General features: G+C 39.9%; 4 protein-coding genes across 6 annotated transcripts in view; 2 read left to right on the forward strand and 2 right to left on the reverse strand.

Moving 5' to 3' along the window:
* The first annotated feature begins 3874 nt into the window (after positions 1-3874).
* On the forward strand, positions 3875-7558 carry LOC108680295. The gene is made up of 3 exons (XM_018169094.2): positions 3875-3992; positions 4832-4919; positions 5089-7558. The coding sequence occupies exons 2-3, from the start codon at positions 4851-4853 to the stop codon at positions 6265-6267; spliced, it is 1248 nt and encodes a 415-aa protein (XP_018024583.1). The 5' UTR covers positions 3875-3992; positions 4832-4850; the 3' UTR covers positions 6268-7558.
* A 16071-nt stretch (positions 7559-23629) lies between these two features.
* LOC108680296 (transmembrane protein 47) lies at positions 23630-80913 on the forward strand. 3 transcript variants are annotated; one of them, XM_018169095.2, is made up of 6 exons: positions 23630-24091; positions 71714-71900; positions 72226-72375; positions 72974-73036; positions 74423-74579; positions 77491-80913. In XM_018169095.2, the coding sequence occupies exons 1-6, from the start codon at positions 24032-24034 to the stop codon at positions 77495-77497; spliced, it is 624 nt and encodes a 207-aa protein (XP_018024584.1). In that variant the 5' UTR covers positions 23630-24031; the 3' UTR covers positions 77498-80913. The 3 variants fall into 3 exon arrangements, with proteins under 3 accessions (XP_018024584.1, XP_018024586.1, XP_018024585.1); XM_018169097.2 differs by lacking the exon at positions 23630-24091 and adding an exon at positions 55218-56989; XM_018169096.2 differs by lacking the exon at positions 23630-24091 and adding an exon at positions 67511-67572.
* LOC108680292 (mitochondrial carrier homolog 2) lies at positions 80691-89794 on the reverse strand. The gene is made up of 7 exons (XM_047880655.1): positions 89620-89794; positions 89384-89468; positions 87834-87841; positions 85013-85236; positions 84032-84218; positions 83198-83265; positions 80691-82794 (listed from the first exon to the last, which is right to left on the reverse strand). The coding sequence occupies exons 1-7, from the start codon at positions 89722-89724 to the stop codon at positions 82593-82595; spliced, it is 879 nt and encodes a 292-aa protein (XP_047736611.1). The 5' UTR covers positions 89725-89794; the 3' UTR covers positions 80691-82592.
* Positions 89795-98536: 8742 nt separating this feature from the next.
* The window catches only part of LOC108680299 (ribonuclease kappa-B), a 5074-nt gene continuing 1400 nt past the window's right edge, over positions 98537-102210 (reverse strand). The window contains exon 3 of the mRNA XM_018169100.2: positions 98537-99551. Coding sequence (XP_018024589.1) covers positions 99462-99551 — 90 coding nt within the window. The 3' untranslated portion in view covers positions 98537-99461. The remainder of the gene's footprint in view (positions 99552-102210) is intronic.

Here is a 102210-nt window from a genome sequence, read left to right on the forward strand (position 1 = left end):
ATTTTCGACTTAAGACAATCTAAGAAGTTAAAATCAATCTAAGGTACTAGTTTATGCACGAAACAAAATTCACTGATGCTCATGCCAAGCGACGGTCCCGCTTATCGAACCTGACTGTGATAAGGCAATACATGAGACGGGACGGTTGTGTCGACCGTACTTGACAGCTTCAAGGCAATTCGAAGGACGGAACGGTTACGCTGATCTTGCCTGCAGAATGCGACAAGGCGATTCGAGAAACTGGAAAGTTTAATTGATTGCGCCTGACAGCGAAAAGACAATACGCGGGACGACAATCAGTCAGTTTGGCAAGAGGACGATGCGTAGCTCTCAGGAACCGTTTAGCGATATTTCTTTCTAATTCATTAGTCAGTTAAAACATTTCTAATCTTCCTGTCAGATGGCACTTCAAAAATCGAGACTGGATAAAATTCGCGATTAAACTAGGGAGAATGCAATAAAAATATGTATATATCAATAATCATCCATAACATATTATATCACTAAAATTGCACCTTAAATACTTAACAAATTAATAATTTATTACTATTAATTAATAATACCAATCGTAATTTATACAAAACATCTTCCGCGCAAAACTTTGGAGTGGCCCCCACCATATCACACCCTTCGCGCGTGCATAATTCGTGTAGAGTGCCTTACCTTGCGTGCACGTTGGTAGTATAGAAGTGAGCGTTCTAGTACGGTTTTGTTAAATGTGAAAATCACTCTCAGTTACACCAATCTTCCTGGTTAAGTGACTCTTATCCAATTGAAGCAAAGCCTGACATTTATCAAGTCGAAAGGTGAGTTTATACCCTTCTCAGTCCACTAACTACCCCACCTCATGTCAATGAGTGGGTTCATACCATACCTCATGTCAATGAGGTATACCATACCTCATGTCAATGAGTGGGTTCATACCCACTACCCCACCCTCGTATCCTACCGCAGGCCCAAGGGTGAGCTCGTACTCTCGTCAGCCCAATCACTACCTCACCCTCGTATCTTACTACCAGCTCCAATTCCTCCACTGAGAAGAGATTTTCCGATCCGTATTTGTTGCCTTGAGATATTTCTAGATATTGCTATGTTGACGTCTTGGTCCAGCGTTAATAGCGCGTCATACATATAAGGAATCGCGTCATACATACATTACATACCGCATAATACATAGCAGAGACGCTGCTATGATACGAAAGTTACAGGTATTTGATTAGGTAGTTAAAGTAGACTTGATTTTATTACAGATCAATCGGCAATGCCGTCCAATGCAATGCGAAACCAAATTTCTTACTATGTCCATCTCCTTTGCGTTTGCCCGATTATGATCATAAAATGGTCGTCATTCACGGCACCATAAGGATTGCGAAACCTTAAAATGCTCCTGATTTAAAACACCCATTGTTTCTCGAGTTAACACATCCGTTCCATTAGAAATGCCATTTCTATGACCTGCTAGATGTGAGTGTTATCCAACGTTTGAAATGGGTGGCTATTTACATGTTGATATCTTTTCTTTCAACTTGACATCTTTAGTTGATATAAATTCTGAGCTATCAGACATTCCACGAGCGCCTGTAGTTACGATATATAGAGAAGCTGTTTGTCTACTGAGAGTGTACGGTAGCATCATCGATTTCAACTGTTGTAGTGGCATCAACTCATCTCCTTACGTCAGGTGCGATAAAGATAAATTTGGGAGCTGTCATGCTGGGATGGAACAGCAGGTATTCAGGGTATAACGCAAGTAGTTGCTTGCCAGCCACGTCCGTGTGCAGTACATGAACTATTGATTCCTTTGAACAAATTCTCCAGCCTTTGCTGATCAGCTTGGCCTAATGTTTTGTCATGGCGAGTATTCAATCGTGATTTTTTGTGCTTCAGCAGAAACAATGTATTTGATGTGGTGTTAATCCTAATTTAAGGAAGCTTTTCACGACATATCCCGTTATGGTAGTATGATATTTAAAAATTGAGACGCGTGATCCTTCTTAGAAATTGAATGCCGTGCTCGAGGCAAAACTCGACATGTAATAATGTAGTACAGCAGTACAACGCAACTTGGTAACGACCGTGTGTGCTTGCGGCCTTGCTGTGAGGGAAGTGACCGATAAAGGACGTGATAAAAAATGACCTTGAGAGCTTCTTAAGTATGACGAACGACGACGTACTGCCCCACCTGCCCGTTGTTAAAGTTCGTCCTACTCGAGAACCTGGGATATGATTACGTAGATAATTATAGAATAGAATAGAAGTTTCGGCACTGAAGAAATAGGCCCATGGCCTGTTGCCGATTCTTGAATTTTTCGTGACTTGATTCACAAGGAATCCGGCCTTTGGAAGCCGATCTTTCCATAACTGAAGATTGATTGAGATAGCTGCTGGACTTATTGCCTGAACCGTAATTTGCTAGGCATTTAAAGACTGAACATATGCATCTGCATAGCTTCGTCTAGTCTGTTCTTGAAGGCGTTCATACTCGGAGCGTCAACGATGCTATCAGGGAGGCTGTTCCACATGTCGGTGACTCGAAACGAAAAGAAATGTTGTCGAATGAATGTGTTACAACGCAGTTTTTTTAGTTTATAGCCGTGGCCCCTGTTGCTGGTTCTTGTTTCAAATTCTAGTAATCCTTCTGGGACCTTGCATAAGCCATGGGTATACTTACATGCTTCAATGAGGTTCCCAATTATAAATCACGAACTCCTCTATTGTGCTCATGACGCAACAGATTGCATAAAAGACGGTCGCAGATAATCTGTCTTCAAAATATGTGACTGGAAGTACTTTACTTCAGTCATTCTGAATTTTATGGATATCTTGTTAATAATTTTTCTTCAAGCAGGTAGCTAAAATGTCTACTCATGAAGGATGGTTACGTCCGGCCGGATATCTAGAGCAGTCCCAGGCCAAGCTGTATGACGACCATAATGTTGTCATCAGCGGGATGCATGCCAGAGGCCAGCATTGCCCAAGACCAGCATATCTTTCATCCTCCTTTCCGTGCGTAAGCCTGCTAAAGGGCAGAGTAGACTAAGGGATTATATGTTAAAAGCCAATAGTACAAATCCCCTTCATGGAAATTAACCAGCGAGCTAATGAGAAGTAAGCCACCAATACAATCGCTCTACGCCGTATTGAAAACCGTCCAACAGCTTTATCCCATGCCGTCTAACCTAATCACGATTTTCGGTAAGCAACTCCCTACGCCATACCGCTGTTGATACACAGCCAGCACTCCAGCCCGTCCGTTCGTCGTAGCTGCTTTCCCCCGGCATAACTCTACCTCCACGCATACCCCGTCTCCCCGCCTTTTTTCACTGACTGCCGGACGGCTTTTCTTAGTTTCTGCTCACTTGACTGCATTACGCTATGAAAAGAGGATCTATAGGAGTTGTAAACTAACCTAACCTAACTTAACCTAACCTAATTCGGATAAGCATCAAAGGTCTGCGAGAAAAGCCTCCAGTTAGCAGTTAGTCATGCGATAATGGTGGAGAGTCGGGGTAAGTGTGAGGGGAAGAAGATGCTGGGGGATAGTAAGGCAGGGAAACAGTGACGCGGGGTTAACGTCTTGCGGAATAAGTAAGGTGATGACGCATTACCGTTTGGTACAGTTCACATTTGCAACAATGCAGTGTGGTCAGCGGACACTTAGGATAACAGCATGTGTAAGAAGTGATGGTATGGGTTATAAAGCATTGGAGAACAACGTATTGACCGTTAACTATGTGGAGTAGCAGCTTGTGTGCTGAAGCAGTGTTGGTTTAAAGTTCGTGTGGTGAGATAGGTCAATTGACTACGGCTGCTTAGGTGCCTGGATGACAATATCTATAGCATTTAGATGGTTGATGTTGGCTCCAGGGCTGATTTGAGCGTTAATTTGCTGGTCTACGGCTGCGCACCCTCATCAGCTACGTTCTTCGCCTAGCCACGTCTCGAGAGGTCCACGAATGCGATGTGAAGCAAGTCTTCACGCATCTGCTCAGGTGTGTGATGATAATGGAACAAGTGAGATGTCCATAAATTATCCCAATTTAATTTTATTTGTCAATTTAATGATAGATAAAGTCCTCATGATGATGTGAGAGATAAAGCTGTGGACTGAGGTATTTGATGCCTTCAACTGGGCACTGTCATCGAACGCTTGGTATCGCGTTCGCGGGTGGGTTAGATGTTAGTCCGATTTATCAATTTATTTTTTTTTTCAGTTTGCGCACATATATTGATTAATATAATTATAATACCCACGTTCATCACGGTTAATCAATTTATCAACAAGTTCACTTCTCTTCGTTGAAATGAAATATCAGACATACAGAGAAGGGTACTCTTTGAATAACTTTTTTATTTCATCCGGCGACTTTATACTGCACACACACGAATATAAATGTTCCTTTCATTCTTCTCTTTCTCCTAGCAAATCTGATTGTTCAGGCTGTGTGAACAAACTATATCCAAAAAGAATTATTTAGCTCACCTGATTTTTCTAAACTTGGAAGTTTTAAGTTCATTTTGAGAAGATTGTCCATGTGAAGAAGGCAGGTAAGAGTGAGCTTGCAGTCAAGAACTTGATATGCAAGCACGTTATGTCGGGTAAAAGATTCTATTAGATTTGAATCGCGCGATCGGATGTCAAAGGAAACAAGGTTAAACCGCATCCGGGCAGGAATACCATCCATATGTATGTAGAAGACCGCATCCATTTTTGAAATTATTCAGCGGAAAAACATGCAAGTTAATAATATTTCAGAAAAAAAGTTTAAATTTTCTGTCCTCTGGGAAAGAAAAAAAATTTATTCACCCTCATTCTTTTCCCTATGCGCAGGAAGACCATCAATTTAAGGATGTTGCCTGAAATGAGAGACGGCCAGCTCTGGATGCGAGAGTTGAAACATGAGGACCTCGATTTCCAGGTAGATACACTAGACCATAATTTATTCGAAATTTTTGAAATTTGAATTTTGAGAGAGTGCTATACTTTCTTCGAACGGAATGTAAGAATTAGGTTATTTTCACGGGGATTGGGCGTTGTAATCTACTCAGGTGTCATTGTATGATATTTGTTTGGACTCCATTTTCCAGACCCTCAACGATGCAGAAGTCAACGCTGTATACCACGACATGGCGAGCTACAGGTACAACATGAGCGTTGGGCCAGCGTGGGCCGTGCGTTTTCTTCCACTATCCCCAAAACACGATGAATATATCAAGCGGACGACCATGGAAAATACGGAGAAGAAACTCGAAAAACTGCCTCACGTTTGCCACATTGTAATTAGCTTCCATCACTGCATAACCGACGGCTTTACTTGCGTGCGCCTCATCCGACACATCTTGATGCTTTTGAATGATGTCATAGCAGGAAACCCCATAGATGATTCCGAGCAGTATGCTCGCATGATGGACATTAAGAAGCAACAATCGGTTTTAGAAGAATTTGAGCGCGCATTCGAGGCTGACCCAAAGCTATTGCAAGACCGAGCTGAGTCATTACTGCAGTCAACGCCTGATGCGCTGCTTAGAAAAGTGTATCCACACCCGTCTAAAAGACCGCCAAAAATGAAATGCATTCCCCGCATCCTTGACAGCAAAACTACGGCGGTTTTTGTCAGCCGTTGCAAGGAAGAAGGTATTACAGTTCACACTGGCTTCAGCTCAGTGATTGAAGCTAGCATCGTCAAAGTTTTACTGGACGCCAACTTTATCCAGGATACGTACACCATTGGAGGACTTCACTGTATCGACCAGCGATGCTACTTCAACGACGTTGACAATGCGTATGGTGATGGCCACGGTGTAATGGAAGTAGCCTCAGAAGTACCGAAGGATATTCTAGACAACTTTTGGAGCCACGCTAAGCAGTATCACGCCAAATTTAAGGACCTACAGGTCTGTAAAAACAGCATAGAAATTGAAGTGATTGAAAGAATGACGGGTCACGACCAGCTTATAGTCATTGATGCTCAGGGTATCGACTCCCTCCCAGAGAAGACTGCCCCATACCTAACCACGAACATGAGAGACGTCACCGAGACTTTGAGTAACTGTGGGGATAACGTCGATCTCCTTTACTACGACTGGATGTCGGCGACCCAGGAGTTGGGGATCGATTGGCTGAGCTCTATTCACACTTACAACGGACAACTCATGCACACCATGCAGTATAACACTCAACTCATGGACGAAGGACTTGCTGTAAGAGTTGTCGATTCAGTATTTGAAATATTGAGGAAGGTCGTTGAAGAGCCGAAACACAAATGAATATTGAAGCGTGCTAAGTTGGTGAATTTTTGAGAGATGCAAATTCATCTTATCTCTGATTTGACTAGCACTGACTATTTGAAAATTAATTAATTCGTTTTATTTAGTTTAGAATATCATCATCATCGAATTGGCTCGCAAACATCAATTTGTCGATGAACGAAATTTTTCTAATGTAATTGTTAATTTCTACTAATGGCGACCTAATTTCATATTAAAATTGAATAGAAGCGTAGTAGTTGGTTCATAGACTCACCTTTTCATTAGAGTATCCCTGAAAAATCGAACAATGAGTGATGGCGTTTTAAATTCCAACGACTCTTGCCATTTTAGTAGGGCCTTTAGTTACATGCCAGATCGAAGTCTTTACTTAGAATTTGTAATCTCTGAGGTTCCGAGGCTTATCACTAAGATGCTCTGTTATACTGGAGTTGGACAGAAACCGGGGGCTGTGATATTTTTGAAATGAAGTTTCTGACTCATTTTTGAATTTATATAAAAAACTAAAAGTCGTCATTATGTTTGTTTGTATTTATTTTAGTGCCTTGAATCTGATGAATTGAAATTCTTGATTGTCAGTCAAACAAACATTTTGGCATTTTATGGAATTGCGAAGCTCACTGTCCTCACGGTTGCTGTTGCCTATTCGAAAAATTAGAATCTAATTGTCGCTGAATAATTCAAGCTAGGAGGGAATTTATCTTCCGTCCTGCAATTCTATCCACCTAACGCCGACTTGACATAGATGAAGGGTCCAAAAAATAAGAATCCAAATTTACCATTTAATCTATCTTGCCAGCGTAAAAAACCTGCAAATATGGAATTGTATCACAACTATTGCATCAATTTTGTTGGTCTAAGAGCATTTAAATGGGCATGGTTAACAATTTATTGCTTTAAAAGTGATATTCGAAATATGTAAGAAATTTCCACATTCCTTTGGTTCTAAATTTATTTTTGTCCATACCTATTGTTGGATATGGATTTGTAAATAAGAAGAGTTGGCAGTAAGACTTAGAGGTGGGAACGTCTAATCAATGGTGCTCTGGAAGGAGAGTGCAAAGCCATCCTTTCCTAATTGCTATTTATTATTTTCGATGATCGCTCTTTGATTTTCGTTTTATTTATTTTCTTAAGTGCATGTTCACTATTCCTTAATTAGAAGAGGGCCGACTACAGATCAAATCTTGGGCATCGCCCTATGCACTATGCTGTGGCTAGGCCACTTTAACTTTGGAGCTTTGGCTCAGACAGTTTAGACTCCTGCGTCTCGAAATAATTTTCTCGAAATGAACCGGGACAGACGAAACGAGACGAGAAAATTCCGGGAAAAAAATAACGGGACAGGGGGTAAAATTTGTCCCGGAATAAACGTATGAACTGAGACAAGACTTCTGTCCCGGACTTTAAAACTTGTGTCCCGGTAAATTATGAACCGAGACGAGACCGACAGATTTGAAACGAGACAAGACGAAATTTGTCTTAATTATTTAAGACAAAACAAGTTTTTCGATTAAGATACGAATCATTTCGTAAATATGGGTCGAAGAATGACAAGTTAGCCCTTTATTGCAAATAGGGCCATAGACAGTTACCAGTTAAATTGAGTTAATTTCAGATTTAGCAAAATTTATCTGACTAACTGACATGACAGTTAATTAGTGGTCCGGCAAACACCGCAAACCTGTCGATGCATGCATGGCTGAGTATTGAGTCAAAAATGTTACTCTTAAGTCTTAACTAAGGCTTCGATGGCACTTATGGGGACCGTAAGAATATGAGTCGAGTTTATTACGCGTTCGGAACGAGTTCAGGCGCCGTGGAGCGCATAGGGAGTAGGGACGCAGGGTCTAGATTAGTCGGCCAATTAGTAGACAGTGGAGTGGAGTCCTGGTAAGATATTCCTAATAATACTAAAGCTAGTATTAGATTATCTTTGCCTTTAGTATAATTTTGTGGTACGCCTCCAGGAAATCTTCACAATTGCGCAGTTTCCTGAATTGTTATCAAACACTTGGGCTTGTTTAAAGTTATTTAGAAAGAATACACATGGATATTTCGAGCTCTTTTTTTGGAGATCAAACTATTATATTTTTTCCAACTTAAATTTTGTTGTATTTTAAAATGTTGTTGATATTTCTTTCCAAACTTTTTGTTGAAGGAGATTGCTCAAGTAGTAGTAGTATGATGGTTTACTAGCGCTTCAGCTATAGAGCTATTTCGGGCCGGAAGTCATAATATAACATCGCCAGCAAGGCAGAAGGCCTCAATTATTCAAAATCTCGAGTTAATCATCACCCACAAGCGGCGGAAGGTCTCAATTGTCCAGCCCGCTGAAGCTGGCTCGAAGGAAGCAGCGTTAGCATCTCAAAGAGACGAAGTAACAAGGAGGGACAGGTGAAAAGCAACAGAAACGAAGACACTCGAACAAGAGGTCGCTTACACGGGACGTCGGCCGCGCGCACGAGGGAGACAGAGAAGGGAGATGCAAGGAATCCTACCTACAAAATGGGGACCGGCTACCCTCCGGAAAAACTTCTAGTTATCACCCGATCATCATGAAACTTCACATACATATGTAAAATGTAAAAAATAACATTTTGCTCCTATGAATTTTTCGAAAAAATTGATAGAAAACGTGAAATTCATAGAAAACGGCTAAAAAGGGGGTACTTTAGAAAATCTATCTCCTCCTACAAATATCATCCTACAACATCGAGACACGTATCATTCAATTCATAAGGACCATGCCTATCGATTTGATGATCATTTTTCTCATTTTCTCCTTAATTTTTTTTATGCGCTTTTTATCCCATTTTTCTCATTTTTTTCTCATTTTCCCCCCATGGTCTTTACGAATCGAATGGTATATGTCTCATTGCTGTAGCATGAAAACTGTAGGAGGAGATAGGTTTGCCGTGAGAGCAGTAGGAGGTTTTCACCACGCCCAAAAAACTGGCGCGCGGCACGTAAAATGACGTAAAAGAGTCGTAACGTAGCCTAGATACCGTAACTAAGCCTCAAACCAAGTCAGGAAGGCATAGAGCAACTGGCTGCACACCTCTCACCTCGCTGTCATGATGGGCACTAATTGCTTTGGCGACAGCAGGCTGTATTTATAGTCCCGCCTTCGAATTACTCCCATAGGGATTACTGAAGGCCACCCAGTACCGCCCCCTGTTCCACGGTGCGTTGTGTATGTAAAAATGCACGTAGAAAAATGATTCTGGTACCGTTACACGCGTCAGAAAGTAAGCTTTAAGATGAGTATAAGCACCGGATAATGTCATAATTGGCCGCTTTACGTCAGACGTTTCTTTTTAGTGTGTCCAGCCTTCGAATTAATCTTATAGACTTAACTGAAGGGGCCTCAAAACCGCCCCCCTTTGGGGAGCTGTCACGAAATCATTTTTTGACGTAGAGAGATGATTCTGGTACCGTTCGATGCGTCAGAAAGTAAGCTTTAAGATGAGCACAAAAACCGGAAAACGCCAAAATTGAAAACTTTAGGGTAGCCGGTCCCCTTAACCCCACAACTGAGACCTGCAGTCAGACACCGCGAGCTCAGCGGTGGGGCGCTCAGGAACAATCCCTCTAGGAGCGCGAAATCCCATAGGACTTCTGACGAACACAGACACACGTTAGAAGTCCCCCCTGAGGGGGGGGGGATTGCTTAAGGCAAGATCGTTTAATCTGATTCTGTGATTGAGCTGGAGGCAAATCAAAGTCTGTCCAGTCAGCCGATGTCACCAGCTACAGCTAGTATGGCCTCCTCCAAACCATAATAAAACACAATTTTTGAAGAAAAAAAACGTGTTTTTCCATTTTTATTTGCCCGTCAAGATTAAGTACCATATTAAACCACAACATGTATTCGTAGCAAAAATTATTTCAATTGCCGAGCTCCAATCAGAATAGCAAAAGGATACGTCTCAAGTTATATAAATGCAGAGGTGGGCAGTAGCGCGCTACATGTAGCGGCCACTACATTTTCAGTTGCGGTAGCGGTAGCGGCGCTACATTTAAGCAATTGTAGCGGTGGCGGTAGCGTTAGCGCCCGCTACATATTTAAGTAGCGATACGAGGTTTTGCCGCTACAGCGCTACCGCTACATTTATAAATAAAGTCTTTAGATTTTACTTAATAGTATTAAATATTATTTAAAAAACCATCATGATACATACATAATATAAATTACAGAATAAATCTGTACGAAAGATTTCGGTTTAATGTTGTCAACCTCAGCCTGTTACTAATGTCAACATGTTAGTTGTTACTAGGGGTGGGCAGTATATAGCGCGCTACATGTAGCGGCCGCTACATTTTCGGTAGCGGTAGCGGCGCTACATTTAAGCAATTGTAGCGGTAGCGGTAGCGCCCGCTACATTTCAAAGTAGCGCTGCCCAGCTCTGTATAAATGTATGATGGTAAGGCAAAGTTTTCACCACATCAATAATTGATTCGTCTCATTATGTCTCGTTAAAATGGTTATAAATTCCGGGAAATTTTAGGGTACCTATTTTAACCGGGATGTCTCGTCTCGGTATCGTCCCGGAATTCCTACGGAGGGCTGAAAATTGTCCCGGTTTTTATTGCGAACCGGGACAGAGCCTGTTGTCTCGTCTCGTCTCGGATAAAAAAATTTACCAAACGCAGGAGTCTATATAAATTGCTCTTGTATGTTCCTAACCTTATTGTATGTTCCTAACCTTATGGAACATACAATTGTATGTTCCTAACCTTATGGAGAGGCTTAGTTCATTCCAGTAATTAACTAATTTATATTTGAGTCTACCCTTACTTCTACTTTCACGATTTCCCTTTATATGGCCTCTTTTATTTCCTCTTAAAATTGCTGTTTAACCGCTTGGTGGTACAAGATTTTCAGGTGAGTGCGAGACTGTTACATAACGGTTACAATACTGAAATAGTGAGACAAAACTTTAGGCACCTTCAGCTGTTACTTTTTTCCCATTATTCAACGGCTATTTCAATTTCATTTCCATAGAATTCCTGCATATCTGGAGCAACACTTCGTTCGATTTTTTGGGGCTTTCTGCGACTACAAATATGTAATTCTGAGATGCTCCTTATTGTAAAGGGTGTGTAAATTTGTTGTTTAATAAGATTAAATTCATTTTTAACAACCAAAAAGTTGAATATTTTTGTCATACCTTATTGTTCGTTTAAAACTTGTTTCTACCAATGTCTCTGTAATTTTTCGACAGTTATGTTGGACCGGGTTCCATCGTCCTTAAGGTCGGCAACCTCTATTATCACATCTACCAAGCTCTCATATCCTGAGCGCCCCACCGCTGAGCTCGCGGTGTCTGACTGCAGGTCTCAGTTGTAGGGTTAAGATATTATGTAGGCAGGATTACTTACATTTCCCTTCTCTGTCTCTCGTGCGGGCGGCCGACGTCCCGTGTAAGCGACCTCTTGTTCGAGTGTCTTCGTTTCTGTTACTTTTCACCTGTCCCTCCTTGTCACTTTGTCTCTTCGAGATGCTAACGCTGCTTCTTTCGAGCCAGCTTCAGCGGGCTGGACAATTAAGACCTTCCGCCCCTTGTGGGTGATGAATAATTGAGACCTTCCACCTCTATGGTGATGTTCATCTTGACTTTCGGTGCGAGATAGCTAAATAGCTGAAGCGCTAGTAAACATTTGGCCACCAATCTAAACTAACTAAACTCTTATTCTGGAACTTGGTCTCGTTCCTAATTTCTTTAGGCGCCGGCTTCCTCAAGCTTTGTACCGGTCGTGATTGCGATCGAGTCCAAACAAAAAGTTCAATTTGTTTCTTGTTTGTGCATCAAGTCTAACAAATGTAATACAGCATCAAATAAAGAGAAAATGAAAACTGTTTTTTCTCAATGCAAAATGAGCTTAAAAGATGAGCCATTCACAAACTAGTTTAATTCTAGCATTCACAAATTGTGCTTTGAATTAAATAATAAGAACGTTTGAATAAATTCCTGCACATTTGTTCCAAACATTAACCATAGCTTTCTCAAATGCAGGTATTAGCATATTACGAATAATGTCTAGTGTATGGAAAAGCAATTATATCGTAGACGTCGTCATTCATCGTCAAAATAAAGACGATGAATCAAGATTTAGGAAAGTTTAAATTTATATTTTATTTTTGCTAATGCTACGTGATCGTTGCTGCGTAGGCACATGAATAAATAGTTCAATCCTCCAAGGAAGAGAAGTGATGTTGCTGAAAACCTGGAGCGACATATAAACAGTCTAATTATTTTGAAGCGCAAATATTAATCAATTTATACCCCTAACTACTCAATATTGCATTGCCTATATTCTGTAATGAAGCAGACAATATAGTATATTCAGGGCTGACTTGTAGCAGACAATATTGTATATTCAGGCCTGACTAGTAAAATTACTAACGCGGAACTGTGTTAGAAAAATAAATTTCAAAATCCTTTTAGCTTTCTTGATAAATTTATAGCGAATTTTTATTTTCGTTCGGTGCGCTTTCGCCTGTAACAAATTTTTAATATTTCCTAAATGTTTTCACCATTATGAGCAGTTATTGATTTTGAAGCTATGTAAACGATGCTAAACGCAAATGCTCTGTAAATGTATAAGTAAACAAAAATGAACCCAGGAGGTGAACGCTTCATCCTCACATGGGCATCGAAATTGCACCATATCCAGTTACATTTTTTTTTACTTTTTCATAATATTTCACCATTAAATTGCGTGGCTGGCAGCGAAAACTTTTGAACTTAACAGGTTCGCTACCTCTTGAATGAACTTAAGAGGTTCATTTCAAAAGTAATCTTTTCCTCAAAGTGAGTTCTTTCTTAAGACAATGCACAGATAGAATAATTTATATTGGATATTCATTGCCTAATTATTGCTGATATCTCCATGCAACATCTGCTCTCACGCTGGCTCTCAGGGAACTTTCTGTCAATTTTCAGAGAACGCGCCGTCTAGCTTCATTGCTGTTTCTAAGCGTCATCTCTGATTTAGAAGCTTAAATTTCGATCTTAACGTTACACAAATGATTTATAAGCTTAGTTCTCCATCTACAAGCTACATATCTGATTTACAAGCTTTATTTTCTATTTACAGGCTTCATCTTTTATTTACAAACTTCATTTTCCATTTACAATCTTCATTTTCGATTTACGATTTACACGCTTAATTTTTAATTTACAACTATATTTCTGATTTACAAGCTTGATTTTTAATTTAAACGCTTCATTTTTGATTTACAAGCATCATATCTGATTTACAAGCATTATATATCTGATTTAAAAGCTTCCATGTTGATTTACAGGCGTCATCTTGGGTTTACAAGCATCATAATTGATTTCCAGTATTGATTTTATCGTTCATTTACTGACTTTAACGTTGATTTACAGGCTTTATTGTTCATGTACAGACTTCAATATTGATTTATAGGCTTCAGCGTTCCGCCCGTTTATATATTTTTCGAATTACTTCAATGTTTGAACGAGTTTTGCTCTAACCTGAAATTGCGAATTGAGTTTGCTCGTGTGGCGGTGAGTCGACCTTGAGGGAAATCGTGATTGCTGCAGCCAGACAGCATATCCCTGCCAGTTTCCGCAAGGATTTCTCCCCCTCGGTCTACCCTGGCACCCGGTTGCTCATTGAGCAACGGGATGACATCAGGGCACGTGATCCAACAGACCCCCGGTTCCCAGATCTTAACCTGGAAATTAGTATTTCTATTCAGGCCCACGCCAGAAACGCATGGCGAACACATCTTGCGTCGTGCTGCAGGCGCACGAACCAGTCCAAGCACTGGAATCTCCTACGCTCCCTAGCAGGAAAGCGTAACCGCCCTCCCCCCAATCAGCCAATCCAATTTGGTCTGAATACTCTCTCATATCAGCGCAAGATCTCCTCCGCCTTCTGCAAGTTATTTACTTCGATTGCCCCCCACTCCCAAATCCCCTCCACCCGCCGCCTCATACGTCGAATTCGGGCTGAACATCCCCTTGACAGGGACTTCTCCCCGTTCACACCCGACATGGTGAAGCTCGCTATCGCGGCTGCCAAGAACTCCTCCACTCGGGGCCCGGACGGGCTCACGGTCCTCCATTTTAAGCACCTCGGACCACGCGGTATTCAATTCCTTACCCGCATTTTTAATATCTCCGTCGCCACAGACTCTATTCCATCCATTTGGAAAAATTTAATAATTATTCCAATCCTCAAACCGGGCAAACCCGGTAACCAGGGCTCTTCATACCGCCCTATCTCCCTCCTCTGCTCTGCAGCCAAGATCCTAGAGCGACTTGTGCTCCCTTACATCTCGGGCTTTCTCACTACCGTCCCCTCGCAACATGGTTTCAAGCCGGGACACTCCACTGTCACCGCCCTCCTCCCGCTCGCGCACCAGATCACGACGGGCTTTAACTCGCGGCGCCCTCCAGCCAGCACAGTCGCCGCAGCGGTCGACCTCTCGAAGGCTTTCGCCAGTGTAGACCACCCCCTCCTCCTAAGCATGATAGCGGCCTCGGACCTACATCACAACCTGGTCCGCTGGCTGTGCTGCTACCTCCGAGGCAGGCAGGCATCTTGCCTCTATCTCAGGACCCAATCGCCTTTCAGAGCCATCCACTCAGGCGTTCCCCAGGGCTCGGTGATCTCGCCGGCCCTCTTTAACCACTTCACCTCCGACATCCCAGTGCCTACCCCCAATATTGCCTCATACGCGGACGACTTTACCATCTTCGTGTCGTCCCCGAGACTCGACGCTGCGGAGGCCGAGCTTGCCTCGCTCCTTCGTAACGTCTCAGACTGGTCGGCAGTCAAGAAACTGGCCGTGGCTCCTGGCAAGTCCTCGGTCACGCTCTTCACCCCAGATACGCACCATTCCCGATACCACCCATCTACCACATCTGCAACGGCATCATCCCACTGGACAAAACCCCCAAAATCCTAGCCTGGTATACACACTTCACCTTGTCCCCCCATGCAAGAGCCATAGCCACGAAAGCGACGGGTTCTCTCCGCATCTTAAAAGCCCTTGCTGGCAACAACTGGGGCTTCTCCAAGGAGGACATAGCTGCCGCCTATCGTACCATCACGCGCCCGATTCTCAACTACGCGGCCCCCATCTGGTACCCTGTTGCCTCACGTTCAGCAGTTGCCAGCTTGCAGACTATACAGAATACTGCATTGAGACTAGCCACCGGCTGCCTCAAAATAGCCCCGATCTCCCATCTGCACCAGGAGACCGGCGTCCTCCCTTTGCCCGCGCACCTGGACCTGGCCTGCGCCCAGTTCCTCGTCAGCGCCCTCCAGCCCTCACATGCTTCCTTTCGCATGGTTTCTGCCCCTCTGGGTGACCGCCCTATGAAAGCCTCGATACAGTCGAGGTTCGGCCATCTTGTCACACCACTCTTGACAAATGCTATCCTGCCTGCCGGGACATACGGAGAAGCCAAGCGGTCTCTCCGCAGGGAGATTACCTCCCGCGTGGCGGCAACTGCCGCCATAAACGCTGTCCTTGCTGCCCCGCCACCGCCGATTGCTTCAGTGGAGACCTCACTCCCTCGCCCCTACCGCTAAGCGTTATCCCAGCTCCGCTCGGGATACTGCAGCTCCCTGGCGTCCTATTCCGCCAGGATCGGACGCTCCCCTAGCTCCGCCTGCCCGGAGTGCGGGGATCCCCTCCAAACCGTTCAGCACCTCTTCGTCTGCCCCGCCTTCCCCACGTCTATGGTCGAAACTAACAACAACAATTGAGTTTACTCTCTAATGGGAAACCCCTATAATATTTGTGTGATAAACCCCTATAATATTACAATGTGCAGCATAATAAATAAATTAAATTCAGTAACAAAAATGTTAAAACTGTGGCCGTGTGTATAATGAGGACACCTAAAAAAGTTACTCATCAAATACAATTACTTATGTTGTTTCACCAACACGAATATTCTTTCGTTTCCGAGCATAGTAGTTTTGTATCCATCAATAAAAAACGTGATTGAATTCAAACCCTGGACGTTAACATATGAACGTATAGCTCGTCAGGTAGACCCATGTGGCTGTAACTCCAAAAGTTTACCTGATTTAGCAAATTCCATGTGATAGTCGGACTCAGATCACCAAAATTAGTCCATATCAGCTGAAAAACCTTTGCTCGACTCGAGCAAACCTGAAAATTAGAAATAACTTGGATGTGCCGCCCAGCAGCTGGCATTGTAGGGAACGAAACTCCGGTACGTGTATAACTTGAAGTTGGAAAGCAAAACCTGTCTGTAGAACCTAAAGCGGAGGTTGAGCGGCTGATTTAGGGGCTTCCCGTGTCCTAGGCGGAACCTGTTGCAGATTAGTCCCTCATCAAACTTAGGTTTAACAGGATAATACAAATACAACATAGAGGATAAAGGCGCTCTGGCAGCTCTGTGATGTATGCCCTTGTTGGGAAGACTACACTACGCATAGGATCTTAACGCTATGTGTACACAAAATGCATAAAATCCCTCAGAAACATTTATTTGCATAGATTCTCACAAATAATCTCATTCTTTCTTCTTGGACAATAGGATTTATGTAAAGATGTAATGCGAGGATAGCGACTCTCTGGACTAATAAGAGATTCTTCATATTTCTATAGCTGATTAAAAATATTTAGATCCGAGCAGCAAATTGAGGACGAAATATCATACCATTCAGAGAATTTTAATTAGGTAGATTAAAAATATGAAACAGTATATGTGATAGTTATGTAGTATATTTTATCTTCTGTTCATATAATTAAATCTAAAAAGTAGAATACATAATATATTAGATTCATATGTATTGTGTAAATGTGTATGTTTCATTACAGACATGCGAACCTAATTAAAGTATGCAAATGTGTACCGTCAGGGTTACCCTGCTACTCGGGTGTAGCTATACTACTCTACCTGCTACGATCGGGTGCTCAGTCGAGGCTGTGACGCAAATAATTAACAGATCATTCATAAAGACAGAAAAGTTCAATATTATTAACACGTCTCTGAGGCGGAGCATTTTGAAGAAGCCAGTCATTTTATGCACAGATTAGCCACATCAATTAATGAATAAAAATCAATAAAAATTATATGTTTACATCCCTTGAACAGCACTTATGACAGTTTTTGAACGTCGAGCAACAATATCAACATACCGAAATGAAAGTTTGGATGAAACAGACTGTAAGAGGACATCGTTCCTGGTGGTTGATAACAATATTCAGAGACACATATACTCGTCTAGATTTGAGTTTGCATCTGGCCGAAATTGTATTCACATAATCTAGTTTGATTTGTAATAATCTCTATAAGGAACATGTCAAAATCAATTTCATTACGAGAACTTTGCTGCCATAAAAACAATGCTGGGCCGAAAAATTCGAAATGCAAAAAAAAACGGAAATGTGAACAAAGAAGGTTATGTGTGGAGGTCATGAAATCGAACGCTCCTTAATGATCTTTGGTCATTAATAAAAAATCTGTGGTTAATTGAAATAATTTGGAGCAAAACGATTCAGAATAGATTCCTATCATCAGTATTTGAATTTTTCATATCATTTTGCCTTTGACCTTTAGTCGTCCTTTGCAGTTTAATTGTTCATAGCACTAGTAGTAATTATTCATCAAGTAAATTTAACGAGCATTCAATTTCAATTTAAATTAGGAGGCTTCAAATTTAAATTCAAATAATCTGAATTATCACCAAAACCACTTGTGATCGGCACGAAGAATTGGCCGGCATTGTTCACTTGTTCATTGTTCACGTTGTTCACGGCAAACACTCGTGATCGGCCGGCATTGTTCACTTGTTCATTGTTCACGTTGTTCACGGCAAACACTTGTGGTCGGCCGGCATTGTTCACGTGTTCATTGTTCACGTTGTTCACGGCAAACACTTGTGTTCGGCCGGCATTTTTCACGTGTTCATTGTTCACGTTGTTCACGGCAAACACTTGTGTTCGGCGGGCATTGTTCACTTGTTCATTGTTCACGTTGTTCACGGCAAACACTTGTGTTCGGCGGGCATTGTTCACTTGTTCAAAACTCATACAGTGAACTCATACAGTGAACTCATAGGGTGAACTCATACAGTGAACTCATACGGTGAACTTGGAATTCGTCGATTTTATTGCTGGTGCCTTAGTTACCGATAAAGGCGCAAAAATTTTCAATTGTTCGAAATATGGGATAGCCGAAAGGGACCGAGAACCACAGCAAAAGGCAAATTTATTCCATATATGATTGCTGACGATGATTGGCGATTACAGGCATTCTATTAAAGGCTAAAAATAATCGGTTTTCGCTTGTGGTCTTAAATATTCTGCGAGTCCGTTCATGATTCTTTTCAGTACTCGTTACAACATATAACCTAGCGTCATGAGTAAAAGACAACCCAGCTTGATAAGTTTTGCATACTGATTGAAAAGCATATCCTCTCGGCAGGGTGGCCGATTGGTGGCTATCAGACTCACCACAATTGAATCAGTAAGTTTATTATTATTAGGATACGCAGTAAGCTGTTGACTTCTGCTGTGTCCAACATTGGCAGCAGGTCCGTTGATCTCATAAACGCCGAAACTTTTATAGCAGTTTTAATTAATTATTGCCAAACAGCACAGCATTAAGAACTATAATTACTCCTGGGCAAGAACCATTGCAATGAACCTTTTTACTCACAAATGGTGGTAGAATTAACATAAATTGCTTGAGCTCAACATCCCCGTTACCGCGGGCGTTAGGTCCTAACGAATAAATGTAGGTACCAAATTTCATCGAGCTATGTAGCCTATGTTCATTACCTTGAGAGATATTCCTTGTTCACTGAATTTGTGGAGACCGGCCGCTAGTGTGGCCGTAAAATTGTCCGAGACGTTTGTTTTAACTATATTGTCCGAGAGGTTTCGTAACTGCTATTTTCTAGATCTTAGATGACAGAAAACGAAAATGTCCGACGGGTGAACTGAAACTGGCAAACTGCAGCAAGCGTGTCACGAAAAGACGGAACAGTGTCATGTTGGATGTGAAAGTGGAAGGTGCTAGGTGATCGTGTTGAAGCCAAATACTTGTAGAAGAATCTGTAGTGTATCATCACTCATGATCGCTGTATAATTGAAGAGCATACTTTGAATGGGATACTTTGTAAAAGTTTACAAAGTATGGAAATTCCAGCTCACCTAGCTATTGCCATTTTTTTCATATATGTTTACCTACTTCAAAAAATATTTACCAATCACCATTAATTTCATACCTATTTTATTTTGTTGCTCGCATGCCTATGAAATGGAACGAAATTTGTAAAAGTGCTACTGTGCTAGCCTACATTGAAATTTCCTCTCTTATCAATATCAAGGACAAGAGTTATTGTTTTGATATTCCCTACTTCACAGCATAACTTGCAAGCTGTACCTGTGTACCAACTTCAACTTGCAACATACAATAATATAGGCTTATAGCCTATAGCAGAGTATAGCTGACTATGACTATGAGGAGTGAGTTAATGTGCCAATTGAAACAATCATTCCTCATCCAATGGAAGGAAGTCAAGGAACACTGGACTGACTGGAGCAGACCTAGTATGGAATATATCTACTTGGCGAGCCGCGACTGAATTTTTATTGCAGAGACTGGCAGTGGCCATTTTCGACTAACTCTTGAAATCTGAAATCTCTATTGATCACATTGACTACAGCTGCCTCAGTCAGAGAATGCAGTGTGCAGTGACCCGTTTGCGCCTTGGCCATGCGGGCGTTTGTGCACACCAGGCGCACTTTGGGATGACACAGGACTCAAGTCCAAAGTCCTCCTCTTCCTTTGTAGATGTCTGATGTAAATCATGTAATGTAATGATGACTGACAAGGAGCTCAACACGCTTCTTTAACATGTTGACTCTGCTCATATGTAAAACTTCCCCAGCAGATGGTGACAGATTTCATTTCTCAAGTTAGTTTGACGCTTGCCATTGCTGTGAAAGGAGTTGTGTTGCTCTATATGCATTAGACAGGACATGTTGATGAGAGAAAACATGTGGGACATATGTGTACCACAACGCACTACAGCCAAAAAAAAACTGGCAGCAAACAAAGTGGGACACTATTGTACCACGGCTCTGTCCTCTGTGGTATAGTCATGACACAAAAAAAAGTGTGAAAAACATGAAAATGTCTAGAAATTTGTGCAAATCATCAAATAATAAAGTAAATATGACTGTTATTCCACATTTTTATTAATTTTAGTCATTTTTGCTCACTTGATGTGATAAACTGAAATTTGAAGCTGTGACAAAATGCCATATTTGTTTCACTTATGTGCTATTAAAAAATATGCGCATTTGAGATTTGTTATATTTTTTCATTGACCCTATCCTTTCTATTACCAGTTAAAAATATAATGTGTCTCTAACTTCCTAATTTTTATGTTAAAATCTATTTTGAAATAATGTGCTGAAATACCAAAAACTAAAAAACTTGAAACTAAAAAACTAAAAAGGTACCAGTAATTGAAATGGTAATTGGTACACATATGTACCACTCCGACTCCATACTGGAGCAATATACCTCGTGATACAGATATGTACCATTTCGGAGTCAATGTGTTACTGTTAGGGAGTGACAGTGACCATTGCATTGGCCATTGAGTGACCTGGATATTAGGAGTTCTGCCTAACAGCCAGGCTGTTCTGCTCCCCAAGAAGATTTTATTTAAATTTAAATTTTTGCTTAAATTTAAAATTTAAGCAAAAATCTTTGTGATTAACCCATATTTATCTTAACTGTGCCACCTGTGGCCTTTGCTAACAGAGGATCTGCTGTTAATGTGTTTTAGGAGTGTCCCTTATTAGGTACCTGGGGGGCTGTCTCTAATTACCCCGGGGGGGGGGGTGTCCCTTATTACCCCACTGCACGGAAATGGCTGCCATTTTTTTGGGGAATGAGAGAGGCAAATTCCGTCAATTGCATTTTCAAGTCCACACCTGTTTGCAACTTTTATGAAAGTAACATTTTTTAATATGGCAAAGATTTTTTTGCTCCAGACCTTAGTAGAAGTACTTTTCCAAAATTGCACTTTTCACATTTTTTTTATCAATTTTTTAGAGATAGTACCAAATGTTTGATTTCTTGACTAGCTTTATACATAGTAGATAGGTAGTAAAAATGTTGAAGTTTAGGCCACCATTTTCAATTTTGCAATATTTTGATAAGTTTAGCTGCTACAACATTTCTACGAAATGTGGGATGCGCATCCCGATTTACCCCCTCTGTCTCTTATTACCCCATTTGACGGTAGTAGTTTGAGAGAGTAAAAAGTATTATGCAAAATATTTATTTGTATGTATTTTAAAAAATTTGCATATTAGAGATTTGGATAGCACTAAAAGAATTTATTATATGCAGACTTGCAGTCACTACATAAAATATTTTTTATAATAAAAATTTAGTTATGCCAATGATATATTTAATAACATGATAATTTAATTTAGTTCATTTCAATCATGTTACTTTGAATATTTAAATATATATATTGATCATTATACCTTATGAAAAAATGCGGAAAGGGCATCAATTTTATCATCCGAGTCAAAACTTTCATTTAAATGCTTATATTTTAATGTTTGGGCATGTTGGGTGTTGAACTAGTGATGTTATCATGTTATTTTTGGAATTATGGTCAGACATTTGGTAATTGACTGAGCCATTATAAGTTTATAACTATTAGGATGCCTCATAAACAAACAGGAAGGCGGAAACTGTGGCTGTAGCATTTGGCTGTGCTAAATGCTCAATGGCTAAATGGTTAAAAGACCAAGATAGGTTTTCCGTTTTTGGGTCCCATACACTCATTTAAGTATGCAATCTTCACTCCTTTTACAATAATATCTCAATTCATCTTCTCCCCATGCAATTTACCAAATAATCCAGAGTCTTTTGAAGACTTTTTTTTTTGGCACTGGCCAAGTGGACAGGGTAATATTCTGCTTTTGGAACCTTTTGTTTGCTGACTTTGAAGTATGAATTGAAGAATTGTCTTGCTGGAAAACATATGATCCCTCATGTTTCTCATTGGCAAAAGGGAGAATGTGGTGAAATAGTGTGTGCTTGTATGCCTTGGAATCTTGTCTCACTTGTAAAATAGCTGGAGTTGATTATCCTTTTGGCTGAATGCCCCCAAACCGTGACCAAACTAGCACCAGATTGCTGCTTGGAAAAGAATTCAGGCTCACAGTCGAGGTGGTGTCAATAGCATTGCCATCCATCTGGATTCTGTGCCATCAAGATTGAACTCTTTCATCACTGAAGATAATCTTCTTCATTGTTTCTGCTTCAATTTGTTGCTGGTAAATTTAATATGTCTGTAAAAATTCATGTTAAAAAATTTTGCATTATATTGTCAGGTTTAAAGAACAGTAGTAACACTGGCTTTGTGGTCCAGGAAACATTGTGTAAACTTGTAAAATATTAATCTAATTTTTGGTTCCATGTCCATGTCTATAAAGAAACTAGAAATTGCTGATCAAAATTTTTCTTATGTGTAGATGTGTTGCATGCTTAATCTATGTACTACTTTTCACTTAATTACACAAAACTGTACAGCAATCCTTTATTCTAGTTAATTGTGTGTCTGTTGCCTTGTGACAAAATCTGTTCAGTTGGTCACAGCTGAGCTGAGTGAGCTCAGGTGATGAGTGTAGAAGCAATGATGTAAGTTCAAACATATGTTTATTGTTTAATGAAGAGTAGTATTTTGACTGCTATAATACAGTGTCTTTGTTGTAAGTTAGCAATGCAAGTGAGAATATTTTTCATTGAATTATTGTGTAATATGTTTGCCTCATCTTATTAGTAATGGCATTTGTGTTGACAGTTTGTGCTAGCAAGTTCAACAATTTATTTCCCCCCCTAGAAATTAGAACCCTGATAAGGCCCCCTTGTACTTGACTCTTCATCATCTTATAAAGTGGGCACAACTGAGCCTGGTTGCTGGTGCAAATGCTCATCTCAGAAAAGAGTAGAATTCTTATATTGGGCTGAACTGAAAATCTTGATACCCTTCTTCCTTATTGGGTTAAGCTTGGTGGTCGAAACTTGGATAATAATCCTTTTCAGACTGTATGTACCGTATTTGCTTATATATATATATTAGTCTGTGATTAACTATTTACTCTATAAGTAATCGTAGTCTGCATGTGTTTGAAGAAGAATGATGCAGACAGTGAGTCATAATTATTTAATCACTAGTGCTAATAATTTCATGCAAAATTTTAATTCTTGTGTATTGATGATGATAATTCTGTTATTGATGTGCTGAGACTGTGTTTTATTTTTAATTTTTCAAATCTTGTCTTTCATTTCTATTTCAGAAGTAGTTCATTACTATATTTAGTGTTGACATTGCCCACATAGCTCTGAGGCAGAATATATCCATATCAGTGCTCTAATACTAAGCTGTTGAAAGTTTTATTGATCTTGCAGAAACTATGCCCATTGTTAACACATCTTTTTTTGAACGTTGATATTCGGAGTTTTTACGGTGGATGTTATTAGGTTATTGAACACTTTGTTTATTATATAAAGTGTGGTGCGTGAGTGGCTTACTAGTTGACACAGTCGTGAACCCAGCAGTGATCTCAGTGCAGTGACGTATTAACACATCATCACAACATCACAACGACGCATTAACACATCATCACATCAACACAACAACACATCATCACATCAACACAGTGACGAGGGCTCGAGACCAGCGGCCGGCCACCTCCCACATGACTGTCATGGCGCCAGCAGCTACCATAGAGACCATCTCTATCGTCAGACCTCTCAAAGTGAGTATAGTGAGTAGTATGTAGACCATCTCTACCGTCAGTACTATGTAGACCATCTCTATCATCTTTGTAGTATTAGTAGACCATTCCTATCGTCAGACCTCTCAAACTGAGCAGTCTACCTTTTTAGCGCATTTTCTCATAGATGGAGCAAAGGCGCTATTGTGCTCGTCATGTCCGTCCGTGTCTTCACGTCACGGACGGACGAGAAAATGCGCTCTCTGTCACTCACTGCAGTGAGTTCTGAGTTACATTTTTCTTCTTTTGTGTATGTAGTGTATATATGTATTACTTGTATTATTTTTTCTGTGTCAGGTACTGCACATCAAAACGTAGGTAAGTGTTAAGTTATTACAGGCACAAAAAGGCGATGATATCCTCGACAAGAAACTTTAATAAATAGCGTTGTACAGTTTGATTCGTGCCTAGAGTATTCATCTTAATTCTATATCATTTATTTGAACAAGTTCATCATGCAAGTTCATTGGTGAACGATGTCAGATTTTTCGCGCCATTTATTTTTCCGCGTTGCGTCATAAAAAAGCTATAAGGCAGCGAGATGTTTGCACTGTTAGTGGCTGATGTCGGGTGGGTAGCTATGCGCATCTTCGCCTCACTCTCTTGAACTTTTGACACGCTCAAAACAATTATTTTTGCTTCATTCTCGATATTGGTTACGCTTCATGGATATTCGTTTTTGATAAGTGGCCAAACTTGATTTCTTACCGTGAGTTTATTTGAATTTTATATTCATTATTTATTGTATTCGTTGCTGCTGATAATTTTTTAAGTTAGAGACTGCAGTCGGCATTTGATCCTTATTGAGGTGGCATCCTTCCATCAAAAGAATTAAACTTGCAGTTCTACGTGTTCCTGTAGAATTTAATTTTTTACTTTCACGTGAACTACTTCACCATCGTATAACTTATTTGCACAATTTCGTGCTAATCAATGTTTGTTACTACGAAGTTATTTCTAAGCCTGATTAACAATTTGTTTGTCCTCTCCAGCCGAGACGATGACTAGTGTCGTGAACACGTGTACTATCTGACGTTTCCAATGGCGAATTATTGTAATATATTTTCGAATGTAATCGAAATTCCCTCACTCGAAATATTACGATATTCAATCATAATATATTTTCGAATGTAACCATATTCCCTCACTCAAAATGTCTTTGCCTACATCACCCAAATTTCCAGCACTTATATTTCCCGTATCGGATAAGTGAGCAATACGATGCCTGAGAGACATGATGGCAAGTCGCTCCCAGCACGTCATGCGAGCGCTACGCACGCGTGAGAGCCTCCCACGTCCTTGCGCACCGTAACCACCTACCCAATTTACCGCCATCCATAATTGTTCTTCATAACTCTTTGTTCTATTGTTTGATAGCAATGTGTCGTCGCCTTTACAGGGCGGTGCGAACTAAATTGCCGGGTGAAGTGTAAGAGTGGAATTTTCATTTGTCGAAGCAATTCATGATTGGATTAGGAAAAGCATTCGTTTACGCTAAACTTTATCATGCGGAATCTTATTCTTATCACTTGATTAACGTTTTGTAAGTTCATTGACGGTAATTCAATTTTATTTTAAATTGAAGCTTGGGGATTAAGGGTCATTCTATTTCATCCATATTTATTTGCTATATTTTACATTCTATTATCTATATTACCACTTGTTATATTTTACATTCTATTTACTTGCTGTTCATTCGGCAGACTTTACTTGCGTAAAATTGCGCTGAAATAAATTTTTTGGCATTCGAGCATTTAGACGCTGTTGCTTTATAGAAATCTATTTGCATTCCTGAATGAACATTGTTTTGCAATGAAATATTCCAATGAGAGAAGTAAGAAATGAAGCGACTGTTGAAAGTTTCAAACTGTATGTCACAGAGCACTTCCATTTATTTGTCTGGGCACCATCCATCCAGTAACTGTAGTCTGCATTAATCTCAGCTGCCCTGACTCTCCTGATGTAAAAATCTGCAGTGGCTTTTACGCTAGACTTTTTCCGTTGCGTTCTCGTGCCCAGTTTTAGTAAAGCTACAAATAATCACCTGTGTTTACTCGTCTGTATGTTTGCTTTCGAAATGCTAATAATTCGAGAGAAATACTGCATGCATTGTCGTGTTCACACAATCCTGGTAGTCTGGCGTGCTGCCAGCTGCACTGACTGCAATGCAGACAATGTGACAGATCTGTCAGCTCCCTGCATTCTAGGCAACGCCCTTTACTTCCTCAGAGAAAATTTTAGTTTATATGAGAAGCATTTAATTATACTCTAGTTATGTCGCTTAACTGGGAAAGAAATGTGTTCCGTGGTCTGAAATGATTTCACCGATAAGTCGGTATTCCACTCCTCATGAGTCGACAAAAATGTTTGTTGATCAAAACATTGGTTAACAGAGCACCGGTCCTCTTGGAAGTTGAAATTGTTGACGTTAACGGTCAATTAAAAGCAATCTGAGAAATTTCATAACAATGTTAAGTTAAAAAAATTTCACGCACTGGATAAAAGCAAAACGTGACTCGTGGTCTCCTCCAGGCGTGAACGCTCCTCATGATCGTCTTCATGTGTCGATTTGTTTTCATCTCTGCCTGTGCTGGCGCCTGAGTTCTAGACTCATCTCTGTGTCAACAAAACTACTCAAATGTCACATTTTGGTCCGTCTGCTCAAAGTAATTTGCTAAAGCCCTAATGAGATGATTAATTTTACTTTTATGATAAAAACGTTGAGCCCATATTTCCCATGCACGTATAAGAAATATCGCTGTTCGTTTGACGCACTGCGTGTTCGGTCTTCGTGAGTTTTATCACATATATGACCCACCTTTCATCGAGATTTTTACCAGCGAAAATCATGGATAAGGTGTTACACTTTTCATATTTCTAACTTCGGTAGCTTTTTTGAGATTTGCAGCCTGCATTCCTTCATCACTTACCTGCCCAGACTTGTAAGTTTAACTCCGTTGCTATAAATAACAGCATTGTGGACACTTTTCCTCAGCGATTCTTTTAGCCCTCTTTTGTTCGTTCGAAGTATGAATATTAATTTTCTTCCACTACGAGATTCTATATATCTAGTCCTCCTCACATTCCACTATTAAAGCCTATTGAGTAAGACAGGCTCCTTCATGGTTTATGTATGCCCGTCTGCAAACTAGCATTTTCTCTCAGTAAAGTTGTTCTTTAATCTAAACCGTTACTTATATGTATAATGAGTCACAGAATTGGAGGTCGACAGGAAGTGTCGTGATACCGACAATGAGACGTGAGTGTTGGGTGTCGCCGAGATAACATAGCAATATTCACGTGCCGCGGGGAAGTGAGTACTTGAGATGCAGACTCTAGAAACACTTGCTTGCGTCGCAAGAATCAACGCCCAACTTGCCTTGTTATGATTCATTCTCATATGTTATATGTTCGGCGCTGCGGATAGGGGCTGTGGATGCTTTAAATACTCGTGTTGCCGATGTTACTATGGTTGAGTGTAATATTGAAATAAGGTTTTAAGTTCGCCTGATTTATTAAATTTTTATGACGGTTTAGATTTCAATCTTGATGGTTTAGAGTGAGAAACTTGCCTTGTTTGCCGACGTGGCTTGCAGTTCACTGTAAGGATTTGCTAGACTTTGATCCCTCTCCTGAGAGGATATATTTGTTAAACGACTGCGCAATCTTTCTTTTTTTCTGCTGATTTTGGTAAAGACAAGCCTTAGTGCCTTGATCTTAGTTCTTGAGGTATGGAACGCATCCCGTAACTGCATCTTTGACTATAATGATAAGTTGCTCAACCATGAACCGATCGCTTGCTAACCAGTACCATTAATGGCAAGAATGCTATTTAATTAGAAGACGTAATGACAGGTGTACTGATTACTTATCTTGTAATATCAACTTGTATAATTGTTTCTGTTAATGATTGAAGTTAGAACTCGTAAATAATCAACCGAGGCCTTAAGTTCACGCTCTTAACTGAGGACATACACGATGAAAGTGGAGCACAGCTGGAGCGCGCTGACACAAAGACGATGAGTTGCCTGCTGCAGCTGCGGTGTCACCGAGCCTCGACATGCACCACATATTGCCCTTAACTGTAGTTTCTCCTGCAACCTTTATCTGATTCTCTATAATATTCTTGTTCATTCTTAAATTACCTCAAACATTATCATTGTTATCTATAATAAGTTATGAACTTGGTGTTTTTCAGATTCTTTTATTGATGTACTGGTATATAGAAATGTTGAAGAGAGCGAGATGACAAATGAAGTAGACGTGAGCTATCGCTCTAGAAATCTCGATATTTAACGCGTTGCATAAATTTCACCGCATCAACGATTCTGAGGCGCGTGTATTTCTTTGATGCGTTCGCTTTAGCTCATGCATGAGTACCTGGACTGACATGACAAAGAAATCCTTGAACTGAATGATCCTGGCGTCAGAGTATGAAAATAAGTGCGTGCTATAATTGCATCTATGGTGTCTCAACTAATATGAAAATCAGTTATGAGAGTCAAGTTAGAATCTCACGTCTATATTGTCTTTAGACGTGAGATTCTCAACAATAACAATATAATATTAATTGGTGAGATTATATTGTTTTTATATTTAAATGTATATGCGTATAATTTTCATGTGTATCTTATTGGTATATCACTAAGCTCTTATAGTTGCTGGGAGGTTCCTTACGTTAATATAATATCATTATTTAGATAGAATATCGTAATTTTTGATTAGTGAAGTTGGTCAAGGCGTTGTGCAATATTATGGCGCTCGCTAATGAAGTTCGCTCGTTTTGAAAGACAGTGCAGTTTAGGAGAGAGATAAAAGAACGTTTTAAAATTGTACAAATTACTTGATTGCTGAATTTAATTAGCGTGAAACATAACTACTAATTTGTATTTAGTATTAGTAGTTTCCGTGTACGCTGGATATATGACATAAAAGACCGGGTAGGAATTAATTGTCATTTGATTGAAATAAGTTTACATAAACGCAACATAAGCTTTTTGCGTTACGCATCGATGGACGTCAGCTTACTAAAGATGACAGTTTCTTACTCGTAGCTGCTGCACTTTTTAGGGGCTTGTACGAGAACGGCTGCACGACCCGGCCATTGCATGATGGTTGGCTTCTGTTATGTGTGTTTGGGAGCAACTCATATCTCACTGTTTATATATCTATCTCGCTGTTATAAGATTCAAATTAGAAACTCACGTCTAAATATATATCTGAAACAGTGAGATATATATCTCTATCTCACTGTTTCCTCGACATTTTCTCTTGTTGCTCACAACGCGCTGAATATTCTAACAAATAAAAACATGCTCATGCTTTCATTTGTTGGTGCGAACTAGCCCCCATGCTTCGTGAAAAGCTTTGCTGCCGGACTAAAATATACAGATGGGCTTTTCAGAATTTTTTACTTAGAAGTAAAGAGGAGAATTTTGCAGAAAGGAGAATATAAGATGAAGATAGAATTTTGTTCTCTGTCGTTTGTGGTTCATGTGAATTTATTAGTGACGTACAGATACCAAATCTTTTGTGAAAAACTTTAAAATGTTGAAAAAAATATGAAGCGAATGCGCTTCGATGTTGGACTGTTTCTCTCGTAATACATAAATTGTACTGCAGTGACGCTAAGAAGAGAATTGCCGAAAGTTACCTATAATGCGGCTAATTTGTGCTGTTGACATTTTTGAACAAATTCATTTGTTAAGTGCTTTTTATATCTTAGCAAAATGTACTAACTTGTTGGTATTCTGTTGCCCTAGTTAAAAAAAGAGCTTCTTCCAAAAACTATTTTACACTATATCAACGTTGCTCTACTGAAATTTACAATTTATTGCCGTTGAAAGTAAATCTGCGAAGATATTAAAAATTAAACCATGGCCTCTATACTTTCTAGTTTACAAAAATCTCTCAACGTATTCATGAAACAATAATTAGTTTAGTTAAGCAGAAGTTCTTCATTTACGCAGGTTTAATTGTATACCAGAGCTGGCTTTTTATTAACAATTTTCTATTTTTTTCAATGAGCCGAACAAAATGTCTTGCTGGTGTTGGGAGACCAAAGAACCATATGCGGGAGGCTCATAACGAAACCATCACCCGCGCGACATAGGAGACTTGCACCAGCATTATCATGCGGTGCCCCGATACTGTACAAGACTGGAGATAGCAGAGTCTCTAATCATCAAGGACGAGTCTCCAGCTATAAATTTGCAAACCACCGGATTTGTCTGGGCGTTGAAGTTGTTCTCGGAATAATTTCAAGCTTTGATATCGAATCGTATGTACGATACTTTTGAATGTACATTTATCATTCCAAAATTTCAAATTTCAAGTGTTGTAAAACTCTTCCCCTACTTGAGAATTAATACCTACCGAATATTCAAAACGTTTTATTCCAGTAAAATGTCGTTTGGTAATATGCTTTTCGATCTCCCAAAACGAGCATGAAATAATTTTGTTCGATTCGTTGAAAAAGCAATAAAAAATTGTTAATAAAATGCATGCTCTGGTCTTCAATCAAACCTGCATAAAAAAGAATAATTGTGAATGGATAGAATTGATCTAGCATTTGGATCTCGTCTCACCTTTGACGATCCTCACTCCAAACCGACTTCTATTTATGTGGCATTCATATTTTTTTGGCTTTGTTGCTGATTTTTTTTTTTTTGTTTGAAACAATTTGGTAACCCCCTCTCTCATCTCATCGGCACCTCCCGACGCTCAGCGTGCTGCTACTCTAGTCTCAGCGTTACGTGCTCTACACTATCGCTTGGCCGGTGACTCCTTCATGATCCCTCAACATAAGAGGGTTGAGGCAGAAATATCTTAAAAATCAAAGAGTTAGCTTTCAATGATGCTCTTTTTAAAAATCATGATTGTAACGCAATTATTGCTTTTTATTTGCTGGGAGGCACCATTGTGACACGTACTCGCTCTCATTTATTATTGGCAGTCGTATACTTTTGATCAAGCTGTATAGAAATAGCGACGCCTGTTTTCATCTCTAACACATTTTTGACTATGTGATCCAAAATGAGAAATGCCGAATAATGCATGGCACAGCCGCATGAAATTGTGAGACTCGATCTTGAATAATTGAAAGCGTTGAATATTTCTCACAACTCGGAGAACTGCAACTGCAGAGGTGTGCAGATGCAGTCGAGTCGCGAAGTGCAGTCAAGTTGTGCCATCTCTACACGACGCATGTAAGTCTAGTGCCTGGTTTTTTGCGGCTATTTACTCAGTATAGCGACTTTGGAGAATCATCTCGCGGGCTTCCATATTCTATCTGAAGTTTCGTTCCTTCTTTTTACCCGAAAAACTCTTACAACGTTCCGCTTTCATACCTTTGAGAAGCCTAAATTTATTTTAATTTACTGTTAGATTCAGTAATGAGCGATAACTCCCATATATATCAGATAAGAATGACACGTTAATTTTTGACTATTCAACCCTCCCATAGATGTCGTCGGTGCAGTGAATACGTGGATTAATTGGGAGACACGCCTGTTTTTCGATGCACGCCTGTTTTTCCGTGACCGACACTTATATTTTCATATGGCTGTTAACGAATACATAAGACTACAGTAACACTTTAATTTATGGACTATTTCATATTCCCATTCATGTCGTTGGTGAAGTAAAGCAGTGAATTGGCTAAGAGAACCGACTGTATTTCGAGGCCGGGCTAGCGGGGTTGGCAGTACACGTGACCTGGGACGCCACGGAGCCCACATTTAGCTCTGGTCGCGAGTGACAGCTGCCATTTGAGGCGAGGTCGCTCTTATTCACTCAGTTATACCACCAGTCAGTCATTTCAGCTGCATTCATACGGTAAAAAATGAGAAACATCAACTACCATCATTTATAAGGATTCATACAATGATCACAGTAACTTCATTTGATCTAGAGCATTCCAGTAACATGTAACACTGATGATGACGTAGAATGAAGGTTCGAGACGCGAAGCTATTTTAGATTCGACAAGTGCAGCTCGCCCCACTGTCGCGTTGCTCTCCTAGACAAACTGCAGGCGCTTACATGTCGGATGGTGTTGCGGGCACCGGCCCCGTAAACTGTTGCAAGCATGACTGGCATGTCGGATGGTATTGAGGGCACCGGCCCCGTAAACTGTTGCCAGCATGACGGGCATGTCGGATGGTATTGAGGGCACCGGCCCCGTAAACTGTTGCCAGCATGACGGGCATGTCGGATGGTGTTGCGGGCACCGGCCCCGTAAACTGTTGCCAGCATTACATGCACTTCGGCGCCTAAATAGTCATGAGACGCCAAATTTTGATCTCTCATCCATGGTTTTTGTGGCCTGAAAGCAGTTGACTAGCGGTTCTTTTCGCCATATTTATACATTCTTCCAAGTATTGCGAGGAACCAAGAAATATTTATGGAAAACTCTTTCATTCCTGTATTTCTGTCGCGCATTGTCTTATATTGACATTGAAGAGGATTGCGGGGAATATTTTTCGCTAGAGAACAAATGAAAATATAATATTCATAGAAAAGGACACAAGGGATGTAGAGTCATTACAGGTAATTAATATTTTCGTATGAACACGTAGAAGCATCTAGCTGGTTTGCGAGTAAATCAAAGTCCTATTATTGATTACACATGCATTTTGTGGTATTTGCACACAGGTGTAGATTATTTTTCAATTGTTTATTTGCAACCACTGGTATTCAACGAGTTATTATGTTCGGTCGTTTGTTATATCATGATGCTTATCGGTCGTGTCCGACATTTGACTTCATGTTAGCCAGTTTCTGGCTGTCCACCGCACGTCGTCATCCGGAATTTAAAAAAAAATAGCACAAGCATAATTGGCGTTTGCCTCTACAGGGTTCAGCTGCAAGAGCAAGCGAGCCATGGGTAAAATTGTTTCAGTTACCCCGAACTCGTGTTTTCTACGTGAGCCACGCTTTCGTTACGCTCCTCGTTGCTAGATGGCGCTTCCGTGCATTTTAAACTCAATTCGAATAATAAGCTACAGATAGATTTTTTGGTTGCTTTTAGTTATAATATTGTAAGTCTTACGGCTCTCAAATCCTTATTATTACGGTTCCAAAAATTGCTACGCTACTTTTTCATTGTCGGATTTAATTTCAACATATCCTTCTATCCATTACAAGTCTAGCATTAGCCATTACTCCTCGGGCACATGTTTTTTTACGTACTCGTGATGACATTGATGACTCGTGCTCACAGCAGCACGTGTGTTATGCTCCTCATAATGCTGCGTAATGTAATCGGCAAGCGGCCGATGCTGTAGACCGATTGCTGCTCCAGAGACACCAACATTTGTCGATGCCGTTGAACTATTATGTTGTGGACTCTGATTAAAATCTAAGAATAGGAAGATGGTAGAGAATTAATGTTGAATTGAATAATGGAAGATTAAAGATCGTCGCCACCACTGAATAATTGAGTCTTGTTTGCATTTTTTGTTGCGCCACGTAATACGTAGTGGCATGATTTCGATTCTTCTTAGCTAAGTACCACATGCTACTAGGGATGAAGAAATTTTATACCTAAGTAATGAATTTTATTGGGAAGGAAGATTTAGATTCGGTGATGTGGAGCGTTCGGTGCTGAGTGGATATTTATTTTTTTATATTGCATGATATGCTGCGTGTTCATCACACTACGCAAATCTGATAATGCTAGCACATTAAACATTTATCACTTTGTTTACTATTCACAAAAGTATGATGAAATTATGAATATCTATCAAGGTATTTAAAAGATCATCGTACCGAAATATCGACGAAAATTTAGACTTTAGACTATTCTGCTTCATAAACCTCATTTAAGGAACTGCCCAAAATTGCTTTTAGGACTCCGTTTCATTAGAATTTTTCTTACGATTCAGCTTCCTGAGGTCAATGAAACCGATCTTCATTCCCATTAATCTTGAAGTAAATGTCATTACAAGGACGAACTAATGATAATTTTTGGATCGTACTAAGTGACAGTCGCTTTCATTAATGAGCTTGCTAACCGTCAAGCCTCGTTGTTTAGTCTGGAGCAATCTCATTACTTGACATTGATTTCACTCTATTTTTTCAAGCTGAAGTAATTCTCTGCAGTTCGTATCTTGCACGCACGGCTGTTCTTGCAGCACTTCCGTGCGCCGTGCTCCCCAGTGAGTTCTAAACTCACGCACCGCGTCAAATTTTTGCGGCTTCTCTTTTAAAATATTTAAAGATTCGATTTTTTGTAAGCTACATTATCATTAAAAACTTTATAAAACAGTGCACTAACACAGAGCGATCTAGTTTATAATTAAACTTTCTGTATGCGACATGCAACGAAATTTGTTAGCAGAGCCTGAAGCAAGATTATTAGCGCATTTTCTCAATTATAGAAAAAAGGCACTATTGTGCTCGTCATGTCCGTCTGTCCGTCCGTGACTTCATGTTTTCGTCGACGAGAAAATGCGCTCTCTGTAACTCACTGCAGTGAGTACTGGGTTATATTTTCTTATGAGTTTCCTCACTACGGTATCTTCTTATTAATGCAAGAATTAAAATCTATCCCCACATATGCTACTCATGCATGTATTGTGCATGAACACAGTAGCTGAGACGGCCCGCTTTGAAGCCCATTGTTCTTCTCATGGCTGATGTTTAAATAATGTTCTGGAGCCTCAGTTAACATCTCTTTCATGTCCGGAAATTTCTTTCAAAACGTCGTCGGCACTAAAAGCCGAAAACTGCTTGTTTAAATTGCATTTACTTACGGAGAACAAAACCTCGAGGCTAATCTGCCTTGGTCGTGCACGATGTCTGCACCGCTGGTCTGCTCTTGAAACATATCAAGCACTGCCGTAAGAAGTTTATACCTATCGTTGAACCTCGTAATTATCATAAATATTTTTTGTTATTAAATTAGGATAATATTTCAGCCATCATTCTTTCCTGTTTCTCAAATTGTAACATTCAAGGTACGCGAATCTTACAGATGCAGCAGCTTTTAGAATCTTCTGATGCGTTGTCGCGGGATCATCTATTCTTTCCTGAACATCCTAACAAATCTATTCCTCCTCCCCTGCTGGGTTATTGAGATCTTCGTACTCATATTTCATCCAAAAATTTCTTCATCATGTTGCCACCCCTGGTTCATTTTGAATGTATATCATCCTCACATTTTACTGCTCTCGCATCACAACCCTTCTATTCTACGAGCATGCCTACTGCTCTCGCACCACAACCCTCCTATTCTACGAGCATGCCTCTACTGCTCTCGCACCACAACCCTCCTATTCTACGAGCATGCCTCTACCTGTCTCTTATACACATCTAGATGTGTATAAGAGACAGACCCTCCTATTCTACGAGCATGCCTCTACTGCTCTCGTACCACAACCCTCCTATTCTACGAGCATGCCTCTACTGCTCTCGTACCACAACCCTCCTATTCTACGAGCATGCCTCTACTGCTCTCGCACCACAACCCTCCTATTCTACGAGCATGCCTGACTGCGGTATACTTAATCAGACCGTAGCGGCAGTTTATCTGGTGCTGTCACTACCCTACAGCAAATTAACTCTACACAAGAACTTGTGCATCTCAGGTGATGCGTACTTCCGGATTGAGCGTGAGTTCGGCGAGTCGACAGCTGTAGGTGTCGGTTTCATCATAAGTTATTTGTATTTGCCTAAATTTTCCAGCAACTTTGAAATGCTCTGCATATATCTGATTATTAAGAGTCGATGATGATGTTGGTTTTTGCGCAAAATTATTCCGGCAATTTTTGATCTGAGGCTCGCAAGTGTTTGATCGCGACCCTCATTTTTGGGGTTCTCAATGATTCACAAAGTGCGGGAGGCTCACGTGGAGTGATTTTTGCATTCTTCTCGCTGCACTCTGCACTTTAGGAAAGTTGAAACTTGTTATTCAAAATACCATAGTTTTACCGTATAAGTTTTTCCTAAACCGAGAGTTTAAGGAATGAACACAGAACTTGCCGTAAATCGGAGTTTATTTTGTGTATTTGTCAGGCTGCGTAAAATAATTTTTTTACCTGATTGACTCAGAGAATTTCGCAAATATTCATTTGTAAAAATATTTGTACGTTTTTCGCATGAGATACTCAATCCATAACATTATTTTGCACCTTTCTCTGCATGGCTTTGCTCACGCAACTACGTTAGGATAAAGCTTAAGCTGCAGGAATAGCGGATGAAAATTAATGTTTTACATTCTCATTTAGATTATCTCATCTGAGTTTGAGTATCTTTATAACGATGAAACTTTCACAAGAACGAGACGCCCTGCAGCTATCACGAACATTTCTCAATCGTCTATTGGTCTGTTAGACTTTCGTACTCTGCGTATTTTTCCCCTAATTTATTATTTCTCGTACCTATGTACTCTCAGGATGGAAGTGAGGGGTGAAGACCTGCCGGTAGCACCTTTACCCTCAGTGTCGTTGTAGCTTTCGTGCGTGATGGTGCTCGTAGCACCGGCGAGTTCAGGTTTTGTTATGAAACCTGTGAAAGGTTGAACGAAAGTTCAATTTTTTACGTTTTGCGGATGTGTGTTCATTAGTTAGTGTTGAGTTATTTTAATATTCGGTTATTTGTCATCCATAGCATACGATTTGAAAATGAAGTTTAGTTAGCGTCCAGCGTAAGATTAGCTAACACATTTTCTGACAATGTTAGTAGTAAGTAAACAGAAGCTGGCTGGCCAAGAAAGGCTCCTGTTTCAGTATAGCTCCTGGAACGCATTGAACTTTTCAATTGATCAAGGAAGTCTCTGAGCAACTTAACAGCCTTGTAGTTGCACCGCGCAGCACACGTTATAGTTATTGCAAGTTAACGCTTTGATGACCCAGACAATTTCCTTAGGTTGTCTCGGGAGGAATACCGAGCATAGCGTCGCTGCAGGTTTCGAAAGCAACGCCTGCTAAGTGATCCAAGACAAAACAAGATTAAATGTAGAAAACTGGCTGAAATTCAAATGAAAATGCACGTGAGGAGTTTGTATATTTTTCCTAACAGCTTCACGACTTCATTCAGGTGCAGAACTTTTACGCTATTTCCAAAGACATCTGTTGAAATATTGCTTTTGTTCTGGCTTAGTATAGGTGAAAAGCGCTTTTTCTTGGCTCCATCACTCGAGTCTTAAATTACTGGTTCAAAAATTATTCAATCGGTGAACAATTAATTTAACGTCTCTGCCGGGCATTTTCCTTCATGTTACTTTATACATGGAAATCTTTTTGGTACTATAAAACGCGCTGTGGAATATTTTGCTTTAAACTTAGTAGTTTGGTTCCTTTGACCTTAATTTGGTCAACGATTTTACCTCACGAGAAATAAATAATTTCCCTGAAGAAGTCTTCACAGCTAATTTCCACAAACTGCGATCCTTCTCTTTGCGATCCCTGCCGAGTTTCTGAGTTGTCTGCGTGTAGTCTCGGGTACTGACCATTGTACAGTTGATAGTTCAATTGGCCGCAATTGATGCGTGGTGGCGAGCAGTGTACCTTAATTAACGAAAAATTTACTTAACTATGTTAAATTAGTTTTCAGCAGTTGTGGTTATCTACTGACTTTTGGTGAGTTGATAGTTCAATTGACCGCAATTGATCCGTGAGTGCGCTTGTAGCACGCGACGGTGCTATAAATTACATGTGCAGCTTGCGTTATACTTAAGGCATATGGTCACGGCGATTTGAATTGGCTTGCCATGGCAGTGATGAGCTTGACTTTCCCATCAACTTGATGTTCACATTAGAGCTTTTAACACAGATTTGTTGTTGCGCTCTGTTATAGTGACTTTATCTTGATTATAATTAAATGCTATGTTATGAGCTAATAATTTGCAACTATATTAACAATGTGTTGGTACGTCTGTCATGATTAATCAAGAGACAAGCACACGATTAGCTGACAATTTATGTCATTTCTAGAGATTTATGGAAGATTAGGGAATTATTTGTGGAAGAAGAGGGATGTTTACTCTGAATCGCTTGACTTGACTGACCGGATAGAGTCCATAATGTTCGTTCCTGCAATATCGCAGCCGCGACGTTGATCCGGCATCACTCGCCACGTCTGAGTCAAGAGCCTGAAAGCCATCAGATCAGTTGGCTGAAGATTTTACGGCAACTCTGATCGTCAAGTGACCAACCGTAATAATGACAAGCTTGAGATCATTCCAAAAATGTCATATTTGTTCGAATTCAATGGTCAAATCCCGAGTGTATAGTTTTATCTTGCTGCCACGACTGACTCGATAATTTAACGTTTTTTTTTCGCAGCGAATTCGTTCGATATGGCTAGCCCTGAGCGCTAGATTCTGGAAATCCGAAGCCTCGGATGCTGACCAAAAGGTCGGTAAACAAATGCACGAGAGACGTGATCGCAATGCATGGAACGCTCCTGCCAATTTCTTCGCTACCGTCTCCACGCCCAACGTCAACTTTTTTAAATTAACTCGAAAACGAAAGAAGAAAGCTAAAAAAGTCTACATTGCCTATTTGATTTTGATAGAAAAATTGCCAGTCTATAAAACAATCAATTTCTTGTCTTTCTTCTAGTTACTATAACTCGTACGGAAATCTACCACCAATTAAATCGCTTAGTTTTTTTCAGGTTCTCGATCCCCACCACGCACACTGTGTTGTGTCTAGTATGTAACACATTTCTATTTATATTATGTACTCTTGATGTGAGAATGTTACAGAGCCTACACTGTTGTAGTTTATTGAGTGTGTGGCCGAGCTGTAGCAGAACATCGCGTTATCGAGCAAGTGTCAATACATCGCTATATGTCCCTCACAGTAACGCCTCTCTATCCTCGCCAGCGCCTGCCCACGCAAGCTCAATACTCTCCCAATGTAATGTAAATCGGACCTGCTCTCTGATGCCGTGTCCGGAGATGGAGGAAGCTTAGTTTCGTATCTTCCACCAATGAATTGTAACTTATTTTTATTGTTTTTTGAGAGAACATACCATTTTTGGTTTGTATTATTATAGTAGATATTATATTGTTGAGAACATATTAATAATAGTTAATTTTTACTTATGTATTTCCCATTCTTTTAGCTGGGAGAGAAAAAAAAGGTGTGATGTATATTGACTGTATGTAGTAAAATTTCAAAATAACATGAAACTTTTCACAACTTGTAAAACTAGTTTTAAAGTTGCATTGCTAACTAACGTTCTGACCGAGATGATAACAACGATGTACTATTAATTAGAGGCTCGTTTAAATCATGAAAATTTTCACTGAAATTATTTATGTGTAATTATTTTTTAGTTCTCAATGCATAATCATTACAAAAAAGTCAGTGTGCGCTGAGTGAAAGAACATATTTGTTGCTATCGCATGATTTTGTGCGTCTTTTAATGATATATTTTTGCTTCATTTTTCTTTTTTGTTTGTTTCAGTTTCGTTTCACTAAGCGCCGTTGTTCCTCGCGTGTGCTCTGTATAAATGTATGCAGTTATGTCCATAATGACACTATGGATCTAAGCTATTTATTTTCACTCTCTCAGTTGATGACTTTTATCTGTATTTATTCCGAAAAATTGAACAACCTCTGAGAAACGTTTCACCGATGACGCGCGTCCGAGTAAATATCTCTTATCAGCGTCTTTATTGCGCTGGATGTGAATGAGCTTGATATCTGGCGGCGCGAAGACCTCAGTTCTGTAATTGGTTCTCTGCTGCCGCCGCTCTGCAACCGTAGCCACGTCAATGGCGGAGGTTTACTGGGCTAAAATCCGAGCCATTTCAAGGCGTCCGCAGCTAAATTACACTGCAGTCACACATGGAAAACTTCCTCTCTTGTTGCCCCGGCGTTGTTTGCTCGCAAGCTCGAGCTAATTAGAGCCTCTGGCATGCAGTGCTCCCTTGCCTGTCCAAGGATGCAAGCATTCGCTCTTAGGTGTTCCATGTATCCAATGAACGGGGCCCAAACGATACTAGTACTTCTTTAGTACGGATAATCGCAGATTTTTAAATAAGTATTCCTTCTGGAATATATTTTCGAAATTTCATAAAGAATCCATTCGTTTTTAACTTCTATAGAACCTATTTAGTTTAGAGGGGAAGAAAAAAGTTCAGTTTCTGAGGGACTGCAACGATTTGGTTGCGTTTCTGAAGAATATCGCTGAGAGCTCGAGGGCATTGCGCTCAGGATGGCGGCCTGTCAGAAGAAATTGTGAGCGAGCGGCCCTACTTTTGCGCTGTTTCCCGTCGCTTTATAACTTCACCTTGAATTTCAGAAGACTTATGGTCGACCGTCTAAAAGGACCGTGCAAAATAGCTGCCGTCGCTGTTATCTTTCTTATTTATGGAAACGACCGTGACATTGGTCTGTGTCATTTGATTTTTATTATATTGCCTTGGTTAAGCGATGATCTGGGTGGGCAAGCAATAAATAATTGGAATTTAAACTCGCGGAGAAACGTTGGGTTGACACTACCCCACTCCTAATATAGGAATCTAGCCGCCATTAAATAAAATTCACGGTGTTTCAAACTGAACAAGTCAAAAAATAATATATTGCTCTCAATTTCATGAAGATCGTTCATTTAGATGCTACCGCGAGTTCTGCTCGGCTATTAAATTTTTAAAAATATATTTCAACCTTTAACAAGCACACTAAATTTAAGACAAGAATACCACCGTAATGTAAGCAGCAATGTGGTCTTAAGTCTGGGGCCATACTTTAAAAAAAAGTTATAAGATCGTAGGTTCATCAGCCAATCATTGAGGGCCTTTCAAGCAAAATCCAACAATCATAGACAAGAAAATAGAGCGTAAGTCATTACGTACTTACAGCATAAGGCAGCCTATAGCGTGTCGTCACCTCGTACTCGTCTGAGCTGCTCAGGAGCCTCAGTGACTGCACAAAGCGAGCCTTCGATGAGCCCGGCTAGGCCTGTACATCACTTCCCTGCCTGCTGATGGCATCTAATGGCGGCTTGCATTCACTGTAGAGTCACGAAGATACTTTGCTCCTTATTTTACTTTGTTTTCAGATATTGTTTTCTTGCTTTCATCCATTTTTACAAACACATTCTATATGTCTACATTCTCCAATCTTATTATGTTTGCTTCGTTTATATTAAATTATATTTTTAGCCTAAGGTGATATCTCGTGCGATATTCTATAGTTTTCTCTTTCTCTTGTAATTTCTTGGTTTCGTGAAATTTTCTTGCCATTCATTGCTGTAATTTATTGCTGAAATCCGTTGTAGACGTCAAATGGATGGCAACCAAAAAAGTCAAATTATTGTCTAAGACTCAGCACTATGAAAACGGTTCATTTCGATGCTACCGCGAATTCTCCTCGGCTATTTAATGTTTAAATTATTTGTTGCTTAAACATTAATTTTCTCGTTTCGAACACTGCAGTCATGAACTGTCTGTCATCTCACCACTTCACTCACTCGTCGCCTAAACCAGCCGATGTTCTCGACTTGAGTCTCCTGATGCGGGACTTGCTCTCTTTCTCGTTTATCATGCAATGACACTTTACTCCGAATTCCAAAAACTCAAAAGTTTTTTCGAAATCATAGCTTAATTCTTCAAATCATCGTTCAAATAACATTCTCCAAAACTTGTTTCTAAATTCCAAACCTCGGTTTCTTAAAACACAGAAAGAAATTACTATAGCCTATTTGTTTCATGGAACGCTTTTCCCCTGCTATATTCTATCCATATTGTTGGTGGCTCCGTATTGTCGCTTGCTCGGTATTGTTGGTGTCGTTTGTTGCTACTACAATGAATTAATCCAGACGCAGGTCTCGTTCACTCTCTTGCGCCGTCGAGGTTAGTGGGTCCCAAGACAGGCAGAGGACGCGGTGGGCACTAGAGGGCGTGGTCGGTGCCGTGTGTTATGGACAGATGCCCTTTAAACTGCATCCCGCCGCTCTGCTCTGTCAGCGCTGCCCATATATACCGTGCTTACGCAGCATCACCGAGCATCTGTCCTGCTACTCACCGTTATTGTGATCAATGCCTTGCTACTGAACATTACTTTTATGATGCGCAAGAATGGGCTACGCTTCTTTTCTGACTGCGAGCGAGATTTCTTGCTCAGAATGACTGATCGAATGTCGTCTCTGAACAGATGATGTGACTATTGATGAACAGATGATGTGCAGCCGTTGGTAGTAGTAATGGTTATAGTTGTTGAGCTCGTGCGTGCTCAGTATTCACGTATCAGTCCAGGCAAAAATTAATGCACGTTGCTGACGACTCTGCTCGATCTCAGGAAAATGTGTTTGGTTTATTTGCTACGTGAAATACTGAATCGTTCACTGACAGGGCTGGTTCGTTGCATGCTTGTATTGTAATAGATACTGCGTTATTATTAATGAATTGTAAGAAGGTTTAGCCAATGTCACCGACTCTACTCATGTAGTTGACGTTCACTTTACTTGTTATGCAATCTAAGAATGAGCGTGTGTGTTGACCTCTTGCCCTTCTGGTATGAAAGCCATTCAATGGACAATTTAAAATGCCCCAGCGCCGCACCGTTGTAGTGCGTTCAGTATAACTAGCACGCACTGCTATACACATGTGATACACTACGCTTTCTTCATTTCTATGTAACGAAGTTGAGCTTTTAAGCGCAGCACTACAAAATCAACCCAGATGATTTATCATGTTAATTCAGAGTGCAAAATCTGGTCGGGAAAACAATTTATTCTATTCTTTTCTAGATAGTGATGATACTTTAAATGCGCATCCATCATATTTTTCTGTGCCGATGTAAATACTCTCCTCTTTCGGAAAATCAATCTAATTAATGTGATAAAAAAATGTTTTTGTATTTTTGTACATGTTGCCCGTAATGAAAGTAGATTATATATTTTTTTTAATTCGCTGTGTTTCCATGACAATTCAATGTACCAGTATTGAGCTTCCCTCATGACATGAGGTACGTTGACCAGCCGCCCCAACTGCACTCGCGTTTTTCACAAAGTCTCTTGCTAAGTCTTCTTATCTGAGCTCTTAAAGACCAAGCGTCGCACTCAGCAAACATTATTGACTTGAATACCAAACACAGGCTGCCACTTGCCTGCTTCAAAACTGGGCCTCACGAGAAAGATGTCATCTTTTTCTTTACGTAATAATACCATGTTGGTGTTTTTACTCCTCTGATGAGTTTCTACAAAGCTTAACCGTTACCCTCCGTGTAACCGTTAATTATATGGTGCTCTGTGACATCTCCTAGTGATGCAGCGTCTCTACAAACTGGTTGTGTCACCAATATTTTGTTTTCCTGTTCGGTAAAACATCATTACTTATACTTTCATCAGTTCTTCGAATCAGTTTGCAACTGATTCGATTTGACATGAGGCTGCGTTCGTCGTATACCTTCCACGATTTCCTGTGGTTTATGTCTATATTCTATCTCAACCTCAATGCATGGGCGCTATATGAGGACCCGATGACTCAATGAAGATGCTGTCTTGTCTCCTCGAGTTTGTTTTTACTATGACGGATAATTTTTCTGCCCTCTGTCAAAAAATATTCACTTGCTCTCTTCCACTCACGTGCGCCCGAAGAATAAAATACCTATAATTGACTCAAATGGAAATATGTCAATAAATATTGATGATTTCATTTATGGAAATGCATGAAAAAGCCTTGTAAGCCAATTTGCTTTGTTTGCCTGTGTTTGGTGCAAGAAATAAGGCTTTGAGTCGCATTCTTGCGTCTGCGCGGTGAGGGAAGCATGCTCGATAGTTCTGCGCGGTTGCGTATGGCTTCCTATTGTCTCTTATTAAATTTTATCGTGACAATTAAATATATTTTTTAAATTTTCTATGAATTTTTTAGACTTTTAGAAGGGTTTTATTCAGAATAGATCTTACTTCTTGTTATTTCTTAAGGATTGTTTCTTTTAACGTGTTCCTATACTGTTTATAGTAATGACGTGCATATATTAATTAACATATGGCGCGAGCGGTCCTTCAGTTTGCGCCAGGTTTCGTTGGCCTGAACACTAATGTAGGTAATCTATATCTGGCTGAGGCTTATGCTTCGCTCTTACACGAGTATTCGTTTGAAGACTACGTCTCTTCAGATAAATTATTACCAATTTTAAAAATGAAATATACTTCATAAATTTTGATGGACTTCATCCAATATCGAAAAGTTCACTTCAATGTTGATGAAAAAAATATGAATGTGTGTTTTCGAACGTTTTTCGCATGATAGATCTCATAATTTTTTACCTAAATTTGAAAGTTGTGCTTCATAAGAGACAAAAGCGGGACTTGTTACGCACTTTTCGTTGTGGTCTCGGCCGCGTGGTTGCAGTCAACGGCCGTGTAGGAAGCTGGTTCCTACAAGTCATACCGCACAGCTGGCTAGTACGCTGCCATTTGACGCAGCACGAGCTGCGATGCTTCACCGTGAACTGCCGCCTTCTCAAACACAAAAAGACGCGGTGTGCAGCACGAGTATCTTCGCTGTATTGTGAGTAGCATAGATAGGTAGCACGACACGAGAAGCAGTATTAGAGGCAGCACTAAGCCGCACGCGGAACAGTGCTGAGCAGCACGAATTGCTTCGCTGTATTGTGAGTAGCATAGATAGGCAGCACGACACTAGAAGCAGTGTGAGAGGCAGCACTAAACCGCACGCGGAACAGTGCTGAGCAGCACGAATTGCTTCGCTGTATTGTGAGTAGCATAGATAGGCAGCACGATACGTGAAGCAGCATTAGAGGCAGCACTAAACCGCACGCGGAACAGTGCTGAGCAGCACGAGCCGGTGCCTTGAGTAGGCCAAGCTGCGGCTGCTGCGGATCGATTATCGATGTTTGAGGTGCGGATGATACCCAGCCGTGAGCTATAGACTGAGGCTCTGCCCTCGCCGTTCCCCTCTGTCTGCCTCTCCCCTCTGGTCACTCTGCCCCTGCCCGCGGCTCGCGTGCGTAAATGACGAATCGTGCCGTCTGCGGGGGCGGTGAGCCATGCGGACTCAGTGCCACGTTCTGGCGAGCCAGTGAACTGCAGTCCTGACTTTATTGCAGCTGTAGCGTTGCAACATTTTGGCATTTGGGAGGTTCTGTAAAATTCTGTTTAGTGCTAATGTGTTCATAGTCGGATGAGCCTTGTACAGGTTTCATGCTGCATTGTCAGTTTCATCGTAATGCCCCCTCAGGAGGGACTTCTGACGCGTGTCTGTGCTCGTCAGAAGTCCTATGGGATTTCACGCACCTAGGGGGATTGTTACTGAGCGCCCCACCTGAACTCGCGGTGTCTGACTGCAGGTCTCAGTTGTGGGGTTAAGCTATTATGTAGATAGGATTCCTTACATTAAGTTTATGTAGGTAGGGTTCTTTACAAGTAATTATGTAGGTAGTTTCTTACAAGTTATTATGTAGGTAGGATTTCTTGCAGTTCCCTTCTCTGTCTCTCGTGCTGGCGGCCGACGTCCCGTGTAAGCGACCTCTTGTCTTAGTAGTTTCTGTTGCTTTCACCTGTCCTTCCTTGCCACCCACCCACTCGATCTTTGAGATGCTAACGCTGCTCCTTTCGAGCCAGCTTCAGCGGGCTGGACATCTGAGACCTCCCGCCTCTTGTGGGTGATGATTAATTTGAGACACTGAATAATTGAGGCCTTCCGCCTCGCTGGCGATGTTAACTTTTGACCTCCGGTGCGAAATAGCTTGATAGCTGAAGCGGTAGTAAACCATTCTACTACTAACTTACTCATCGTAATGCTCTATTGCGCTCTGCTTCCACTTCCTGAAACTTGTGAGCTCATTTATGTCTGTGCAACGATGACATATTGTCGTATGACGCATGCAGCAAATTTACGTTGACGTCTCTTATTCGTCAATAGCAGCATAGAGCGCTGGTTCAAAGTGGTCCATGACTTTAATGAATGTTGCGTCTCAGTTCTAGTCAACTGTTCGAATCATGAAGTATTCCAAGACACTCATGAATGTCGCTTCTCACTTTTATTCATCATTCGAATCGTGAAACAGTTACGAAGTAGCTGTATGCCAGCCTGCCTTCTTGATAAGTCACGCATTGTTTATGCACGAGTTTTGGTCCGCCAGTCATTTCATAACTACAGTTCAATCTATGACATCGCTGGCTGAATTGCGGTTATTTTTCTAGGTGCTTTTTGTAAGAGGGGACGCCGTTGCGAGGGCGGAACGCATCGTCAAAGCACGGCGCTTCTATTCTCCTGACAGGTCGCGATACCGCCGCTCAGCTCCTGCCCCGACTGCGCGATAAGCTCTGCTCGCCTCTCTTCCGCCGTCCATCTTCTTGCTTGGTTACTTCAGACGCGAGAATAAGTTGCCTGTATAACATTTGCGTGCCAGTACGATAGTCTTGAAGTTCTTGATTCAAATACTGCTGATAGATGCTGATGTTTTCTTCTTTAATTGGGATGTCTGGTACCCAGTGTAAAATAGGATACGATGATCTCGCACTACGCAGTAGCATATGGCTTAGCTGAACGTTTCGCACGAATTTCCTAAGTTGAATCAAATGCAATAATCGCTCGCTAAAACATGCATTGTTTCAATTTTTTCATATGACATTTCTGTCTTCAAATTAAACAAGTTTTGCTATCAGAAAAGTGTCAACGATGCTATGATAACAATTCGCATGTCTTTACACCCAGTCTTCATGATCGGCTGACGTATTGATCATTTGTGAAACAACTATAGTTATTATAAGTAGTTCTTAAAATGACCCACTTTTAAAATTACCGGAAAATCTCTGGAACTGTGCGGCCACAAGACAGTTGTGCGGATGCAATTAAGCGGGAGCGATAACAAAGTAATCGCTTCATAAACTGCTAAGTCTCAAAATGATCGCTCGGCTTTGCTGCGCGTTGTTGCGCCAGCCTGACGCGACACTTACATGTCTGCGCCCATACTTTCAAAAAAAGAGATCGTAAGTTCATCAGCCAATCATTGACGGCCTTTCAAGCAAAATCCACCAATCATAGACAAGAAAATAGTGCGTAAGTACTTACGTTCACTTAGCGAAATTTGAAAGTATGGCCCCTGGACACCGCACGCTAGGGGCTAGGCAAGTCACCGCCGCGCCGCTACCGTCTTCCTCTCAGTCGGCGTCGACCTCTGAAATCAATTCGTAATTTCCGCCCACGTTCGGCGTCCGGGAGATGTCCGGACCCGCGGTGCCGTATTTGCCCCCGAATTATTCTCAGTTGCGTTAGCGTTCTCTTCTTCCGCGTGTCTACCGGAAATTACGTTACTCGTATTGGCTTGTGCGTTGCCATTCCGTATCATATGGAATCTGTTTCATAACCATGAGACATTATTTTGGTTTGTATATCAGTGTTTGCATGCGTAACAAGATTTTTATTTTTGTAAGTACTAAGTATCACAAAACATAATATTCGTCTCACAGCAGTAATTATCTCCGTACTTTGAATGTGAAGTAATTTTCAAGTAATGTCAAGTAATTCATTTTCAAGTAATTCAAAGAGTGACATCGCCGTCAATGTTGAGTACATGCAGTCAACATCAATGCCCATACATTCATCTTGATATTTCCCCTGTCGAGTTATCCAAAATATTTACGGATGAATTTTGATTACATTGATATGCACTCGTTGTTTCAGAAGACATTTCTTTCAGAAAAATTATGGCACTGGGAAGCTAGGTACTTAAAAAGGCCCTACATTTTTTTTCAAAAAGCATAATAAAGTTAGGTATTCTCTTCGTATCTTCATATCTCGCAAATTTAAAAGAAAAGTTTAAGGTTTCGGATGGTAATAACATTTCTTCAACCTAGAACTTTAAATTCAATTTATCGCTTCCCCTGTCGAGAATGCATGGCAAGTCACTTGAATATGTTGGCTTTGACATGTTACTCATCCGTTCTGTATGGGATGTTTACTTACGCTGCAACAAGAATGTTACTTCAACGTTCTGTTACGTACGAACAACAATGATGATTATTACTTGGATGTTTTGTTATGTCGTATGAGGAATGACACGACATTTAACTTTAAATTTTGAGAGCCACTGACAGCTTTCTGTAAGACCCCCCTTCTCCTTTGGTCTTACGTGTCAGTTAGTCTGGACTTGAATCAAGACAATAGCCGAACTAGCTCTGGCCATTTGCAAGCAAGCCATTTATTGAAAACTTTTAGGAGGCGCGTGATGTTTTAAAGTCAACTCGATCAGCAGAAGCAGAGGTAGGGCAACGGACCATTTCTTTGACTTGCGCCGTCCTCCACCGATTTAAAGGCAGCGCATCAACCTCAGCACTTGCTCGAGATTATGTCTGGGAATTGTTATCTTTATGTTCCCACTTTGATTTACTTCATATATTATTTATATATATTTTAAAGTTACGCAATGTTTAAATTGTGACCTTGTCTTAATTATGCTCTCATGATTCACAATTATTGTGTTGTTTTTTCTCGTGTAGTTGATTGCCACTAATGCGACCAGTGTATTTAAGTATTTCCTTTCAAGACATATTGTTATATAACAAGTTATATTTCCTGGTTATAACTTGTTGTGTGGTTCATTTCATGTTTCTTCCAGCTCAGGAATCATTTAAATTATTCAATTATGTACAATAAACTTTTGCAATGTTAATAATATTTGTTCACTAATTTTCAAACAGGCGTGTCTTCTACTGGCGTGCATTGACTCCATGTCTATTCCGTTTATTATAGCGCACAATCTCATATGTGTTAATACAACTGATGCATTAATCTCGCATGTATTACCACTCGTCCCTTAGTTACAAAATCTTAAGGTTCTAACCCACTTGAAATCTTATTGAAGTTTTTCTGTTGGATTACTCTGCTCGTTATGAAATTGAGTGCGCGGCAAGCTCGATTTGTCTTGACTGTCATGGCTGCACCCACTCCGCTTGTAAACAAGCTCCTACAGGTTATTGAGTATGTGGAAGGGTTTTCGGGTGACCTCTACTGCATGTTGCTTCTAGCGCTTTACGTTTTACATTGTCTCTGTTTTATTCCGTTTCGTAGTGCCTTTGAAAGCGAATTGAGACGGTTAAGGCTTTTAAAACTAATCGTTCGTCGAAACATTGGATGCTATAAGACATTTTCACTTTCTAGGAAAGTCTCTTTCTCATGAAACCCTAATCTTTCTTCATACTAGTTTCTATTAATAAATTCTATGGATGATGAAATATGCGTGATTGAAATACTGAATATTTTATTTCGTTTTTATATATATCTATCAGTATCAGTCTCTCAATTTCATCTTTATAGGGACATTTTATGTGTAGAATTCTAAATTTTATCAGTATGCTTGAAAATTAGGCGCTGCTATTTAGGTCTTCCTTCAGCGTTCAGTCGAGTTATTCGAGGAGTAAAATTCTCCAGTCTTACACTGTACCTTAATTAACTCAGTAGACACGCGAAGCTTGAATACTTAAAATATCGATACTTGGTTAAAAAATATCGATAATAAATGTTTGGCTTCATCGGTTTTTCCTGTGAGACTTCTTCTGATGAAGTAATTAGTTATACAAGTTTTGTTTGAAAGTTTAAATAATTGTTATCTGTCTTCATAAAACATAAACATCTACATATGTTATAATATTTACCACGAGCTGAATCGTAGGAGTAGATTGAGACAACTCTGTACGACGGGTGCATCTGTAGCGCGTGTGCTTGCCTTCCATTGACTTGTCTTATCTTCTGAGCGCTCTCATTACCTTGAGATTTATAGAGATTTTGTCATGCCTCGTTTATAATTCTCTTAGTGGACCGCCTCTAATGCTCCTGCTCGCCGCATTATTGCCACCAATGAGGCCGCCATCTGCTGCCGCTGTTGTTGCTGTTGACCTGCTGTGATGGCGAGGCTCTGCAATCTTCAGCAGGCCACGCAATCAAAACATTAGTGACAGTAATAATTTCTGCAGCAAGGACTACAAACCTGTATTGGGTCGAGAAAAATCTGTAGGTTGGAGCGTATTGAGCCCCTCGATGTGTATGTGGACAAGATATCCTCGTAATGACTGCAGACTGGTCCTGGTGAATAAGATATTATGGTAAGAATATAAATCCTACAACAATACGCTGAAAATTTATATAATACGGTGTTTAAAATCTGGCCTCTACATAATCCCCCATTTAAGTTATTCATGTTCATGGTATGACTCTTTCTACATTTTTTAACTTCTCATTCTTTATCTCTTTGTGTTTGTTATGCTGCCAAGCGTTCGTTGTTCCATTGTGCCGTTTATGGACCTAAAAGCCTGAGACATTAGCTGCCATGTTCGTCATTACCTATTCTTCCTCCTCACGGAGTCTTCCCACTGTTGGTGTCACGGTGTCACGCCAGCATTGCTGCTGGCACAATGTTGCCGATCTCCTATAAACATTTTCTTTCGAGTGTTTGGTTTGGTATTCGCGTCTAGCGTTGTATGTGTAACCAATGCGTGACTCATGAATTTTGCATTTTGTTAGACACATGCTACGGATATGGATATTGAATAAACGATCTAATTTTTTAATTAAAATATCAGTTACCTCCGATTTTCAAACATGACGCAATCGAGCAGACCTTTCCTACACATGGAAAAATTTTCCGCTTCCGGAAAAAGCATTTGAAAGTTAAATCAGCTACAGGACTTGTCAGGTCGATAAAATTCATTATCTGATTTTAGCTATAAAATTGTAAAATAATCAGCAGCGTAATGCCATTAAGTGAGTACAGCGGCGAGATGTACAGGCTATCAACACGGAGGTTCGTAGTTGAGGTATCAGGCTGTGCAATTGCCGCAAGACGTCGAAATGTACTTGGATGATACAAGAGCCAATAACGTTGATTTAACTCGCTTCAGTTTGAAGTTATCCAGAAGTGCAGTTGAACTGCATTACTGCATAAGCTCGGTGTGCTTGAACGCCTGGTACGTGGGTTGGCTGATTTTGTGTAGCTTGCGAAGCGCTATTTAAACTTCGTTGCTGCTGTGGCAAGAGTGCTGGGAGATGGTGTGCAGCACACGTGTTTTCTGTGTCGTGCTGTGAGCCGCGGTGTGTTCCGTGTTGGGTGCCGTGCTCTGTGCCGTGCTTGACGTGTGCCGTGCTTAGGGCCGTGTAAGGTGCCGTGCTCTGGTCGTGCTTGACGTGTGCCGTGCTCAGGGCCGTGTAGGATGCCGTGCTTAGGGCCGTGCTCTGTGTCGTGCTCTGTGCCGTGCTTGACGTGTGCCGTGCTTAGGGCCGTGCTTGACGTGTGCCGTGCTTGACGTGTGCCGTGCTTGACGTGTGCCGTGCTTGACGTGTGCCGTGCTTGACGTGTGCCGTGCTTGACGTGTGCCGTGCTTGACGTGTGTCGTGCTTGACGTGTGCCGTGCTTAGGGCTGTGCTCTGTGCCGTGCTTGACGTGTGCCGTGCTTAGAGCCGTGCTTGACGTGTGCCGTGCTTGACGTGTGCCGTGCTTAGAGCCGTGCTTGACGTGTGCCGTGCTTAGGGCCGTGTTGGGTGCCGTGCTCTGTGCCGTGCATTACTTGCGTCGTGCTGTGCCTGAAGCAGCTGCCGAGGCGCCGCTCATGAATAGCAAATGAGGAGACGGCCTTCCGCCTCAGCATCCAACCTCCCGCCCTGCACTTCTTTTCCAACCTCGTTTTCCTCAATCCGCTTATCAAATTTATTCTTTTTATTGTTTATGTCTCGCGCAGTTTTTTTAAGTTTTTGTTGAGTCATTTTCCAATTATTGTTTTTTTTTTCAAAACACTTTACGTTGTTGTGCAATCAACGTTCATCTGAAGGCTGCCCTCGAGGTCAGGCCTTCATTGTTGATCTTAAAATAATTTACTGTAATTATTTCCCTTTCGTGCTTCATGGATTATTTCTTATTCAGGAACCTCTCGCTAGCTTCAAACTAGCGAAGTAGCTTTACACGAGACGCTTTTTTCAACCCCGCCTCATACGACCAGCTCATTTTCTCCTTACATAAACTATAATCATGTGCCGTGGTTCAATTAAGTTTGGAAGCACGGCCGGTGGATTTTAAATATTATCCGCCCGCGAAGCTGTGCATCGTGGCGAGTTTGCACCCCTAGCGTGCGACGTCGGGAGTCGCTGTTTTTCATTAAGTTCATGCGAAGAAGGTTTAAGACACTTGACTCAAATTGAAATTACACACGGGTTTGTAACGTAGTGTTTAGTTTCATTTGGAAATGTTGGCGCATTTTGAAATGTTTAGACAATTAGACGGTAAATTCATGAAAATTTCTGATTCAATCCATTCCGAACTGTGTGAATTATTTCAGTTCCAAAACTTTGAAGCGAATATAGTTAGGCAAATAACTATATCTAGGAAAATACTTCTTGTACGAGGTTTTGTTGAACAATACAATCGGTTGATTGCTGTAAGTAGTACTCACAGTATTTATATTCCGTATTTTCTAAGAATTATACAGGTTCTTTTACTTTCCCTCAGAGACTGGAGATGCCAGCAATTTACTGATATCAACAAGCGGAACGTTGTTGCCGAACTTGGCAGTTGCCTTTGCTTGAAGTCGACCGCTGCGTTGCCGTTTGTTTGCCAGGCCCTGGCAACTTTGTTTGCTCTCAGAATGAGTCGCCGATTTGCCGGCGCTCGTTACTTCTAAATGGTCTGCGCTCGAAACTGCCTTTCTTTGCCCGCGTTCTGCTACTCATCATGAAGGGCAACGCTTTTATAAACCTACCTTCACGAACCACCACGAGGAGCGTCCAATATGATTCGACATACTCTCATGAACTGTCAGTATGACCCAAATTGAACTCTCATCGCCATATGTTTTTTTAAATCGTTTATATTTTGATGTTTTTCAACTCAAAGCTTACTGGGAGTTGAGGCTTAGTGGATCCAACTGAACTCCATCAACCACTTTATCTACTGACAGTAACTTTCGTTACCAGGCCTCCAGGTACCAATACCATCGACGACTGTAAATTTTTCCGATGTCGCAGGGCTAGCTGCGTTAGATACAGAATTGTTCCTGTATATTTTCAACGCTGGAAACGTCAGCCGTTTAGTTACATCCTGAAACTTTTCACGTGAATGTCCTGTAACCCAATAACTATAGGTATTTATTTGTGAGAAATTCTATTATTATATAGTATTTCAAAATACAAGGTTTTGAAAAGCTCGATAACTTGAGTTATATTTCCTCAAATAAAGTGAATCGAAATAAAATCGTTTGCTTGGTCGTAATATTTTACGCATAGATGCATCCTGCTACTTTCTCCAGTAATTTTTTCCGAAATAAATTGAATAAATTAACTATTATTAACTTTCCTTTTATTCCCCATCAGCATGCGATGATTTTTCCAATCGTTACATTTATGATGCTTGTCCTAAACTGTCCGTGAACCCATCAAAAACACAATCAATATTTAATTTGTGTATATTGAAATTCAGAAAATTTGTCATGGTTACAATGCCCATTTGAGCTACATTGAATTTCTTATCGATAGCATGGAGAAATGCAGTTGAGACAATGGTAATTGTTACCGAATTTAGACCCAGATGATTATTAAAAATAAAATCAGTGGTATTTGCATTACAAATTGTTCTAATCGCAACTGAATACATGTTAATGATATTGAGACACAAAATCGTCTCACAATCTCAGGCTCGTTCGCTATTGCTTCGCACTGCATGACATCGTCCTATGAGCGTAAATTTCAATGACTTGAAGAAAATAACTAAGGAATTTATTTACATGATACCGAATAATTTTTGAAGCCGGAAATTACTATTTAATGAGCCATAATTTTCTACATCACTCTACTGTGGTACTTAAATCTTAGGTGTCATTTGCGTAGACTTTACGTAGCTTACGCTCATCTTTTACAGGGTGCGGCGCGGGAACTTACTTATTTGAATTGCGCGCCACGTGGCGGCCATTAGTCCTAGGAAGGTGGCGCCATGCGCAATATGGTGCGCGGGCTATGAAGTTTTTCGTCCACTCAGTTCAGTTGCGACCATGCAGTGGTCGAGAGAGGAGCGCGCGTTCGCAGTCTCTGTGTACTTTTCTAGTGGCCGATAAATGTAGCTCTTTGTAAAAAAGAAAGAATTAAAACGCTATCTTTAATACTTTTTACTTTGTGATTTTTTTAAAAGAGTAAGTTCCCACGCCGCACCCTGTATTTTCCCCGCTCTGAACACTCAATTGCTTTTTTATTACTTTTATTGACTTATCATCGTAACAATTCACCAGTATAAATATGGCGAATAATCTTTATGAAAAACCTTGAACCATATTTGCGAGCGTCGCTGACGAGGGCACATTCGCCCCCAGCGGTATAAATACCTCAGTTTACGCTGCAAGAAAACTTATAGCAGGGCGCTCGCTTTGGTTGGTATGTGGCTCAAAACGAGCCCTCTCGCCCTTCAATGAATCGTTATTGGAGCTTTTGAGAGCTGCGCCCGTCCTCTTATGGTGTATGGAAGCCATTGTGCTCTGACGCTGCCATCTGCTCTTGCCCTGCATCTCCCCCGCCCTTATATGCCAGCTTATTCAGTCCAGAGGTCGCCACTCGGATGTGTTTGCCTCCTGCATAACGTCTTATAAGTTAGCCTTATCGAACAGGTTACCTACGCAATGCTCGTTTGCCTGTTGAATTTTCTCATTATCATAACACGATTGCATGTAATATCTGAGCGGTTTATCTCGATATGTTACCATGTGTTTTTAGCGACAGAGCTCTCAGAATTTTACCGTGTTACGCGTCACAGTATGCGGTACTTTGCTTTGTATATATAGTGCCGCTTGCGATACTTTACAGTGTATTATGTTTGGTGCCATTTCACCCCTCATTGTACCGTGTATTCTTGATGACACCGCTCGCATGCTGTTAATGTCGAGAGAGCGGAAGCTGAAATGATCATTATAGTTGACCGCTCACCATCTGAGTCGCCAGTTTATACCGGTCAGGTTCGTAGGAACTTATTCCTACTAATTGTATCAGGCGTTCATCTTACAATATTATATAGATGTAAAGGATTTTTTTATTCTATTTACCTCTTAGTGCGCCCTTTGTTGGCTAAAATTTGAACAAGATGCTAGCGTTATATTGATGCAGATGTTCATGTTATTTCGTGTGCTAACTTGTGCAAATCTCTGTTTTGTGTTAACAGGCAATTTGTAGTGCGTGGTTTTTTTACTTTGTCGATACGCACGATTTTATTTGGCTAAAGTTAACTGCACTCTGTGGAAAAATCATTCTTCTTCCATAACAAAATGTGACTTTTTCCCGTGAGGAATTTCATGCAAGTTGGGAAAACATGTGTGCTGAAGTTGACGATTGTGTTCGTTAACCAGTGAAGTGAATTTCAATCTTATTTGTATATGCACCAACTTCTGATCTTGCGACTATAACACCTCTGGACGTCGCGTCATCATATTGTGAAGTGAAATATCTGGAAAAATGAAAGTGTTTCAGTGCCTATCAATTGCATTGTGAATTATGAGTAACTGTTATAATATTCGGACTGAACTCTTCACTCTATCGCAAAAATTCGATGAACTGCTATCCTAATTTGGAACAGATCTTGGATAAACCACATGTTGGAATTTACCCTGAATTTTTGTCGAGTTTCCTATGAAGAACCTAGTCCTCATAAACCATCATCTGGGAGGCTGCTATGTCAGCTTCAGTTACGCCAAGTGCTCAGCTTGAAAACTCTTTGTCACTCAGGAGCGCGCAGCTTGGATGCCGTGTATCTTGATCAGTCATGCCACGCACGCATTTTAGAGGAGCCATTGTGAGGAAAAAGAAAAAACCTTCGGACAACCTCGTGGTCACCCTGAAGCTGCCGATGTGATTCTGGAACCTACTGCGTCAATCTTCAAAGTCATTTTCAGTGCAAACAAACAATAATTCTTCCCTGTCGAGGAGCGGACAGAAAAGTTACCTCGAATGATTTAACACCATCAAGGCAGTCGTTTCTGTGACAAGCGAGTCCTGTCGATGGTAATTATAGAGGTCCATGACTAGCTGCCACACGCATCATTTTTCAAGAGGAAGAACGCGACTGCAGGATACCATGCACTGCTATGATCAAATATTGATATTTCCCATGGGGATTAATGGTTCTGTGCTTGTTCAGTAAACTGGTGATGGAATTGTGGCTGTCGATTCTTGTGTCTAAGATGATAAAGGAAACGGCTTGTAAGATTAAGTGAATCCATTTTGAAATAATGGTTTGGTATTGATAACACAAATTTGTGCTGCGTCTTTGAATGACTTCCTACTGTGTAAGCTTAAAATCTGGAAGTGAAGCATATTAAATAGCTTAAATATATATTTTTAACTACATACATATCACTTTTATGACTAATAACATATCTCTTTGGGTGATACTTTTCTTCGTTACTTTAGGGTAGTAAGTTAATATAAAACTTGCCATCCCTGCATATCCAAAGCTCCTGAACCCCATCTCTGGCTGCAACGCTGAGGACAGTCCATCCATTGAAGTTCTTTAACGAAACTCAATGAACAAACGTCGTGTAATTGGAAGATGCTGAAACCTCAGAAAGTTCGTCATGTACAAATAATCATGGTTGCATTGTGAGTGCAATACTGGGAGCATGAACTCGAGATGAGTCGTCGGAACAAAGCTTCATTGATGATGTTGAAGACTCGAAGATTACTTGCTCCAAGTTTGCGGACCGGAGGTTGCGTGGAACGTTTTACAGAAACATGAATGGATGAGTGAGCATACAATTAAAAAAACTGCGGATACCTGAACTACTTTCTTTGTGATAGTTGTTACTCATATTGAAGAGGTTATCACGTAATAATAATAATATTCGTCGCCAAGAAACTCGGTAGTGAAGTGTGATCGCAACACGAGGCGAACATAGTTCATCCCTGGGTCATCGTCAGTTGCCATGGCCGGATCACCGGTGAGTCTTTCCCTGCACTAAATTTATTATTTAATTGTTAAAATGTCATAGCCATGTGATCGCTCTGTTTAATCCAGAGAAATAATGTTGAAATAACGTTGATATCTATGAAACTACCTTTAATCAACATTCTTTCAACGTTAGTTGTCTGACTGTTTATGCTTTCCCATGTGTAAGGTGCCATGTTTCACACAAGCGCCGTCGGAACAATATTTCTTTTAGCGATTCTCTCCATTGCAAGAGGAAAGATAATTGCCTCTGTCCATGTTTCACTTGATGCGCTCGGATGATTGAGTGACTTGACTCAAGTGTTCATTTGCTAGTTTGAACTTCAGAATGACTGGATAATAACAGTATTTTAATGCTGCGTTTCCGTGAGATTTGTACCGTTAATGCCTTTCAGGATTAGCGCGATGCACCATGCCATTGGAATTCATAGCGACATTCGCGTAATTGGCAAAATATTTGTTCTCAATTTAAAGAACAAAATTTTTTTATTTCTGCGTTCGTCCCTTTGGTGTAAAAAGAAATCCCTGCTTGAACTCCCAGAGATCATTGCGAAATTGTTCACTCGATCGCTTCCGTGTTGTGCTCGAGCTTCTTTTTAAGGTATGGTATTGTGTTCGATATCTCTGGTTGTTGCTAACCAATTGAATACGATTTGGTAGTGTCGAACTTCACATAGAATGCCTGGTTGTAGAATATTTGCACGACGTTCGTTTGTTAGATGTTATTCGGAAATGGTTAATGAGTATTCGTGTATAACAGCAGACAATGATTAGGTGTACGTAGTTATGAGTTCTAATAATGTATTGTAATGAGGAAGTGTTAAGGTGGAGGTGTAATGCTCATATTCCTCTCCTGTTAGGAATTGTTTCTTCTTCTTTGTGTTCAGTTTCAGTGATCACGTTTGATTTTACGTCTTCTCGCCTATTTTTAAGATGCTACAGTGATCTCTATGCCATAAATTTCAAGTTCCAAATCTTGAACTTAATCCTAAAGCTCTAATCTAACTTCATTAGCCTTTTATTGGGCCATTTTTATCTCGCAAATTTTCTGTGTCATTTCCCCTTATCTACGAAGAAAGATCCAATGAAGACTCGCTCAGGAATCGTGCTGGAACTCTACGGATACTTCACAGTTCACATCGTGACGAGTTGCCTTAACATTTAACACTAATTTCTACTTATTCTTGTTCCCAGGAATGTGCCAAACACCCATCTGTGCAATAACGTCATTGTATATTACACAACTAAGTTACGACTATTGTATCCTATTAAGCGTTTAAACTAATTTCCATAAATACGGTATTCTTTTCTGTTTATCAAGAAAACTCGGAATTCTAACATTATTTGGATCTCAGTATTTCACAGATAGAAGTGGCGATTAACTTTACACGTTTCTAGCGTTCAAAACGACGATAATTTCATAACTGTCACTAAAAGTTTCTTCAGTCTTTTCCGGAACCGCGCTGAAACTGAGTTGCGGAACAGCTATTACCAAGACGCGTGAATATCCTCTCTCATTTCCAGTTCCTGTAACAAATTCTGGTGCTAAGGTCGGCTGAACTATTGAATATTCCGTTGTTTGTATTTTTTTTTAATCTGGAGCATACCTGAGAAGCCGTACTCGTACACTAAAGAATGGAAGTTGCCCTATTTAGTCCAGATAATCTAAAAGCTCGTTTATTGGATACCATAGCGACTTGTCTGCCATCTCGCACCGGACTTCTCGACATCATCCATGCAGCGTGATGCCGTGGTTGTTATGGCGCGTGTCTTGTGACGCGCTGCCTTCGTCTTACAAATAAGCCCTGCCGCCTCCTGCCAAGTTTAGTGCGCTAACAAAATCTCGTCCTGGTGATGTGTCATCTCAGCCTGCGTCTCTGACAAACGGATTGCGCTATACCGAGCCAACCGTCTGGATTTCGGCGCCTTAGGCCCTGCACCTTTACTTTACTGAGTGTTATTTATTGAAGATTTGATTATGACGAAAACATTATTATGAATGATAATCATCAATGCATCCTTTTTTCCATTACTTGACTTGAATTTACCGTTTTATAAGGACATGCTTCCTGCTCTATACCTCGTCTATTTTTAGCCAGCGAATTAGTCAGGGCCTAACTCGTGATTAGTGGTTGCCGTAGGAGAAAACAACTTTGATGTGGGAAAGTTTTGATTTTCATTTAAATTTTCTTATTTATGTCCCTAGGCATACATTATTTTAACACGTTGCTTCCCCAATCCTCTTAAGTTACTCGTAATCGGAAAAATTATTGCACTAATGAAGCCACTAAAGGCCAGTGATGCGGTGGCAGTCTGCTGCTAGCTAAGGTGGTCCTAAGGGACGCCGGACGCCGCTGGTGTTGAGTGCAGAACTAATTACTGCGCAGGGGCTTCTTTCTGTGCGCGCGCTCAACAAATAATTAAGCGTTGCGTCCAGGCTTGCGTGCTCTGGAAAACTCTCAGCCCCATCGGGGATTTCGCGGTCGTAAATTCCGTTTTGACGTTCGCGAGTGGCAAGTTCAGTTAGCAGCGCGAAACGTGAGCTTGGATTCAAGATGCTAACATCGTTGATCATTGGCCTGTCCCACAGAACACACGTGTTCGCCTCGAGGTTTTTGCTGAATGTTTTCTTTTGAATCCTTAACTCGTGCGTTGCGCTCTATGGCCGGCGCTCTATTTCATTACTTGCAGCAACTCATGAGGCTCATTTCTCCCGCAACCGCGCCACCGTTTGTGTTCCGAGCAAAAAACTTGCTGCAAATCTTGCCGGTCGGAGAACTGCCAAACTTTTGCTCGGTTCCTCCCAGCTATTGAGCCCCGGCATTCTATTATGCCGCCTAATACCGGGGCATTCTTGCCGAGGCAAAGTTATGTCGTGAGATGTATTTACGCTGCAACAAAATTCCCTTTTCTTTCCAGAGATACTTGGAACGGCTCAAGTTTTGCTGCCAGCAAGGAAGACGCGCTTCCATTTTTCCCTGTATAATTAAAGAAGTTCCAGGAAATGGAGTGGCTCTTGAAGAAGAAGTGGGAGGACAAGACTTGCTGGTGTCGTCATTTTTAATGCTCACTGCCCATCACAAATTTTTTTAACCTCACTCACTTGGAAACATAATTGCACGAACTTCAAGTTTTGTCGGAAATAAATTTTGAATGTCAAAAGGCTCCTGGTCTCGTTAATTAATTTCTCGCTCAAAAGAAATGAACCAACTTTCTTGATGAGGCGAAGGCGTTCGTGTAGAAATCAGAATCAAATTAAGTATACAGGCTTCCGGAGCGTCAAGACGAATACTCCTTGTTTGTATATTGTTTTTTAGATTCCCCTTGCCGTCTTTTTTTATATGAAAGTTGTCGTAAAATGCGTTTGTTGCACCGGTCGAATATGTCTTATACGAGATCGTTATGCATGACTTAAAATAACGGTTACGTTTGAGTAATGACTTAGAATTCAGGCATGACATACGACTCAGCAGTCATGCATAGCATTCCGCCGAAATCGCGGAATTGCCGATTCTATATGAAATCGGCAGCCAGTTGCCGAATCTGTAGAATTAGCATTTCTAAACTATAGGAATCTGGGGTCAGTTCAGTCAGCACAGTTCTTTTTTTTTACAATATTTAAATATAAAGGAACTTGACACCCAACTTGACCTAACCTTTTCTAACTCAGTCGTTTTATGTTCTAACTCTAACGTCCGATTTTCTGAATCAGCAACGATATGCTGATTCTACAGATTCGGCAAACTGTCTGCTGCCGATTCCATAGAATCGGCACTATTGCGATTTCAACACTACACATTTATGGCTCACGACGTAATAATTAGGCATGACGCAGCAGTTACGTGTGACGTACGACCGTAGGTCATGCATGTGTGCCGCATGACGCTGCAATTTGTGTGATGTGATAACCGTGGCTGCGCTGTGGCCGGGCGTAAGAATCACGTTGTTGGCTGTATAGCTCGTCTATAACCGCTGTATGGCCGTAACATAACCACGCAACCCCTGCCTTATCCGCGGCTATCATCACCAGCTCCTACACTGCCGCGCTGCACGCAACTTCGTTTGCTTCCAACTCCTGCACCTGTACGGGCCCATATGAGCTTCATGTCTTGGGGCTCATCGTATTATTTTGTTTGTCCACAACCATCTTTGTTGCTAGGTAATCCTTTTAGCTGCTGGCGGCTCTCTATGTGTAGACCTATGCTCTAATATGATCTCACCAGTTATGCTTTGGCATCTGACTGATTTATCACTTGAATTTAGATGTGTTTGCAATTATGTCATCATGTATCCTATCAAGTATTTAAAATAATTGCCCTAAATACACTATTCTGGTCAATACACTATTCTCGGAATTATAACCTCATTTGAATCTCAGTATTTCACTGATAGGAGTGACGAATAACTTTTCAACTGTCACATATATAATGAAAGTGTGATTATTTACATCATACTCTCGTTCAGAACGTGGTAATGGTCACAATTTAATCAGGTTTTGACCTCCGCTAACACGTCTCACTGCCGAGACTCGGCATCTGTTTTTGCAGCTAAGTGTCTCCTGTCTCTTCTTCTGTCGGGGCCTTGAAGCTCGCAGAGACGAGAAGAATAACTGACTTAAAATATGGCATTTATTTCGTCGCGGATCAATAATGTAAGCTTTCGTTGAGTTCTCGAATTCCGTTTAGGATCTCTCAATGGCTTTCTGCATTGACACTTTCAGCCATTAAAGACCTGTTTAGATAAAGATTATTCAATGAGAGCTCTCACCCTTTTGGGAGAAACCTTTTCCAAAACACATTCCTCTCAAGTGTTTTTTTCGGTTAGATGTGATACATTGCAAAAACACGCACACTGACTAAAAAAGTGCTTTCTGTGAATTTCGAACTTTCTGTTGGCGCAATGCCTTCAGTTTGGTTGAGTTTTGTTTTCCTGGCATCTGTTCGACACGTTTGACTGCTGTCACTGCATCCAACTTTTTATCGTGTGGATCTGAGACGTCTGTGAAATGTGCAATCTTTAATCAAATGTATGCTTATATACTACGACTGCTACCACTGCCGCTGCTCTCAATACCTTCACCGCTGCTGTCACTGTCACTACCGCTGCTGTAATTGCCGCTGCTGCCAATGTCACTACAGCTTGTCACTGTCACTACAGCTGCTGCCATTGTCACTACAGCTTATCACTGTCACTACAGCTGCTGCCATTGTCACTACCGTTGCTGCCAGTGTCACTGTTGCTACTAACCTTGCTGCCGCTGCCACTACCGGTCCTACAACTAACGCCGCTGCCACTACCGCTGCAGCCGCTGCCACTATTGCTGCTTCTGATGCTGAAGCGATCGATGCTGCCACGCCCTCTGGCAAAGTCTGACCTGCACCACGACCAGCACCATCATCACCTCATCACCTGCTCATTTAACAACCTATTCTCTTTGCGTCCGTCTACCGAAATATTCTAAACCTCGGACTTGGTATCATTCTTAGCACAGACACAGAAGTCACAGACGTTTCTGTTTCTGGCACCGGGTTTATTTTCAGACATTCTCATTGCTAAAAGTGAGTTTTTGTTTTCTGATGAGTGAGTTTTTAGATACAGCTCAGCACGATGACTGGCTGTTAGTCACATTCTTATTCATCGGGATTTTCATCTGTGTCAATATCATTAGCTGCGTCAATAGCATTAGCTGCGTCAGCGATTACGAAGCTCATCATCATGATTTTTAGAATAATCATCTATTATAATGTTTTGTCTATGAAAATGTCTTATCGTCGATACGTGTCATAGGATTTTTTTTAAATATGAAGGATCTTTTTTATCATAGGATACCAAAAAATTTTCGGTTGACGCGGCGGGGTGTAGCTATACTCTCTGCCATCCCCGCAGTAACCCGCCTCCCAACCCCATGTGCATGTAAACCTCTCTGCAGTTACTTGCCTTCCGTACACGCACATTAAAACGTCTCTACAGTGAGCTGCATCCCGTGCACGTGCATGTAAACGTCTCTGCGCGAAGCTGCCGCCGAGCTGGGGCACATCTTCAATGTGCGTTAAAAGCTGTTTTTAGATAACTACGCGTTATTGATTTAAATCATTAGATAGAATACAAACCTGCATAAAATAAAGTTAGTCTTACGATACTCAGATTTAAATTCAAATGCTGGCGTGAAAGTTTGTGTTGGATTAAGAATGCCTTCGATGTGATAATCTTGCTTGTGTGATAAAACAAGCTCACTTTGTCTTTCGATAAGCTCTTGCGACGATTGTCGGCCCTCCAGGTAAACAACGTTGATTACGAGTCGATTCAGTTGAAATAACGTTTAATAAACGTCATGTGCCAGTTGCAAGGGTGCGTTGTTCTACGTCAGAATTGTCCGCTGTTTTGCAAGCGGTTAGTCCTTCTATATCCGTATGAATTACTCTTATATTTTATAACTTTTATGACTGCACTCGACTAACATAATAAGATCGAAGAGTGAATGGACTGCAGTGCAAGGAAACGGGCGCGGTGCCCATGTTCGGGGGGTGAGACCGGCCCGTTCTGTGGACTTGCCGGTGCCTGTTGCCATGACTCCTTGGCCTCTGGGGATTTGTTTATATCCTTCATCCCACCCGCCCATCGAGGTTAACAAACACCCTGTCCTCCATCCCGCCCACCCATCGGGGCTCACCAACACCCTAGCCTCCATCCCGCCCACCCATCGGGGCTCACCAACACCCTGTCCTCCATCCCGCCCACCCATCGGGGCTCACCTCCCCAGGTCTGGATGGGCTTTTGTCTTGCATGTCAGTAGCAGGTGCAAGCCTCGATGCGGAAGAGAACTGTTGCAGGTTCATTGGCTTCTCAGTTTTCAATAAATTTAAACAGTTAAAATCATTAATAAGTACAACTTGCAACAGGAGCTTCGCTTTCCGCTATTAAGACGGCAAGTTTCAAATGATTGTAGTGTTTGCTCGCAAATGTTCCAGACCAGAAAAGGTGAATATTTTAGATAAGACATAAACCTAATTCTGCAATAGATATGGCTGGGTTACAAATTTTTATGCTCCATATTTTATGCAAGCAAATTGTCCGGCCGTTGCAAAAACATTAGATATGATTTTGTGCTTATGTCTTATCCGTCTTAAGCGTTTATACTCTAGGGGCCATACTTTCAAAACTCGCTAAGTGAACGTAAGTACTTACGTTCTATTTTCTTGTCTGTGATTGGTGGAATTTTCTCGATAGGCCGTCAGTGATTGGCTGATGAACTTACGATCTCTTAACTTTTTTTGAAAGTATAGGCCTAGGACAAGACTCTGTCCATGACCGGATTGCGATTACTTTATTTAATTCACGCGATTGGTTGTGACTGCTTACACGCCTGATCTTTTACATCCGAGGTTCGTACTGCAAATAATTGCTCGGGTGCTTGCAAATAAATCCTGCATACATTATCCTGGACATACTTAAGTAATGGGTGATAATTTACTTACGTTTCTGTGGTGAGGTTATGAAAAAATCTTCAGAAAATTCACTCACATTGTGAACCCGACCTATGTGACGAAGTGTAAAAATTCTAAATTATTAGTCGAGCTCAAGCATTGCTGCTTTCTTCAAACCAATAAGAAAATAAACGGCTTCAATACTTTCAACGGCTCCGAGAGACTTCATTACCGGATCGGTAGTAAGCGAAAAATTAATCAGCCTAATTTTCCATATCCTCTGTACCCTGTGGCATTTGAATTATTATTGTTGAAAATGGCTATTAACCGTCTACTGAGTATGTCAGCCCTCTTTAATCCTTGGCTGTGCAATCACGACAGTTCTGAATACCAACGTTCGTAAACAACTGACGGGCAACACATTAGTGTTCATGTGCGTGCACCTTGTTTGAATGTGTTCTCATGTTGTCCGTAGATTTATTCAGCTTTAACTCGCAATGAAAATATTTTGACATTCCTGCCTCAAAAAGTACTATTCGTTTCTGCTCGCTGGAGACGCTTGTTGTTCACGCACGTTACTTCTCGTATAATTTCTTATGTAAGCTGTGTGAAAATGAGCTGCGATGTCGCTTTACTTGATACTATGAGAGAAAAGCTAAGTTTAAGCTATTACTAAAAATTTTCGCCGATTGTGAGTAATGTTTTCCCGCTACGTTAGTCGGTACGGAAGCTATGTAATCTAGTTCTGATTTTATTTGTGTTTTCCTTATTATCTGTTCATCATGTTCCAGACTTATCAATTTCGGGTACATTCATATTCTGTACTTGATCAAAGGAAACACTTATTCTCATCACACGCCGTTCTATATTTTTTAACTGACCATAGGAAGCCTGTCTCTATTAAAACTGTAAAACGTTGCTCTTTAAATTCCTTGTCCTGACACCAACTATTCTCTATACGAGCACAACAGACCGCGAATGAAGAAACCGCACCCGCGTAGAGGGCGCTTGGATAAAATTTTCCTCCTTTTCACTTCTATTGCGTGAACCTTTTGCCGCAAATGAATAGTAAAAATTCCATAGTGAGAGAAAAACTTTATAAGGAAAGAAACTTTTTAATGAGATGATGACGAGTAGTGATTGAGGTGGCCGGCAGCAGCAGCAGCGTTGGTGATAAGAACCACGGCCTGATGAAGTCCTAATGAGCTAATTACTCGAGACGCGAGCGCGTGCCTCGCCGTAGAGTTCTTGCAGCGCCCGGCGTCCTTGGCCCCTTGCCCTGCGCGCTGGAATGTCGGTAATTTCTGCGTCTTTTGTACCTGAAATACTTCTGTTTCTTGTCTATGATTGGTGGATTTTGCTTGAAAGGCCGCCAATGATTGGCTAATGAACTTACGATCTCTTAACTTTTTTTGAAAGTATAGGCCCAGGGTTTTCTCCTCGATTACGTAAAATTTTTTTTATCTTTGGGCGATGTGTGCATGGTTATTATAATTCTGTAAGTAGATGTATGTCATGGGAGGTTAATGAAACTATTGTAGTTGTAAAAAGACAGCCTCCCGACTAAGTTTTTGAATAAAGCTTCTGAGGCTAATAGGAAAGTTTAGACGAAGTTCCTATACATTGTCGTATCATTGTTGAGTATGCGACCCGCACATTTTTCTTGCGTGAATTAGAACGTAATTCCGTGACTAATGGGAATACATTCCTATAAATGACGTTGATTATATTGTATATTAGAACAATGTACGCGTCAACACCCTCAATAACAAATCTTACTCTCTTACTCATACTCACTCTTACTCTCTTACTCATACTCACTCTTACTCTCTTAATCTTACTCACTCTTACCATCTTACTCTCACTCTATTACTCTTACTCTCTTACTCATATTCACTCTTACTCTTATTCACTCTTACTCTTACTCACTCTTATTCTCTTCCAACATTAGGCTCGTACACTTTTGAGGTCCCGATAAAACATATGCATCTTAGATGCTCCTCGCTCTGCATCACGGCTTCTCCACACAAATCTCTGCCTATATTTTTTGCTCAAAGCCCAGCAGCTGGCGCTTTTATTGGGATGATAAATGATGCTTCCAGAACGTGATGTTGCTGAAAGCGTTGCCGTTCTATTGCATGTTGCGTGTATCGTTCTAACATAATAACTTAGCTTATAGGTGTCTTAGGTAAGTCAGTTACGACTCGCCAAAAATAGGTAAATACGTTGTAGTGAATAATTCGAGTGATATAAGTTACATTGCATTAGATATATACTCGAATATGTCATACAAATGATTGAGTAAGATGATAGACTTTCACTGTATTACAGCAGAGAATTGTAAACAAAGCCCGCCGAAGTTTTTGTGCGTTTATAAGTATTATAATAATTTAGAAGCAATTATTTCACACTCATATGTACTGCTGATGTAATATGAACTAAAAATTTTCTGACGTGCATTGGAATCGGATGCAGCTCATTGCGCGTACGTATTTATTTCCAATCATGACAGTAAATACGTCCGGGTACAAAGAATTCTCGTCCAATCATATGCGATAAGATTGGCTGAGCTTCTGCGAACCTGAGTAAAACTTCCTGTAGTGTAAATGATTGCTCTGTACCTGTAGTGTACAGCTGAGTACAACTCCGTGTTACTCCCTCCCTGTAATGTACTTTACTTATGGTTGAACTATATAAGGTTGACCCACGAGGATTTCCGTCTTTCAGTTCAGCTTTCTTGAGACGTCACTGAGATCGAGAAACGTAAACAAACCCGTCATTCCCATGATGGATTGGTTGATTGGTTTGATGACTTTGATCGCATTTCGGTGATTGGTTAATGCCCGTGACGTCGCTGAGATCAGTGACGTCACTGGCGAACAGCAAACTACATCCGCAGTAATGAGCTTCTCATGGGTCAACCTTATACCTGTTCAACCATGTACTTTACGTGACTCGTCGCCTCTCACGCACGTGATGATCGCGTTGCGCGAGACGTGAACGGAAATGGACGGCCGCAATACAGAGTGCGTCAGTCCCACGCCGCAATCTCCTTGTAACCTACCGCCAGTTTGTCGTGAATTGCTCCCAAGTCAACATGTGTGGCCTTCGAGGGTGTCTACTTATCCTCATGTTTGGATCCGTCAACGGCGTTAGTAAAGATTTCGTCTTAGGTATTAGTCTGGATAGTCTATATTCACTAAAATGTTTTCTCTGTTTATAAAGAGTGTATTGTTATTTGTTTTGCCTGAGATTGATATATCTTGACCCTTTCCCGCGGCACGTGAGTTGTGGTTGAGCTTTTCGTTGAGTCTGTACATTTGTGAGATTCGCGAATTTTTGAGCTGCTTTTCCCCGCATGCCGCGTGTTTTCGTTAACCAAGTGTAAGAAAACAAATTATAATTATTGTATCCTTAAGGCTTAAGGTAAAAAGTTTATTTTAGATATCCAGAACTGAGCGTCAAAACTAAAGATGCATGCAAATTATTGTACCACTACATTTAATATGATGTTTTACGACCCTGATTCTCGTTGGTCCCTGCATCCATTCATTTATTCATAGTTTTGGGCTCATAACCACGATTGCTATAAGACTCGTCCACATGATCGATGATCGTGGTGTGCGTGCCGCTCACCTTCTCAATTAGAATCGAAATTGTATTCAAAATTAATACGAAGTTTGGTATATGCAGAAAATAGTTCATTATTTTTCGTGATTTGTTCGAGTACACATCTTGAAGTCTTCAATTTTAACACAAACTTAGCCCCGTTTTTATGAAAAATAATGTGTGTGTGGGTTAGTGGTATAAATAAGCTGGTATTGTTACTAGACCATCAGCTTTGCTGAATTGTGTTCCTTCAATATTTTTTGGACATGATACCGGAACTGTAGCCGGCTCCGCGCTTTTTTCGGAAATATTCATCTCATGTATTTTTGGCAGCGAATTTCTTCCGAGACCTTGAATGATTTATAAGCTTTAAAAATGTATGAATAATTTCCGTAAAAATAAATACGTGAAAAGTTAATGGTAAAAATCAGGGTCGCTAATTCGCAGTTTATAGAATATTCGGGCTGTGCAGGCGCTGGGCCGGCATGTGGGAGCTGCGGTCGTGACGCGTGAAGGTGATCGTGGCTACGGCGGATGTGGCGCGCTCTGAAGGAAGTCGGCGCGCCGGTTCCTTGCGTCCTTTAAGATTTTTAAATGTGCTAGCCGCGTATGCGGGTTGTGATCGACTATCTGATCTATCGAATGGTGCGCTCAATTGTCATGTACTTTTGTTGTGCCGGTGCAATTATTCTTTCCTTGCTAATTTTTGTTAGTCTTTACCTTTCGTAAACGTGTAAGATTATAATGAAGAAATTTATACTTTGCTATCTTATTCATTCAGAAATTTATCTACCAATCAACAAGTATATAATAATAAAACAAAAAATTTTTGAAGATCTTACTTATTCGTAACGGATTAATTATAATAACTTATTTTCTAGTTTTTACTTTTACATCATTTCATGCGTGGAGCAACATACCACATACAAGCAATGAATGAATGAATGGAATGCAGGCTTGAATGCTCCCAGGCTTTCTTATTCAAGCATCTACAGAAGAATTATTCTGAAGCATTCGATCACGTCTAAAAACGTAGGCGAACGCGGCTTTACTAAATCGATTAATTCTCTCAGGTAAATGAAAGAAGCTTTGTCCAAATAGCGACGCACTCTCTGCCCTTGTGCGGGTCATTTGTACCCTGTTTGGCAGGCAAAAAGCCGTATCAGTGCTCCGCCTGCTTTCTGCTGGTGTCTGGGTAAAAAAGTGTGTCAATATTTGGATAATGTATCCCTTCATTTTTCAATTTTTGGATAATGTTACCCCATTCATTTTTTAATTTTTGGATAATGTTACCCCATTCATTTTTTTAATTTTTGGATAATGTTATCCCTTCATTTTTCAATATTTGAATAATGTTACCACCTTCATTTTATAATGTTACCCCTTCAATCGCGTGAAATAATTTCTTTCCACGTTTCCATTGTTGCTCATATACTTGATGAGCTGTGGCTGCTGCGTCTCTTTGGTGGAAGTCATTTTCTCTCGTTGGTCATTGTATATAATCAGCATTTATATCATTTGCCTATAACGCTTTTAATCAACACTCATTTCATCTACATTTCCTCTTTAGTCTTTACAAAATATTGTAATTAGATTATGGCAGAGAGTTCGGTCATGAATCATTTCATGACCGAACGGTCATGAAAGGTATTAGTATACGGTCGACATATACGGTCGTCAGCAAATAAAAGTTTACGGTCATGAAATCATTTGGTGTTTTTAAAAGCAATTTGTATGAAATACTTGGTGCATGAGCATGAATATCGGAGTGAGAATACGCGATCCTCGTTCAAGAGTGAGTTCTGAACAATACGATCTAATTGACGAAATCTCGATGCTTTTGGTATTTTTAAGATTGAGTTTTCTCATCATTTTAATATTACTTTGCTGCGATAGATTGACAAAAAACTGGAAAATCGCCAATAATTCGTGATCAAAAGCTCCCATTATACCATTTATAGTTGCATCGTTACAGTGTTAATATCATCATGACTGCAGAGAATCGCTTGTGCTGCTGTGTTGGCTTGCTTTACTTGCACACTGAAATATAATCTGCAATAAGTGGCTCCGGATCGGTGCTAAAATAGTTGCAACATTCGCATGTATTTTTACTTTTATGTCTACGTCAGGCAAAGCCAGTTATTTTTGCTGATTAAGTATAATATATTTTTTTGTGGCATAACATTTCTGTAACAATGGCAACCTAAGCACAAATTTCATGGATTGAAAGTCTCAATTGTATAATCAGAGATTAGAGCTAAATTACTAATGCTCTCGAACCGTCCCCATGCAATACGCGTGAGCCCTATAGAATTCACTATTTTGTCAAAGATAACCACAAATTTGAACGCAGCATGTTTTTAATAATAGAAAAGTTTCGTATAGAATATTTTCGGGTATCTTTTTATCACCACTTGTCTTACTATGTGCATTCGTATTTCGTAGCATTATTATCTTCATTCCCTTATTTTTGTTAGCTTCGATATTGTAAATCTTGCGTCATGATCTATCTTGCCTTGTAACAAATCGCCTCGGTATCTTCATAACAATTAACGATGTGTAATTGTAAAATTGTCACGTAGAACAAAGGAATATAATTAGTTTGCTTGTGTTACTCCTGAATGAGACTGTGTACGTTCTGGACTTGCTGCAACAACTTCGTAAGTCTCCCTTGATGTCAACGTTTGCACTGTCGTTGTATATACCGATGTAGGCCTCGAAGTTTGATGAAGTTCACGAAGAGATGAAGGTTAGCGTTGCTGTACTTGCTGCTTTTCTATGATAACCGCTCGCCCGTTGTCATCTCAAATGCAGATGCATTCAGGACGATCGTCCGTGCAACAACGATGTAATTGCCACGCCGAGCTCAGCAAATTTAGCTTTTATGCTTATACATAAAATAATTCAATTTCTCGTGTGATAGAGAAATTTATTTCTTTTCTCTTTGCTTTAAGACGCGTCAAATGTTATGATTTTTCTGTCTCGTTTCCATCAAGTAATCTGCTATTAATCAATAAGTGTGATTGTAATTAGAATTGCAGGTCAACAATTGCGTTCCTTGCCGTTAAGAAAACTTTGTAGTGCGCCACGCGTTGCATTGCCTCCTACTCGTTTCGAGCGGTCAGCGATTTTAGTAAAACTGTATTCTAAATTTTCTTCTTGTGTAGCTTTGCCATCTCCCGATATATCTTCTCTTTATTACATCGCAAATTTTTTAAGGTTGGGTCATATTTTGTATTGAATTGATTTATGTTAACTAATTTACCTTGGATACGAGGTATATCGTATATAAGCGTTTCTTTGTCTCTCGAGACAAAACTCATACGCGGTATTGTCTCTGGAGATGCTGTGGTCTTGTGTATTACGCGTACAACTCGGTTCCGAAAACCTAATATAGTGACTTTCTGGTTTTATAATGTCATGAGATAAATCAGTTACTATTTTTTAAAATCTTGGAATGTTGCGACAAAATTTACGTTTTTAACATCTCACAACGAGGAATCTGCCCTACATGTTTCTTTTTTAAACGTCAAGTAGTCTCATGCGTTATGTTTATTTTGAATTTTACTGCGTAGCGATAACCGATGAATACGAAGTGATGCTGAAGTTTGATATAATAACCGCCTCATGTTATTATAGTAATAATAACATGAGATAGAGATGGTAATTAATTAATGTTGCAGGTGATCGCGCTGGTGTGCGGTGCCATCACCAGCTTCCTGATGATCCTGGCGCTGTCATCGAGCGACTGGTTGCTGGCGATGGGGTGGCGCCAGGGGCTGTTCGAGCACTGCATCGAGAAGGGGGCACCCACCCCCCTGCCTTTCAAGGTCGAGGCCGATTATGGCTGCTACCCTGCAAGAAATGAACGTGAGCATAAAAGTGTATTTCCATAGCTTTTCCAAACTAATGCTTACGTCAGTGTGTATGCTATCAGATATTACTATATACGTAGTGGGCGGTAGTGCTTCGTTACGTAACCGTTGCCTCTCACAAGTGCTTTAATTAGTTGTCTGATAATATAAAAGTTGAAATGATCTTTTGTATTCTCGGGTTGCAAAAATATTCCCTCTCTCAGATACTAAACGCTTCTCTGTGATCAGCATCATAATGATGGCCAACTTGGTTATGATGATGATCATTATGATCTTGGTGATGGTTAACGATGATGGCTAACTTGGTTGATTTATCCCAGCGTACATCATGGGGGCGGCGGGGCTGTGCGTGATCTGCCTGCTGCTGTCCTGCCTCGCGACGATCCTCACAGGTCTCGGCCTCCACGCCACCGACACCAGCGCCAAGACCCGCTACTACCGCGCCGCTGTCTGGGTCATGACCCTTGCCTGTGAGTGCTACAAACTCCGCGTCACCTAGCACATTACGTCGAAATAACTTTAATTCATTGCTGTCTAAACTTAATCTACTCGTAATCAACTCTGTTTCAACGTCATTTGCCTGAAGGGAGACTCCATGTATCTTTGTAGTCCCAATCATCGTGTCCATGTACGGGTAGCTTTAGATTGGAATTATGCGTTGGAATTAGTTCAATTAACTCGAAAAGTTGATATTTACTTGTCAAGTTGTCTTATTTTCCGAAATGAGTGTCCTCATAATATTGGTCTTGTTACATCGTATCGATATGTTATGTTCCATTTTATTGACTTTATTGGCTGTTATTTCTTGCAAGCCACACGATTGTTTAATCGTTCGTTACAGAACTACTATCTAACGGACAAATAGAGGGTCGCGAAGTAATACTTTTTACATCCTTGTGTATTTAAGCTTATAAGGAGTCCTATTAAATTTTACTTATCACTTTTCCATCTCTAAATCGTGTCGTAACGACCTTAATTGCGTTGCTCAAGTTAGGTTGAGGAGGCACAGTAGTTATAGGTCAGGCCGTATGTATCGTCGATGTTCTAACGCCGGTGCTGTGGTTGCAGTGGTTGCGGTGCTGGTGGCGCTCATCCTCTACCCCGTCTTCTTCGCTCAGGAACTCGAACTCGGTGAGTCCTCGGCAGACCTGGGATCTTACGATCATAACTCGCTTTAGTACACGTAGCGGCCTAAGAACATGTAGCGGCCTAAGTAAACGTAGCGGGCTAAGTACACGTAGCGACGTAAGTACACGTTGCGGCCTACGTACACGTAGCGGCCTAAGCACACGTAGCGACCTAAGTACACGTAGCGGCCTAAGTACACGTAGCGGCTTAAGTACACGTAGCGGCTTAAGTACACGTAGCGGCTTAAGTACACGTAGCGGCCTAAGTACACGTAGCGGCCTAAGTACACGTAGCGGCTTAAGTACACGTAGCGGCCTAAGTAAACGTAGCGGGCTAAGGACACGTAGCGGCCTAAGTAAACGTTGCGGGCTAAGTACACGTAGCGACCGATTCCTCGTATAAAACTGATAATATAAAACCTCGTATTTTCTTTAAAAGCCCTCAGTGATGTTTGAGAAGACGGCCCCTGCTCCGACATTCCCTGCCATTTGAACGCATTAGTATGTGTCTGTTCTCATAAATTTCATGCCTCGCTTAAATGGCTCAAGTTTGATTGAAAGAAGAAGAAAAGTACCTGGGCATTTATTTTTTGAAAGGAAATTTTAAATTTTATTACTCGCAGTGTAGGAGAGTGATAAATTCTATCTATTTGCAGAAGGTTAATTTTGCATTATTTTCTTCAGAAAAAAAAGACTCAGCCAGGTTCAGTTGGCGCAATAAAAGTTCATTTTATGTGTACAAGTTTAATCTCGCATTGCTCTGATAATCGGATTTACTGCTCATGAACTTCTCCTCTGTAGTCTGCATGTATTATTTCCAATATTAGTAATCAATATGAATCAAGTAGCTTCAATATCAATTTAAATTAGATTTCACTAAATTTTGATGTAAAATCTCGGAGAGGATATAATATTTGTTCGTGATTGAATATTTTCCTTAAATGTTTACCATGTTAGTTGAAATGGAATTTAGTGTTTTATAAACCCACCCATTTCTTCCCATTTACATTATATAATTTTTCGGAATTGAGTACCGAGTTATGCGTCCGTATAATTCATTCGATCATTTGTTCCTCAATGAAGTTTGTGGTCTCGTCGTGCATGCAAATGAGTATGTAACTCAAATGAGTGCTTATTTATAACAAGTATTTGTTTCATGTTGGTTCGTAAATGAGTATGAAGTATCTACCTATCTACCTTATAAATGAGTATCTACCTTGTATTGAATCAACGTGTACAAAGTTCCATCTTTTATGACCCTTTCACGCTTTTCCGTCGTTCGACGGGAAAGCGGTGTCGGTTTTTACCTCTATCCTAAATTGTTTATTTATTTTGATAATGAGTGGTTATTCATAATGAGTATTTGTTTAATGTTGGTTCGTTGGCGCAGGTAACCGCGAAGTGTGGGAGTTTGGCTGGGCGTACGGCGTAGGCTGGGGCGCTGCCATCTTCCTGTTCGGGGGCGTGGTGCTGCTGCTGTGCGACCAGGAGGAGGAGGAGATCTACTACAAGGAGAGGACCATCATACATGCCGAGAACGACTCCAGGTGCCTAGCGTCTGCTAGAACATGAATATCTAGAATAGTTAATCCTCTCGTCACTAATCAGGGTTGGCGATTTTTTTGATTTAAAAAAAAATCAAAAAAATAAAAAATCAATGATTTTTTTTATTTTTTCATGATTTTTTTGATTTATTTGATTTTTTTGATTTTTCAACTTTTTTGTCTTTTTGAAGTGTTTTTTTTTATGTTGCAATTAGCCTATTAACAATAACAGTATATGGATCATAATGGATGGCTAAAAAGGGCACTTATTGCCTTCAATAATGGCCAACAGGCCAAGGTGGTGTTTACCACTTAGGGATTTTTGGGTAAACAATTATTGGTACTATGTCTATTCATTAGCTTTGTAACCTGTAAGGAGCAAGGTAATAAGCTAAATATTGACCATTTAACTGGCTTCAATATACAAAAACACTTCAGGAATGCAGATCTTCTAAACATTGAAGAGTCACATAACAGATAGGTAGCTGATAGCACAGTGCACAACACTATCAATAGATCCACTAGTTTTATGTCCTAAAAATCTACCAGACTCTACCCTCTATACACACCGACTAGTAGTGACTGTAGCTGATAGCACAGTGCACAGCACTATCAATAGATCTACTAGTTTTATGTCCTATAAATCTACCAGACTCTACCCTCTATACACACCGACTAGTAGTGACTGAGTGACTGACTGCACTGTTCCCATTTAATTCAGACCAATAAACCAATACTAAACGTAAACTGAACGATAACCAAACAAACCTCATACGACTTGAAACGAGACTTAAGTTATGAGAAAATCTAATACTGTTTGAAATAAACATGTGCACAATTCAAATATTTTATATCCATTCACTGCATTTAATTATTTTATATATAGTCTTATAATTGTAATAGTTTTGTTTCTAGTTTTAAATTCACATATTTAAAGATTGAAATTAAATATTTTAATTAGAATACTCGTATTAGGGTGGAAAATCTTTCAAATTGCCTAAAAAATCAATACTACCTCTCAATATACAGGGTGGGGGAGAACCGATTGAGCAGTTTTGAGGTAAAATAAAAGAGTAATGGAGGTACATAAAGAAGAAAGTTTATATTCCTAGAAGTTAGCATAACATACCATTTAGAATACTTATGTTTTGAAAACAATATCTGGAAGATAGGGCCTTTAGCTGCAACACACTGTTGGAGTCCTTCTCAGAGGAGGGAATAACCGTAACAGTGAATTCCGATCCGATCGCTATGCTGCAATGTTGCAAAATTTCTTGCAGCCCATGATGGAAAACATTGTTGAAAGTGAAGCATAGCGTGACGTGTGGTTCCAGCAGGATGGGGCTACAGCTCACACAGCCCGAATGTCACCTAATGTTTTGAAACGCATGTTTCCCGGACGTCTGGTGTCTCTGAGGGGTGATTTACACTGGCCTGTGAGGTCACCTGATTTGAGCATTTGCAATTTCTTTCTTTGGGGACATATAAAAGAGAAGTTCAGAAGTTGCCCTCACACCCTACCACAGCTAAGGGATGGATTATTGCAGCAGAGGTTATGGCCATACCTTGCCATATGTGTGAACGTGCTGTAGAAAACTTCCGAGAACGACTCCAACAGTGTGATGCAGCTAACAAACCCCATTTTCCTGATATTGTTTGCAAAACATAAGTATTTTAAATGGGTATGTTATGCTAATCTTGAGGAAAATAAACTTTCTTCTTTATGTACCTCCATTACTCTTTTATTTCGCCCAAAACTGTTCAATCAGTTCTGCCCCACCCTGTATAAGCTAGCTAACACATTTAAATTGTATATTGTAATCAATATATAACAAATAGTCAAATAGTTGAAGACTACTTATAGCCTTATAAGAATTAGCTAAGCTGTTAGCTACGTACAATGTATTGCACACTTGATGCCTCTGTACCAAAAACATTCAATTTATTGGAACCTAATACACACTTAAGGCAACAAGTTTATGTACCAATTTGTCATTTATAGTACATTTATACTAAACCATGAATAACAATACCTCAATATAAATTAAAGACTGATACTCAATATATATAAATATATGAAAAAATCAAAAAAATAAAAAAAAAAATAAAAAAAATCATGATTTTTTTATAAAAAAATCAAGTGATTTAATCACATGATTTAATCATTTTGATTTAATCATTGCCAACCCTGTCACTAATGAAAGATGATCATATTTTTATGTAAGAAAACTTGTGACGATATATACGGCTGCTCGACATGTGCGCGACTTATTTGCCAGGGCCTATACTTTCAAAAAAAGTTAAGAGATCGTAAGTTCATCAGTCAATCATTGACGGCCTTTCAAGTAAAATCCACCAATCATAGACAAGAAAATAGAGCGTAAGTACTAACGTTCACTTAGCGAGCTTTGAAAGTATCCACCAATCATAGACAAGAAAATAGAGCGTAAGTACTTACGTTCACTTAGCGAATTTTGAAAGTATGGCCCCTGGAGATGTAGTCTATGTTGCTGGTGCTCCAAAACAGAAACAATTGACTTGCTTCTTATCTAATGAATTGAAATAAATTAGGTCAAACTATATTGAATTGTTGCAAATTGGGATATAACAATTCATTTTCTTCATTCTTATGGGCATAAGAATGAGTCATGAAGAATTTAGTTTTTGTAATTGTATCATCATGGGATTACTGTTGATAAGTTTCTTATTTTCCGTATTTCTGAACAAAAATCCAATCGCTTGACCAAGCTCATTATTTGTCATGATTCTGGGAAAAGATGTTCGATAATAATGGCCCGTGTTCCTCTCAGTTTCTGCTTGAACGTTTGTACTGTGAGCTCCTATTCACAATTCTGATTGTGAAAAGGAGATTCTTATTATTACTATTTCCCTTATTCTTTCTTTAACTGCTCAGGGCATAACTACGCCGTCTGCTACCTCCGGGACTTGCTGATACAGCAGCCCTGCACTACCGTCTCAGCGTCGTTGCGTGCTGCTGACTGATCTCTTGCCCACCATTCTAAACAGACGAGGAATAATCCACATCTACTTGAGCATTAGGTTCAACATAAAATGGTACAAGTTTGATTCTATCCTCGTTTGATTCGTAAGCATTTATCTCGTATACATCCCCTCTCTCTACCTTGTATTGAATCAACGTGTACAAAGTTCTATCTTTTATGACCCCTTCACGCTTTTCGGTCACTCGACGGGGAAGCGGTGTCGGTTTTACCGCTATCCTAAATTGTTTATTTATTTTGATAATTGACGTCAAGGAATTTTTTTAAGTTTTGCATACTGCAATGTCCTATTATTTTGTAAGATTACATCCAACGCTTGGCCGGCTTCAGTTTGAAAATGGACATCAGGACGAGTTTGGCTACAGTTCAAAAATTTTTCCTGACGACGAACTCGCTAGGAATGTGCCAAGCATTTTCTTGTTGCCACTCTATTGTCTGCAACCACATGAAGTTCGCAATGTAATTTCTGGTTACGTCTACACGTTAGAGAACTAATTATTATATTCGTTTGCTTACATCTACTCAAATGTAACACAGAATCTCCCCTACGACGATGAAATCAAAACTAACTACACTAGCTCTGAATTTACCGAAATCTGAAAGTCTTTCAGTGCTGATTTCTCGTCCAAGAATCTCGTAGTGTTTTAAATTTATGTTGCACGGCGATCGTGAGCTTCTTCGTTCTTTTTCGACGAACTTCATGCGTTTTTATCGCTGAAACATAGTTACTTGGTTTCAGCTCGAGGCTATTGTGTTATACAAGAAAGGAAACAAGTCTGGTATACGCTTGTGCCAGCTGTTGTGTGCTGTTCTGCTGGTGTTCTTGTGTTCTTTATGTCGAGACTATCAATTATGGTGCTATGCTTCACTTCAAATGGCCCTGAACAATCCTAACCTCACTGTTACCGTCATCACTTAAAAACTATTTATCGCTTCAGCTGATCCTTTTTACGTGTAAGCTTCGTATTTGTTTGTTAGTTGGCTGACTGGATTTCGTGATCGTATTCTTCGACTGCACAATCTATAGTGAAAGGTAGCAAGCTCTTTCAATTAATGGTAAACAATTTAATTCTTTCAATTAATCTGTACCTGTTATCCAACTGGATTTGATTTGTTCATAATAGTGACTAGGTTAGCTCAGTTGAAGTTCAATAGAACATAAAATTGTCATCAGTTTGTACAGTTTTGACATATCAAAGAGTTAGTACGCACGTTATCTGTTGATCACGCCACGCTCCTGAGGCTCGACTCTCTCGTCTGGAGAACTAACTGCTCCTGCGACGCTTCCTCATGAAACTCCACTGCTGCTGCTGCTATTATTATGTAAGAGAAGATATTATTAGATAATATTATCGTGCTTGTAAAGTTGATCTTTATTGTTACTTGACGATTGGTTGCATTATGTAAATATAGCTTATTAGGTAATGGGCCGAGCGATGGCCAGTGGACATGGTACAGCTATGCCTTCTTCAGGTCACCGTAGTGACTGTAAATATATTGTGTGTTGATGAGTTACTTCGAGCTGCTATGTGTGGTCCAGCCGATGGAGTGGAGGCGGTTAAGGCTCTGAAATTACAAGCCAACTCGACGCTCCGACTTGTTTTGAGGAGTTTAAATAGACGATTTGATGTTACCATAATATGAGGGTTTTGAACCTTCACATGTTTCCTGATCACAAGTTTCATTTCCATGCCAATTCATGTCCAGAGGTTGATTGCATACGGAATCGCGTGAAATAATGCAGTTAGCATTGCTTCCTAATCTTGTGTCATTAGTGAAAAAATTTCCCCAATGCTTTGTTTACAAGCCGCCTCATTTATTGGTTGTTGATTCGCTCTATTGAAAATTAGTGATGTTAATAACCCTCGTAGAAACATGTTTCATGTGCCGGAAAATTTATCTAGCCCGCGAATTTTTTAGTGAATTTTCTCTGATCTGTCGATGCTGGAAATTTGTTAATGACTTTAATTTAAGACGCAGCTACTTGAACGTCGGAACTCACTCTTTGAGCTTGATGAAGAATTATCTGCATGAGAAACTGTATAAATGTGTTTATCATGTAGCATCAATGGAGTGGCACGTATGGCTGTTGGTGATGTCGTGGCGTACTGATTTTATTGGCCCGCTTGCGGGGACCGGTGTGGCAGTGACTTCAATGACAATTATTCACGATAACTGGTCTAGCAATAGAGCCTCCTTATTGCATTGGGTCTGTTTGAAGAGCCACTCCTCTCGTTTTTTTCATGGATGGATATTGTCAATTGCAGGGACTTTCTTCTCTGAAAAGCGCATCTCTTGTCACATTCCGCCCTGTCCTCTACACATTAAGAATCTGACAACCCGACCTCAATATTACTTCCTGATATTTGAAGAATCTGTAATAGAATGGTGCGAGTTATCCCAGCCACGGTTATGATGGCACCCACCACTTATTCCATGAATTAATATGCATGCCTTTGTTGTATACTTTTTAAAGGTAATCATGTTTATGAATATAACGAAGTTTAACTGCTGACATATATCAACAATTTTACTTTTCATTGACGTTTCATTTTTATTGATGGCTTGTGCGTTTGAACAGAGTAAGGCGATCTTTATAATTGTGAACCATCTTCAATGATGAACCCAAGTACCGAGTCTGTGCTTCGCAAGTCGCCTTGTGGTTGTGAAATTCGCCGTAAGGCTTCGCGTGTCTGCTAGCAAGAATTATTCTCAGCTTCCACTTGCGCTCGTAGTTGTGGCTTGTAAATTTGAGTGTCGCGCTGGAGAGACTAAACTCGGTTATGTCGATGGTATTATGCAGCTGTACTAGTCACCATTTAGCGCAGGTATTTATTTACTATTAAGAGGCAATGCACGCCCAGCAGGAGTTACTTTTCATCCTTTCTAAACTAAGCATTCGATATTAATTTCCATGACGCAGGTAAGAGACTATTAAGAATTGTCCGTTATTAACGCATCACTTATGCTTCTAATACATATTGTTAATAATATTTCCTAAGTTTTTAACGACCCTGTGTCAAAATGTGGGTTCGACACTTTACTAGCAATTGAAGACTATGCTTTATCTGAACAGGTTGACAGGTTGAAATACTGAGAGTTTTCAGCTATATTTACAACGTTTCACTCGTGTGTATCTGCATGAAGATGCTAACCTAGTTTCACACATTTATTGTAGGAGTCGGGACTAGTAGCTACAGTAGAGAACTCAATGTTCATAATTCTACTGCCAGGAAAACAAATATACTTTCTTTCTTGAATGCCTCTAATTGCTATGAAATTTCGCCATTGATTTTTCATTACATTGAATACACTAATTACCTTTAATTCCTGCCTTATTTGTCTCTCTAAGCATAGTTTGTTGAAGCAAGTATCAGTATATTTGAAGTTGAAATAGCAGTTAACACACATGACCAGCAACATGATTACAAAACAATGATTTACTGATTAATAGCTCTCTGTTATGTTGCACAAGTCGCAACTTATATGCAATAATCACGTTTTCATTGGATAACGAAGCAAATGAATAATGAATATTAATGAAAAAAGACGTCCATCCCCTCAAAAAGCTACTCTACAACGGATTAGATCAAAACGTCTTCCACTGTAAATGCAGGGCAAAAAACTTGATTGTTGGCACAATATTCTTCTCCCTTGCAATCGAGATTTGATGTGAGACAACAAATAGCTATTTACAATGGGTACCTTCGTTCAAACACAATATTCCGAAATCATCTATCATGTGTGCACCCGGGCAATCAAAATAATCGTTAAATGAAGAATGAAAAATTACTTAAGAAAGTGCATGTGGAATAACCATAAGCAATAATCATAACAATTGTTATGCCCGAGCGGTAATTGACTAAATAATAGACTACCCCTTCATATAGGTAATACTTCTTCTCTTCGGTCCCAAAATAAAATAGCTTTTGAGAGAGAAAAAACTAGTCGAGTGTATTTGCGTGCGGCGAAGAACCAATCGAACTGAGCCAGCGGTCTTAATAGTATAATAATAATAATAATCTATCAAAAATACGTGTTAAAAAAATAACTGTACTGCTTAATCATTTTTATGTGTCTAATGCAGCATCAACTGTAGGCTGGTCGTAGCAAAAGTAACCAATTCATTCAATAAACAGCGGTTGACAAGCTCAGCCAGGGAGAACAACTCGCCAGAATGGCAGTCGTCGGAATATTCAATACCATGATCAACATTGATGTAAATACAGACATGCCTTTCACCAATAGTAATATTGGATGACATGAGTTTCATCAGCTGATAAAAATCCATTTTTCCAGGAAATTTGAATAATGAAATAATACATCTGCGGAGACTTCTCACTGCCAACACACTGCGCTCTCAGGGGGTGCTGGTGTGCTCGTGGTTCCTTACAATTCATTGCATGACAGCCGTTGGGATTTGAAACCAAGATTGAGACAAACACTCTCTTACAAATTGAGAAAAATTGATTTTAACAGAAGAGAAAGTAGTTAACATGAAAACAAATGGCTGAAGACGAGTTGAATAGCTGGCACTAACACCGGCAGTATAGATATCGAGTTCTCTTGTATTCTGCCGCAGGAAATATTCTAATTTCCCTGAGCGTTCGCAGAGCAGCTTTTTAGCTTTTAGCCTGTAGGAGACCGAAGCTCAAAACCCTAACAACAAAATAAGCCCAACATCATAGAATTATTGGCAACAATGACTGGTAAACTAAGCTAACAATCCCATAGAACACGTTCTAAGCTCAATGTTATAATCAGCTGCCTTTATTTACAATGTCTTAGTAGGTCAATATTGTTTTATTCAACGCATAATCACAACGCTTAGCATCTTTAGTTTTATCAGTGACAGATCGCAGAGCAATTTAACTACTTTGTAGTTTGCAAATCAAAAACGCAAAGAGGACTTTTAAAATCAGATTTCGTAACTTAAATCTTTGCTGTTGTCGCACCAAGCTTTCTCTAGGCACAAGTAGTCAAAAGATAACGTCGCTTAATGAAGCTTCGAGGGCACTGACAACATATCTACACGCGGCAGTAACGGCGCTCCTGACGCAGAGAAGAAAGTTGGTCCCGTGTACGCGCGCCACAGGAGGGTGCCGCCTCTCTTCAGCGCCTTCATCGACTTGAGGTGTCGGTAGCACTCCTGCCAGGACTTGTACTCGGGCATGCGAGGTGGCGATCCCGCGACGAGACTGCAATTCATGGTTAGTGTTAACAGGTACTTTACACGTACGTTCAATGGCTAAGAGAGCCATAAGCCCTAGTTTCGGTGTACGAGATGAAGGAATTAGTGTTTAATTCAGTCATCGCATTTTGACACCTAATTACTAGGAAATGCAGGCACACATGAGTGGTAACCACTCAGTCGAATGGCCATCAGTTTCTGTATAACTTTAACGAATAATAATCAGGAAAATTATGGTTTTACTAATTCATAGTTGTAGAAAGGAGGACGAATTTAAAAAATCGGCTGCTAATACATTAAGGTCGAAAATGTATAAAAAAATTACGTATACGCTACAAAAGTGGAATACTAACAAGACATGTCAAATGCATAGAAAATTCAAATTCAAAAAGCCAAACTCATTAGCTCACCCTGATCCAGAGACCGCCATGCAGCTCGACACAACTTGCAGGGGATACCACAAAGATCCGGCCAAGAACTGGAAACAAATGAGCATAATTTGAAGAGCAGCTGAGAGTGTAACCTACATTCACCAACATGGCATCTCGCTGGACCGCCACCGCTGCGAGCGCTGGCTAGCCTAAACAAGGCCATAAGTCACCTCGGGCTATCAACGAGCGAATGCTTCATACTACAATCTTCAAAACAAGGAAGCTAAATGTATTGCGATGAAAATAACCTATGTAATTAAATATACATCAGTATGAAGAGTATAAACGGCAGTGGTTTGAGGAGACGGCCGGTGGCATGTTCGATTTCGATGAATAATTTTATCGCAAGATGAAGTCTCAATATAACTAAATACGGCATGGAGTGTCCACAACAAATCACATAAAATTCGTAAGATGTGAGGTGTATACACCGGACATATTGGTTTCTCGATTTAATATATTGGTTTCAATATTAATATTGGTTTCTGGATTTAACATTACATGGTAGGTACTTGTGAACGAATGGCTTTTCATTGTGCCAAGGAAACTTTTTTCTTTTAATATGGATTAGGCATTTCTTTTGAGGCGCGCCACACACAAAATTTGCCATCTACTGGAAAGAACAAATACACTGAAGTCTTGCGTGGCAGGGGATAACATACTTCAACCCAACACTCAACAGGTAAGAACTTTAAAAACATTCGTATGAAGCTATAATCAATAGATAGCAAGATAGTACGAACCTGTTAGCACAAAAAGATCTCTTCGCATTTTCTCATCTCAATTTATTTCTTTCACATTGAATGGCGGTACCTTGATTGAGGCGCCAACGTAGCTCTGCAGGTCTTTGTCCTCGATGACGAAGTTGTTGACGATGTGTATGAGGGCGTTGGCCAGCCAGAGGCAGCCCACGTCACAGACGAGACGAGGCACCAGGCCAGCGAAGAAACCCGCCACGCCCTCCTCGCGGTAGATCACCACCACCGAACCCACGACGCTCCTGCACTCCAATACCAGCCAATCAATCAACAAAATAATAATAATGCAAGAACAATAAAAAAATGATGCGAGAAAACTAAAGTTAGAGTTTTCTACTAATTATTAAAAAGTGTAATATTTCATTGCTTGCTTGGTTCAGTATCAGAATAAGGAAGTCAGACATAATGGATTCAACCAATCTTCATGGAGAAACATTCAATAAAAAAAATTGCACTTGAATCCTAAATGATTTTTAGCTTCCCACACTACGATGAATAACAACAAGATTAAACGGGAGGACATCAGGCCTCCAACTCACGTATACTGGCCGTCGTGCCCTGCAACTCACGTATACTGGCCGTCCTGGCCCCCAACTCACGTATACTGGCCGTCGTGCCCCCCAACTCACGTATACTGGCCGTCCTGCCCCACAACTCACGTATACTGGCCGTCCTGCCCCACAACTCACGTATACTGGCCGTCCTGCCCCCCAACTCACGTATACTGGCCGTCGTGCCCCCCAACTCACGTATACCTGTCTCTTATACACATCTAGATGTGTATAAGAGACAGCACGTATACTGGCCGTCCTGCCCCCCAACTCACGTATACTGGCCGTCCTGCCCTCCAACTCACGTATACTGGCCGTCCTGCCCTCCAACTCACGTATACTGGCCGTCCTGCCCTGCAACTCACGTATACTGGCCGTCGTGCCCCCCAACTCACGTATACTGGCCGTCCTGCTCTCCAACTCACGTATACTGGCCGTCCTGCTCTCCAACTCACGTATACTGGCCGTCGTGCCCCCCAACTCACGTATACTGGCCGTCGTGCCCCACGAACTCCGCCATGGTGCGCACGGCGATCACGTGCAGCGGCTGTGACGCGATGATGGCGGCGCAGCGTCCCGCAGTCTCGCGCGCCGTGCGTCGCAGGCAGCGCTCAGTGCGCTCCTGTAGGTTCAGGTCATCGCTGCTCGCCTCGTCGTTCTGAAACATGGAGCGGTCTGGAGCATGGAGCGATCTGGAGCATGGAGCGATCTGTCATGGAGCGGTCTGAGACATGGAGCGGTCTGAGACATGGAGCGGTCTGAAACATGGAGCGGTCTGAGACATGGAGCGGTCTGAAACATTGAGCGGTCTGAAACATTGAGCGGTCTGAAACATGGAGCGGTCTGAAACATGGAGCAGTCTGGAGCATGGAGCGGTCTGAGACACGGAGCGGTCTGAAACATGGAGCGGTCTGAAACATGGAGCGGTCTGAGACATGGAGCGGTCTGANGCACTGCAATGATCGTTATATTACTGCACTGCAATGATCGTTATATTACTGCACTGCAATGATCGTTATATTACTGCACTGCAATGATCGTTATATTACTGCACTGCAATGATCGTTATATTACTGCACTGCAATGATCGTTATATTACTGCACTGCAATGATCGTTATATTACTGCACTGCAATGATCGTTATATTACTGCACTGCAATGATCGTTATATTACTGCACTGCAATGATCGTTATATTACTGCACTGCAATGATCGTTATATTACTGCACTGCAATGATCGTTATATTACTGCACTGCAATGATCGTTATATTACTGCACTGCAATGATCGTTATATTACTGCACTGCAATGATCGTTATATTACTGCACTGCAATGATCGTTATATTACTGCACTGCAATGATCGTGCAAGGACTTCACTGCATGTATTCAGTGTCAGTAAAACATGACAGCAAAGTTTTCAAACAACAAAGGCGTGCATTTTTTGTCCACAATAAGAAAAGACGGTTTGAACGGGAAAGACAATTCCTGTCATTCCTCGGTACTTCCAAACTTTCCAAAAAATGAAGGCTATACCATGTTTTTAAGCATTCAACTGTCAAACGGAGATGACGAATATAGTTAAATTCTTACTCTATTAAGAATTCAAATGAGCAAAAATGTAATACGCGTCCTGTGGAACTAAAATTAAGTCAATGAAAATAGAGATAAAAAGGTCAACTTTACTTAGCGCCACTCTTACCCTACAGGTGCACAATAGTTATATCACAAGCGGTTGTTTGAGTTTTAAAATTACATTACTAGTACGCAAAAAATTTAAAATGTAGAAAATGTTCGTAATTTTTCAGTCACACAAGAAACTGACAATAATCGCGATTATACACAGACACTGGATACGCGAGATTAAAAGCATGGTAGCAATGTTAAATAAATGTAAATCATAATTCCGAATCTCTTTGCGATTCGAATCTATTGGCAAAAAGACAAATAATTTCCGTCAAATATTCCATGGGTTCGAGTCGGGCAACACAATACATGGGGAGATCAGCATTGCATCTCGATCTTATCCTTGAGCTGATGCTCGTCCCAAGTATAGAGCTTATGGGCTTCTTGCAGCTCATTCTTAGCACAAATGATACGCTGCTTCTCTTGTTGGTTCTGAATCCTCAACTGTTCCACGTCAGCCTCAAGCTCCTACAGAAGAAACTTCTTCTCTGCAAGCTGCTGCTGCAGTTCAGGTTCCTCACAGTTGGCTTGCTTCAGGCTATGGCTCGCATCATCGATATGTTCGCGCAATTGTTCCATGCGCTGCATTTGCATGCAAACGTTCTCTTTCTGCTTGCTGATTTCTGCGTCTTCAGCTCTGATGCAGCGCATAATGCGGTTTTCCTGACATTCGTATACCGATTCACTTTCTTCTATTTGGCGCAGTTCGGTTTCCGTGAGAGCTTTCTGTTCTTGCAGTAATTCGATTGACAACGACTTCTGAAGATTGCCGAACTATAGTTCCAACATTTCCGCACTCATCTGCTTATTATCAGATTCCAAGAAAGATTCCATCGCCGACAGATCATGAGCTTTCAATTGGGCGGAGAATTCATCTTTCAGTGCCTGTTCTTCGGCAAGCATTACGTCGAGTTGCTGCCGCAATTCAGTTAATTCATTGTTCCTTTCACGTTTGTTGTTCTCAGCCTCATCCGACGCGCAGGCCAATTCTTTTTAGACCTCTTCCGACTGAGCTGTAAGTTCTTTGATTTTCTTCTTAAGCTCGTACATTTCTTGATCGTGGAACTGCAGTCTCTGTTAGATTTTCTGCGTCTCTAAAACTGTTCCAGCCGAAACGCTTTTCTGCAGCCGGATCTGATTCCTGATTTATTCATTACTTACGAGTTGGGCTTGGTATCTATCCTCAAACATTGATTGCTTGCCTCCACGATTTTGTCTCACCAGAGCCTCAATGTAATTCGTCTTGCGTCGGCATGAAGTAGAAGAAGAATCGTCTGAAGTATAGCCGCTCAAGCAACATGTGTCCAACTCTGGCAGGTCTTGGCTCCTAGTATCCGTAGTGCTCAATTCTTCATAGCACCAACGGGAGCTCGATGAAACCTTTTCTTACTTCATTTCTATAGACTAAATTCGGAGAAATTCACTATCCAGATTAACTTTGCTGAGACCGGGCAAACTTTAGTTTAAATCAGAAAGCCATGCCTTTCAAGCACATCGCGTATCTTGTTTACTTATCCGTCTCAAGCCTGAAATTCGGTGAACAGAATTTAACGAAAAAATTATTATTGTTTTAATTAAACAACTCTCGTGACATAGGTAGTTCTTCTAGCAGTGCACTGACTTGAAGATCTTGTATCGAAAACATAATGTGGAATACGGTAGGAAAACCCTGTAGGAATACCGAGCATATATAAGTGATAAGACATTGAATATTTACGACTAAAATTGAGAGAATAAATCAACTTTTCACTATATGAGCAATCCGCAACGATTCCACTGCCAAGTTTGCTTGGATAAAATTTGAATCACGCGACACCTTAACACTAAAATTTGAATCACAGACACCTCAACACTATTTTAGCAACTCCTGACGAGGTAAATATTTCTTTCGGTTTGTGACTATAAGTTGGCAAAAATCATAACCGTTCATTAATGCCTGTTAATTAAATTAAATCGGCGTACAATCAGAAAAAGAATCGATGTTGGAGAAATTGGACAAGATGTACAATTTGAAAAAAACGATTGATGACGTTAGCAAAGCTGGCAGCCTTTGAATTTGGTTCGGCAGCACATTTCAAAGCAGCGCTAAGACCAGGGATTATCCGTATGAGAGAAAGATGTACAGTAAGCTAGGTAACCATCTGAAGGGTTATCTCAGTAGTTAAGAAGCTAGGGACATATTAACCCCCTCGTGGACATTTTACAATTTACAATAATATAACACGATATTCAGAGGTAATGGTGGTAATGACATTAGACTAGTAGATAACGTGCTTCGTGTGGCATATTAAGTTGGGAAAGAAGATCGGAAATGAAGGGTGGCACCGGGTCAAAGAAGCTACGAAGGAACTGAATACATAGAAATTTAAGAATCAGCTGAAATAAATAAATATTATGAATAGATTTACAGTTCAATTTCGAGAATACTTTGTTATGGGACTAGAGAGTAGTACCGGCCTTCCATCGATGATAAAACACCCATGAGTATTGTGCGATCTGTGCTAGTCAAGCCATAAACGTGTTACTATCCTTCATTAAAATTCAACTGCTGAAAATGATAAATCTACAAGGCAGGATAGACAAAAGCTGCAATACACAATGCCGGTGGTACAGTGGCGACTGGCCACAAAGTTGTTACAAATGAGCGACACAAATATGTGTTGCCGCCCATATAATACATGGACATTTTCATCAATGGAAATTCGAAGTGCCAATATTATGACGCCAAACTTATCGCCTCTGACAGTATTAGATTGAAGCAGTAGGGAATATTCAAATTTTACAATTTAAATCTAAATCTTTGACAAAGAATTTTAATTTTATCAACATTGGGATAATCGTATGGAACGTCCATGAAAATTTCATTCGGCCATATATAATGTCGCTTATCAACACTACGTTCAATGATTTTTCTTCATTAGAAATGATGAAACTCTATCACACACATAGAAAATGAAAGTTTATCAGGAAGAGAGAGTAAAGTTTAGATGTTAAGCTACAACTCAACTTAATGATTAAAAAATCAATAAAAAATATTAAGAATTAATCATATCGTTTCACCAAGTGGATGTACCTAATGCAGCCTACCAAAAAAGAAATGTTAATTTTGTAGTAGCTTACACAAGCAATTTCAAACAGAACTGAACAAGTATAAGTATACAAAAAACTCACAGTATGAGAAGATGCTGGGATAGAATAACTTTTCCTTTCCAAGTATTGTCCGCGACTTGTAGGGAGGCAAAGGTTCATGGCCAATCTGAAAATTATTGTTTCATGAAATATCTCAATGTAGAAAGTAATCTACCCAACCTAAACTTCATTCAAGAAAATATATTCACAATGAAATGATATCAACAGCACCATCTAATAATTAAACATCAAAGAATCGATAATAAAGAAGCACATACCTGAATTAAAACTTTAGCATACTCAATTGGATGAGTACAGGCATTGAGACCAACACGCACAATGACGTGCATCCAATTGTGCTCCTCTGATGTTGGTGGAGGCATTACTAAAGATCCCTGAGCTAAAACTCTGGAATTATGCTAAAAATATTAAAACGTATACAAATACACTGATCATAGCAACAACAGCAATTCCAACTTCACTATTATAGGTAATAATAACTTGATTATATATTGACTTAGCATTGCAGTGACTCCCTTATTTCAGGGAATTAGTGACAGGGTCATCCCACATCAAGTGTACAATTTTAAAAATAGGTTCCATTTTAACATTGCCAATTTAGATGAATATCAAAACCTAATTCAATTTATGTTAAGGTATTTTGCCTTGGATAATGCAAAATTAGAAAGACTGAGAACCATCATGGGGAATAATGTTGTGGATTGATGGATGCAAAACAGTTAAATTTACAACACTGCTTTGGCACATCTACAAATTCACATTAGAAACATCATTTCAACCCAAAATTTGATAACAAGGAAACAAATTTCAACACTCAATTACTCATACTTTGCATGGGGGATGATGTCAAAGTTACAAATAATGCCATATCAAATCTGTTCATAAGATTGGTTGCCAGCATATCAAAAATAAATTTGTAATCCTTGATAGTAGAACAGACCAAATAGATAATAATATCAGTTAAACATAAATATTTAAATGTTAATTATCTTCTTTTCTTCAGTGCAACTGGTCCTATAGGTATATTACTTGTGCCAAAATTTCCAAGAGTCATTTACTGAGAATGGTACATTTGATGAAATAAAGTTACCAAAACAAAAACAATAAATTGGGGGAGAAAAATTTATTGGGAACAGAAAATGTCATCCTATAAGACATAAGGCTTACAAGTACTCATTACGGTACTCCTTTGAAAGGCTAAAATTGGCTTTAAAAAGGTAGGTAGTGCTATGCAAATTGCTGCACAATATGCATATATATACTTGGTATATATGTACAGGTTTGATTGAAGACCAGAGCGTACTTTTTATCAACAATTTTCTTATTGTTTTTTTCAATGAACCAAACAGAACTTCTTGCAGGTGCTTGGTGATCAAAAAGCAGATTACCAAATTCAATCAAACCTGTATAAATGAAGAAATTCTGCCTAACTACACTAATATATATTTATATATATTAGTACAAGTTAGCAGAAGAAGATTGTTTAATCATGGGTGGTTAATGACAATAGAATTCATTGATTTGAATTTTCAGGATTGAACAATACTGTCAAACAGGGTAATAAAGAATGATTTTGAGCGTTTTTACAACACTTCTCTTTAACTTCACTTCTTGTCTGTCTGTCTGTCTGTCTGTCTGCTACAAATCTTGTAATCGAAATTTAACAAACTTCTACTTATCCTATTGATCTGAAATTTTGCATACTTGTTTAAAGTTGGAGACAATGCATGAATCAAATGTCAAAATAAATGATTTTATAAATTAAAAAAAAAATTTTTTTTAGTATTAAAAAAATTGAAAAAATAATTTTCTCAGCTACAAATCTTATACCTGATATTTGACACACTTTTACCTCTCTAATTGATCTGAAATTTTGCACACTTGTTTGAAGTCATAGGCAATGCATGAATCAATTAATAGAATAAATAATTTTGAAAAAAAAAATTTATATATTAAAAAAAATTTATGTATTAAAAAAATTGAAAAATTAATTTTTTTAATATTCGAAAATTAAATGAGAAATTCATGGTAGATCTTTAAGATTGGAGACACTGGATTCTTTGGAAGTGTTGTCTTTAAAAAGTAATTTTTAAACGTATATTATTTGGTAATAACTTCTTACCATGAAACATTTCATAAATAAGTTTGGGCTCATTTTATAGCTCTTTGCGAGGGCTATCATATAGCATTTAAAAAAAATTCCATATGCTATTTGTAAGGTGCCATACACAAATAAAAGTGCCCCAAATTTCCCCTGGGAACGGGGTAATCCGGGACACTTGAAATAAAACCTAATTTTAAAACATTTGAAGCATGCAGAGTGTACCATCAACCAGGGCTACTCGGGACGGGCAGGGTAATTCGGGACAGTCCTCTGACACGGCGTAAAACTGTTTTAGTAGCAAAACTAATTGAATATTGCAAAACTAAATATAGTGGCGTAAACTTTAACATTTTTCCTATCTATGTAGTATATAGGAAGTTCAAAAATACTACCTACATATACTAGCTTTGAAAAATTCCTGAAAAAAATGGTGAAAAACAATATTTTGAAAAGTTACTTCTGCCAAGGTCTGTAGTAAAGAATATATTTGCCGTATTAAAAAATGTTGCTTAGAAAAGTGGCAGACAAGTGTCAGCATGAAAACTTTATTTGTGGAATTTACATACCTCAATCCAAAAAAAAAAAATGTGGCCATTTCTGCACGCCGGGGCTACCTGGGACAACCACAATCTTTCACAATCTTTTTTTTTATAGTAAATTCATTTAACCCAATTAAAATGGTGTGAAATTACAAGCCGTCTGGTAAGCTTACAGATACAGAAAAAATGCTATAAGGCTGCTGATATGAAGCTTGCAGTGGACAAGGTTGTTGTAAATGCTCAACAGCATGTTCATGGATACAGTAAATTGGTAATATTGCATCAATAATATGGTAATATCGCATCAATAATACGGTAATTATTGTATATGGTAATATCATATCAATAAAGGAAAAAAAAGTAAAAATCACAGAAAATGTCATTTATTCTACTTCTATCTCATCTACAATGAAAGAGGAGGACTTCAGAGTACTGTTAGTAATGGATGAGTACACTCTGCATGCTTCAAATGTTTTAAAATGAAGTTTTATTCCAAGTGTCCCAAGTAGCCCCATACAACAGGGCTACTCGGGACACTTTTTTTGCTTCTGGCACTTATTATGCTATTCTACGAATAGCATATGGAATTTTTTTTGGAAAAGCCATATGATAGCCCTTACAAAGAGCTTTGAAATGAGCCTAAACTTGTTTACGAAATTCAAATAAAGCCCGCCCATGGCCAGTGTAGCTATCAGCTCAGGTGCTCAGCTGACACAGCGAACCGCCCCTTTCTTCAGAAGTAAGAAAGCTTTTGCCGGGGAAGGTTGTGTTACCTGATCGGTCCGTAAAGAAGCGTTGATCAGTTCAAAATGACATAAGACCAGGTTGGTTCTTTTGAATAACCTATAGAATTGCACCATGAATTACTCATGGTTTGTACAAGGTCCCAGAAGGATTACTAGAATTTGAAACAAGAACCAACACCAGGGTCAAGATTAAGTAGGTACCATATTAAACCACAACATGCATTTGTAGTAAAAATCATTTCAATTACCAAGCTCCAATCACAATAGCAAAAGGATACGTCTCAAGTTATTATATAAATGCACGGGAGCAGCCGCTACATTTCAAAGTTGCGCTGCCCAGCTCTGTATAAATGTATGATGGTAAGCCAAAGTTTACACCACATCAATAATTGATTCGTCTCGTTAAGTCTCCTTAAAATGGCTATAAATTCTGGGAAATTTTAAGATACCAATTTTAACCGGGATGTCTCATCTCATCTCGGTATCATCCCGGAATTCCTACGGACAGCTGAAAATTGTCCCGGTTTTTATTGCGAACCGGGACAGAGTCTGTTGTCTCGTCTAGTCTTGGATAGAAAAAAAAATACCAAACGCAGCCCGCGCCCCGCAGGAGTCTAGTAGACAGAGAGAAACCGTTTCACGCAAGAGGAGGAAAATGTCAGTATTGAGAACATTGAAGTAGTAGTAGGCTAAAGCGCTAAACTAGTAATTTCAGACTCCAGCCACTGGGTGCTGGATCACTAGGACAAAGAAGGAGTAGGAAGCCTGACCTGGGTCCGGACCGAGCCAGGGGCAGGGCGAGCGGGCCAAGCCCCCATTGCCAAATTGCCAAAACCAATCGGACCTAAAGCTATGATCCCAGAATTCAACTAGCCTAGGCTATGTGACAGTACGTCAGTACCTAACCTAACCAATTAACCGAGCATAGTGACAAACCAGAGATTTTCTAGAATCAGTTCATTTTTATTTTCCTCATTTACCCAAGATTTAAACCAATTTCTTATGTATGATGATGCTGGTATCCAGGTTACTGGTATTATTGCAGATTAACTACATCCAAAAAATAGGGTGTTTTTTTTTTAATTATATGTTTTTTGGGGTGTAGATTACGAATCTGAAATCCATTTTTGGCGGTCAGCATCGGAAAACCGATTTTTTTCCGACCCAAAAATTGCGCTAAAAATGCCTAACCCGTTGCACTGCAACGGGTAAAGAAGACGAAAATGTTACCCGTTGCACTGCAACGGGTAACATTTTCGTCTTCTTTGTCCATAAATCTGGAGATACATTGCCACATCGAGAGATCACAAAGCCAAAAATGGATTTCAGATTCGTAATCTACACCCCAAAAAACATATAATTAAAAAAAAAACACCCTTTTTTTTGGATGTAGTTAATCTGCAATAATACCAGGTTACTTAATGGTCTACTTATAGGACTCAAAGATGAACTTGAGGGAGAGTCTAAAAAATTCTCTGCTTTGCCACTATGTAACCGAGTATCATCGATACCAGCAATTCCAGCTTCATTATCACACATAATAGCTATATTGATTGGAATTTCAAGTAGATACCTATGAAATTGTAAATGAACTGATTCTTAAAAATCTCTAGTTTGCACTATTCAATTGTTCCTTGATCTTGAAGAAGTTGAATTTGCCAGTACTTGAGAAATTAAGATTAAGAAGTTGGCCGTTGGTAACTTGGTACTGGCCCTACACCTAGCCGCCCTAGGGCCTCCTGGGAAGCAGCCTAGCCAACTTGTCTAAGGTCACATCACAATGATCACAACTGGAAGTTTTTTTTTTATTAATTTTAATTTAAGGCTCCTAGTATGTGGGTTGGATACTTATTCCAACTGATTATCACTAAATGACGAACGAAGCGTGTGCTAGTCGCTAGACAGCTAGAATAGAGAGAGAGCGTCGATAAAGTAGAAGGTAGGAGCTGTGCGCTAATTAGAGCTGTGCGCTAGCCACTATGAACTCACTACCGTACCCGACTACCCGTATGTCTACTCACTCTACTGCCTACCTACTCCATGCTACTTGGGCAACAAAAATGAAAAAAAAAATCATTTTCGAAAATGGTCAAAATGGATCAATCAACACTATTGAATAATTCGAAATTGAATGTAATTAGAATGATTTTTCGGTACATCGATACGATTTTTGGTATTATAGACACCTAAAACCACATATAATTAACTAATGTTTTGCTGGATTGAGTAACTAAATCATCCAGTCCAAGATCTCGCTACGCTTAAACCACGTATTTTTATTCATGGTTCAACCATGCTCATATTAATTAGAAAAGATTCCAGTTAATAGGGCAGGTTAACCAACAAATAAATACGTCAGAATTTGCCTTACAGTAGTTCGTGTTCGGCTAGAAAAGTCAACCTTGATTGCAGGCTACTAGAAATGACAAACGGCCCAAACCGGAAAATTGGCTGCAAAAATGCTCTTCTGGCATCACGATTTCTTATCAATGTCTTCCGCAGATATGACATCTGCAATAAGTAATTCGGCTTAATCTCGATGCAATACTTTAATCTGCGTTCTCCTGGTCACAGATACTTTAATGTATAGTTCAACCATGCTTTAATGTGTTAGTAGTTCGAAAATTCGTTTAGTACGACATTATAAATTTTCAGTATTAGTATCAACACAAATGAATTAGGGGCTGACTTTATATATTGAATAAATTTTTACTATGAACATGGCTAAATTTCAAACAAATCAGTAGGACTGCTGTCCAATTTTATTATGCGTGTCTGTAGAAGAACCGTTTCTGCATACTAGAAATGAAAAAAACTGGCTAAATTTATGTACAATACTTTAAAATTAATCTGTTATGCCCTGGGTAGGCCCATGTCTCGTGTAACACACACTTGCGTACTAATAACGACACTTACGTTCTCATTTGCTCTCTCAAGTTCCAAATGTACATCTTTCGCGCCTAACATTCATCCTCCATTATTTTCAGTCTTACTTTATATCTCAATGCTGCTTTCAAACGATAGATTTCCTCTGATGAGGGCAAAGTTAACGTTCTTTATCAGTTTTTCTAGCAATGTGTTCACAGATGAGGTCCAGTGTTTAAAGTTCAGAGTACCAAGATTGGAGCAGAGAAGCGCGGGTTCGATCCCAGCTCTGTGCGCCAGTTTATGGTCAGAATCGGTGAGGCGACCGGACGGTTAAGCAAAAGATAATGTGAAGTAGTGAGTTGCGAGTTCGAGCCTGCCACAAGCTGTGGATGTTCTGCGATGTTAAGAATCGGCGACAAGCCTACGGCCTAATGAACGCTGATACCGCTGTATATTAGTATATATTATATTATAAACAGCATTCCAGCCAGCGAGGAGCGCCTAGTATGCTCGAAGTTAATTATTCATAGCAGATTACCTTTATCTATTAATAAAAAATCTCCGTTAAATATTATTACCACGTCCTACGAGACTATATGAGTGATGTGTGTCAGTGAAGACGGATTAACAGGTTTTGAAGTACACGAGGAAGTAGTTCTCAAGCGTCTGGTCGCTCTAAATCCCAACAAGTCATGTTCACCAGACGGCTTCAACCCTAGATTGCTCAAAGAATTAGCAACCGTGCTGACCGGCCCTTTGACAGCGTTCTTTCAAAAAATCTTGAACGAAGGGACTTTGCCTACCGATTGGAAAGAAGCTCAAGTAACACATTGTTCAAAAAGGCGACAAGAGTAGCCCCAGTAACTCCCGCCCTGTCAGTCTGACAAGTGTTGTTTGGAAGGTAATGGAATCTGTTATGAGAGATAGGATTATCGATCACTCGACTGTTAACCATCTCCTACCAGACTGTCAACACGGCTTTATTGCCAGTAGATCCTGCACCACTAACCTCTTGTCAACGATTGGATTCGCCTGCTGGACGAAAGAGAGCCAGTGGATGCATTGTGCCTCGATTTTGCAAAGCATTTTTCCTTGTTTCGCATGAGCGGCTGTTGCGTAAAGTGAAGGCTTTGGGAATTGAGGGAAACGTACTCCAATGAATCAGAAATTTTCTAGTAGGTAGACGACAGCGTGTTATTATTAACTGAACGGTATCGGACTGGGCAACAGTGCGCAGTGACGTGCCGCAAGGAAGCGTTCTTGGGCATGTTTTGTTCGTTGTCTTTATAAAAGATCTGCCAGACGTAGTGTCAAGCGTGTGCTCCATGTATGCCGATGACACAAAAGTTTGTAGGACATTTAAGAATGCGGCAAATAAAGTGTGATAGCAGGATGATCTAGATCAGGGGTCACCAAACTACGGCCCGCGGGCCGAATCCGGCCCGCGACGTCAGTTCATCAGGCCCGTCGACGGTACTTTAATTTGCTTGATAAAACGGTTGGAACACGAGATGTGATACAATTTACATTTTATGCTTATAATACTAGGAATTCTTCACGCGTGCGGGGACCTCCTGATCGCTATGTGCCTTAAATTTACTAGTTTCAATTATTGTATCTAAGTATTCTTGTATTGTATTTCTTCTTGGAAGCAGAAAACTTCACTCATTTTCACTGTTTCGTAAAGTTTTGCGCTTCAATCGCTGAAGATGGCAACTTCAATTTTCCAAAAAAGATTATTTGTGACTTGAAGAAGCCTTTTTTGACAGATTTTCAGATCTCGACAGAACTGGGAGTGACATTCTTCTGTTCCAAAATCCGTTTGATGGTAACCTTGATGATTTACCAGTTGAATTACAGTTGGAGCTCATTGATTTGCAAGCAAATGACTTGTTGAAAGAGAAGCACAGAGAAGAAAAACTTGTCAAATTTTACTGCTGCTTTATACCTGATCATGAGTTTCCAAAATTGAAGAAATTTGCTGCTGTTATGGCATCAGTGTTTGGAACAACTTATGCCTGTGAGCAAATATTTTCAAAAATGAAGTATGTGAAGTCAACACGTCGAACAAGATTGACTGATGAACATTTGAAAGCAATTCTCTTGATTGGATGCAGCAATTACAAACCAAACATTGATGATATTAACGTCAGTTATGGAAAGATCGGGTTCCACAGGCCGGATCCCTTGTGAATCAAGTCACGAAAAATTCAAGAATCGGCAACAGGCCATAGGCCTATTTCTTCAGTGCCGACACTTCTATTCTATTCTATATCTTGAAAGCAAAACGTCAGTTTCGCAAAGCTCACTAACCTTTTTCGCTGTTTAGTTTGTAAGATTCGGATATGTGCACACTAGGCCTGATGTAACTATCTTTTTGCTTAAGTCGCTTTCTTTGAAAATTTTTTAGTAAATAAAATGTTGGTTGTTTTTGTTGTTTATTGATTAACATGGAATTCTAACTTAGTTTTTCGTTTTTTTTTTTTCAAAAACTTTCGTTCTGGCTTGCAAGTATTGAACAGAATGATTATGCGGCCCGCGCTCGTCATTCCTTCAGTTATCCGGCCCACTGTGAAAAAAGTTTGGTGACCCCTGATCTAGATAGTTTAGTTAACTGGGCTGATACGTAACAGCTGCGTTTTAATGCTAACAAGTATAAAGTGCTTCACCTCGGGAACAACAATTAACAGCAAGATTACAGTATGAGAAGACATGGTTGCAATAAGAGAGTAATGATTGAAAATTCTAGCTTGGAAAAATATTTGGTAGTTTATGATTATGTCGACAAGGAGCTGAAGGAGCCAACATCTCTATGATATGATATCACAAAGGTCAATCAAGAGCCATGATGCAAGCTTTCTTACCATAAAAATATCTCAACGTGATTTAGTGAAGGCAGTTGCAATGGAATCTCATAGCTATTTTCAAATATATACTCTGTAAAACAATACATACAGGATATCAATACACTTTACACATAAATAAAGAAGTCTTGTGATCCAGTTGCCCCATATACCTAACATAATATCTATTCACGTTTAGCATACAGAAGATTACATGCCAAATGAATTGTACGAGCGGAAGTGGCAATGTTTTTACAGGGGCTGTAACTTTCAAGAGGAGAATGTAAAGTGACAGTTTACTTTTTTACACTAATAGTGACTAGGATGGCAAAGATTTTCTTTGAGAAGATAGGGAATAAAATTTGGGCTGTAGCGATGCTACTCAATATTTCTACTGTTAAGTTAGACAATAATAATGTGAAGATGCGGACATTTCTGAGCAACTACTAAGTGGAGCAACATAGCATGATGATTCTCTTGCTCGCAAATCAGATCTCCTACATGCACCATGGGACCAAGCAAAGAAATTTGCTGGGCTGGGAGAGTTGCATTCAACTCCATAATGCTCAACTCTATGCAGAGTGAGTATGCATACGTCTATTTACTCCAACTGTCTTCCAAGTGGCACCAATAATAGTTGTAAATGCCTCAATTAAACGGAATAAGAACAATCAGCTTGAAGAATGATGGCATTACTCTTCTCTTTAGCGTCCATTATGTGATGCACAAATAGAAATTATGTTGCTATAATTTACATAAATAAATTGAGTGATATAAACTAGAACAGTGGAATGAAAACGTATAGGAATACACAATTATGCTAGCTGTATGCACAAGAAAATTTAGTCCAGAAAACATGGGAATGAGAGGCAAGATTCATTCCAGGCTTGCAATGACTTGTCTCCTAAGTATTGGTAAAGGACATCCTAAGAGCAGACCGAGGCAGGCAACTCTCAGCACCATTCTCTAGGACAATCATCGGCCGTGTACAAGTGGCATTTATTTCTTGAAGTTAAGCCACATCTGCCATCCGGAGAGCACAAACGTTCCTCCATACAGGGCCGTTGCGATCCAGCAGTTGAGGGCAATCTGGAAATCAAGAATTTCTAAATCAACATCACATCATACTAGACATCCAAGGCTTAGTAAGTCATTTGTGGACATTCAAAGAGTTACAAGTCTTTTATTAATACATCAATCAGGTCATATTCAGTTTCAGAAATGATTATGGTACCAAGATAACGACTGATATTGCACTATTTGATATGAAGCCATTAGTGGACATCTATTTTACTGCTTGTAGTTACTGAAGATGTCACCACTTTTATAATAAGACAACGTTTTATGTTAAAAATTATTATAATTAAAATGACTATTTTGATAATTATACATAATATTATTGTAATTAAGTTAATGAAGTTAATAGACATCACAGGAAATAGATTCTGTAAGGGATCATAGATTCTATTTTATCTCAATAAATATTAATGTGACCCATTATTGTAGTACCGTATCATTGTTCTTAATGCATGCATTTCATCAATACAATCTGTGTGTCAAAGTTCATGTGTAACTCAATAAGGTGAAAAATCTAGAAGAAGCAAGCAAGAGCTGAAGCAATTGATTCTGGATATAACAAGGTCAACAAAAAATAGTTGAGCAGGAAATTAGGAGATTTGTCTTGAATTGATTATTATTGATTTGTCTTGAAGACCTTTATTGTTAATCAGTAAAAGTAGGGATTAAATGATCTTAATAGTTTCATAGCTAACTATCTAACAGAAAATCCAAGTGGAAATGTTGGTTGAAATGTGGTGACCCACAACTTAACCCCTTCACCAGCAGATGGTGGTACATGTTTTTTACAAAATGTCTCTTTCTTTTCAATCACCCAAAAAGCAGACTTGTCTATAACTTCACCTTTACAACCAGCTACATATATACTTGCATATACTTGTTGATTTAACCTTTGTATTTGTAAGCCATTATCATCTTGTTCAGACTTTTTCTCATAACAACATTAAAAATACTAGAAAAAAAAATTTTGAAAAAGTCAGACTAATTGACATTTTTTAATTAATTTTAAGGCCAAAAAACCTACAAGGAACAAATTTGTCAACATATTATTTCACTCAGACTCATTAAAAAAGTCTTATCAATGTACAAGAGATGAATGCATAAAATATGCACAATAGTTCTTAATGCTGTATATACAGCTGAAGGACCGTCACACATTTAAAAAGTTATCAATTCAAAACTGAAAAAAAATTTCCAAATATTCAATCTGAATAGAAAAACCAAGTGGAGGAAAATAATTTCAATTTTAAGACTCACCTCAATCAACCTGAATCCATGGGGAGCTAGATAAACAATACAAGTGAACACAACAGTTTTGATGCCAATATTGTTTGCAATGACACCTCTTATTACATAAACAGCTTTATTGAGGCTACCTGTAAAAATACACACTCCAATGCCACCAACAGACTGTGTTCCAATTAATTGAAATTTATTTAATAATTTGTTCAAATTAATAGAACCATTACTTTTAATGAGCATCGGCAAGTATGCAGTCTTACAACTTGGAACATAGAACTCACTAGATATCAATGTTGTAGGTTGAATGAGGAAAGAAATGCTTGATGTCAATATTTACTTTGTACCATAAATTGGATTTGAGACAAGAATCAGAGACTGGAAATGTTCTTGTGAAAGTGCAAAGTATCTTAAGGTTGCTAATGGGATTATAAATGTGAGCTGGATAAAGGAAATTTGTTTCTATTTGATGGAAATTGCCACTGAGATGATGCAAAACATTATCAATTTGCCAACTATTCAAAATATCAAAAGCCAATAACAGATCAAGTTTAACTTGATTTACAATTATATTGCCAAGAGCAGGGTTGTATCAGTTAAATATTGCTTTTACAGTCATAAATGCAATTGATATCAATTTAAGCTTTACAAAAAAATTAAAAATGAAAAAGTTAAATTGATAGACTACCAGTAATAAAGTTGCTCAAAAGTTATTTAAAATAAAGTATTTGTCAAATCTGACTCAGATAAATAAAAATTCCAATATTGGTTGAAAAAAATCTAGCAACTCAACATGATAATTATTTCAGTGCATTGGAAAGTTAGAGAAGGTTTTTAATGAAGTGAGAGACAAATAGATTTTGTGTTTGATGATTGAAAGAAAATGTACAAATCATTTATTTGCATTTGAATACATCAATATCTACACTTGGAGACAGTGTGGCATTATGACAATGGCATTAATGTGGCCTAATTTCTGATAAAATTAAACCTATCATTACATTTATACTCTAGTGATAATTATTGAATTTGGCAATGCACAGTAAGTCTCACAACCTTCAGTCACAATTGTTAGCTCAGATAAATATTCCATTTAATCTCATACATAATTGATTTAAAATTTAATTAAAAGCTAACAAGTGTTAAGTTCAAGATAATAGTTATTAAGTCACTGCATGCAGCTGCAGTCACATCATTGTCAGAAAATTTTAGGCCTTCCTCTCAGATCTAAACCCAAAACATTTGAATCATTAATGAATCTACAGTGGGGGGAAATAAGTATTCGTACACTTGAAAAATCGTATTTTAATGTATGTAAGTAAACAAACTTAACAGGAAAAGTGATTTAAATTATGTATAGAGACGCATAGTATTCAAAAATACTATCAAAAGAAATTAAATCTCAATGCAACAAAAAACAATGCAACATGTT

Source organism: Hyalella azteca, unplaced genomic scaffold (genome assembly GCF_000764305.2).
Source record: "Hyalella azteca isolate HAZT.00-mixed unplaced genomic scaffold, Hazt_2.0.2 contig5828, whole genome shotgun sequence".
NCBI classification, from domain to species: domain Eukaryota; kingdom Metazoa; phylum Arthropoda; class Malacostraca; order Amphipoda; family Hyalellidae; genus Hyalella; species Hyalella azteca.

Excerpts from the sequence above, each read along its gene's own strand:
- LOC108680295 (XM_018169094.2), top strand. The coding sequence starts at position 4,851 with ATGTTGCCTGAAATGAGAGACGGCCAGCTCTGGATGCGAGAGTTGAAA. Across the intron at positions 4,920-5,088 it reads ATGAGGACCTCGATTTCCAG|ACCCTCAACGATGCAGAAGT; the intron begins GTAGATACACTA and ends TCCATTTTCCAG.
- LOC108680296 (XM_018169095.2), top strand. The coding sequence starts at position 24,032 with ATGACTGTCATGGCGCCAGCAGCTACCATAGAGACCATCTCTATCGTC. Across the intron at positions 24,092-71,713 it reads CTATCGTCAGACCTCTCAAA|GTGATCGCGCTGGTGTGCGG; the intron begins GTGAGTATAGTG and ends TTAATGTTGCAG. Across the intron at positions 73,037-74,422 it reads CGCTCAGGAACTCGAACTCG|GTAACCGCGAAGTGTGGGAG; the intron begins GTGAGTCCTCGG and ends TCGTTGGCGCAG.
- LOC108680292 (XM_047880655.1), bottom strand. The coding sequence starts at position 89,724 with ATGCCTCCACCAACATCAGAGGAGCACAATTGGATGCACGTCATTGTG. Across the intron at positions 84,219-85,012 it reads GGGCACGACGGCCAGTATAC|GAGCGTCGTGGGTTCGGTGG; the intron begins GTGAGTTGGGGG and ends ATTGGAGTGCAG. Across the intron at positions 82,795-83,197 it reads ATGGCGGTCTCTGGATCAGG|TCTCGTCGCGGGATCGCCAC; the intron begins GTGAGCTAATGA and ends CATGAATTGCAG.